Source organism: Colletotrichum phormii (genome assembly GCF_030913505.1).
Source record: "Colletotrichum phormii strain CBS 102054 chromosome Unknown BDP81scaffold_3, whole genome shotgun sequence".
In the NCBI taxonomy this organism is placed as follows: Eukaryota; Fungi; Ascomycota; class Sordariomycetes; order Glomerellales; family Glomerellaceae; genus Colletotrichum; species Colletotrichum phormii.
This window is the reverse complement of record NW_026851445.1, coordinates 1,820,456-1,950,024: the sequence shown is the minus strand read 5'-3', so window position 1 is coordinate 1,950,024 and position 129,569 is coordinate 1,820,456. Positions and strand designations below refer to the sequence as shown.

General features: G+C 53.6%; 32 protein-coding genes across 32 annotated transcripts; 13 read left to right on the top strand and 19 right to left on the bottom strand.

Annotated features, from left to right (window-relative positions):
* The first annotated feature begins 2,477 nt into the window (after window positions 1-2,477).
* BDP81DRAFT_131867 (uncharacterized protein) lies at window positions 2,478-3,871 on the top strand. The gene is made up of 2 exons (XM_060581750.1): window positions 2,478-3,602; window positions 3,703-3,871. The coding sequence occupies exon 1, from the start codon at window positions 2,577-2,579 to the stop codon at window positions 3,573-3,575; it is 999 nt and encodes a 332-aa protein (XP_060449940.1). The 5' UTR covers window positions 2,478-2,576; the 3' UTR covers window positions 3,576-3,602; window positions 3,703-3,871.
* A 4,457-nt stretch (window positions 3,872-8,328) lies between these two features.
* On the bottom strand, window positions 8,329-10,036 carry BDP81DRAFT_367223 (autophagocytosis associated protein). The gene is made up of 3 exons (XM_060586536.1): window positions 9,182-10,036; window positions 8,648-9,119; window positions 8,329-8,588 (listed from the first exon to the last, which is right to left on the bottom strand). The coding sequence occupies exons 1-3, from the start codon at window positions 9,700-9,702 to the stop codon at window positions 8,535-8,537; spliced, it is 1,047 nt and encodes a 348-aa protein (XP_060449939.1). The 5' UTR covers window positions 9,703-10,036; the 3' UTR covers window positions 8,329-8,534.
* A 321-nt stretch (window positions 10,037-10,357) lies between these two features.
* On the bottom strand, window positions 10,358-11,796 carry BDP81DRAFT_367221 (uncharacterized protein). The gene is made up of 2 exons (XM_060586535.1): window positions 11,086-11,796; window positions 10,358-11,030 (listed from the first exon to the last, which is right to left on the bottom strand). Exons 1-2 carry the CDS (start codon window positions 11,626-11,628, stop codon window positions 10,560-10,562), a joined length of 1,014 nt encoding a protein of 337 aa, XP_060449938.1. The 5' UTR covers window positions 11,629-11,796; the 3' UTR covers window positions 10,358-10,559.
* A 4,225-nt stretch (window positions 11,797-16,021) lies between these two features.
* Window positions 16,022-21,987, top strand: BDP81DRAFT_390602 (PH domain-containing protein; the record flags this gene model as incomplete). Its single annotated transcript, XM_060587424.1, has 3 exons — window positions 16,022-16,465; window positions 16,522-21,787; window positions 21,848-21,987. 3 exons carry the CDS (start codon window positions 16,022-16,024, stop codon window positions 21,985-21,987), a joined length of 5,850 nt encoding a protein of 1,949 aa, XP_060449937.1.
* A 1,605-nt stretch (window positions 21,988-23,592) lies between these two features.
* Window positions 23,593-26,657, bottom strand: BDP81DRAFT_390601 (uncharacterized protein; the record flags this gene model as incomplete). Its single annotated transcript, XM_060587423.1, has 2 exons — window positions 23,593-26,068; window positions 26,134-26,657. The coding sequence occupies 2 exons, from the start codon at window positions 26,655-26,657 to the stop codon at window positions 23,593-23,595; spliced, it is 3,000 nt and encodes a 999-aa protein (XP_060449936.1).
* Window positions 26,658-27,737: 1,080 nt separating this feature from the next.
* Window positions 27,738-33,447, bottom strand: BDP81DRAFT_341579 (DNA polymerase family B). Its single transcript, XM_060586033.1, has 2 exons — window positions 33,078-33,447; window positions 27,738-33,028 (listed from the first exon to the last, which is right to left on the bottom strand). The coding sequence occupies exons 1-2, from the start codon at window positions 33,310-33,312 to the stop codon at window positions 28,113-28,115; spliced, it is 5,151 nt and encodes a 1,716-aa protein (XP_060449935.1). The 5' UTR covers window positions 33,313-33,447; the 3' UTR covers window positions 27,738-28,112.
* A 344-nt stretch (window positions 33,448-33,791) lies between these two features.
* On the top strand, window positions 33,792-35,511 carry BDP81DRAFT_131769 (pre-mRNA-splicing factor SLU7). Its single transcript, XM_060581749.1, has one exon. The coding sequence runs from the start codon at window positions 33,984-33,986 to the stop codon at window positions 35,367-35,369; it is 1,386 nt and encodes a 461-aa protein (XP_060449934.1). The 5' UTR covers window positions 33,792-33,983; the 3' UTR covers window positions 35,370-35,511.
* On the bottom strand, window positions 35,511-36,528 carry BDP81DRAFT_131760 (40S ribosomal protein S9). The gene is made up of 4 exons (XM_060581748.1): window positions 36,445-36,528; window positions 36,324-36,380; window positions 36,145-36,243; window positions 35,511-36,079 (listed from the first exon to the last, which is right to left on the bottom strand). The coding sequence occupies exons 1-4, from the start codon at window positions 36,450-36,452 to the stop codon at window positions 35,665-35,667; spliced, it is 579 nt and encodes a 192-aa protein (XP_060449933.1). The 5' UTR covers window positions 36,453-36,528; the 3' UTR covers window positions 35,511-35,664.
* Window positions 36,529-36,790: 262 nt separating this feature from the next.
* BDP81DRAFT_390597 (ribosomal protein L21e) lies at window positions 36,791-37,465 on the top strand (the record flags this gene model as incomplete). The annotated part of the gene is made up of 3 exons (XM_060587422.1): window positions 36,791-36,826; window positions 36,892-37,007; window positions 37,135-37,465. The coding sequence occupies 3 exons, from the start codon at window positions 36,791-36,793 to the stop codon at window positions 37,463-37,465; spliced, it is 483 nt and encodes a 160-aa protein (XP_060449932.1).
* A 1,432-nt stretch (window positions 37,466-38,897) lies between these two features.
* Window positions 38,898-42,430, top strand: BDP81DRAFT_446244 (ANTH domain-containing protein; the record flags this gene model as incomplete). The annotated part of the gene is made up of 5 exons (XM_060592041.1): window positions 38,898-38,929; window positions 39,018-39,158; window positions 39,221-39,702; window positions 39,766-42,176; window positions 42,344-42,430. 5 exons carry the CDS (start codon window positions 38,898-38,900, stop codon window positions 42,428-42,430), a joined length of 3,153 nt encoding a protein of 1,050 aa, XP_060449931.1.
* A 2,895-nt stretch (window positions 42,431-45,325) lies between these two features.
* Window positions 45,326-46,359, bottom strand: BDP81DRAFT_418658 (uncharacterized protein). Its single transcript, XM_060589708.1, has one exon. It carries the CDS (start codon window positions 46,221-46,223, stop codon window positions 45,645-45,647), a length of 579 nt encoding a protein of 192 aa, XP_060449930.1. The 5' UTR covers window positions 46,224-46,359; the 3' UTR covers window positions 45,326-45,644.
* A 606-nt stretch (window positions 46,360-46,965) lies between these two features.
* Window positions 46,966-47,304, top strand: BDP81DRAFT_418657 (uncharacterized protein; the record flags this gene model as incomplete). The annotated part of the gene is made up of 1 exon (XM_060589707.1): window positions 46,966-47,304. A coding segment is annotated over exon 1 (230 nt), but the record flags the coding sequence as incomplete, so codon positions are not given.
* A 1,388-nt stretch (window positions 47,305-48,692) lies between these two features.
* On the bottom strand, window positions 48,693-50,336 carry BDP81DRAFT_468805 (uncharacterized protein). Its single transcript, XM_060594497.1, has 2 exons — window positions 49,813-50,336; window positions 48,693-49,450 (listed from the first exon to the last, which is right to left on the bottom strand). Exons 1-2 carry the CDS (start codon window positions 50,105-50,107, stop codon window positions 49,092-49,094), a joined length of 654 nt encoding a protein of 217 aa, XP_060449928.1. The 5' UTR covers window positions 50,108-50,336; the 3' UTR covers window positions 48,693-49,091.
* Window positions 50,337-52,415: 2,079 nt separating this feature from the next.
* BDP81DRAFT_300952 (HMG box protein) lies at window positions 52,416-53,196 on the top strand (the record flags this gene model as incomplete). Its single annotated transcript, XM_060583123.1, has 3 exons — window positions 52,416-52,612; window positions 52,682-52,995; window positions 53,048-53,196. Coding segments are annotated over 3 exons (660 nt in total), but the record flags the coding sequence as incomplete, so codon positions are not given.
* Window positions 53,197-53,904: 708 nt separating this feature from the next.
* BDP81DRAFT_131692 (DNA lyase) lies at window positions 53,905-56,537 on the bottom strand. Its single transcript, XM_060581747.1, has 5 exons — window positions 56,342-56,537; window positions 56,244-56,289; window positions 56,056-56,188; window positions 54,329-56,002; window positions 53,905-54,154 (listed from the first exon to the last, which is right to left on the bottom strand). Exons 1-5 carry the CDS (start codon window positions 56,416-56,418, stop codon window positions 54,027-54,029), a joined length of 2,058 nt encoding a protein of 685 aa, XP_060449926.1. The 5' UTR covers window positions 56,419-56,537; the 3' UTR covers window positions 53,905-54,026.
* A 562-nt stretch (window positions 56,538-57,099) lies between these two features.
* On the top strand, window positions 57,100-57,951 carry BDP81DRAFT_310078 (cytochrome c oxidase subunit VIa; the record flags this gene model as incomplete). The annotated part of the gene is made up of 4 exons (XM_060583603.1): window positions 57,100-57,247; window positions 57,397-57,421; window positions 57,643-57,810; window positions 57,909-57,951. 4 exons carry the CDS (start codon window positions 57,100-57,102, stop codon window positions 57,949-57,951), a joined length of 384 nt encoding a protein of 127 aa, XP_060449925.1.
* Window positions 57,952-58,197: 246 nt separating this feature from the next.
* On the bottom strand, window positions 58,198-60,958 carry BDP81DRAFT_478731 (anaphase-promoting complex protein; the record flags this gene model as incomplete). Its single annotated transcript, XM_060594863.1, has 3 exons — window positions 59,887-60,958; window positions 59,745-59,838; window positions 58,198-59,695 (listed from the first exon to the last, which is right to left on the bottom strand). Exons 1-3 carry the CDS (start codon window positions 60,677-60,679, stop codon window positions 58,198-58,200), a joined length of 2,385 nt encoding a protein of 794 aa, XP_060449924.1. The 5' UTR covers window positions 60,680-60,958.
* A 265-nt stretch (window positions 60,959-61,223) lies between these two features.
* Window positions 61,224-62,724, bottom strand: BDP81DRAFT_468800 (complex I intermediate-associated protein 30). The gene is made up of 2 exons (XM_060594496.1): window positions 62,327-62,724; window positions 61,224-62,253 (listed from the first exon to the last, which is right to left on the bottom strand). The coding sequence occupies exons 1-2, from the start codon at window positions 62,403-62,405 to the stop codon at window positions 61,499-61,501; spliced, it is 834 nt and encodes a 277-aa protein (XP_060449923.1). The 5' UTR covers window positions 62,406-62,724; the 3' UTR covers window positions 61,224-61,498.
* Window positions 62,725-63,438: 714 nt separating this feature from the next.
* On the bottom strand, window positions 63,439-66,119 carry BDP81DRAFT_458146 (uncharacterized protein; the record flags this gene model as incomplete). The annotated part of the gene is made up of 8 exons (XM_060593377.1): window positions 63,439-64,431; window positions 64,486-64,556; window positions 64,613-65,035; window positions 65,088-65,178; window positions 65,235-65,364; window positions 65,419-65,691; window positions 65,745-65,804; window positions 65,857-66,119. 8 exons carry the CDS (start codon window positions 66,117-66,119, stop codon window positions 63,439-63,441), a joined length of 2,304 nt encoding a protein of 767 aa, XP_060449922.1.
* Window positions 66,120-68,554: 2,435 nt separating this feature from the next.
* Window positions 68,555-71,007, top strand: BDP81DRAFT_403414 (fungal trichothecene efflux pump-domain-containing protein; the record flags this gene model as incomplete). The annotated part of the gene is made up of 6 exons (XM_060588877.1): window positions 68,555-68,752; window positions 68,828-68,886; window positions 68,947-68,983; window positions 69,008-69,623; window positions 69,679-70,050; window positions 70,113-71,007. The coding sequence occupies 6 exons, from the start codon at window positions 68,555-68,557 to the stop codon at window positions 70,682-70,684; spliced, it is 1,854 nt and encodes a 617-aa protein (XP_060449921.1). The 3' UTR covers window positions 70,685-71,007.
* A 260-nt stretch (window positions 71,008-71,267) lies between these two features.
* Window positions 71,268-72,908, top strand: BDP81DRAFT_367180 (aspartate-semialdehyde dehydrogenase). Its single transcript, XM_060586534.1, has 3 exons — window positions 71,268-71,399; window positions 71,535-71,789; window positions 71,882-72,908. Exons 1-3 carry the CDS (start codon window positions 71,372-71,374, stop codon window positions 72,682-72,684), a joined length of 1,086 nt encoding a protein of 361 aa, XP_060449920.1. The 5' UTR covers window positions 71,268-71,371; the 3' UTR covers window positions 72,685-72,908.
* A 411-nt stretch (window positions 72,909-73,319) lies between these two features.
* Window positions 73,320-75,524, top strand: BDP81DRAFT_504648 (uncharacterized protein; the record flags this gene model as incomplete). The annotated part of the gene is made up of 3 exons (XM_060595629.1): window positions 73,320-73,738; window positions 73,817-74,563; window positions 74,622-75,524. 3 exons carry the CDS (start codon window positions 73,320-73,322, stop codon window positions 75,403-75,405), a joined length of 1,950 nt encoding a protein of 649 aa, XP_060449919.1. The 3' UTR covers window positions 75,406-75,524.
* Window positions 75,525-76,116: 592 nt separating this feature from the next.
* BDP81DRAFT_418633 (DHHC zinc finger protein) lies at window positions 76,117-78,082 on the bottom strand. The gene is made up of 4 exons (XM_060589706.1): window positions 77,792-78,082; window positions 77,299-77,739; window positions 76,351-77,250; window positions 76,117-76,267 (listed from the first exon to the last, which is right to left on the bottom strand). Exons 1-3 carry the CDS (start codon window positions 77,904-77,906, stop codon window positions 76,595-76,597), a joined length of 1,212 nt encoding a protein of 403 aa, XP_060449918.1. The 5' UTR covers window positions 77,907-78,082; the 3' UTR covers window positions 76,117-76,267; window positions 76,351-76,594.
* Window positions 78,083-84,620: 6,538 nt separating this feature from the next.
* Window positions 84,621-85,670, bottom strand: BDP81DRAFT_131507 (uncharacterized protein). The gene has a single exon (XM_060581745.1). The coding sequence runs from the start codon at window positions 85,594-85,596 to the stop codon at window positions 84,880-84,882; it is 717 nt and encodes a 238-aa protein (XP_060449917.1). The 5' UTR covers window positions 85,597-85,670; the 3' UTR covers window positions 84,621-84,879.
* A 3,536-nt stretch (window positions 85,671-89,206) lies between these two features.
* On the bottom strand, window positions 89,207-91,815 carry BDP81DRAFT_309678 (uncharacterized protein; the record flags this gene model as incomplete). The annotated part of the gene is made up of 3 exons (XM_060583567.1): window positions 89,207-90,154; window positions 90,209-90,588; window positions 90,639-91,815. 3 exons carry the CDS (start codon window positions 91,813-91,815, stop codon window positions 89,207-89,209), a joined length of 2,505 nt encoding a protein of 834 aa, XP_060449916.1.
* Window positions 91,816-95,483: 3,668 nt separating this feature from the next.
* Window positions 95,484-97,809, bottom strand: BDP81DRAFT_367171 (CRAL-TRIO domain-containing protein). The gene is made up of 2 exons (XM_060586533.1): window positions 96,748-97,809; window positions 95,484-96,676 (listed from the first exon to the last, which is right to left on the bottom strand). Exons 1-2 carry the CDS (start codon window positions 97,326-97,328, stop codon window positions 95,941-95,943), a joined length of 1,317 nt encoding a protein of 438 aa, XP_060449915.1. The 5' UTR covers window positions 97,329-97,809; the 3' UTR covers window positions 95,484-95,940.
* A 2,238-nt stretch (window positions 97,810-100,047) lies between these two features.
* BDP81DRAFT_504640 (uncharacterized protein) lies at window positions 100,048-102,040 on the bottom strand (the record flags this gene model as incomplete). Its single annotated transcript, XM_060595628.1, has 4 exons — window positions 100,048-100,378; window positions 100,453-100,839; window positions 100,892-101,308; window positions 101,366-102,040. Coding segments are annotated over 4 exons (1,725 nt in total), but the record flags the coding sequence as incomplete, so codon positions are not given.
* Window positions 102,041-104,759: 2,719 nt separating this feature from the next.
* On the bottom strand, window positions 104,760-105,655 carry BDP81DRAFT_458133 (ARP2/3 complex 20 kDa subunit; the record flags this gene model as incomplete). Its single annotated transcript, XM_060593376.1, has 5 exons — window positions 104,760-104,846; window positions 104,942-104,986; window positions 105,040-105,165; window positions 105,270-105,596; window positions 105,653-105,655. 5 exons carry the CDS (start codon window positions 105,653-105,655, stop codon window positions 104,760-104,762), a joined length of 588 nt encoding a protein of 195 aa, XP_060449913.1.
* A 755-nt stretch (window positions 105,656-106,410) lies between these two features.
* BDP81DRAFT_458132 (ubiquitin carboxyl-terminal hydrolase) lies at window positions 106,411-108,164 on the top strand (the record flags this gene model as incomplete). The annotated part of the gene is made up of 2 exons (XM_060593375.1): window positions 106,411-106,426; window positions 106,480-108,164. The coding sequence occupies 2 exons, from the start codon at window positions 106,411-106,413 to the stop codon at window positions 108,162-108,164; spliced, it is 1,701 nt and encodes a 566-aa protein (XP_060449912.1).
* A 443-nt stretch (window positions 108,165-108,607) lies between these two features.
* BDP81DRAFT_309666 (uncharacterized protein) lies at window positions 108,608-108,939 on the bottom strand (the record flags this gene model as incomplete). Its single annotated transcript, XM_060583564.1, has 2 exons — window positions 108,608-108,766; window positions 108,826-108,939. 2 exons carry the CDS (start codon window positions 108,937-108,939, stop codon window positions 108,608-108,610), a joined length of 273 nt encoding a protein of 90 aa, XP_060449911.1.
* Window positions 108,940-111,114: 2,175 nt separating this feature from the next.
* BDP81DRAFT_458130 (phosphoglycerate mutase) lies at window positions 111,115-112,361 on the top strand (the record flags this gene model as incomplete). Its single annotated transcript, XM_060593374.1, has 4 exons — window positions 111,115-111,293; window positions 111,475-111,738; window positions 111,994-112,212; window positions 112,283-112,361. 4 exons carry the CDS (start codon window positions 111,115-111,117, stop codon window positions 112,359-112,361), a joined length of 741 nt encoding a protein of 246 aa, XP_060449910.1.
* BDP81DRAFT_131350 (S-adenosyl-L-methionine-dependent methyltransferase) lies at window positions 112,359-115,366 on the bottom strand. Its single transcript, XM_060581744.1, has 4 exons — window positions 115,194-115,366; window positions 114,608-114,842; window positions 114,188-114,274; window positions 112,359-113,049 (listed from the first exon to the last, which is right to left on the bottom strand). The coding sequence occupies exons 1-4, from the start codon at window positions 115,235-115,237 to the stop codon at window positions 112,492-112,494; spliced, it is 924 nt and encodes a 307-aa protein (XP_060449909.1). The 5' UTR covers window positions 115,238-115,366; the 3' UTR covers window positions 112,359-112,491.
* Window positions 115,367-129,569: the final 14,203 nt, after the last annotated feature.

The following is a 129,569-nucleotide window of genomic DNA, read 5'->3' as shown; positions in this document are numbered from 1 at the left end:
CATTCTGTACTGAAGGCTTCAGGGTCGCGAAAATTACCTACGGATACTGCGAATCCAAACGAAGTTGAGAGAGTGACCAACGATTATCGCTGATGTGGCAGACTCCCCCCGCTTTCTCACGTTTGCGTTCCGAGCTTGAGAAGGGCTCGCCAACAGCGGTGCAGGTCGTCAAACTGACTGACTGTCACCGCTTCCGTGTCAATCCACCAGACTTCATAGTCACCCGCGTCGTACCCAGCCATCCGTGATGTTCGCTTGGATCGAGACCAACCAAAGCGGCCTATCATGGGAGTTGAGGGTGTGCTCCAGAGGTTTTGTGACAGCCCTGTTAGCCACGACCTGTTTCAGCAGACATTCGCGACTGGAGTTGTTCCCCCACGCTTGTCGTGACTGCAGCACCCCTCCAGGAGAGACGGTGAGTGGCTCGCTTGTTACACTACTGCAGGTGGCCCGAAAGAGACGTCCAACACATAGCGAAGTGAGCCAGGCCTTGGCGGCGGGCGCTGGCGCTGCTACGCCGTGCAGAGGAGAGGAGTGGATGGTGGGAAAAGGGGAGGACGGACAGATCATGGATCCTGTCAGTTGACCGTACCAACCCGAGAGACCTCGCGTCCTGATCCTCGCGGACGACTTGGCGACCGAGATGCTCCGAAATGAGCCCCGGAATCTTGTGTCAGTGACCGACAGTCCGACAGTCGGCCCCATATACTGACATGCGCTTTTTAGCCGGCGACGCAGGAGCCGCCAGTGGGCACACGTCCCAATGAGGCAAAACCGGGCGACTTGAAGGTTGGGGGACGTTTGACTGCCAGGGCGGAACCGGGAGGAACGGACCTCGCGATGTTGGAGGGCTGTCTTCCGTCCATTCTTCCATCGAGTCCGTCTTCGTTCGGTGTGGTATTTGGACGGATACCAAGACAACGGCGCCTTGCTCGAGCCTCGATGTTTCTAGTGCATTGTTTGACCCTGCTACACATCGTTGGCTTGGCTGAACTATGAGTCTCTGGCAACTGCCGCTTTTACCCCCAACTTGCCCCCAACCCTGAGGATGGGAAGTTGTTGGGATGGCGTCGCTGAAACTCAAAAAAAAAAATTTGATATTCCTCGGAAGCTCCCAGCGGATTGGACACGGATCTACATGTATACGAGGCGGTTGTCGCATTGAAATGTCACCTGGAACAGAGAGCAGCAGGTCTAGACTTGGCCGATTGTAGACAAGACGCGTCCTGTTCGTGGCTTATTCAATGTCTCGCGCTGGCTCAGGGCGTATCTCACAATTCTTCTACCGCTGCATCCAATACCAGAGGAGTGTATCGACGAAGTTTTGGCATGTCAAAATCAGCATACGATGTTCACGTCTCATCTCGAAATGGACGGCCAAGGAGATCTGCCGGGTTATTAATGGTATTATCGATTCCCGATTCCCAACGATCAGCAGCGGCCTGGATCAAAGGCTGTGCCCCTGTGAGTTTAGCCTTATTCGACTTCTCCTTGTACTAACCGTACGGATACCGATTCGCAAACTAAAACGTGGGGGCGGAGTCTCCTCATCCTGAGATGTGCCATACTATCCCTCTGTCAGTTGAGGCCGAGAAGCGTTGTCGATACTGGACTGGAATGGGTTGAGTATGGGTTTTCTGACAGTTGGTGATGTGGCTGGCTGCCAAGCAAAGCCACCTCACGGGATCCGTTTAGGACGGGATTCACCGTACGGGGAAACATTTCGAAACGGGCTTATTCCTCCAATCGAAGCTCCTCCTTTGCCAATCCACCACCGTCAATATTGTCACCAGCCTCTCAAGTCTCCATCTCTGAGTCTCTCCCCCCCCCGAACTTTGCCCCGTTGCCTTCCGCCCGCTCGAGCCCTCGACGACGGGCTCCCGCCAAGCCAAGTGGCGGTGAGCTAAAGGCCTCCGAGAGACCTGGAGCTCGTCCGCCGCCCTTCCCTTCGCTTCACTCTAATCCCCGTCTACGGCAGCCCCCCTCACTGAGTGTATTCACCTTCACCTCTCGGGTCTTTTGCGGCATGCTTGACAGGGCTAGCTAGGCGCTGCTGCTGGTAAAAGGGGCTGGAAATCTCGCTTCAATGCTTGCTGCATCCTCAAGCTGGAGATGCAAACGACCTATTGGAGCTTTCCCCCCCAGCTTGATCCCGGGGAAGCTCATTCGACTGCCTTCTGTTTCTGAACCTGAAGTGCCAATTCGGTTCACCGCAGCTTTCCGAGCTGCAGACCGTCAACAAACGCGTCTTCAGGCATGTCCTGTCCAGCGCCCTCGTTCCACGGCAGGCGGGCAGCCGCGTCGAGCAGGCAGCGTCTGCTTCTTCCGAAGACACTTGGGTCAACGAGATGCCCCGACATGGGCGGAGAGATATTAATCTGGGGTTCGCGGGGTACAAGTGGCTTACGGTCACGATACGTCGAATCGTCGATACGATGCTCCTTTGTCCTGGAGGCAGCCACACCCCCAGGAACTCTATCCCGGATGGGTGGGAGGGAAACAGGCCATTCTTACACTGTCCGTACATGCGGCATCTCGAAAAAATCCCTCATGGCTGATATGCACCATTATGGAGGATGGTGAAGATGACGGTCTTGTTTCCTCGCGGCTTGCCAATCACCCTTGCAGAATCACGCCCTCGCTGTATTCGTACCAGATACTTTGGCCAGTTTCAGTCTGCAATCCTGCACACGATCCGGCCGTCGCAAAGCTTCTGCGGCTCAATACTCGGTCGATGGGCTTCGGACACACGGACACGGACGTGGCATATACCAGGTACTGGAATTCGGCGTCTATGGCCATTTCTGATGATTTCGTTATCGCCAGAATTTTCCATCTGCATGGAGGTTGCCATCGCGCCCAGGTGGGGAACTGTGTCTGCAGCTTTCGACATGATCAGACTTTTTTTTTTGTTGCCATGCGTACCATGCCGAACGAGAGAGAGCGCGAGAGCTTATCTCTCCCTCTCATGTGGCGAAGAGGGCGATCGTCCTGGGCCCAGATCTTCTAGAAGGGTTCTCCAAACCCCCAAGCCCGAGTCGGCGACGTCTGCATCCTTAGTGGGCAGTCGCGCAGTATGGCAGTCAACGCAGTCTGGCCCTAGCGACGATCGAATGCCCAGACAGAATGAAGCAGCTCAGTCCTTGGATGGGCGACGCTTGGCGTTCTGTCCCCAAAATGCCACCATTGACCATTCACGCTTCGTCGAGCCTTGTCCCTGGCGTGCCCAGCTGAGGGGAAACCCCGACTGGGAGACGAGGGCTTTTGTTGATATGCCTGCGACTGGGCACTCCATCATTTTTGGGGGTTTTTGGCTTGGCTCGTTCGGCGATTCCCATTGCTTGACCGAACGATTCTTCTTCTGTGGTGGTGGTGGTGGTGAGTGTGCCAAGCCAGACGTCTTTCAAAGTTTTCATTCTGCTTTCCCTACGGTCCACGGATACTCAATTGTGTATGGCTACGTGCTACTCTTTTTTCCCCTCCCCACAAGTCCGTCTTGTTTTGGTCTGCGAGCAGCCTTGGTAGTAGACCTAGATGCACCGAAAGGTTTAACCCACTGCGGTGGATTAACGTAGCTGGCAACATTTGGCATGTTGGTTGAGGTAGGTCCGATATCCGATTCGAGATCAGCAAACCCCGCCCATATCTTATCCGAACATGGGGCTACGGCTACCTGACTTACATGGATGGTCCCTGGAATAGATTTCCCCCCCCCCTCCGTAGTTCGGACGGAGTCCAAGGATCTGAGGAAATCGAAACTTCGAAAGCGAAAAGACTGTCGCTCAACATGACGCGAGCGGGCTGATTGCGGACTGTGCGCGGTTGGGGGGTGGGAGGACGCGCAGCCCGGGGAACGTCACTCCGGTTCCCGGGGCGGTTTTGCTTATATCTCGGTATTGTTGTTTGTTGAGGACGGGAGGATGGACGGACGGAAATGTTTATTGTCATCCGGGTATGGCTTCCGCTCGTACATGTTCTCGCGCCTTTTCTTCTTTGTGTACCTGGGGGTTGAGGGGGGTATACATTCGTAGGTGACCTCGGGTGAAGGGGGAAAGGGAGAGCGTGGATGTCGTCTGGGAGGTGTAGCTTTAGTTGTAGTTGTAGCTGGAGGTTCGGTTCGGTTCTGCCTGTATCTGTGGCTGTGACTGGTGATATTGCTTTGCTCGAGTCGGATGCATACACTTGGTGGCTTACACGGTACTTTCAACCCGTGCTATTACGATTGCCAGCTTCCCAGACAACAAGGTTATCGAGAGAGTTTTCAGTCAGACCCCGCGGGTTTCTCTCCCGAGATGGGAGACGAGACTTGGACGTGGCGTTCTGCGGGCGATGAATCTTGAGGTCTAGCTAGGGTTTCTGCCTTCTTCCCGTCTCATGGCCTTCTTTTGGTAAGGCTTGGGGACATATCTTGTTTTTTTAGGGGGTTATTAAATATGGGTTGGCATGGAAGTGTATTACTGGACGAAGTAGAGGTAGGTTACAGGTAAGTTGGGATTATTTGCTGTGGCATGTGAGACTCTTCCTACTCGGCGTGAGTATTTCCCTTTCTCTCTGGCTTCATGGGGGAGGTTTATACAATACGAGGGAGGGTAATACCGTGCTGGATCCTGAGGCTCTATTGGATGAGGGTAGGGATGAGGGGGGTCGGTGATGAACGTATCCATTCATGTAGCTCGATATCTTCCAAGGAGGGAGCTTCATGAGGCCTTCAGTAGTGAGGTAGGCTGGGAGACGAGGTTAACCTGGTCAACTGATGATACCGTTTGTATCTATACTGCGCCGAGTAGGCTTTGCTTGACTCTTTCTGAGTTCTTGCTTGGATAGGGTATGGTTATACCTCGTCCCCCTCTCAGCAGTCTTTGAACACAAGGATAGAGGCGAGCAGTGAGGTTTTGAGTCTTAAGCTGTTGCTTGCCGAGGTACATGCGTATGAAAAGGGTTAATCTCACGAATAGTGTTTACGGGGGGTTTTTTACTGTGTAGCTTGGATGTGGAGTGATTGTTGACATCTACATTTGCTGGATCTTGGACGGTATTCTGCGGCTAGGGTAGTCGTCATAGGGTTCATAAGGCCGTAAAGTAGTTTAATGACGTGGAGGCATCATGGTTGTAAGACTTAAGAACATTGAGCTGATGTTTGAGGCATATCATCACGGCATCACCTGATGATGACCAGCTTCTTCCCCCGTGAGTGAGGTTGAAGGTGTTTTGATGGATCTGTTCCCCGCGTCTAAGTGCCCCGTTGTCAGAGCTTCGCCCTTCTGTTATGGTGAGCCTCGATGTGAGAGGTGGAACCAAATCGCCGTGAGTCTTGATGTGTTTAGTCTACAGGGCAGAGAAGACTCGGAGATGAGAGCTATGAGATGAATCCACCTTAAGCCCCCCTTTCTCCGTCTCTCTCTTTCTGTATGTTTGTGAGTTATCCAAGTTTAGGCTTGTTGGGGCAATCCGAGTGATGGAACGTCTTTGGCTACATCGAAACCCAGCCTCAGTTACTAGTAGTCGTTCATCAGACTGGCCCCAGGTAAGTACGCATCGCGCAACGCGGAAGTAGTCTAGTGTCCCTCTCACTATAACAGCAGACCCAGGGCCTAGTGATCGAGGGAATTTGGGAGCTGCGAGGTGTTGATCGGTATCTGCAGTCTTGGAGACTCCTGCGTTTGAACCTCGATTGGCTCGTAATATTTTCTGATTTCCGATACTGGTCCTTATAGGTAAAGCAGCTCATACGCGAAAGCAGACAGTCACTTTCTTGGCCGCGGAATGTATTATCCTCGAGACAAGTTCTCAGGATGCGGAGTTGTCACTGGGTGAAATCATCGTGTGTTCACAGGTGTAGACGTTGACTAGGGGGTAGAGATGAGATCTCTCTGCCCTCAGCTTCAAGATTGCCCTAGTTCGGTCAGGATGATGCGGTGCTTGACTCATACTGTAGACCCCGGTCAAGAAAGGACAGGACTTGCAACGACAGAGCCACAAATTGCGCATTCAAGTTTTCCTTCGCCAAAAGACAAGTCATGGAAGCTCTCCAGACGTCGCTAGGATATCAAAAGCCATGGGATTCTTCCACTGACTCTCTCCCTTTCCATCGTGACATCCGTGAAATTTGAAGGGGTAGGAAGAAGATAAGAAATGCCTTCTTGTCAACTTCGAGAACCCAACACACGAATCTTCCAAGGGTAAGATGGAGGCACTGGTCCTGGAAGCTCCAAACTAATATCCTTTCTTAACAATACTTGTGAACTAGGGTAGGGTCTCTCACATGCTTGACTTAAGTCGCCCGAATCCTCTTTTCCTGACCTTCATTTACCAATCTGGTAACATCAGCACGTCATGCTTTCTTTGCCCTCAACGTGGCAATGGTTCGAGACTTGAACCTTTCAAAAGAGCTCTTCATCCACATGCCTTGATCGCCGAGGTATACAGTATAAAGCGGACGCTGTGCACATGCTTTATGCCTTTGTCTCTGGAGTTAACTGATGTCCTGGATGATGAACGCCTGTTTACCCCGGCCATGATGAGCGAGTCGTGCACCGGATTGCCTTGGACAGTGGAACTCTTGCGGGAACCAGCTCCCTCTAGTTTTACAAAGCAGCAAAAGGCCTTAAGTAGCCCTATCGCTCCTCGTACGTTCGATACCTATCGAACACGTTCTAGGCAGTGATAATTGAAGTTGAAAAGCTCCTTCGCTAGTGACTCTACTTATGAGTAAGCAATGAGTTTTAATACACTCCCCGTTATGTTATAAGGTCTCACAAAGGAGCATGGAAAGGCTGTGACATTGACGAGGACACTATGAAGATGGCCTTCAACATTGAAGTGAATAAACCTTGCGTCATTCCTAGAGGTGCTTGGGGGGGGGGGGGGGTTTGAGTATTGTTTTGGATTAGGAACTTGTGGTATTCTCCTATAAACTCTGCTGCCACCTTTTTAGATCATCTCAATCATCTCGTCATACGTCTGCTCAGGACTAGGAGAGGACTCAAGCGCGCCACCAGAAGCCTTGGGTTGACATGCGGAATGGCATTCTGCTCAGCCTGCTACCGTGCCTGTCGTTGCGCCTGCTGCCACTCCGCTTAGCTTAGCTGTACAAGGCAAAAGCCTCAACCAGCTACAATCACTCCTCTCTGGCGTTTGATGGCTGTTGAATACACTCTAGACAGTGGTGACTTCAGCCGGAAAGGGCATAATGCCTTAACTTGGAACTCCCGACATGAGTAGTAAACCGTATCAAGAAAGACAACTCACACTCCATGTCATTGTGGCCGGTTTCTCTCACCGACCACCGGGCCGGAATCCGGAGTTATCGTGAGAAGCGATCCACGTTGTTTTCTCTCAATGTTGACTGGGCAGAGCAGTGGGATATTTATACCATCTGTCCTTCAACTCGTACTGCTTCCTCTAGATCCCCTCTCTCCCCAGCCACTAAGCCAGCTCAGTATGTGGCAACCAAGAAAAGAGAGACCAGGCCTCCAGACATAAAAGTCGTAATCACTTTTACTCCTCTGGCTAGATATCAAATGATCTGTATCATCACATACTCAAGATTTCGAGCCTTCCGCTTTTCAGTGTCTCTTCTCTCTTCTGTCCTGCTTCATCCTCATGCCCGAGATCACCACCACCTCACAGTACCCCATGCCAGTTTACTGCATCTGTTTCCACATTATCTCAGCCTCACGGATGAACAAAACCTGACAGCGTAGAAAAGAATTCGAGCGGCATCGCGAAGTCGGAGGGTAGGAGAGGTCTTTCGCAAGTAAATTTGATATGCGGTGAAAGTAGCACCTCGATTCCCAGAGACGACTTTGATATCTCCCTTGCGCACCCCAAGATTGGTAGAAAACCAATCTGTTGAGAGAACACATGGGGATATCTTCTTGACGTACCTAGGGCATATGAAGCCTGTCCCGTGGATAAGTGCTTGTCGCAAGTGAGCTGTACCATGAGCGTAGACTAATTATCAGGTCATTGCTACAGCCAGGACAACTACCCAGCATCCTCGGCAGTAGACGGCATACTTCGATAGCAAGATGTATCTAACCTCACCGAGATCCAAACCCAAATCAGAAACCCATAAAAGAACGTCCGAACCACTTCGCCCTCTCAAAGCACCGACATAGTCCCAACGTGAGCTCTCACCTACTGCCCGCTCGAGAGGATGAGGCATCACCTCGTCCAAACCGAGTAAACCAGACACGGCACCGTCACAGTTTATACCCTAGACCTATATCTCCTGTAACAGACAGATGAAAGGTCACTGTGCTGAACACCAGGCATGCCCAGACACTCCCGCAGCTCAAGACATCTCACGCACATAACGTCAAACGTAAGAATAAAATGCGGATTTTATACCGTCTCGATTTTGTAGTCTACTGAATTCTCGTAAAGTCGCCGTTTGACCAAGTTCCATAATCTAATTCCCCCGTAATCCAATGACATAAGGAAAGAAGCCCATCGTCGCCCAACACACCCGTTGCCCAAAAACATTCCCATGAGAAAAAAAAAGGAAAAGAAAAAAAACCCCCCTCGCCTACCTATACTCCCATTGTGAAATCGTGCTCGATACCAGGCGTGACGCTGGCCATGAACTACAACAAGTTAGCATCATCAACAGTCCTAGAAATTCCCAACAAATAAAGAAACATACCTTGAGGAAAACAACCAGATACTGATCCACCCGAATCGCGACCTCCTGCTCGTCAACCTCGCTCTGCTCAACCTCCTCCCACTCGCCGTCCTTATCAGCAGCGGCCTGCGCATCCTTGACATCTAGCTTCCCTAGCTCGTCAACGAGCCCCTCCATCCCCTGGTCCCCGCCGACGGCCTTGCCCGCGCGCAGCTTCTCGCGCCGGATACGCAGCGCCCCGTCGGCGCGGTCGAGCATCGTCTTCATCACGGACGCGTGCTTGCACGGGTGCACGCTCGCCATCTTGATGTTGTTGGCGAAGAAGGGGAAGTCCTCGAGCGTCACCGTCTTGTCCTTGTAGTCGCCCACGATGTCGTCCATCATGGCGTGCGGCGGCAGCGGCTGGCCGTTGGGGGAGTAGCCTGAGAGGTAGAGGCGGGGTGTGCGGTAGTACGTTGAGTACATGATGTAGAGGGTGTATGTCCGCCGACCGCTGTTGAACGCGAGAGGGTTAGCAACGTCTTCTCGCACCAAGGGACTCAACATGATCCCTACCTGTTCTTTCCGTTGTCTCCCGCATCCCGGATGATGGCCTCGTCGTCATCTTCATCCTCCATGTCCGGAATCTCATCGTCATCCTCCACAACCTCCCGGTCTCCCACATTTCCCGAGTCGTCCACCGTCCGCACCTCCTTCACCTTGAGCGGCTGCGAGCTCGCCAGCCCGCCGGTGCGAAGCCAGCCATCCTCATCATCGTCGCCGGCCCCGGAGCTCTTGCCGCCCTCCACGACGGCCTCCTCGTGGCCCGCGTCGCCGGCGAAGTCATCGTCGAGTCGGCGGTTGCAGGGGACGTTGCGCGTGACGAGGAACTGCTTCCCGGGAGGCAGGTAGCTGACGCGGCGGCTATCGGCGTCGGCGTCGCCCCAGGACCAGGTCGGGAACTTGTAGACGAGGTAGTCGCCCGCGGCGACGAACTCTTCGGGGGTGATTTGGCCCGTCTGGCGGAAGGTGGACTTGTGCGATACCGGCGTGTACCGGTCGCGGAGCGTGTTGACGGTTGAGTAAAGGAGATTCATCGTTGACGTCGGGTTGTGCCGCGAGGGAAAGCTTCGGTGTCTCGAGTCGGTGACGTCGTGTGTTGAAGGTCTCGATGGTCTCTAAGTGTATAGTTGCTTTGTGGTAATGCGGTCGTCTTTAGTATATCTTGCTGATGAGAAGGATGTTGTTTGGTAAGGGTGAGGAAGACAGCCTAGTCCTCCGCCGGCTCTCAGAATGATGTAGTTTGTCGTAGTTCCGCCTGATGTCGATGACTGGGAATCAAGCTCGTGGCAGCTGTTCAGGGCGATCACATGGATGGCGGGGTTGTCTCACGATTGGACAGGGAAGATGGTGGCGGGGTTGCCGCCTGCGCCTGGTCGATGGGGGATTTGCTTATCTTATCGGCCGTTAGATCCAAGCTACCTACCTACCTTCCATACTTTACCTTACCTTATGGTACGGTACTGAGGTAATCCGCTACGGCAAACGGCAGCTACCTCAATACAATTGCGCCATTGAAACCGGTGGAAGGGCACGGTTCGCGTTGGTAAGAGCTGTTTTGCTCCAGCACAGGCTCACTCTGATCTAGCCTGAAACTTATGCTTCGTTGGCTGATAGATGATGGAACTCCTTTGCATACCTTACTCTGTAGTTGTGTTTCTCAGCTTTCGAGGCCAGAAATAGCTGTACAAAGCTGGTGGAAGGGAAACAAGAGAATGTCTGAATGGCGAATTGCCATTCATTCTTGTTTCCAGGGTGGCCGCCTTCAGCAGTTTCATTTTGCCACTTGGACTAGAATGGAGCGTCATGGAAGCTTCTCATGAACAAACAATATGCCCAGAGAACAATGGTATTCAGCCGCTACAAGGCTGTGGTATCTCTTGGTTCTAGCATCCTATTCCTCCTCCTCACTACTGACCTCCTCCCCTGCCTCTATCGCCTCCTGCCGCCTCTTCGCCGCGCGCTCTCTCTTGCGATCCAGCAACTTCTTCAACCTCGACGCCCCGTTGAAAACGCCATTCGTCCCTGACCCGCACGCGGCGCACGTAGGGTCCTTCCTATACCTCTTCAACGCGCAGGGCTCGCAGAAGTAGTGACCACACCTCGTGATGACCGGCGCCTTGTACGGCTCTCTACAGATGATGCAGGCGAACGGGATGTTCTCCAACATAGCCTCCTCGTCGTCGTCGTCATCGTCATCGGCTTTGGTGCGGTCTGCGCTGGCAACGACGGTTCCCGCAATGTTCTTCTTTCCCTTTGTGACGTTCTCCCACTCCTTGTCGAGCTGCCATCCCTGCTTATAATCTTCTCTGGCGTGGAGGTATTTGCAGTTGTCGCCGAAACCACAGAATCCGGTTTGTTTGTACTAAAGATTGTTTAGTATCAATGACTTTTGGGAGGTAACATGAAGGACCACTTACGTCTTTGCAAACGTCTGGGGCGAAATCGGTGACTGTGATGGTCCTGATATTCGTGGGCGCCTTGATTGGGCCGACTGTCTTATTTGGCGCGTCCGGGTTCTTCGTGATGAATGATGTCTGGTTCGCCAGGCCCTTGTATGTTCCGTCGGGGGCCTGCGATGTCTTTGCGACGGCTCGCGTGCTGCCTAACAGGTTCTTTGACGAAAGAGCGTCCTTGCCGTCCTCGTCGTACCAGTTGCTTTGTTTCGTGGCATCGTTGGAGTCTGATATGGGCACGCTGCGATCGGCGGTAAAGACTGTGGCGGAAAGGTCTTTTTTTGACTTGGCGTGGTCTTTGGATGAGGCCGTGATGGCGCCTGCCTTTGTCTTCCGCCTCTTGACCCGCTGGCCTGCTTCGTCTTCGGAGGATGAGTAGTCGGAATCGGAATCGCTATTCGCGGGCGGTGGTGTTGCTGGTCTCTTGCGGATGTTGGCTTTGCCCTTTGCGCCGCGTCGCTTGAAGATGGCGACGGGCGCATCTGTTGCTGGGGCGCTGTCGGCCATGTTTGATGGATCTGGGTCTCGTTGGCGGGTATGCGCCTGCGTTTGACGATGGATAGAAGATTCTGATTTCGTTGGTAGAGGATGCCCAGAAAGTCTTTGATGATCCGCAGCTAGGGCTAGGCAAGGTCGGTAGTTGAGAGAGAAAGTTTGGGGTTACCCTTGGTCAACTTCTTTAGCTTAGATGGCGATCACCAACACTCGGATTCAAGAATGCCTTCTAGAACGATCAAGTCAAGCCACAGGGCTGACAAATTGCGTGGCATGCTTGAGTGACCCGCAGCAAAGCGCGAAACCAATCAGATGTTGGATGGAAAGGGCTTAGCGTTCTGGGGCGGCACCGAGTCCAGCTGCCAGTCAGGAAAATCGGGAGGCTGGAAGACCAGGGAACGATTGGTCAGAAACAAGAGGGACTACGAGGGAAGGTTGCAGGGATGAGCTTCCCAGCTGGGTTAGAGCTGGCTCGTGGTGGATCCGAGCTAAGATTGGCCAAAGTTATGCGACCAAAACGAGTTTACCCCAAAGAAACATCTGGGCGCGTCTTCATTGTTTTGAAGCGATGCGATATGGCGGTATGGATTGGCGGGGAAGAGCCCATAGATGGGCGACGATGGATGGCCGATGCCTTGCCGATGTCATGCCATGCCATGCCCTGCGATATGACATGACTGATTGCTTGCATGAGGATATGTATTCGTACTAGCTAGGGAGCCAGCCGTATTCTTTAGCGGGGTCGGGACGGATGCTCAGATGCTGTCCTTGAGAACTTGAGAACTCTCACTGTGCTGTGTGCCGTGTGCGTGAGAGAATGCTGCCGTGTTGTTGGAATGGGCCGTCTGGATTGGCTGCGGATGCGGATGTAGTAGCGGCGGCCACGCCGAGCCGAGCGCCTCTGGCTGAGGGAAACAACGGCATTGGATGAACGAATGGAGACGCCTCCTGGGTGGTGCATGAGGCCATGGTAAAACAAACAAAACAACTGCACGTTGAAGCCACAAGTTGACTTTGGACTGTGAAGCTGGCCTTCTGCATGCAGTAGGTAGGTCGTTGCCTATCCTAGGGAGCTGACTGAATAAGCTCACCTCCTGCATCTGTTTCCGAGGCAGAGTGGCAGAGCCCCCCATGCTGTGCATTGCCTGCAATCTTGAGCTGATCTCCCCATTTTCTCGTCCCTGCAAATACCGCCCCAGTGGCTTTGCTACGCCTTGATGAATGGACCCCAGTGGTTTTCGCTGAGGCATGTCGAAATTGAGGGCTTTCTGATGAGGAGAGCTGCGCTGAGTGACGATGATGACGATGATGGACAGGTGACCAGCCGTCCGCCTGGGTAGTCGATCCAGCCAAAGGTGGATTTACATAGTACGGGTAGATATTAGTACGGCAGATCAATGGAACGGATACGATATTCCATACAGATGTACGGATACAAAAGTAAGGTGCGGCTTAAGCAGAGCACGGAAAACTAGGCATTGCTAGTGTGATGATGTGTTGTTGAGCTGCTGTCAGTTGATCACCGGCTTCAAGCGTGCGCGCCACGGCCGGGGTCGCGAGCACATTATCGATAAGCACCCGTACGACACGACCATTTCCCACCCAGTCCTCGAACGTCTGCAAATGGCACGAATGGAGCAGTTGCAAGGCAAACTGTCAGGTACCCGAATTTGTGCAGTTGCACAGTCATAGGTGCAGGCATTCTGCAGCTCCACGGTGGAACCCAAAAGCCAGCGAGACCTGGCAAGCACCCAGTGGCACCCTGCGTTCTGGACAGGCATGAGGGGGGCATTTGACAGGCACAGGCTCAGGAACAGGTATAAAATGGATATCGTTGAGATGGGTCTCGTCTGTTGCTATTCCCAGTCAGGAGACGGGGGGAAAACAACTCTCGTCTAAACCACACTTCTTCTGGGTCCTGGACTCCTGGCCACCCGGTCTAAAATCACTTGTAGTTGTGCACGCATGCCGTAACGCGTGGAGGGGGAGAAGCGCATAGCTACGCAGTAGTACCTAGTGAATAACAATGCCCTTGTTGCGAATATTTCTCATTCTACGCAGTACCTACGTGGTGGAAGTGTGGATTGTGTAAGGTAATGAATGAAGGAATGAATGTATGAAGATTGAGGATACTTGAGAGTCCCTCTTTCCACTTTCCTCCTTCTCTCTTTCGCGACTTTGCCCTTTTCCCAAATTAATTACTAACCCCTTCCACCTTCTCTCCCTCCATCCCTCCTTCTCCTCCCTTTCCCCTCCTCGTCGTCCGTCGTGTGTCTGTCTCTTTCTCTTTGCCGACGCCGACGCCCGCCGACCGACACCTTCGTCCCTCCTTCTTGTGCTTTCCATCCGGTCGCGTCACCCAATCCAGACGGGAATCGAACTCGTTGTTCCTTCGCGACCTCGAGTCTTCCATTCAGTTTGGAGGATCGTACCGGGTGAACAAGACACAAGACCAGCAACCAAACAGCGTCGCAGGAAAGAAGAACCCTGTTGCCGAATAAAGACGAAGACGTAATTGTCTATCGCCTTTAGCATCGCGACTTGGACCTCTCTCTTTTTCTTCTGCTTTCCGTGCTGGTTCGGGGGCATCCCATACTTCTTTTGACTTTTTTTTTTTTCGTTTTAATTTACACTGCCTTTTTTTCTATTCAAGCTTTTGTTACTAGTTACTCCCACCTTCCCTACAACCGCCCTACAAACGAACAGGTATCTTACCTGCAGCTACCCGACCTTATTCCCTCACTACGTTACCACGGGCCAATACCCGTTTCGTTCTTTCCTACCTAGTTCTTGGTCTTTCTCTTCGCGCCTCCCTCCGTCTGCCGCCGCCGCCGCCGCCGCCGCCGCCTCCTCCGCGCTCCGCTACACGTCAATCTTCCCGACCGATCGGTTTGCGACTCTACTTCAGCCAATACCACCTGGTGCTACTTTACCTTACCTTACCGTGGGTAGAACTTAGCTCCTTAAGGTACCTAGAGAGAGTCAGAGGGCTACCCCCAACGGTTCTGTCTCGTCACTGTTCACCGCCGCGCTCGCTCACCTCGTATTACCGGCCCGTAGTCAACTGCAGAATATCCTCAACTGAGACCTCAGCGCTCTTCGAACACGCCAGCTCATTTGCTTTTTCTCCCCTGGCATCCTTCGCCTCTATTCGCCGAGACTCACAGGAAACGGCAGACCTTCCCCTAATAATACCATTGTCTTATTCTTCGCCGCCGTTTTTTGTTTCTCACTGTCCCTTTCCCCGGACATAGGCCGCTCTTTACACAGCACGCAGTCACACAGACACACACACACCAACAAACCCCGGTCGTTCGTTCTCCAAAGCACCTACCTTCTCCAAAGCACCTACCGCTTCTAGGTTCTTAAACCTTCCATCGTCTGGTTCTTTCTTCTGCCCAACGGATCCTGCGGCTTTCTAAAAAGGTACGTAAAAGTGTCTGTGTGTCAAGAAGGGAAAAAAGAACAACAAAAAAAAAAAAGGGACGAAAGAGGAGAGAGAAAAAATAGGCCCCCCCCCAAAATATACAGCGCCAACCTGAAGTTCTGGCGCAGAAAACAAGAGCAACCACAAGGGAAAAAAAGGTGCGGGCGCGTCTAGCTCATCCCACCACCCCGTCCCATCCTCTTAGCTGCATCCCCCGTGCAGATACTCAAGGCCAAACAACAAAGCCGACAGGCACTGCCTTGCTTCTACTGGTCGCGTAGCGCATTTTTTCTGCAGGACCTAACCATCGCTCCATAGGACCATCCCGTCACACACAACATTGAACCCGCCTGCGTCTGCGCCTGCGCCTGCGTACGCAGTAAGGAAGCACTGGGGACCGCATTCCAGTCAACAACACAACAATCCATCGCACCGCACCGCAGTCGCTGTCCACTCCTCTGTCCTTCTGACCTTAGGTCACCTCAGCTGTGGGAGGGGAACACAAACAACAAAGTCCCCCGTCAACGTCAACAAAAAACATCACGCACCCCCAGTCAACACCACTCTCTCCCACCTACTTCCCTTTGCGACCAGCCCCGACTTGCGCCTTCAATTCCTCGGCTTCCTTCTCTTTTTCACCTTCTCTCGTTTATTCCTCTCTTCCTCTTGGGTTTTTTCCTTCTCCCACGTGGGTGACGACATCTCGCCCTTCTGCACACGGCAGCCGGCTCTGCACGCCCCGCGCTTGTGTTGCAGCTCATTACCTCAGGTCACCCTATCCCCCGTTCGGTACCGGCTATTTCCATAAGCTTGCCTGACTCGGCCGATAATTGCGACAACACAACTGCCTGTTTACAACCACACCACCAAGCGACCGAGACCGACAAGTCGACGACGACAACGCTGCTCCGCGGATACGTGCACTGGATGTCGCCACGACGCATCTGACGGCGGCATCCCCCATTGTTCCCACCCAACATGGCTACCTCACTCGCCGTCGATAAACCCCATTTGCCGCCTGCTGAAGCGGATATGAACGATCCTTTCGTATCCCCGCCTGGTCCAGCCCACAATCGCTACTCTGCCTACGACAGCCAATCCTTCAGCTCATCACCAGGCCAGGCGAAGCGCGCATTACAAGCACACATTGCAGATACCGAACAACGCCTCGACGAAGCCGGAAAGCTAGGAACCGCACTAGTCCACCAGCGCAAGGAACTTGCAGAACGATTGAAGGAAGTGGAAGAGCAGGAAACAGAAGGAGAACTCGCTCCCGAGTTGCGCGCCAAGCTCGCCGATATCGAAAAAGAGTACAACGATGTTGCTCGAGAGACTGCCAGGGCTTTCTTGCCCAAACAGAGAGTCCCCAGCAATGAAGCCGCTGGAGGTTCACCCTACGTCCCTGACGGAAGAATAGGAAGAGTAAGTCTGCGCCGAACACAAGTGGCGCATGTCTGTTCCGGCTGACCATGCAACAGCGCTCCGTCAGTCCATCCAAATTTGAGAAGCTCGAGATTCAGGCCACCGGATCGCCTAGTAAGCTCAGCGTCCCGAATCGCAAAGTTAGAAACCAGCCCGCCAATCGCATCCACGATATCGAGTTTGCCGCCGAAATCAGCACATCCTTGATTGCCCAGGTTCGCAACCTTCAATCACTCCTATCCGAAAAGGACGAGGAGCTTCGCGACATCAAGGTCGACAAGTCCAAACTTGAAATCGAAAACGAGAACTTTCAACAACGTGTTAAGACTCTGGACGAAAGCGAGAATCGGTACAAGGACGAGAATTGGAACCTCGAGACTCAAGTCCATGACTTGATCGCTTCGCAGAAAGACGCTGCCGATCGAGAGAAGAAGCTCACCCAAAGCCTCAATGTCCTCCAGGTGGAGAAGAACTCGGCGCAGAAGGAGCTCGATGATGCTAAGGTCTCACTTGCCAAGCTCGCCGAGGAACATGAGCGAGCTGTGAAGCACCTCGACCTCGACTTGACCACCTCCAAGCGGAATGCGGCCACGGCGGAAACCGAGAGAAACGCCTTGCGAAGAAAGGTTGACGACTTGATGAGCCAGAACACGGAGCTCGCCAAGGCCATTTCAGTCCAGCGCGGCCGCATGTCCGATCGCGACTTTGTTCGCGGCGTTAGCGACGAGGACTTTGAGACCGCGACAGACGGATTCACTCCCGAGCACTCACCGCCGCCCTCGCCCATCAAGGGTACTCCTCGCCACGCTATGCTGGAGTCCGAGACGCTCAAGAGCTCTCTGATGCACGCCCAGCGAACCATCCAGAGCCAAAAGACTGTCATTCACCGTGAGAAGACCGAGAAGCTCGAGCTTAAGCGACTCCTCCAGGACACGCGCGATGAGTTGGAGAAGCTCCGTGCTGACGCCGCCCCCGCCCCTGCTCGTCGCACCCGCAAGGTTGAGTCGAGAGAGTTCAAGAAGCCATCCCGCGGCTTGCTCGGCGGTCACCGCAGCAGCAGAAACGAGGTCTACCAGGACGACAACGAATGGGAAGAGGCCACTGAGATTGGCAGCCCGAGAACTTCACCCACCCTTCGCTCAAACTCCACCGTCCGCAGACCCGGTAGCCGACCCGGCAGCAGCTACAGACCCCAATTCACCGACGTCAGTGACGCTTTCGAGACTGCCAACGAGACTAGCGACGCTGCCTTGGAGACTGCCAACGAGCGTGGCACGGAGACGGAGGACTTCCAGACCGGCGTGGAAGACTTCTCTGGAGGCGATGACACCGAGACTGAGACAGAAAGCCCGTCTAAGGGTCGTGGACTGCGTCCTCAGACTCTTGTAATGGGAGGAGGCCGAGACTCGTACGACAGCACTGCGTCAACCTCAGCCGATGAGGATGAAGAGTATATCGAGTACAGGACGCCATCGTCGCAGTACAACAACCAGCGCATGCGTGTCAGACTGGGACGAGGACTGGTAAACCGCCGTTCTAGGCAGGCCAGCGAGGAGCCAAACTTCCAGAGCAGCCCTGCCAGCGCTGCTACAGGCAGCGCTACCGGAACACCACAGGCGACGGAGGGCCAGAGCTTGTTCGCAGAGCTCGGTGAGCTTGAGACCAGTGATGCTGAGAGCATTGAAGAGACGCCGAGCCGCGCTAGATCCGCCACTGCCGATTCCACATCCACACCGGCAGTGCCCACTCTGTCTCACGACTCGGTCAACACCGGCAGCATGACGGACCCTGTTAAGAGAGCGGCCGCGGCTTCAAGGCCCTTGATGGTCGACTCTGGTATGATGACAGAGCCCATGATCGAGTCGCCTCCGTTGTCCCCTGTCAGCGTTGTTCACGATGACAAGGTTGAGTCAATGGCATCCATGATGGCCGCCAGCCAGGTCGCCCGTCACTTGTCCCAAGACGATGCCACAGACGGAGTGCGCTCCAGACCGTTGTCCACACTGTCTTACAGTGACTCTGGTGCTCAGTACGATCGGGATATGGATGCTAAGCTGGCACAATTCCCCATGCCGCCATCTAGCCCGCAGCACTCTGTTCTGCCGCCGCCTCCCGAGCTCAGTCTGTCGTCCATCGACGCTCAGGATATCGAGCCAGTCGTCGAGCCCGTGACGCCGCCTCCAGCTCCAGCTCCTCTGACCATGACATCTCTTGTGTCAGAAGTCGTTGAGCCCAAGGCAGAGCCTGAGGTTCCGGCTCCTGTTTTGGCTTTCACTCCGCTTGTCTCGGAGATTGTCGAGCCCAAGGCTGAACCCCCGGTCCTGCCTCCGACCCTGAGTATCTCAACTTACCTCTCAGAGGCGGTCGAGCCCGTGGCCGAGCCTGAGGTGCCGCCTCCGGTCCTGAGTCTGTCGGCTCTTCATGCCCACAACCTTGAGCCCGTGGCCGAGCCCGAGACTCCCCCGCCGACGCTGTCATTGTCGGCCTTGCGTGCTCATAATCTTGAGCCTGTTGCTGAGCCTGAGACGCCACCTCCTGCTCTTAGCCTGTCGGCGCTGCACGCCCACAACTTGGAGCCGGTAGCCGAGCCCGAGATCCCCCCCCCGGCTCTCAGCCTCTCTGCCTTGCACGCACACAGCCTTGAGCCCGTCGCGGAGCCCGAGATTTCTCCCGCGGCTCTCAGCCTTTCTGCCCTGCACGCACACAACCTTGAGCCCGTCGCGGAGCCCGAGCTCGTGATCCCGGTGCCAGACCTCACCTTGTCGGCCCTCTTGTCCGAGCACATTGAGCCCAAGGAAGAGCCTGAGACGTCCAGATCTCTCGCGGCGATCCCTGCTCCCATCCCGGTGCCAATCTCAGCACCAGCGCCGACCCTCAGTCTCTCATCCATTGCATCCGAAAACGTGGAGCCGCGAGAGGAGCCCGAAGTCCCTGTCGTTGTGCCCACGCTCAGTCTTTCAGCAATCGCCACTGAGCATGTCGAGCCCAAGGCAGAGCCTGAAGTCGTCCCACCGGCGCCAACCCTCAGCCTCTCAGCGCTGTACTCTCACAACCTGGAACCTCAAGCAGAGCCCGAGGTCTTGCCTCCCGCTCTCAGCTTGTCGTCCATCGTGGCCGAGGACGTAGAGCCCAAGGCCGAGCCCGAGATCATTCCAGAGGTACCGGCGCTTTCGTTCTCGTCTATTGCAGCTGAGGACATCGAGCCACAAGTAGAGCCCGAGGTGATTGTGCCCGTCCCGGTTCTCAGCCTCGCGTCAATTTCTTCCGAGAACATCGAGCCCAAGGCCGAGCCTGCGCCAGCTCTTACCATGTCTTCGATCTCATTCGCAAACATTGAGCCTATCGCAGAGCCGGTGGTGTTGCCACCATTGCCCCCAGCCCTTGCGCTCTCCTCCATCTCATCGGAGAACATTGAGCCCAAGGCAGAGCCTGAGGTTCCAGCTCCTCCGCCCGCACTCCTCGCGTACTCGAACATTTCATCCGAGCACGTCGAGCCTCGTGCTGCTCCTCAGCCTATTCTGGACTTCTCATCGGTGTTGTCTCAGCACGTAGAGCCCGCTATGGCGCCGGAAACCGTGGCGCCCAAGCCCAGTTTCGGTTTCTCCACGATCGAGTCAATTGAGACGCAACCCATCTCGCCTAGAAGCCCGAAGCGGGATGCTTTTATTCTTCCCCGCAACATGGATTCGCCATTCGATGAGAAGGATGCGCCAAGGACGCCCTCCAAGAATGCTCTGATGAGCTCCGTCTTTGGTCGGGGAAAGAACAAGGCCTCCGACAGCCTTGTTATCGCGGAGGACGACACTCGGCAATCGCCTAGCGACGAACGTCTGTCCGAGACTCCCGAGTCTCAGCGGCCGTTCAAGGAGATTTCAACTAACGCCACCGGCCGCCCTGCACCCAAGGTTATCGTCCCCATGTCCGACTCAGGCGCCCAGACTTCCCTGACCGCCGAGGCGATTGATGAGATGCTCCTCGCAAAGACCAAGGACACGTCCGACAAGTCATTGTCGAGCTTCGGCACCCCGAGCACTCCTGGCACCGTTCGCATTCGTCGTCCCTCCCACGACAGTCTCAGCAGTTTCTCCACCGAGAACAAGATGGATACAGCATTTAGAAGGCCAGGAAGTGCGAACAGCAACCTCGCGCCGACTCCACCGCTACCTCCTCTCCCGCCCAACCACAAGGAAGCCATTGAGGCTGCGAGAACTGGCTCGTCGCATAGTGCGGTTATGGGCCCTCCCTTGTGGCCTGCCTCTGCTATGAGAAACCAGCGACCACAGACTCCCAACGGCACCGCCAGACCGCAGTCCCCGCTGTCAATCTCGACAGCAATGAAGGCGACGCCTGTTGCTCGTGGCACGCGCGCTGGTTCAGCGTACGGCACCGCTGAGGTTCACTCACCGACTAAGTTGTCTACTATGAGCAGACACTCTTCGGTGTCTTCGTTCGTCTCCGAGATCGATCACCGTTTCAACCCTCAAGCCGAGCTGGCTGCCGCAACAGGCTTCGGTCCTAACACCGATCCCCGCATGATCCAGGCCATCACGCAGACCATGATCGGCGAGTACCTCTGGAAGTACACCCGCAAGGCCGGTAGGGGAGAAATGTCCGACAACAGACACAGACGCTACTTCTGGGTTCATCCGTATACTCGGACTTTGTACTGGAGCTCCCGTGACCCGGCGACTGCTGGTCGCCAGGAGCTTCGCGGCAAGAGTGTGCCCATCGAGGCCGTTCGTGTGGTCACCGACGACAACCCAATGCCACCCGGCCTGCACCGCAAGAGTTTGATCGTCATCTCTCCCGGCAGAACCATCAAGTTCACCTGCACGACTGGCCAGCGCCACGAGACGTGGTTCAACGCCTTGTCATATCTCCTGCTTCGCACAACCGACGAGGGCCAGTCCGATGTCGAGGAGATGGCCGGTGCCATCACCCAGGCTGACGTGGACGAGTTCAACCCGCAATTCGGCCGCCGCACCAACTCCACGGCCCGTCCCAGGCCGCCTCCGTCTCTGTCATCATACAACTCACGGACAACTCGCAACCAGTCTCCGGCAGTCGACATGTCAATGAACGTGCCTACGCTCACACCGAACAAGCACTCGATTGCTCAGGCTCAGAGACCCACCATGGCTGGTAGGATTAGTGGCTACTTTGGCACCTTCTCGAGTCTGAGGAGCCGCTCCGCTGCGGCCCCGACCCCAAGCATTTACGAGGCGAGCGAGGTGCACGACAGCGCTGAAGACCTCCGAGAGATTATTGAGAGACAAGATCGGGATGCCGACCGGCTCGAGAACGTGCGCGCCTGCTGTGATGGTGAGTTTGCCCTTACACGTGTGTTAGAGTGAATTTCCGTTGCTAACTAACTATGACCAGGCAAGCACGACGTTGGTACTCTTCACCACCACCCTAAGAGGGGTCGGCCTTCTGGCGCCCATTCTCACTCTCACTCCCACTCCCAATCTGGACCCTCTACGTCTGCCACACCCATGAGCACCGTGAGGGCGCGATCATAAAGTCGCTGCCAACGGGCCCATGAACATTTGTCTACATCCGGCTGTTGAGCAGTCTACCGTAATATAAATCATTGAAGCATCCTTCAAATCCACTCGCTACGCCAAGAAACTGGCCCGCCCCGTGGGAACACCCTCCCCACTCATGATCAATTCGCTCCCACGCAACGGACCACGACGTCTATGACAACCATCTCCCTGTCGTCTTTGCCTAGGATGCCCTGCCGTCCCGCAAGAACCCAGGCCCTATTCTCCTTTCGGTTTCGACCTAATCTAGCTTACGACTGCATCCAGGACCCTGGCGTCCTACGACCAAATTTCATTAAACGCGTCCTGCCTAATATGGCCTGTCTCGATTATCAGAACAACCATTGCCCGACTACTGCCAGCCAAGATCCGAATACCCCCGGATAATTGCTATTTATGCTTTGTCCTGTCCGACTCTGCTTTTCGCTGTTCTTTTTTTGCCGGGAGCGACCTTGTCATGGTTTTAATTGTTTCACGGCACCGGCGAATTTGGGAAAGGAAATTAAGCAATGGGGGTCTCCCTTGGGAAGAGAGAACAGAAACATTGGCGTATTGTACTACCAACTGTAATGGAGTCCAGTCTTGCTTCGTGTTCCTCTTGTCTCTTGTTGGATTGGGCTATGGCAAACACCACCCGAAATGGAAACCACACAAAAAAACACAACCCAACTTTTCTATGTACACCTTTTTCTTCCGGCTTTGAGTTTTCTTTTGGGAACGTCAAAGTCTCTTTTTCATGTTCATTAGTTTTTTTTCTTTTTTTCAGCGGCGACTCTTGATTGAGCTCCCTAGCCGAGCCCGTGTCCTGAGGATTCAGGAGGAGTTTTTAGGGGACTATTGTAGATGTAGTTACTCGAATTGCCCTCTTTTGCCCTGAACTTCTCGTGTCCGCGTGTGTTGCTCAAGTGACTAGTCAGTAGTCCAGACTTGACTGTTCCGATGCCGCTGTATGTGCGCCTATGACGGGTACTGTCTAGTCCGCATTTGGTGCCGTTCTGGGGAAAGTGGTTCGTGAAGGCCAGAGGTGAGTGAGGACGGGAGAGAGAGTCTTTGACTCTTTTGATCTGGTGTGGAATTTTCGTCGTTTGCACGGGGACACGTAATCTCCGTCCTGCCTCCCGTTACTGCTAATTCGATGTATATGGATATGCGGGCTCAGTCGCGTCTAGGTATTCTGCCTCGTTCATCCGTGTTCAGAGTTCAATTGGGATCACCCCTTTTATATCAATCCTTGACCAGGTTGAGGGTGCTTCAGTGACCTTACATGGTAGACCACCACCACCACGAGGGATCTTTGACAAAGGGAGAAGCCCACGGAATCTTATACCTCAGCAAAACCAGCAAATAGAGTAAAGACATGTGTGTATGTGTATGTGTATATATGTATGTATACGGATCAGAGTCTCGTATCCTACACTCTTTGAGAAGAAATACTTCAAACTCCATGATCCGCCAAAACCGGTTCCCTAAACCCCCAAACATCCCATCCCAAACCAATGCCCTATGCCCACGCCTAATATCATGATGCCCAACTCCAGCAAAACATTTGGAAAAACAAACGCAGACACTCCGCCAAGATCATTACTTCACCTCGACGCTCGATCTCCCGTCTACACCGACGACACCCTCATCCTGCTCATCCATCCACGCGGAATAATCATCGTCATCCTCGTCGATACCTGGAGCATGGGCTGGCTTCGCCACAATGGGATCCTCGAGCTTGGTCTCCCTGCGCTGCGGTAACGGCGGTGGCGTCCTACTCTTGCTCTCCTCCTCTTCGTTACTGTGTTCCTTCTTCTCATCGACAACCACACGATCACGACCTCTTGTCTTCTCCACCGAGACATCCGGATCCCCTTCGCCATCAGAGACGTCCTCAGCCCATGGCTGAACGTACGCCGGCGGGGGCATACTCTCCTCCATGGGCGTAGAAGGCTCCGAGTCAAGTGGCGCCTCCACAACCAACAATCTCTCACCGCCGCCGTCCGCGTTCTTACTCGTGTCCAAATGACGCCGCGAGGGCAGGGGCGGAGGCGGCACGGGTCTGCGCTCCGACTTGCCCTCCGACGTCGCCGCCGAGTGAGGCCGTTCAGGGAGATTCGGCGGCGCAATGGGCTTGCGTTTCGGCACAGGGATCGTCGTCACCTTGGAGCCTTTTACAGGTGGAGGCAACGGCGTACCCGGCGGAGGCAAAGGCTGGCCACGTCCCATCGGCTGGTTTAGGTCGAGCGGGGGATTCTGTTCCGTCGAAGCGCCATTCTTGGCGTCCTTGTGCTTTTGTATCGCGTTCCATCCCCACTGTCTCGCCGTGACCGCAGCGTTGGCTACGGCGGCGAGCGTCGTGCGTTTTCCCTCGCCGTTGGTCGACGCGGTCGAGTTCGTGCTGCCCGTGTTCTCCCTCCGGAAAAGGCCCTTGGAGATGGAGCCCGTAGCGCTTCTGACAGAGGCTCTTGAAGATGTAGTGGGTGAGTTCGGGTCGGCTGATTCATTGTTGCGCATCGACTCCGAAGACGAAGCTGTGCTGCGGCGTTCCTTGGCCATTGGCGTACGGTCCGTCTCGTTCTCGTTATCCGTGGCTTCGCGTGAGGATGCGGAGGACTGGCTCGATGCCTTCGCGACGGGTGGTGGTCTGGCGGGTGTCTCAGAGGGTGTCGTCACCGGTGTTGACCTTGCTGATAACGCTGCCATCATGCTGGAGGCATGGTCTGGGGGTGAGGACGAGGGCTTGAACACGTCTGCGTGCGCCGCGTCGGTGCCGACCACAGGGTTCGCTGGACTCGATATCGACGGCGACCTGAACGGCTTAGGTATCGGTGTCGCAGTAGTCGGTGAGCCCATAGCATCAACGCTCGTCGACGAACTATTCAAAGGACTGTTCGGGCCCTTGTTCTGTATCTTCCTGCCGAACAAGCCGGTCGGCTGTGTGTTCTCAACGATTGGCATGCTGTGGCTCTTTTCGATCGGTCTCATGTCGCTTTGCAAGTCACCCGTCTCTTCGAGGTGATCGACTCCCTCCACATCGCCCTCTCCAGCCACATTGGTCTCCGTACTAGGTGAGCTGACAACCGCGTCGTCGTCGTCCCAAATACCGCCTCGCCATTTCTTGTGCTCCGTGTTGAAGAAGGGCATGTCGTCCCAAAACGGCTGCACCAGCGTCTCGGCAATGACCTCCTTGATCCGGTTCTCAATCTGTCGTAAAATAATGGTGTACGTAATCTGCCTCGCGCTCACAATCGGCTCGATTGTCATTTCAATCTTTGGCATGCTGTGGAACGACAGCCATATTCTGTTACTTGGCGGGGGCTTGATCTTGAACAGCATGTGGCCCTCGAGCTTCTTAATGACCACTGCGAGAACGAGATCGACCTCGCGGACTTTGAAGCGTGCGCCCAGGTCTATGCGGGCCGTCGCGGCGACCTCCATTCTGAAGTTGCCGGTATACTTCACATCGGCTTCCATCACGCATTCTCCCTCAACATTCAAATCTTTGTGGCGCGGATTCGTGATGATAGGTGCAGAGTCGCCGGTATCGATGCGGCGAATAGCAATATTGGTGAGGAACGCAGGCCGCTTGACACGGGCAATCTTCTTGGTGAGCTTCTCACGAATCAAGTGCTCAAGGTCCGTCGTCCTGTAAATGCCTAGGAACACGCGACCAATCATGGCGTTCAGCCACCTTGTGGAAAGGTGCTCCTCGGACGAGTGCAGTTTCTGGACCAACGCAATGATGTTCTTGACCTCGAACTGCTTCGGCCTGGGCGCCTTCCTCTCAGCGCCAAAGTTTTGCTCCTGGTTACGGAGCATGGCGAAGTAAAAGTCCTCCTTGGCAGAACAGTTTTCGGAGAAGAGGTAAAACGGCTTGGAGAGCTGGCTGTCCGGTCCGACCTCGGGCCCATCTGACCTCCGCGACAAACACAGCGCATTCCTCTTGATGTAAAGCTCGCCTTCTGGTGTGACGTCTCCTCCCGAGTATATGCTAATGTCGTGGTGCAATAGCGATACCACGTGCCGGACCTCGAGTTGTTCATCGTCGTCAAAGAGCATCAAGTGCCCGTGTCTGTGGCAGGTTAGTCTCCGCAGTAGACGAGCAGTTGCAAACGGATCGCAATGAAGGTCGCATACCTCAGTACGACATAGAAGACATTGCCAGCGTTTTTGGGACGCTGGCTCAGCCCGTTCCTGTTATCCAAGGGGCCTGGCGTCGGTTTCCGCTCGAATATGCTCCTGTACATGGTCTGGTAGACGCTCTGGCTCGGCGCTGCGACGGTGGTCGAGCCGGTCGGGGTGGACCTCTCGATGGGCTTCGCGTTGATGCCCATGGGAGTGTACTCTCTGCACACGGCAAAGTACCCCGCCGCTACGTCGTTATCCTGCGCCGAGCGCTTCGTGGCCGCCGCAGTGGCATCGTCCTTGGCAGCTGCCTTCACGGCCTCGAGAGCGGTGAGGTCGTCGCCGGGCTGGACGATGGAGCCCGGACCGCCGGCGGCGGTGTTGGCGGCGTCAACGACAGCGTCGCGATTCGTGTCGGCATCCTGTCGGTAGGGGAGGGTGAAGTAGGCGTGGGCGAAGACGGTGAGGATCACCAAGGGCAGGAAGGTCAGGCCTCCTAGGAGGTAGGTGATGAGGAAGCCGGTCCAGCCCCCCATCGCGCGGTTCCCGGAGCTTTTGCTGGGTTGCTTCCCTCTCGCACGTTGTCTGAACTCCTTCACTCTTCGCGCGGCACTTGTAGCAGTGCTGCTAACGGAAGGACAGCAGGCGGAGAGGAGAGATAGGCGGGACCATCGGCGCTTAGGTCGTTTACGAGACGAAGAGTGTTCGGGCGGGGGGAGAGTCGTATTGGATCGAGGAAGCTTGTGGCGGCGGTTGGTGGTGGTGTTTGTGGAGCGAGAATGGAAGCTCTTTGTTTCAGGATGCAAGTCAACGGCAGCTTGGTGCTGTTTGGGAGGCTCAGCTATTCGGTAACTTTTTTTTGTGTGCGTGTGGTGGGCAATAGAAAGTGGACAAGATAGCTCTCGCGGATCTGGGTCTTGGCCACAGGGCGTTTCTGGACCGAGAAAATGGATCAGGTAAGACAATGGAGAGAGATATGCAGGTCACTGTGAACCTTGGGAACGTCCAATAGGCCGCTCTGACGCCGTCATGTGATGGTAGCTTTGCAGTCTTGCCCCTTGTGAAAGCTGGCCGTAAGCAACAGGCGAATGGATGGATGGGACGGAGGGCAGAGGGTTGCAGCACTACTCAGCAGACCAAAAGTTTCCTTTTTTACGGATGGACAGGAGCAAAGGAAGATGGTTCAGGGCGGATCGAGAGCCAAGGCGACCTACTGCGTAGAAGCTGTTGAAGAGAAAGTATTAAGTGGCCTTACGGTGTGCCTTCCAGATTGCCCGAATGTGGAGAGTGGAAAGTGGAAAGTGGAAAGTGAAGCGGTAATAGCCACTGAGCTGAGGGTTCCGAGTGACCCGCAAACCGCTGTTCCCTACCGCCTCTGGGCAAGTCTCCAAGACTCCAACTGCCCTGTGGCTCTCCGGTCGAGTCGGTAATGAGCATCCCTGCACCTCATCTTTCCCCTTTTACCCCGCGAGAAACAAGGAGAGGGGACCCCTGGCGAACAGTGAGGTCACTAAGCAGTAGTAGCTTCATACCAAGTAGCACTGGAAGAGTTCGGCTCTTGGGTCGCCTTTTCCCATCTCCTCACGATGTCATCAGTCACACACTCAATACACTAAACCGCCATCTCTACCTTGGTGCATGCGTCTGATAAGTAGTGCTTGTCTATTCTACCGATACTCCGTTGTTCAGTACAGTACACGCAAATCGGACGGAGCCGCGTCCGTCCAATCCTATCCACCCACCTTACTCAAAACAGTGGCCTGCCCTTGCCGTGACATCATAACCTTATCAATCATTTGTATCCTGCCTGAGGGCCGGTGCGCTTTACCCGCCATGCCGCCCTATCATCTTTAGACCGATCACCGATATCAACACCGACACCGTCACCGACCTTATCCATATTCCAGATCCAGGGTATCCAGCCAAACGCCCAGAATGACAATGACCACACCCGTAATGAAAGTATTATATCCGTACAAACTCGTACAACCTCACCACTCCAACGCGGCTCTTCCAGCCTTCGCAACCAACTCCCGAACGACCGGCTCCAGCGCGCTCTTCTCCGTCTTCAGCCGCGCGCCCTGCTTAACCCGCGAGTAAAACACGGGACAGTCTTTGCTATCGCACGGCACCTCATCCGCCGCCGGTAGCGCCGAGCAGCTCCGGCAGATCCTCACCACGTCCATGTACTTCCTCTCCTCGTCCTTGAGTCGCGTCTGCAGGTTGAATAACGACGAGGGAGCATCCTGCTGGCACTTGCCGCACAGCACGCCCTCCACCTGCATCTTGATATTGCACGAGATGCACGACGCCGACTTGAGGTACGACTCCAGCGTCTTCTTGCTGCCGAGCCCCCCAGCCGCCCCGAGCGTCTGGTCCACCCGCCGGATCCGCTGCACTTTGGGCATCTCGTCGTACCACTGCCGCACGTTGGCGCCCACCAGGTTGAAGATTCTTTCCAGCGGCGGGATGAGGTTCTTGGAGATGTAGTACTCCGCGTCCAGCTGCGAATGCGAGTCGTTGAGGAGGTCCTCGGGCGCTACGCACCGGTCGATCAGGCGCGCCCCCGGAGCCCCCGTGATAACGACGTACGGCACTCGTTCTCCGTACTGCGGCTCGGCGCGTGCGTCTTCGAGCATCTTCTTGGTGCTGATGAGCGCCCCCGGTGGTGGCGGGCCCTTATCGCTGTAAGTGCCGAGCTTCACCTCCCTCGCGTAACAAAAGTCCTGCACCGAGACGGACCCGCGCATGATCTTTTCGCACTGCTTCTGGAAGTAGGCCTTGACCTCGCTGAGGTTCGCCGTTTCAAACAGCAGCTTGAGGGCCTTCTCTTCAATCTTTTGCTCTGCCGGCGTGCCATCACGCCTCACCGTCTCAATGCCTTTGGCGTCGAACTCGGGCGTGACTTGATCCTTACTTTCGTACTTGTAACCCACGTAGCGCTTCTTCGCCAGGAGAACACACGGGTGATAGACCTTTTCAAACTTGAGCTTGATCGGCCTGGGGTTCATATCGGTGATGGTCTTGGCAATCTCGTTGCCAATGTCAAACGCCTGATCCTTGGTCCGGCCCTTGAGGTACACGAACAGACTGTCCGTGTCGCCGTAGACGACCTCCGCGCCCCATTGCTCCTGTGAATGAATAAATGCAATTGCTCGCTCGAGCGTTTCGCGGCCTGTCTGAACTATACTGTCGGCAATCTCCGAACAAGGCATACGGCCGGAGAAAGATGCCGATGTGTATCCGTAGGTAACGTTGGCCAGAAGCTTCAGCGCCAACTGCCTGTTATTCAGCAGCGCCTGCAACGTTTTATCGTCCTTGTCTTGCTTCATCCCGCTCTTGACCATGACTCTGGTCTCCAAAATCTCGCCAAGCATCTTTGCTAAGAGAGATTTCCGAATCTCAGGCCGGACGTACATCATTCCGTTGGGTGTGATGTTGATATGGTCCTTGAGGAGCTCCAGTAGCCTCTTGTGTCTCTGATACTCGGTAAAACCCATCTTGTTCATCCCCCGCCAATTGACAATTCTGCCGAGGAATGTCGAGTAGCATAAGTTGTAAGCAATCATGACACTAGGGTACAGACTCTGAAAGTCGAGTACCAATAGCGGGCTGTTGTAAAAGTCGCTTTGAGGCTCCATCACCAGCGGGAGACATTCAAGGGCGTTTTGGCCGCCGACTTGTTTGCGACTGGGGGAAACTAGCATGAAGTTCTCGGGCTTCGCAATCCTGAACATGATGGACTCGACCTTGAACTGAGAACCGCGAGAGAAGACCGAGAAGAAGTCCACCCCTAACAGTCTGGCCTGCTCACTTGTTCGCGGGATGAGCTCGTTTGACTCCAATATCTGAATGTCGATCCTCGTTCGTGTCAAGTAGTAGCGCGTCAGCTTGTCGAGATCCCTCTGTCTACTGCTGTTGTACCACTGCGTCAGGGTTCTCCAGGAGTAGTGAGGAATGCGGCGGTGCAGAACGTGCCAGACGACGTTCTCCATGGTATACTGAAGCAAGTTCAATTCTCCCCTCATGGCTCGCCAAATATTGATCATGTGCCTGCCAGTCACGCGGATTGTCGACGTTGTGTTGAAGCCCCATCGATCGTTTTCTTTTCCGATGCGACCGTGGGAGTTACTCTTCATACGTGAAAACTCGTCACACAGATCGTAATCGTACTTTACTCGGGCTCGTTCGATGAGATAACCCCACGAGCTGCCATGAACCTCATACCCTGTCAGGATATCAGGATCGTGGTCTCTGACAATTTGTACCATGCGAACCATGACATCGAGCTCAGACGATTCCTCAATGACCTCTGCGGAAACATACCGCCGCATCCTCTGAGCAAGGGATCCGTCTGGCGATAGGACAACAACACCAGCGATTATACCCCCTGAAGCTTCCTGGCTGCTGCTGGCGGTGCCATCTGCTTTGATAGACCAGAATATGCACTGGATCTCATCCTCGTCGGGATTGGGAACAAATTTGCCCCTCGTGTTGACGTGAACCTCGAGGGCCATAGTACTCATGTACTGCGCCTCATGCTTGACGCTAGTCGACTTTTTCTTGGGCGAGTACTTGAAGCCATGCTTGTTTTTCGGGGTAGGCCCGTCGATCTGGGAGAGGTTGCGTCTTGTAGCTTGCGGGGTGCCCGTGATCTTTGCAGTAACGCTTTTTCGCTCTTTCTGTACGGGATGCTTCTTGTTCCACCAATCTTGAATTTCTTTGGCGCTTGGCGGCGGTTGACCTATCTCCCAGCTTCGGTATGAACACAAGCTTGCTTGGGCGTTGTAACGCACGTCGTTCTTGGCCTTATCGATGGGTGTGTCTGATTTAATGCCCATGCTGGCGGCAGATGTCCCAGTTGGGTCAAATTCCGCCAGATAGGGCAGAGTGTTGCTCTCGAGCCGGAATTCCCGGCCGGCATACTCCCTGGGACGAGCTGGGACGTCCTTTTCTTCACTATAGTAGGCATCTTGGTAAATCATGTCGGGAATCTGCAGGTCCTTCATTGTCGACGTGATAAGTTTGGGAGCCGGTGGCAGGACGCCAATCACACACTGGCGCTTTGCGGAGAAGGATCCGATCGCTGTCTGGATCCGATGGAGTACTGTTTCTGTTCCTGCTTCGGTCCCTGGCGAGTCCGTTGCAGGAGTAGCGATTCGGACCTTCTTTGCTGGAGTAATCGGAGTGGGCTTGCTTCGTGTCTCTTCGGGCGCTAGACTGAAGGAGACATGTTTTTGGGAATCCTTTTCAGCTTGTTGCGAAGCCCGGGGCTGGCTCATCTGACTCAATCGAAGCTTCGTGCCCGGGTCCTCCTGGCTTTTGACCACCGGAAAACCCAACAACTGGTTCGCCGCGGACTTGGAGCCTGCATTCTGAGATGATCGTGGCTTGTCTTGAGAATTTGGCGGCAACATCGTGACCTGATGCTTCTCGGAAGCTGTGCTATTGCTTAGGATGCCTTTGAGTGACGGTTTAGGCGTCACCGCATTGCACGCGGGAGTTACTGGAAGCTCGGTTCTTGGGCGTTTTGTAGAAGACACTGTCGCATGTGGAGATATAGATCGCTTGACCGATTCCGTGCGGCGGTGACCTAAGATTGATGGCTCGCTGAGTTTGGACACGAGCCCTTCTTCTTCAGCCATATCGAGCAGATCGTCCCAAACCGGCACCATTGGTGGGTTGCCAGTCTTCAACCTGCTGGCACAGACGCCTTCGTATAGCATCCCCAGCCCGTTGATGGTCTTCTTGATTGTCAGATCGACAGCGGCAGGTTCGCTTCTGGATCCAGTATCGCTAGTGACTGATGGCCTTCCCTTGATGCCAGTGCCTTTGATCTGACCATCCTGCCTCGTCTTCGGCTCGCCCATTTGAATAAGAGCCTCTTCGTCAGAATCGGCTGGATAAGGATCGTAATCATCAACTCCAAGATCGAGTACGCCTTGCTCGTCAACTTCGATACTGCTGGCCGGATTCTTGTTTGTCGGTACATGATTTGACGGCAATCCGAGGGCCGGCAAAAGGTTGGATGGATATAAATCCTCTACTGACTGGAGTGCAGTCTTCACGGCAGCCTCAAGCGGCGAATGGTCCACAAAAGTCTCAAAGCTCGGCGGCGCGGAGTCTTCCAACCCCTTTTCGCTTTCGACGAGCTTTGTGACTTCTTCTTTGTACTCTTCCTCGTGAATCCACCCTTGCGGTTGCGAGTCGCGCTTATTTGCAGACATTGACACCAAAGCTTCTGCAGGAAAGGGGCTGCTTCCTGGATCTGCATTTGGCATTTTCAACTTGCGGCGACGAGTCTCGTCCTTCCAGAGGCCAGCCATACTGTAAACAAGCTTGACATCTTCTGGGAGTGGTTTCAGACGCTCAACAAAGTTGTGGTGGAGCCGGCGCTCCTTCACCATTCGCCGGTTGGTGATGTGTTGGACGCAAATGTCTACCTCGATGGAGCAGTGACTGACCCTCGGTAGAGTCAGGCCATCGAGGACTCGAGTCTTGGGAATCATCCGGTCATGCCAAATGTGTTGCGAGTTTCCTTCTTTCTCAAATGAAGGGATCGGGCCTCTGAAGTATACATCAGATACATCCAAGTAGCCACACCCGTACAGATTGTAGTCGGTCATGAACTGTAGTAGGTACTGGAGATGGGCTTCGTAGGGTTGAAACTTCTGCTTGAGAATGACGCCTTGTTGAAGCAGGTCGGACAATCTTGTCATGACGATAGGATTGAACATGTAGATCTTCAGGAAGAAGCGGTATCCAACGTGGAAGCCGTAGAACGGCACCCCTTTGACAAGGGTGATGCGGGCGACGAACTTTGCATTTTCTCCGAATTGATCACGTCGATAGCTGACAGCCAAGGCGTGATCAATGGAAAGATGAAGTCGATAGATGTATGCGCCCACTTTTGTTAGTTAGCAAGGGTCCCTTAAGCGGTTCTTTTGCATGTTTACCATCTTCGGGCTCTAAGCTGCCCCGATACTCGACGTAGACGTATGGGAAGGCGCCATGGATATGAGCGCAAACTTTCTGTCCCGTTTCTGTCGATCCAAAAATCCTCACGACTGGGACCTTGGGACCCTTCTTCGCCTGTGCAGGACCGACATCATTCCGTAATTGAGGATCGTAATGCGTCGGCGTCGCCTGGTAGTGGTCGATGCAGTTCAGCCGAACGCGGAAAAGGTCCATGGTGGAGGATCAAAACACTCATGGAGGATGAGATGGTGGAAAGGAGACCAATGTCATGATACAGAATAAAAGCAGTCAGCTTGGTGCATGGCAAGACGGGTTCAATGACACAAAGAAGCGTATTCACGACGCGACTAGGTCATGTTGATGCAAGATCCGACGCGTGCCGGGCCAAGAGGGAACGCCCAGGGTCCGCGCAGTCATGTGGCAATACGCTTGACTCGGTGCTCCTTCAAGGCTTCCAGCAAACCGTGCTACCTCCCCTACTAAAGCAAGCGTGGCAAGGTGCCTTCTGGTGGGGCATTTTCCAGCAACCCAAAGCGTCCTACAGGCTTACCTTGTGGATGGATACCTTACCTTAAACCAAAAGGTGCTGCTAGTCGTCTGTTCAGCCAAAGACTTGCTGGGGAATCAACGTGAGGATTTTGATATTGGAGTAATTGAATTAGACAATCTTCAAATTAAAAGAACTTATAGGTGATTATGAAGGACAATAAGACCATTCGACGCTCAATTTCAAGTCATCCTTGCCATTCTTTGCCATCTAAGAGCGGCTGCTTACATAAGACACATCAGCACAGGTGGTTTTCCTGACCCAAATTCGCGACGTGAATGCGCCGTCGCCCGAACTCTCTCCAGCAACAACCCTCTCATAATCACAAACCGCCAAGATGCCGCCGCCACCACCGCCGAGAAAACCCGATCCCAAGGCGTCCGCCGCCGCAAAGGAGGAGAATATCTACATTCCCTCTTTCATCAGTAAACGTCCCTTTTATGCCGGCGAAGAAGGCGATGACCAGACCGATTACCTCGAGCATCAGCGTATCCAGAAGAAGAATGAGCAGTCGCAATGGTATGATCGCGGTCGCAAGGCCGGCCCAGCGGCCACAAAGTACCGAAAAGGCGCATGCGAAAACTGCGGCGCCATGACGCACAAAGCCAAGGATTGCCTCAGTCGGCCGAGAGCGAAAGGCGCAAAGTGGACCGGCAGAGACATCCAGGCCGACGAGGTCGTTCAGGACGTCAAGCTTGGCTGGGATGCCAAGCGTGATCGCTGGAATGGATACGACCCCAAGGAATATCGCAACGTCGTCGAGGAGTTCAACGAGATGGAGAAGCTGAGGAAACAGGCGTTGGCCAAAGGCGAGACGGGGGAGGAGGAACAGGACGATGGCGACAAGTACGCTGAAGAGAACGACATGAGCAAGCATCAAAGCACAGCTACGCGCCAGCTGAGAATACGAGAGGACACGGCGAAGTACCTGGTTAACCTGGACCTGGAATCCGCCAAGTACGATCCAAAGACGAGATCCCTTGTGGACAGCGGCGCAACCGTGGACAAGGCTGCGAATCTGTTTGCAGAGGAAGGTTTTATGCGCGGCTCGGGCGACGCCGGCGAGTTCGAGCAAGCACAGCGATACGCCTGGGAGGCCCAGGAGAAGAGTGGTGACACGACAAAACATTTGCAAGCCAATCCTACGGCCGGAGAATTTTACAGGAAGAAGGAGAAGGAAGAGGCCGACAAGAAGCGCGAAGAGCGTGAGAAGAAGCTCAAGGATCTGTACGGCGACAACTCGCAGTACACCATGCCCGACGAGTTGAAAAACGTCATCACCGAGTCGGAAAAATACGTCGAGTACGACGAGAGCGGTCTTATCAAGGGTGCGCCAAAGGTTATCGCCAAGTCAAAGTACCCCGAGGACGTCTACATCCACAACCACACATCTATCTGGGGCAGCTGGTGGTCAAATTTTCAATGGGGCTACGAATGCTGTCATTCGGTTGTCAAAAACAGTTACTGCACGGGCGAGGAGGGCAAGTTAGCTTGGGAAGCTTCTGAACGGCAACGCACGGGAGCCTCGTTAGCACTCCAGATGGAGCAGCAAGCAGAGATTCCCAAGGCGGATGACACCCCGGTGAACAAGCCGGCGACCAAACGGACAGCGGAAGAGATGATGGGCGGTGTCACGGAGGAAGAGATGGAGGAGTACAGAAGAAAAAGGACAGCGGCGAACGACCCGATGGCCAAGTTCCTGGGCAAGGATGAATTGGTCTAGGCTACCTAGATATTTAGGCATGGCTTATGAGCATTGCATTGGACAAACATGATACCCATTTCCCTGTCAAACGTTCGCATGCAAGACGATGCCTTGAGGTGGTGCCCTGAACTGAACAAGAAAAGACTTTTGTATAACATTCATTCGTGGTATCCGTATTTGATGCAATCATTCCATTTTGCCTCTGGCGAACGCCGTGACTATAAACACCCCGATGATCCCAATGGTTGGTATTTGGTATACCGACCATTCCCAGAGTTTTTTTGACCAATACTTAGCATAAATGGCGATGCATTTACTCGTCGTCCTCCTCCTCGTCACCACCGTCACCCTTGGACTCAGCGGCAGCGGCCTTCTTTCTGCGGACACGGCCGGGGCGGCCACCACCGAAGGGCGAGGTGAGAGCGAAGTCGATGTGCTTCTGGGAGTCGAGACGGACGATGAAGGAGGGGACGTTGACGATCTGCTTGCCGACGCGGATGTGACGCTGGCGGATGAGGACACGGGCGTGGTGGATGGACTTGGCAAGACCGAGCTTGTAGACGCAAGTCTGGAGGCGGCGCTCAAGGAAATCCTCGACCTTCAGGGCCAGGACGTAATCGAGCTTCATGCGGGACTCGTCGAGAACACCGACGCGCACGAGACGGCGAATGAGGGCATTGCCTTCGAAGAGACGCTTGGGGTCCTTCTCGTCGAGGGTCAAAAGCTGACTGTGGTGTTTGTTAGCCCAAAGGATGTTCCACGCGACCACTTTGCGACAGCCAAAAGAACATACCGGGCAGCACGACGAATTTTGGAGAGGGTAAGCTGGACACGCCAGACCTCACGCTTGTTGCGGAGACCGTACTCGCCAACGAGTTTAAGCTCGGAGTCACTATTATCGTATCGAAGTCAGTGGTGTGATTCACGACTTAAACAGAGCAAGCTCTTGTTCAGTGGCCGGAGAATACTGACAGACGGGCGGCCTCGAAGGGACGGTTGGGGACCTTGGAGGTCTTGGAGTAGGTGAGGCTATTGCGCAAAATCGAATTAGCATATTGGTTTCTGAGATGCGACTGCGAATCAGTCTACTTACGGCGCCATCTTGCCGACTCGTCGATATCCTTCGAATTGTGGTTGACGAAGAAAGCGAAAAGGAAAAAAACAAGAGCCTCTCGTGAAACTTGCAACACTCAATGCGAAAAATGGCTGTGGGGAGCGAGGGCTGACTAGCGCCTGTCAAAATGCGGGTCCTGTTCGCCTAGGGTCACGTGCAGTGCCCTTTTCCACAACGAAAAAAGAATTACGGGACTGAGTCAGCAGAGCACACACACGTCGCCGATTTTTTGCCTTGCCTGTTGTGTCTGGAACTTCGTGATCTTTTTCAAGACCCGACAACACCATCACCAAATTCCGCCCTCTACGACAACCACTCCGGCAAAATGGGTCACCCAGCGGGTCTTCGCGCGGGAACGCGCGTACGTATTACCCAGCTACGAATTATCTCGAGATTGCGGCCGGATTGCTGACGGTTAGCTTGCAGTATGCGTTCAGCAGAAACTTCCGTGAGAAGGGTATGATCAAGCTCTCCACGTACCTTCGCCAGTACAGAGTCGGAGATATCGTCGACATCAAGACCAACGGTGCCGTCCAGAAGGGGTAAGCGAACAAACCCGCCCTCGAATTCGAATTGCGACAATTGGAAGACTCGAGGTCTTAGTTGGGAGGAATTGCGAACATGGGCGAAATACATCGAGGAACAGAGGGCTGACTTGTCGAATTACAGTATGCCTCACAAGGTCTACCACGGCAAGACCGGTGTCATCTACAACGTCACCAAGTCCGCCGTCGGTATCATCATCTACAAGAAGGTGAAGCACCGCTACATCGAGAAGCGGATCAACATCCGCGTCGAGCACATCTCCCCCTCCCGTTCGAGAGACGACTTCATCCGCCGCGTCAAGGAGAACGCCGTCCTGAAGAAGAAGGCCCAGGCCGAGGGTAAGGCCCTCACCCTCAAGCGCCTCCCTCTCATGCCCCGTGACGCCCGCACCGTCGACTTCAAGGAGAACAAGCCCCAGACGGTCACCCCCCTCCCCTACGAGACGACGATTTAGAGTGTCTTTTGGGCGATTTGTGGGTTCTTTTGCATGTGGTGTTTACGTGAGGAACGGAAGAATTCTAGCATGGAATGGCATCACGTTTTCGGCAACGTCCATAGGGAATGGGAAAAAAAAAACCAATGACACTTCATCGTTCACACCTGCACGAGGAAATGCTTCCTGTGAGACCCGTTGGCCCCTTTGCGATCCTGCCGCGATGCCTCGGGTCCTGTCATTGTCAGGTCGGAGGCACTGGCACAGGTTCTGGTGTATGGTGTTGTGTGCTCGCGGGAAACAAGGTCAATTCGGGATGCCTGTGAAAGGCAGGCGAATAGTTGGCTCTGCTGCCAGCCGGGCCCTCATGATACCCTCAGTCAAATGATGAACACGACCTATGATCATTTACCGTGTGCAAACATGTCATTGTGAACCGCGCCAGTGTTGGAGCCGGTGCATCAACAAATTCGGATGGGGTCAACTCCTTCAATTGACTTGAGCTATTGGTACTCTGTAAGCTAGTGGCCAGCAAGTTGTTAACCTGTTACCCTCAACATCAAATACATGTGAAATGGATGTGTGTGATCATGTCAGATTCTCTGTTGTTGAACTCTACTCATTTTACAAGACATTCAAGAGCACCAGCTCGTATTTGAGGGTCGAGTCCTAGCCACTGACACGAGCTTATTAGTTCAGATATGATACATGCAATGCGCTTCTGTGACTACGTTCCAGAAGCAAAACTATAACTTCTACCTTTCTTCCACGTTAGTTAGAACGGAACTACCAATCAATGCATTCCCCCACTGCTTCTTCCTGTTAATTACTCGAATTATCTGGGAGAGCCGTGCAATGTCCTCTCCTTCATCAGAATCCAACGCTCATTTACTGACAGCGCAGGGGCCTTTTGAGCCAACTCTGGTGGCATGAACCCCACCATTATCGTCATTGGATTAGATCGGACAGGCATCGGCCTGTGGCTTCAGGTGCTTTGCCTGCGCTGGGACGCTGGAGGGGTGACACTGACACCGCTGCGTCCGCCGGATTAGCATTGTTCCAGATCTCATGCCCAACCTAAACCAAGTGGAGGATCGCAACTACGACGACGGCTTGGCGCAATCCCCGGAGCTTGCGCATGTTGCAGAACCCAGCCACACTCGAGCTGCTCTAGACATCTTGGGAGCTTGGTCAACGCTGACGACTCTTTCCCGTCTCTCCCACTTGGCACGGAAGTCGCTCACGATATCTTTTCCTCCTCCAATTTATACGGATCCTTTCCCCCAGATCTTACCCTGGGCTTCACTGCGACTCTTGGGCAGCATTGCGTGCACGTGGAGCTATCTCCTTAAACCGCCAGGAGACGTCATTTCCTCGAACCATCCGAAACCCCCATTAAGCGCCCTTCACCTCCGACAAACACCAACGACCCCGCGCACGAAAATCGCCCATCATGGCTGCCGTGCCCGATACCAGGCATACCAAGTCCGTCACCCTCAATTACCTTGAGACTTTGTGGCCCAATCAAGGCTGTCTCTCCGCCTTTGCAACAGTGCACTGACATGCTGTGAAGGACCGACCAGGAGTTGGCGATCAACATCAAGAAGGCCACGAACCCCGACGAGACGGCGCCGAAGCGGAAACATGTGCGCAGCTGCATCGTGTACACATGGGACCACCGGTCTTCCCATGCCTTCTGGGCCGGGATGAAGGTGTAAGTGAATACAGTTGTAAGTCGGGTTGGGTCGACCGCTGACAGGCAGTGCCGCGTTGTAGCCAACCTATTCTTGCCGACGAAGTGCAGACCTTCAAAGCTCTGATCACGGTCCATAAAGTACTCCAAGAAGGACACCCGAACACACTGAGGGAGGCTATGGCGCAGAGAAGTTGGATCGACAGCTTGAACCGTGGTATGGGCGGAGAGGGAGTGCGCGGATACAGCCCTTTGATCAGGGAATACGTTTACTACCTCCTGGCGAAGCTCTCTTTCCACCAGCAGCATCCCGAGTTTAACGGTACCTTTGAGTACGAGGAATACCTCAGCTTAAAGGCTATTAACGATCCCAACGAGGGGTACGAGACAATCACAGACTTGATGACGCTGCAAGATAAGATTGAACAGTTCCAGAAGTTGATCTTCTCGCACTTCCGTCATGTTGGAAATAACGAGTGTCGCATTTCCTCTCTCGTGCCCCTCGTGCAGGAGAGCTACGGCATTTACAAGTTCATCACAAGCATGCTTCGTGCCATGCACTCGAGTAAGTTGCATCGGACCCCCTCCCCCCTTGGCAGACAAGGGTGATTTTGCTAATCGGGTACAGCCACCGGCGACGTCGAGGCGCTTTCGCCCCTACGAGAAAGATACGATGCTCAACATTACCGCCTCGTCAAGTTCTACTACGAGTGCTCAAACCTGCGCTATCTGACCAGCTTGATCACGATTCCCAAGCTGCCACAAGACCCTCCCAACCTGTTGGCGGAAGACGACGAGGCACCTGCACTTCCGGCGCGCCCGAAGCAGGAAATTGAGAGACGCCCCACTCCACCCCCTGAACCGAAATCACAGGAGCCAGATGATATTTCCGAATTCTGGAAGAACGAGCTGGAGCGCCAGAACCGAGAGTACGAAGAGCAGCAGAGAGTTCTTGAGGAGCAACAACGTCAGCAGATGTTGATGCAGCAGCAGGCGCAGCAGCAGGCGCAACGGGACTTCGAGGAGCAACAGCGGCAATTGGCGGAGCAGCAGCGCAGGGAGCAGGAGGCTCTGATGCAGCAACAAATGCAGTATCAGACCCAGGGTCGGCTCGCTGAGTTGGAACAGGAGAACTTCAATGCGAGGGCCCAATATGAGCGTGATCAGCTTATGCTCCAGCAATACGACCAGAGGGTCAAGGGTCTGGAAAATGAGTTGGCACAGATCCAGGGACATTACGGCCAGCAGATCACGAGCAAAGATGAGCAAATCAGAGCTTTACAGGAGCAGGTCAACACGTGGCGGACGAAATATGAAGCGCTCGCAAAGTTGTACTCCCAGCTTCGCCACGAGCACTTGGATCTGCTCCAAAAGTTCAAGTCTGTGCAACTCAAGGCTGCCTCGGCTCAGGAGGCCATTGAGCGGCGAGAGAAGCTTGAACGAGAGATCAAGACAAAGAACCTCGAGCTTGCTGATATGATTAGAGAGAGAGACCGCGCTCTCCATGACAAGGACCGTCTGCATGGCGCCAACAAGGATGAGCTCGAAAAGCTCAAGCGAGAGCTGCGCATGGCTCTGGATCGTGCCGACAACATTGAGAGAAGCAAAGGAAACGAGCTCTCAACGATGCTCTCCAAGTACAACCGTGAGATGGCCGATCTTGAGGAGGCCCTGCGTCTCAAGTCTCGTGCTCTGGACGACGCTCAGGCCAAGATCAGGAATGGCGATTCAGACCTTGAGCAGCTTCTCCGCGACAAGGAGGAGGAGCTGGAAGTTTACAAGGCTGGCATGGACCAGACGCTTATCGAGCTCAATGAGCTGAAGTTGAACCAGGGCGATACCGACACCGTCATTGACGGTCAGATTGACGCCTTGATCATGGCCAACCTGGACAAGATCAACGATATCATCGACTCTGTGCTGCAATCCGGTGTGCAGAGAGTTGACGATGCGCTGTACGAGTTGGACTCGACGATGCAGGCCGGAAACCAGAACGCATCGCCATCCTACGTGCTCTCGCAGATTGAAAAGGCCTCGTCCAGCGCCATGGAGTTTGCTACGGCATTCAACAACTTCATTGCCGACGGTCCCAACGCGACGCACGCCGAGCTTATCAAAGCCATCAACGTTTTCGCTGGCGCTCTTGCGGATGTGTGCAGCAATGCCAAGGGTATCACCCGCCTGGCGACCGACGAGAAGAAGAGCGATGCTCTGATGAACGGCACTCGGCAATCCGCTTCTTCCACCGTCAAGTTCTTCCGCGGCCTTCAAAGCTTCCGCCTGGAGGGCATGGATCCCATTCAGAAGACCGATGTCGTCATCAACAGCAACAACGAGGTGCAGATGAACCTTCAGAAGCTGAACAAGCTCGTCGAGACGTTCGCGCCCAACACTGGCAAGCTCGCAGGCAAGGGCGACCTGGGCGACATTGTCGATTCCGAACTCAGCAAGGCGGCCGATGCCATTGCCGCTGCTGCTGCTCGTCTCGCCAAGCTGAAGAACAAACCCCGCGACGGATACTCGTCCTACGAGCTCAAGGTCCACGACGGCATTCTCGATGCCGCCATGGCCATCACCAATGCCATCGCGCAGCTGATCAAGGCCGCCACGGTGACGCAGCAGGAGATTGTCCAGGCGGGCCGCGGCTCGTCGTCGAGAACCGCCTTCTACAAGAAGAACAACAGATGGACTGAAGGTCTCATTTCAGCCGCCAAGGCCGTGGCGAACTCCACCAACACCCTGATCGAGACCGCAGACGGCGTCTTGTCGAACCGCAACAGCCCCGAGCAGCTCATCGTGGCATCCAACGACGTGGCAGCCTCCACGGCTCAGCTCGTCGCCGCCAGCAGAGTCAAGGCTGGCTTCATGTCCAAGAGCCAAGAGAACCTCGAGCAGGCCAGCAAGGCTGTCGGTGCCGCATGCAGGGCCCTCGTGCGCCAGGTGCAGAACATGATCAAGGACCGCAACGCGGAAGACGAGGCGGTCGACTACTCCAAGCTCGGAGCCCACGAGTTCAAGGTCCGGGAGATGGAGCAACAGGTACGTTTAATATTGATTCGCGGCGTGAACTATGCCTACTGCCGTGGGATGCTGGTGGCCGGAGACAACTCCGTCGCAGCCATGCTCGTCATTTGCGGCTAGTGCCTTGCTTGGCGACCGAAAGTAGAAAAGAGAAATGCTGACGCGTGCGGCGCTACCACTTTTAGGTCGAGATTCTGCAGTTGGAGAATTCCCTCTCAGCCGCAAGACACAGGCTAGGAGAGATGCGCAAGATCTCTTACCAGGAGGACTAGGGGGTTGCGACGACGACGACGACGTAGACTTGAGCTGCGGTAGCGGCAGGTCTCGTTTTTACATTCCGCGGCCCGGAGTTGGACTTCGACGGGAGGGAGAGAGAGAGAAAAGGGGAGAGCGAAATCTTTTGTGGATTGCGGGTCGCCGCCCTTTACTTGCAGTTCTATCTGGAATCATCATACCTCGGTGTACTTCGGTCGTTTCTTCTTCGCAAAAGGGAGGGGGTGGTGTTTGTTTATTATTTGAACATGCCTTCTTCATTGAGGATACATCTCCCCCATTCGCGGTAGGTTAATTCCGGAGTGGGGGCGAAGATCTTTCTCGTGAGGTGATGGGAGTATAGGTCATCATTTGATAATAATTTTTGTTGAACCTATCTACATACCCCAACGTGATTACCTAGATGTGCGTGAGAGTTTACCCAGGATGGGGGGGACTAGAAGATTTGACGAAGATGATAGTGGGAGGAAACTTACGGTACATTCTAGCCTTAGCCTTTGTACCTCCTGCCTCCTTAACCCGGTCTCCGGGTCTCCGGATCTATCTCCGGATCTAGGTATTCCCAGATCTCGTCTCCCTTCAAAAGGTGCGTGGGTATGTAAGCGTGGCTTTTTTTTTCTCGGCTTTCCTCTCATGGCTATGCGAGGCTTTGAACCTCATCCCTCTACTTCACCTCGTGATGGTGGACTCGGAACGCGACGGATTCAGGGTGTCATGCTCCGGACTATCTTCCCTGGAGCCATAAGAATCGTGGTGTGGTTGTCCTAGTAGCGATCACGCATGGCAAGGCAAGGCTGAAAACGGACGAAGTGAGAGGGAACAAGAGTGGCACGCACGCCCTTCTTCCATCACGATATGATCCTTCAGCCCTTTTTTCAAGCCCCTCCGTTGGAAGTAGACCAAGGCTAAAAAGTAAGCTTAAATATGTAATCTTTGGACGCCTCTTCCGCCTTGGACACCCTCTTCCACTCCTTCACCCCCTATGATAATCCGGTAGAGGGAACACGTCCGATTATGTGGCTTTCCCTTTTCCTACACCATACCATGCCTTACCTAGAGTTCGTGAAGATAACCTGGGACTTAGAATTCTAGAGCGGGTTTATGTCCGGGGGGTTGCGCGTGGCTTGAACTAAAGGACGACGAACCTTCCCTCTCTGCCCCTCCACCAACTGACTGCCAAAGCCAACCCGAGAGAAGCACCTCACCTCAGAGAGATGGATAGGTATCTCGAGACGACGGTTGAAGTACCTCCCGCCTCGTCAACACATCCCAAGCTTCACAGACTAGACTCGAGAAATGGTCCCTGGAATTTCGGTTGGCACTGTGGGTTTTTGGAATCATTTCCTACGGAATCATCGGGAACATGATCCGGTTAGGGTTTTTGAGGAGAATGAGGGAATGACGATAGTATGTTATCTCCTTCACATATCAGATGTAAAGGATGTCTCACTAGTTTATTTGGAGTGTTGGAGATGGTACTCCAAGGGGACTTGGATAGATCTCTCCATGGTATCTCATTTGTATTGGAGGTAGTTCATTGCAGCCCAAATTTCTCGTAAGCGAATCTTCATTACTCCTGCTTTGGAAGTTTGCTACAATTTCTCACGACATCAGGCATTTTCTGTGCCCACCATCTTCACCCCTCATCCTTCCCTCAGGCGAGGCGAACAGATCAAAAGAAGCCAGCTTCATCGGCATCACCGTAACAGTCGGATACGCAGGATACCCCACTCGTTTTACATTCTACTCTTCACGCAAAAAAAAAAAAAGAAGGGGGGCGTATATCCAACACCCGTGAAAGCCGTCCGACCCGTCTGAGCAAGCTCCTAGTGCCCCCCCTCCCACATCCCTAGATCATTCCCGCCCCGATCCAATCGCTAACGTTCCAGCTGTCACTGTTGAAAACTAGTCAAGTAAAAACCCACGCAGTTCACGAAACAAGTGTTCTCCTACTCCCGCCGGTTCTTCCCCTCGCGGCCGCCTCTTGTCTCTACGGAGTAGACTAGTCTTCTTCTTATTTTCCTGACGGCAGTCCTGTCTCACTTTCCTCTCCTCCTGCGGTCGAGCTTTACGTTTTGCGTCGATGCGGCACGCGGCTCGCGGCTTGGTAATTCTCCACACCGAAGCCGTGTAAGCGAGCCAGCCGACAACAAGCCCAACGACGGGAAGTAAGGTCGGTAGCGCTGGGCTCTCTACCTAGACCTCCCCTCTCAGACACTTGACTCAGGTCCAAGTCGTCCGAGATCCCGCGTTGACTCAGACACTAGAGTTCCCGCGCCGGCAATAAGCCTCCCGCTGCTTCGGAGAGGGGCCCGGCTCCCCGAGATTCTGGCGTGGGCCCCCACCCTCGAAGTTGCAGTCCACCCTCCCGAGGGTTCCCGGGGTCTCCGCTGTCCGTCCGAAGTCGAGAACTTCAACTTCATCAGCGGGGCCCGTGGCTTTCGTTGGCTTGAGAAGGACCCCCCTCTGTCGGGAGATGCCCACCTACGCCTCGCCCTCTCGTGTGTTCCAGAAGAAAGAAAATGGTAGGTAGCTACAATCTCATCGGGTGCTAGTCAGTAAGCAGTAATGCGCTCGTTCTCGACCCCTCTACGATGTATCTCTCTGGATGATGCAAGCGGAGAACAGACTGGTTCCAGGCTGTCCGCACCGACGCTATGGGCACGATCGAGAACCCAGAGCATTTTCCTATTCCGTTCATCAAACGTTCACCAAGACTTAGTCCACCAGATTACCCCAGGGTCCGGAAAAATAAGGGCAACCTAGGATGACCTAGTCTGGTAGTAAGAAAAGAGGTATGAGCGTCAAAAGCTCGCCTATCTAACGAATTGAAGGTATTCTGGCTCGTTTCTTTTGCCTGCAGTAAGAGACGATGGTTACCATCAATAACAATTATCCGTAAAAGGAGCGACTGGAAGGCGAGCATCATCCCTACCGTGGCCTCTTGAGGGCCGATAGGGCTTCTTTGATTGATGGCTGTGCGTGCTCTCTCCCGGTTCGAAATCAGTCGCCCTTCATCGCCAAGGAAGCAGACTCGGGAAAAGAGCCTTCACATTGGCGGAAGCCCGCTGAAGGCGGCCAGGAGGAGATGGTCACCGGGCTCCTGGTGAAGAATGGCTTCTTTTGTTGAGTTAGCGTAAGCTTTGGCGCCTTCATCCTGCTCAAGATTGTGTGCCATCTTGCCGAGACGCCAAGGTTAAATGAGACGCCATGTTAGTCCCAAAGAAACCGTTTGCCTTGAGTTATTGACACGGTTTGATGAAAGTCGAGGCGTTTCCTCCCTGGCCGAGACGTCTTGCTTTTCTCCCTTTGATCCTGGTCGCTTAGCCCTGCTCGGAGGCCACGAGATGAAGGTTCGGTCCCGAAGTCGAGCCGGACGAGGGGCACCCTCACAAACAAGGAAGCACAGGTGATATAGAGTACTAGGGGGAGCGATGAAGTGAGCCTGCAAGCAATCCGATTAGGAAGCATCCTTGGATTTATGAACGGCGACCAAAAGACTTGAGGCGGGGCAGTCCAGGGGTTGCTAGCAGCCACGTCGAATATGGCTGCTGAAAGGCTCGGATCGCAGCCTGTCACGGATCCACGATCTTTGTGATAGAAGAGAGTTGTGCGACCACACGTAAGTGATCCATTCTTCGACCAAGAGCCTTCGAAGCGCGGCCGTATATGTCGCCAATCGCCTTGTCTCACAGAGGGCGCCTGTTCAGCACGTATGTCAGTATTCTCGCACGATGAATCTCCCAAGTAACGTAGTCTCGTGCGTATCTCGAGGGCGGCACAGTACGCCATGTCGGCTAACAACAACAAGGTTGTGTACAGCCACCTCGTCGAACGCGCGCCTAGCGCCAATCTGTTGCCTGTAGCTGTTAACGCTATGCGCTTCCTCGTGTGTTACTGACTGCTGCCCTGCAATAAAGTGATCGGCGACTATGTCCCCCGTCTTCCTGTCCCTACCAGGCTAGAGCAGATTGGAATTTGAAATATTCCCTGTCTCGACCGTTGCTCTGTGTCAAGCATCTTGCTTTAGTGTTAGAAATCGGTGCAGCGAGTAATCTTGTCGATTCCTTCCCGCAACAAACAAGACTTGCGCTTCAGATCTGCTCTCCTGTCCTTTGCTTCCTTCCTCTTAGGGGTTGATAGTAAAAAGCCAAGGACCACTGCCACCTACTGCGTTCGTATCGGCAACCCTTGCGAGCCAAGACGCGAACCAGGTAGAGGGAGTAGCTGAAGGCACTCAGAAACTCGATCCAGCCTGTGAAGTTGGACTTCCACTAGGGCAGGGCAATGAGGAGAACATCGGACCGTAGCTACGACGGGATCCCGGTCTGGTGGTGGGGTCCGAGGGCGCTCCAGTCACGCAGCGCATGACTGTCACAGCTCCAGGGCGGCCGCCTGTCTTGGCAAGGATAAGCAGTATAGGGTCAAGTACCGGGTTCGTGACAGTTGGGGGCCGTCTGTGTGGCTTTCGGTAGGAATGTCAACACTGACCCTGAGGGTGATCCGTCGGACAGAAACCAGGTGCCGCTAGTTGGTCATAAACGTCTTGCGGAAGCCGTCGGATGTTGCCTGGTGGGGTTCAGGCGACTCCGTTGTTGTTTCCTCCCTGCTTATCTGCGGATATTTCCCAGGCGTTTCTCTCGCGCGTATGGTGTCAGTGGTCGTCATGGCGGCGGCCAGGGCGGACGATTCTCGCAGATCCTGGGGTCTTCATGTCTGTTCGAGGCGGTGACGGTTTCTTGCTCTCGAGGCGTACAGTTTGTTGGTCACTGTGTCGAAACTGGGAGCATAGGTGAGTTGGAGGATACGGAATGAGCCGTGTGCATATCTTGGAAGTATCAGCCGATAGTTGCGGTCTGCGGCATCGTTCTACTCGACAGATGATGTCGGTGAGTGAGGTGGCTTGTTCTGCCGCGATCAAATTAAAAATAAACAGCATACACTACGATTAATTTGAGGGAGGGTATACCCGTGAATGACTCCGACTGCCCCCCCCGTTGCCGGGCCTGTGGCTGCAGACTGCGGGATGTCGCAAGTCAGGGCAAGTGGGGGATGTGTACAGATGCCACAAGTGTCTGGATGCCGATGGAGAAGGCTGGACTAGTGACATTATCTCTTTCCATTTCTTTGCTCTCGTCGGTGAAGACAAAGCTTGGAAGAGAGAGGGAAAGAAGGGGGAGCAGGGAAGAGGCTAGCAAGGACGCAACCAAATTTCCCTTCTTGAGCCAGCATGCGTCGCATGAAGCGAAGGCAGGGATGAACGACAGCACTGCGTTGATGCAGACTGAGCGGACCGCCCGCACATCTTGAGTCCGAGGTGGTGGCTTAACCAAAAAGGCCCCCAGTCAACCAACGCGCGCTCTCTCTCTCTCTCTCACTTGGAGCGCAGCGCAGCCTTCTCCCTGCCTCGATATCATTGGTGTTGCAGGGAACTCGGGCCCATAAAAGTGCCAGATCCAGGCGTCGATATCGACCAATGCGGGGAGATGTTTGCTGGCGCGGCTATGGCATTGGTGGCTTTGTTCTTGCGGTCAGGTTGTCCTGCATTGTCAGTGGGAGGGATGTGCCCACCATATCAGTCTCGATATGAGTTGCAATACGAGAGGCGTGGCAGGTGTGGGTGGTAATTCTCCTAGCGTTCTTGGGGGCTTCTTCGTCTTCTACTTCTTTCGTTTTGTTTCGTGAGGATGTGGTGATGTTTTGCGATAGCTCGCCCGCATATCTGAAGGGTGAGACAGCAGATTAAGATTTGGGGAAAGAAATGGGGCCCGTGGAACGCACCAGTGGGCAGGGACGGAGTTGCGTGAGTGGCTCCCTGTGAGGGAGGAGACACGGGGGGGGGCTATAGAACCCGTCAAGTCCAAGGTTCCTTCCGACCCAGATGGGACGATCTGTGCGTCCTTGTACAAGGCACCCATGTCTACATCCTGGCTGAGGCTGAACCAATAGGGTTTAGCCCGGTTGCTAATCTCGACGACCCTCGTCTAACCCCCCAATCATGCAGCCAACTTACCAACGTTTGCTCCTTCTTGCATCTCTCGGTAACCAATCCTAGTTGCCTACTCCAGAAATCACCGTTGGAACATCGAGGTTCCTTTGTTGTTTGCTCTCTCCGCCAGGCCTGTTCCATGCCTCTTCCAGCATCACATGGCTCAGGTTTGCTCCAGCTGTCTTCACTGGCGTGCGTGGTCATCGACCTCTGCATAATCTGACAGGGTCGAACGCGTAAAGGGTAAGTGTGCAAGTACTTTGTATTCTTTTGCCCCAAATTGCTTCTTTCATGATTTCTAATCGACACGCCTATCCTAAAGTGATCCAGCCACGTGAAATGATGGTCACGACGCAAGAAACGGTAAGGCCATCACCAAATCCTAGTCCCTACCATTTGCTTCCCACCGCCTTTCCATAGCCAGACTGTAGTCCTCTTGCGCCTAGAGAGGCGGTCAACCCATTGCTGAAGACCAGCAAGCAGCTCCTTTGAGTCGGCCCCTAATGTTTCAGAAGAATGAAGAATTCGTCGTTTGCCCATCCTACCCTTGACTCTATCATAGTAGCCCCATTGCAGAAAATGGCCCCCAACTTCCATCCTTTGCTGACCTCAATTTGCCTCCCATGCATGAACCCGAACAAATAGGGGAAAAAAACAATCAAGGCGAAATTTCATTTTTCCTTCTTGGCTGTGACCGCATCATCTCCCACCCCGTTTGGGCTGCCTCTCATGTTGGCTTGGTCAAAGTCGTAGTTGGCATCGTGCCTCTGGCGGAAAAGCTCGTCGAATGCCTGGTCATCGAGTGACAATGCCTGAGGCGAAAGCGTCATAGTTGTGAAAGAGTCGTTCATGGTGAACTGTTCTCCTTGGACACCTGTGTCGAGGGATTCTTGCGGTGTGAATAACCCAAGGCCATGGACATGGTCTGGCGCTGAATGTTGAAGCGCCTCGTGGTACGAATTGCTGTTGAAAGATCCGTTGACAACTAACGAATCCTCCCGACGTGAATATTCATCAGTGGCGTTCTCCGCTGGAAAGCAGATAATGTTTGAGCCATGGGTTGACATCCGTGTCATTCCCCCGTCTTTTTCCATGGGATCTGCGCGCTGTGCCGCTATTGACGAATACGCTGGCGGACTAGAAAGGAGTGCAGCACCATCCCGAGAAAACCCATCGGTTTGGACGTCAAAATTGATGTGCTGTTGATTCATCACCTGGACATCTAATGTCGTCGGTTGAAAATTGCTTTGCTCCTGTAGCAGAGCATTGTTGAGATGATGTTGATGCTGGCCAATAGTGGGAGCTGCCTGGGAGAGCTCTGTGTTACGTCGGCTCTGACCTGCTGGTCAAGATCAGCATTTGAAAAGTCTTTTTGACGATCGTACGACTCACCCGGATCATAGTGATAGACTGTGCAGTGCTGATAAATCTCTTCTTGATTCGTGACTGCAGAGAGGCTGACCAGCGGCATTGGTGCTCGCACCTTTTGCCCCTGAGCATCTCGTACGCAGTAGGCGGCCTGGAATTGGTGAGGCTGACCGACCTCAGAAAGCTCCCAACTCCCGTGCGGGTACGTTCCGGCAGACGTGAACATTTCGAGATCATGACGCGGCAAGACTTCGTTCATCCCCTGGGCTCTCAAAACAACGCGGGATTCCGGCGGTGATGGTTCCTCATTGTGAGACATTGTGTCTTGAAAGGACGGCCACACGAGTGTTGGTGAAGGTGAAGCGGTAAGTGTGGTGTAAGTGCTTGTAGGGATGATGGGGAGTCTAAAGTACAAAAGACAAAAGATAATAGGGATTTGGTAAGATGAGGTCAAAATAGCTTTTTGTGGGCGTGATGAGAGAAGAAAGAAGAGACAGCACAAGATTGTATAAGCTAAAAAAAAATTGCCCCTTGATCGAATGCAGCGCTCGCGATAACATCTGGAGGAGACTTTTGGGTAAAGGTTGGCCCAAACACTGGAGTATTTGGTAGACAAGCGTGGCAGGAAGACACCAAACCAGGGAATTGCAGCTCGATCGCCTAGTCGCCTAAGCCTTATTAAGCTAGCAGATCTTGCACAATGTGGTGCGGCGGGAAATTCTCGAAAAGAGGCTGCAAGTCAACTGTTGCCTCGTCACCGGCAAATGTTCCATCTTGTCGTCAAAACTTCGTAAAGGCAGTTTGGACAGCTCGTACAAGTCTGCGGCTGTGATACGCTAGCTTACGACTTGATTGAAATGCAGGTACATGTCGTCGAGCACGGGCGATGTCATACTCTCATCCAGGATGCTGGATTCTCAAGTTGGCGGGCAACGGTTTTGCGTCGAGGCCAGCCTGGCATGTTCCTTGCACTGACCGCCGCACATATTCTTTCTGCCTGATACTCAACCGGGCCGTTGGTGTTGCTTCCGCCGTCGAAGGGAATTATACGCGAGAGAAAACGTTGTGTGCGTCGTTGGTTGCTTTCAACTCGTATGCACAGCCCGCTAAGCGCGCAGCCGACAGGGACACAAGGAGTCGTCAGCGTGACAGCGAGTGATCGAGTTGAGCCGTAGACACGATGTTGAGAACATGATCACCGAGTCGGCGATCTGAACTGTACAAACACGTACGCCCAAGTAACGTGTCATAGAATGCTTCGGCTTGCTTGCTACATCCCCTTGTGCTCCCAGCTTTGACGCGATTGATACAATCCCCCAGACTTTTTGGACCCTTGGAATGCGGTTCCGGGAAAGCTTCAGCATCATGGCACTCGCGCACGGCTGGAAGATCCCCAGCGCGGGCTGGACACAAAACGGTGATTCTTGACCTTTTGGTGTAAGTCAGCAGGAGTCAAGCATATCCGGGAAGAGGGGATATCCTTGAATAGAGACTGCCGCAGGCATCCGTGAAGTGAGCCAAGGTAGTGGTAGCGTAGGGAGGCTGCAGCTGGCAGTTTCGAGGACGGAGGAACACAAAGATTCGCCAAGGGCCCGTCGGCGGCCGTTGACATGGTAGGGTGGATGACAGCCGGAGGCTTGCTGCGTGGGCTTGCGGTGAGGTAAGGTAAGCCTGGCTTCTGTTGCTCAAGCCAGGTCGAGGTACCTGCATCTTCGGGCCGTGATCCAGCCAAAATATTCTTGTACCTTGGGGGGAGGCTCCTGGGTACCTGTCGTAACTGAACAGAGAGAGGCGTCTCGAAGTTCACAAGTGTGTACAGTGTGAGAGATACCGTGTCCCAAACCGGGGTCCGATCGTGGAGGTCCCCCAACTCCAATTCGAGGTTGGTTAGTATGTACGGATGAGTGTGGTAATGTGGTAAGGTAGGTATGCACGTTGGTGAGGAAGTGTAAAGTAAATGGAAGTAAGTAGGTAGGTAAGGTAAGGCAAGTACCCAACCAAGTATTCTCACACCCTCCCGTCCAGAACCACCACCCCTCCCTCCTGCGTGGAAAGACAACCCCGGCAAGTGTAGTGTCTGGTGTCTGGCCAGACCTGGAATGGGAAGCAACCATCACACATCACACACATCACACACCACACACACCCAACACACCCACGTACACCCCCCCTGCAGCTTTCACCTTCTCCTCCTCAAGACATCGTCCCACAAAAAAATGCTGGGCCTTCCACACCACAACCAACCGTCCCCGGCCAATTCTATGACTTCTTCGCTTCCTGAGGGGAAGGTGGCGCTTTCTTCCCCAAGTTAGGCCTTCTTTCCTTACCATGGACTACTCCAGATCCATCCTGGCGCGGACCATGTTGTCTCCCTCAAATCTCTCCCGCAACAAGTCCCGGATACCCTCCGTTGTCATCCGCATCCCGCTTGATCTGATCTCTTATTTATGACCATCGGCACAGCCAGCTTCAAATCAAGATTCTTCCATCACAGCCCAGAAATCAGTCATCACTCAATCAGAACCTTAATTGATTTGTTACTTATTCAAACTCCCAAAGAGACACAAGACCACCCCTAACAACCTATTGACACGCCATTCTACCTTACACCGCCATTCCCATTCACCATGGCGTTGACATTCAACCCTGGCAACATCGTTGCTCGCAACATTGATCCCACCCAAGTGCACCCCGAGATCCTTCGCATTGTGACAGAGATCTTAGACCTTCGCCTCAACACATTCGAGTCCACCATTGCCGTCTCCGCAAGAGACTACTTTGCTTTTGGCGAGGAGGGTCGGCTTTTCATGGCATTACAGATGGGGTAAGCATCCATAACGACTTCGTGTCTGTCTTATACTACTCTTTCATGCGTCTCTAACAATTATCACAGCCGCATGTTGGGCCAACCAGTCATGTGGGTCAAGGACGGCATGCATTCCACCGTCGACAGATGGGTCCTTGGGCCTTGTGAGAGGTTCATCGCCGGACCACACATGATTGTATCCGTCAACGGTATTGCTGTCGTCGTCCCTCGACCACCACCACAACTCCTCGAAGAAGCACCCGGTGCGACCACCCAGTTTGCCAACGCTCCTGAACGACGAGTCAAGATCACACGACCTCCCAATGCCTTCATCCTCTACCGCAGCGATTACCAAGCCCAAATCAAGCAGATGAATCCTCAACTTCAGAACAATGATATTTGTGAGTGCCTCAAGATCAATAGCCCTACACTATCTCGCTGACCTTCGAGAAGCCGGAATCCTAGGCAAAGCGTGGAACAACGAGTCTCACGAAGTCCGCGAAAGATACAAGGCTCTCGCGAAAGCCTACAAGGAGCGCCACAACAAGATGCACCCTGACTATCGGTACACTCCACGCAAGCCTTCCGAGAAGCGTCGTCGCAACCGGAGAAGCACCTCAACCTAATCGTCCTAGCCACCTCGTTCTTGAGATCGAGCTCAAGAATCGAAGGGCCAAACGGTTCACCACAGCATCGCTGCATTGGTTCCTACCATGCTAGGTCTCGATGACTGTGCAATACACTGAGCGACTGCAAGTTGCTGCGAGGCAGTACCCCCCTCTGCGTCCGTAGGCCGAATGTGCCGCGTCTCCCCTCAAAGCTACCTCCCAGTTTGCGTCAAGAAGCTAGAAGGCTTCAAAATATCATGCTCTGGCGAGAACTAGGCAAACACACCGTGCCCGGTACTCATCCATACCTTGGTCAGCTGGAGCAAAAGATTTGTCTTCTGCCGCCCTTTGGGCTAGCGGAGACCATCAAAGGCTTCGCAAAAGGCCCGGGGCAGCTCCGCGCCGCAGAGCCTGCAGAGATCTTACCTCCTCTACTCAGATGTGCTCAGAAAGATGGGCAAATTCCTGGCGCACCATCGGGTGGGGGCGTTGGCGGCGCCTTTGCTTCGCCCAAAGGTGTAAGCTGGTTCAAAAGAAGCAAGACCCGAAAGAATAGAGCGGTTCTTGTCGTCGCTGCTTAAGAACTGGATATCTATTCTGCCACGATGCGAAGATGGGCCACCGCAATATTGATATAGATTGTTTAATAGATTTAGTAGAACAATAATGGAATCATAATGTTCATATCTCATTGCTTTAATCTTCTTCTGCGTGGTCAAGGTAGCTAGCTGTCTTTTCTTTTTGAAGGTAACGTGCCCAACTCGTCATATGCCGTTCGCCGAATTCCATGTGACTCCATGTCGCCCTTGGAGATGGATGTGCAGTTATGTCCCCTGAGACTGGCTCTTTTTCCAATCACTGCTCCAGATAAAAGTGGGACATCTCCACTCCGTCCCCTTTTCCTTTTCTCCGGACTTTCCCAGAGGACGGGCGCAGATGAAAAACGACCTGCCTATGTGGATTATCAGCTGCAGCCCTCTCGCTTCTGAGATGAATGGAAGAGGGAACAAGGTCGGGACCTTTTGGGGGGAAGAAGAGGGTAGGACAGAGTCCTCGGTGGACGCATAAACGAGCGTAAGAAGGGGGTAGGTGAGTGATTAGGTGGTTGGGTTGGGTGCTTACTTACCGCAGTTGACGCCCGGCTTCTTGGTCTGGAAGCTGATGCAGGGCTCCCCGTGCTCGCACTTTGGCACGACCCTCTTCCCCAGGTTGAACTTTGACCAAGATTCCTTAACCTCGATGGGGTCAAAGACCTTTTCTGATGTCGTCTCGAAGGGCTTCACAGATGAGGAAGGAGACAAAGTGTCTTTGCCGCCGCAGCTGCCGGGTGACTCTGCCGTGCCCGCGGAGAGTGGGCCGCCCGCTTCTGATAATCCCGAGAGGGCACGGATTGGGCCAGTTGCACTACCGCCTCCTACACCTACGGCTTTGTTCTTGGTGAAGGGTGATGGTGCTTGATTGGTCCTCGCCGCGCCTGCTTCAGCGGGTGAAGATTGGGTTTGTGGTGGGGGGTTCTTTGGCTTGAAGAAGCCCATGAGGGTGCTCTGGGCCTTGCCGTCAGATTCGTTGGTTTTCGACTTCTTGGAGGCTCGTTTAGCGGATGCTGCCGATTCGGCTGGTCGTTTTACGAGCGGGTTGGTGGGTTGGGACGAGGAGAAGGAGGAGGGTGTCGGCTTGGGGGGTGGCAACTTTGCGGCGCTGGACTGCATGGATGCCTGGGAGGCGGCGGGCGCGTCTTCGGTTGTCGTTGTCGCCTGCGAGGCGTCTGAGTCTTGCGTCTCCTGAGTCGTCACGGGGTAGTCACTGTCGTCTTCGGTTGGGAGACTGTGTGACTCGAGGGGATTCGATACGGGGCTCGGAGCTGGCTTTGGGGCGGGCTTCTTCATGAACATGTCGCGGATGTTGCGCCTTCGGTCGAATTCGGGGATGAGTTTTGCGGATAGGGGGAGTAAATCCTTTTGTGACCACTCCCTGAGTCGCTTGCCGTCGTGGAACATGTCGCTGGGGTTCATCACGTCGAGGACGGATGTTTCCTTACCATCTGTTGTTACGAGGTCATTCATGACTACGTATACGGGGCAGTGGTCAGATCCCATCAGCCCCTCCTGGATGTTGGAATCCGTGAACCAGTCCTTGATGCCCGACGAACACAGGATGTAGTCTATCCGGCTACCGTTGTTCGCCGGGCGAGTATTTCTCTTCGTGTCCCAGCAGGTGAACATACTTTGCCTGGTGGCATGGAAGATGCGCGTCAAATCATGGAGGACAGGCGTCTCCTTGCCTTCATCGCGTTCGCCGGTGACCTGACCACCGACGACAAGCTGATTGATGAACCTTCGGCTGGGCCCTTGCATCCAATCTTCGACCGTCATGCCTTCCTTGCGGAGCGTCTCCCTGAGATTGCAGGTGTCCATCTCCTCACGAATGACGTTAAGGTCGCCCGTCAAGATGACCTGCTTCCCGGCCCCCACGAGGTTTCTCACGCGCGCGTCGAGGGCGCCGAGGTAGCCCAGCCTGAAGTCGTCGCGAGACGAGTCGCGGGTGGCGGGGCTGTAGGTGCCGATGAGGACAAAGGCCGGGAACTCGAGGACGACGCACCGGCCTTCCGAGTCGAGCGTCGCCTCGTCTACTTCGCTCGAGAGCTGGCTCGCGCGCGGGTAGCCGCCGATTTGCTGGTCTTCTGGCAGGTCGCGGAAGCTAGTGGACGAGTTTGGGGCAGGGAGGACACCTGTGATTCCTTCTTCGGCGCGGATGGGGCAGCAGGTTGCGTTCCGGGTATATATCGCGACACCGGAATATCCTAGGGCGAGCAGTGAGAATTTTGGTGACGGACGATGGCCGCCGTGAGCTTACCTTTTTTGTATTTAGGGAGGCTGAAGAAGACATCCCAGCCAGGTACTAGTACCATATCATCTTTGAGGTCTTTACGTTGGATTTTCGTCTCTTGCATGACTACGATGTCTGCCTCGAGGGTCTCGAACATTGCCTGTGGGCTTTAGTCAGAGAAACGTATAAACCCGCGAGTAAAGAGCGTAACGGACCTGAAATGTTCGTTGTGTGCTCCATGGTTGATATCCGAATGGATTTCTCGGCAGTTTTAGTTGAAGTGCATGGATATCGTTATTAGAAGATGACATACCTGATGCCGTTGACTATGGCACAGGAATCGTCAGTGAACAGGAACGTCTGCCCATGTACCAGCGACCAACTCACCATTCCATGTCACGATACGCAACCCCATCCTGATTGATGAATCGCTTGCTCCTGGTATCACGATTGGAAAAGACTCGAAATCACAAACGCCGAAATCACGTCGCTTTCATGCCCATGCCCGAGATGTCAATGGTTGAGTTGCTGCATCAAAACCAGTGGTTCAAGTACTTCCTTCGCCTCGGTGTCCCGTGATTGCCCACGCACGTGACCCAGTACGACATCATGCAAGTCGCTGCAACTCCATGAACGTAACATACTCTTCTATCTCAGTCATATTTACCGGTGTGAATGAATTTCCTACGAAATTTGCACTAGGTATTCTTTTATTCTTCATTCAAAGTGAAGAAGTCAGGTACCTGAGTCTAAGTCGGGAAGGTAAGCCTGCTGTGCTTGAGACGAGTAACTGAGGTGGTTGTTGGTCGAGGTACGTACCGAGCCCGGGCCCTCCCTTCCTGCTTTCTCCGCAAATGACCTGACATCATTTAGTCATCTCCAAAGGACCATCTTGCCGCCTAACAATCCAGGCACTCCAAGGCCGTGAACGTTCCCGCTAAGCCGAGCTCTGGATAGAGAATGACCTGATCCTCCGACTCCGACTTCACAAAACCTCGAAATCCACCACCAACGCCCACCCGGCCGATCGAAACCTCTCCCCTCCACCGATACACATTGAAACACACAAAAATGCAGCGTCAGCTCCTCTCCGCCGCCGCGCGCGCCGCGCGCGCCCCGGCCGTCCGCTCCACCGTCCAGCGCCGCTTCGCCAGCACCACCGAGAACGCCTTCATCAAGGAGCGCGAGGCTGCCAAGCATCACGCCGAGGGCACCACCGGTTCGTCTCTCTGCCTTCTCCGAGTCCGGCCTATTTCAATGTTCGAGTTCTGGCGAGCCAATTGGGTTCAATTGACCCCTCGAGCGGCGAAGGGAGACCGGGGTACATACAAATTGGGGAAAAACATGAAATGCTAATATATTGAGTAGGCCTCTGGCGCAAGATCTCCATCTAGTATGCATACCGCCCCTCCACAACCCTCAGTCGAATGCTTCCCCGAGTACCGAATCTGTCGTTCCGCGAGATATCTGCCCAGCCATCTCAGTCAATGAAGCTATGTTGAGTATCACGAGCGGCCGGAAAAGAGCGCGGGATTTGATTCGGGAATTGCTCGGGGGGACGGGAGACTGATATCAAGAATGCAAATGCTAACCTAATGTTTTCACTTTCCACAGCGGCTGCATCCCCGCCCTCGGCCTCGCTGCCACCAACGCCTACGTCCTCTGGAACGAGCACTGGGACCACTGGAGCCACATGCCCCCTCTGGAGGAGCGCGTTGAGTACTCTTACCAGAACATCCGCACCAAGAACTACCAATGGGGCAACGGTGACAAGACCATCTTGTACGTTTCTCTGATCATGGCTTTCCCGAGTTTCTTCAATTTCGAGCGAGGGGTAACCATGGGAGTGAATTCGCGGGAGAGACTAACACTCAAAACAGCTGGAACGACAACGTCAACTACCACAATCCCGACAAGGCTTAAATATAGCCCGTTGAGTGTGAACGTGATATCGCTGATTCAGGAGACGAAGGAGCGATCCATAGACTCGGGGTGTGACACGCCTGCTGAGGGGGTAGACTATCCTGTACATTTTCCCTATGTCACAGCAATCGAGAGATGCGGCTTTTTTAAAACCTGAGAGTGTCACTGTGGTGGTATTCATGCCTTGTGCTACGTGAAAATGCCACTCATCGTACCCTTCTCCAGACATGCCGAGGCTCTAATATGTCATATCGCAAGTGCCGCCGCCTCCTTGCGCAGAGCTACATACGCAGCCGCATAATCCGCCGCCAACACCTTATCCCCCGCAACCTTCATGATGGTCGCTTTCTTAGCCATCATCTCGCACTGCCTCGTGATATCTTCGATGCTCGAATAATGATCAAACGCCTTTTGTATAGCGCCCGTAGCCCGGGTCAGGTACTCCCGCCTCTTGGCCGACTGCGGCGCCATCGTCCCCGCCATGCCCATGTTGGCGTCGGCAAGGTACGAGTACAGCTGCCCGCTCAGCGCCGCGGAATCGCACTCGAGGCTCCGCGGCAGGACGGCGGTCAAGAGCTGCGCCGAGGCCTCGAACTCGCCCAGCGATGATAGTATATTCGCAATGGCGCCGATGGCCTGCCACAGACACGAGACCAGCCTCGCCCTCCACGCCATGCTGGCCGCGCGCATAGCGATGGTGAAGCCACGCTGCGGACGCCCGCACTTGTCGTATAGGTGGACCTTGATCAGCATGAGCCTTACGCGGAGCGAAATGTCTCTCTTATCATCGCGAATCGCCGCCAGCATGTCTTCCACCTTGTTGAAGGCCGCCTGCAGGTCCCCTCTCCGCGTGAGGCAGTCGATGTGGAGGAAGTCGACGACAAAGGCCATGTCCGGTTCCAGGTCATCCTTTTTGGACTGCAAGAGTTGTGATAGGAGCTGCTCTGCGCCGTCGAGGTTGTTGTGGTGCAGGTCCCGCTTCAGCTTGATGATGCCGCGGTACTTGTACCAGTATTGGCTGGGCTTCCACGACCGGAGGGCATTCTCATCGAGGGCCTCGAGTTTCTGCAGCGCTTCGTCGAACTTGCCCTTCGCCGCGAGCTGCGACGCCAAGCGCGATGTGACCTTGAGCTCGTCGTCAAAGATGGAATGCCGCGCGTGACACCGTAGGAAAATCTCACAGTCCATGGCCGAGAGCTGCGATAAGCCCAGCCTATCCCAGAGCGCAATCAGGATAGACAGCTGGGCGCCAAACATGTTCTTCATGTTCCGCTCGACGATGAGATGGGAGCTGCGGACCACAAGTTCGACCGATGTCGCCACGCTCTCGCCGTTTGCCAGGCCGAGCTTGGCTTCGCTGAGCAGCACCGACGCCCACAACGTCCACATGCCCGTCTCCTTCGCCTTGACTCGCAGGTAGGAGAGACTCTCCTTGGCCGTGCCGAGTAAACTGTCTGCCTCCAGATCCCTGACAAGGTCCGGGTGAGCTCTGCCAAAGTGGAAGAGCCAGCTAAGTGCAAAGTTCAGACAGGTCATGTCGCGGTTCTCGCGGGCTGTTGATACGGTTTCGAGCATGGCTGCGACGGCTTCTCTGTAGCACCCAAAGTCTGCTTGCAAGACTGCCAGGTTCATCAAGGCGTATTGGTAGAATAGTCTATCTCGGTTCTGCATTGTGTAGTCAAAATATTGATGGAGGAAGTCGAATGCTGTAGGATAGTCGCCTGATCTCCAGGCATCAAGGAAACTGCAGAGTGTTAAAAGGCTACTCATCAACAATAGGTGCAGTGACTTGCCTCAGATAATGCCTCAAGCTAGGCACAAGGAAACTATCGCCGAGGAGATCGTGAAACTGGTTCCGTAGCTCTAGCGGTATCCGGTTGCCGAATTCTTCTCCTGTCAGTCTTGAATTCTGAATATCTCGAAAGGTCTACTTACTCTGCATCTGCTCGATCTGGAACTCCAGTAAGAGCTCAATGTCGTCTGTGCTCACCGGCACAGCAGCGGGTGTGCCGTTCCTCACCATATCGCCGTAGACAACGGACGTGAGCGCCGCAACACCCTCCAAGTCCCACTCCGACTGCTCGCCCGTCATGAGAACATTGTCGAAACTAAGCCGGCCAAAGGAAGGGTTCCTCTTCCGGAGGTACCCCGCTGTAGGCTGCCGATACTGCACGAAATCCGTCCAGAGCTGCGTCGCGTCGTGGAAAAGCAGCCTCGTGAACTCGAGCTGGCACCGCCGCACAAACTGACCCAGGGGCGAGTTCCTCGATAGAGTAATCCCGGGCTTCTGCTGCTGCTCCTGCAACAGCTGCGCGGCGATGGTCTCGTCGCCGCCCGCCGCCCGCAGCAGCTCTTCTTTCGTCTTGGCTAGGCACTGCGACTGGCGCGCGAAAAAGTCGTGGAGGAGGTCGAGGGAGTTGATGCCCCATAATTTGGCGAGGAAGGTGTCCCAGAGCTTCCGACCCGGCAGGCCGACGACGACGGAGTGGGCGCTCAGCAGCTTTTCGAAATCCTTGATGCCGATTACGAGGCTGACGATGCTCTCGGCTTTCCTCCAGCGCGTGTCCTTGCTGGCGGTGTTTGTGAAGCTCTGAGGGTCCGGGTCAAGGAGGTGGGAAGTGATGAAGGAGAGTACGGGGATGATTGCTGTGGCGGGGACATGTTCGTCTGTGTACAGCTCAATGAGGCCGAGGAGGCCAATCTTGGCAGGCGTGAGGTATCGTGCCATCGTGGGTTATGTTCCCGAATGACGTACAGCCTCGTCAAAAAATCCAGAGACTTTGGCTTTTCCGGAAGCTCATTGAATGACATGAAAGGTGAACCCGTAGGCGTCACGGTAGACCATGTCACCAGGGCTGAGTACAGTTGAGGTGAAGTACCACGGCGCGTCGCGCCTGCGTCAATTGAGAGCCCCTTAGCCACCGAAAAGCAGCCAGATGATCAGCCGAATGGATATGGATTCTCAGCTTGAAAACTGACGTCCGGGGACTTGACGCCTACAGATCTCCCGTTTGTTAGTCTCGATGTTGTTCGTGAGGTTTCTGTGATGTTGGGTGTCCCCACACATGCCAACAAGAAACGTGATTGGTCACCAATGCTTCGACAGCACAAGTGCGTGTTTCTCGCGACTACCTACCCAACATGCATCCCTCGCTGTCCAGTAGTACGGCTTGAATCACCTTTCTCTTATAGGTCTCGTAGCGAAGTCGTTCCAATTGAATGGTGTTATCCAAGGACACAGTGACGATCCACCAAGTAGGCGTTCTTACGTGCTAAGTGGCACGATGTCATCTCTTCCCTTCTAGCATTGCCCCTGGTTCTTGACATGATGCATTACATTTGTATGTTATCTTACAGATGTTGCTACAATATTTGATGTTGGACCGAGCAACCTTCGGCCGAGCTGGCTGCTGATTCCAAATGCTTCCCCAAGCCAAAATATACCCTCTGGCGAACCTGTTCCGTTCAGGAGCTTGTAGTCACATGCCCAGACCGATGCCACTGCCCTATTCAAAGTTGATATCCGTTCAAAGACTACCATCCCTCCTCACGTCTCCTTCCAGCGAACGCTTCTCCCTTGTCTATTCTTCAACTCGCTCTCCCGCGCCTCTCTCGCCTCCTGGGCAGCCAAAATATCACCCTCACTACCCCCATCAACCTCATCAACATCATTTGTCGCCCAAATCCTCTCAATGCAAAGCTCAAACGGCCCCGGCACCCGATCCGTAAGGCCCACGCCCACCGTCGTGACCTTGGACCGCAATATCTCTGTCTGCGGCTCAATGACGAAGCCGTGGTTCGTCCGCACGAACTCGTTCCACTTGACAAACACCGTCTCCCACTCCCCCGGCCGCTTCGCGAACAGCCTGTGCTGGTGCAAGTCCGTCGGCACCACTGAGTCCGTCTGCAGGTTGATAAAGTAGCTCCGGCCGTCTGACTTGACGCGCATCGCGAGGTAGGAGTAGGGGTCAATGTCCCAGACCGCCTTGCCGAAGAGCGTGGGCTTCTGGTCTGGCGTCCGCCATGCCGCGAAACCTGTGCGTTGGATTTTGGGGTCGTTTTTGGGGAGGTCTGTTGATATTATGCCGTGGAAGCGGGCGTGGCCTGCGCTTGTCGTCAGTGTGCTTTGTGGTGATGTTGTCGTCGTTGAGGAGGATGAGGAGACCCAGTCGAGGGCGCTGTGTGAGAAGCCGCCAATCTCTTGGTCGGACATGAGTTTGCAATCGTCGGTCGAGCCCATTTTGCGGAAGTCTTGGAGGATGTAGGGACCCGAGGGGCCATAGATGCCTTCGGCTTTTGTGGCTGCGCATTGCTACGTTAGCTTTCTTGAACCATAAGATCCTGGAGAAGGGCAATTGGAAGCAGCGGAACCTACCAATTTTTGCGCGGCGTTTGAACTCGTCCATCGTTCGGGAGAATATGCCCTTGGCCATCAGCGAGGGTGTGGCGCGCATCCTTGCGATCGTCTCGCCGGCGCCGCCGACAGCTTCGCTTTCTAAGTGATTTTTCGGCTCTTCGGATTCGAAGCGTGCTTGCGCGATGCGCCCGTGGTGCTGTCGAGTATGCGATTGGCAATCGACCTCCGTGCCTCTCTGTATGTTCCGTTTCGGCAGAAAAATTGGCGAGTTCGGCTCTCCGGTCACAATCTTCAACTTTTGCTCAGGTTAATAGCACCTCCCGGCTGCTTGCTTTGGAGCTTTCGGCACCGATGTAAGGTACATGGGTACACCGAGCTTAAGCTTCGTTGCGGGGGAAAGAAAGACCGTGTTCCGCCTCCAACGACATCTAATGTCCATCCCATGCCCTGCAACACCAACCCCTGGTCTGAAGCCATCACAGTCCTAGCCCTGCCGTGAAAATTGTGTAGTTTAATCCAGGATTACATTTCTGGTCTCTTTAAGTCTGGGTCAATCAATTCGGTATACTCCTAAGCTCAAAATGCCCTCGGAGCTTCAACAGGCCAACACTGACAACTTCCGTTCCATCTGTAAACCTTTCCAGACATAGGGAGCATCAGCACGCGCCAGTATCACTGATAGACAAGGCAGTCGATCTGCCCCATGGCTAAAAGAGGAGGATGGCATTCAATGTGTCACAGTCACATGCAATGTGGGAGACTCGAAGTGGTCTACTCAAGCTTGCATTCCTGACTGATCTATCCGTAATGGTAGCGAGTGTCCTTACACCTCAAGTAGACAAGGTGCTCTCTGCACAAAAACCAAGTTCGTCTATAACCCCTAATTCATGTTCTCTATAACCGAGTCATTCCGATCATTCGAGTACAAGAACAAGGACCTGGCACATCCGAACCCCTCCAATGCTTTCAAGTTCCCACCGTATCTGAAGAAAAAAAACCACCACCAAACTTTTGTTGAAGAAGAAAATCTTGAAGTAAAACACAAGATTTGAAGAAGGGTAAACACACTATTTTGAACCCGAGAAGGATTCGAAAGAAAGATTTGGAATGAACCAATAGAGGTCTGGAGACTAGTTGGAACGGTCGGAACCGTCAGTGACGAAGGCCTGGTTGACCTCGGTGATGACAGGCTCAGACTGCATCATACCGGTGGCGGGCATCTGAGGGTGATGGGCCGGGGACGAGTAGGTCGCGAAATCGCGGCCGAACGGAGTCCAGAGGGGAGTGCCATGGCCGTAGCCCCAGAAGCCAGTGGGCGACTGCTGAACGGGGGTCTGGACGGGGCCGCCCTGAGCGTAGTACGGCATGCCATTGCTGTTGTGCATAGGAGTTCCGATCTGAGAAGGAACGGGGGGAGGAGCCATGGGGTACTGAACCTGGGTCTGCTGCATGGGCATTCCCTGGGCCATGGGCTGAACCATGGGCTGGTTGATCTGTTGACCCACGGGCTGCGCGTTCATGGGAGCCTGCTGAACCATCTGCTGGTTCATGTTGTGTCCCATAGGTTGTGCGTTCATGGGAGACTGCTGAGCCATCTGCTGGCCCATGGGCTGCATGTGCATAGGAGAGTGCATGGCAGGCTGAACCTGCAGCATCGAGCCAGGCTGAATTTGGATCTGCGAAACCATCTGGTGGTTCATGGGCTGCTGGGTCTGAATCTGCATGCCCTGGTTGCTGTTGATCTGGGGGTGCGTCTGAGTCTGGTAGCTGTTCTGTATAGCCTGCTGCATGTTCTGCATGTTCTGCTGCATGCCATTGCCATTCTGCAGAGACTGCGTGGTAGCCACCGGACCATGGTTGTTGTTGATGGGAGCCTGCGAAGAAGTGCGCATGATGGAAAGGGTGTTCTGGGCAGCCTCAGAGGAGGGAGCAGCCTCGATGGCCAGGCTGGTTAGGCGCTGCTGAAGATGGCTCACACGAGCAGGAGTAGAAGCGACACTGCCATGGTAGCTGTTGCCCTGGAATGCGCGGTTACTGCCGCCACCGTTGAAGCCGCCATAGCGACGACGTCTATCCATACGCTGCTGAACGCGGATGATGTGGCCATCGACGAGGGAGTCATTCTAGTGAGCATGTCAGTACGAACGTTCATCACACTTCAATCAAGTGAAACTTACGAAACGCTCAATAGCAGACTGGGCGTAGCTGACGTTGGTGAACTCGACAAATGCAATTTGCTTGGGACCGTCTATGCAGCTGTCAGTTTCGTTCACGTAAGGATAGGAGGAACTGATTAAGACTTACCCTCATAAGCGCACTGCTGGGTATGAACGGCGACCACGCCACCAATGTGATCCATGAGGTTACGGATTCTGTCATCGGTGAAGCCGAGAGGGAGATCACCCATGAAGACGGAACGACTGTCACGCTCTGCAGTGTTGTTCTCCATGGCAGGACGGTGAGGCATGCGAGCCCGGATCTGCATGGCCTTCTTGAAGTCGTACGACTCGACCCTGTACGTGTGGTTCATGCGGAAAGCCCGAAGGACCTGCTGAGAGGGATCGTGGACAGCGAACTGGACTCGAACAGTGACCGGAAGTCCGAGCTTCTCTTGAATCTCCTTGTCCATAAGGTTGATTCTGTCAAGCGCGCCGAATGGAGTCAAGAGCTCCTGGGCCTCCTCAATCGTCATGTCAACTCGATCATGGCGGTAGATGATGTAGGTGCCTATAAATAAAAGTCAGTCTCAACAATCAAAATGTAGAGCAAATAGACTCACGGTTGGCGCGAACCGTCTCGGTGCGGCACGGGCGACCAAGAATCAAGCTTCCTCTACCCTGGATGCGGGCCTCCTCGGCGTCCTGCTTAGACTGTGAATGCGTTAGTGAGGCTGTCGAGTGAAATGTCGATGTGGAAAGCTGCTTACATGAAACTGAACGAAGGCGTAGGGCATGCCGCTGCCGTCACGACGAATCTTGACGAAGGCAACGCCGAAGCGGTCAAACTCGCTGATCACAGCGGCCTCGAGAGTAACGTCATCCTTGAACTCAGGAAGGCTGACACAACAAGTTAGTTTTGAGTACCGATGAGCTTCTGAGCCTCGAACTTACTTGGCAACGAAGATGCAAGAACCAGTGGGGAAGCCGAACTGAGAGTTATCGGCGACGTTGCGCACGAAGGATGAGATGCCCTTGCTGGGAGAACCACCGACATACTCGTTGCGCTGAGACATGCCATTGCCACCGGACTCCGAGGCCTGTAGGTTGCTCTGACCGAGGGTGTAAGACAGGGCCGCGACCACAGGGTCCTTGCCTGAGCCAGACGCGACCTCGTTGAAGACGTCGCTAGCGGTGGTCTCAGGGACGACGGAACGGGTGCCACCCCTGTGAAACAAAGTCAGAATAAGTCTAGAATGTGATGGAAAATCAAAACTCACACAGCAGCTGTGGCGGACGAAGTAGGACGCAGCGTCTTGGCGGCATCCTGAGAAGGACGACTATCAAGTGTCAGTGATGATGAGAAAATGCCATTGGAGAGATGTCACTTACGTAGGACTACCTCTCAAAGAGGAAGTGTTCAACTGCGCCGAGTTCTCGGCGGTTCCGAGAGACGCGAGCAAGCCGTACGGGTTGCCCGAGAGGTACTCGCTGGTAAGGCGGACGCCGCCGCCACTCTCGACATCCTCCGAGGAGGAGGAGCCGGCATTCTGCGAGGCCATCGCAGCAGCCCGGAGCGCCTGCTCACGGTCATGCTGGATGCCCAGCTGCTGGAGCCGATCCAAGAACTCGGCTCTTTCAGCCGAGTCAGTCATCATATCCTTGAATGAGGCCATCGCGATTCTTGCAGATTGTCAGCTTCGAGAATGGAAAGATTGGATATGAGAAAGTGATGCAGGCGAAAAGCAGTAGAAGCTTGAGATGTGTATGGGGAAGGGTTGTGGGAATGGGTTGTTGTGTGAAGAGAGGTGTAGATATTTTGATTGCTGATGGGTGAGTTGTGGAGGGTGAAGAAGGTAAACCAGCAAAGGGTGGGTTGTATTTCGACAGGTAGAGGATGGAAGTATCGTGGGATTGAGATTCAAACCTCAGGGCAAGGCTAGGGTTTGAAGTGAGGCTCTCGTGGGTCACTCACCTCTCACGATAATCGTGAAAGGGCGAGGGCAGCCTCATGGATGGCAGCCTCGTTTGCTCCTGCCCTTTGTAAGGTCAAGAGAGGCGAGAGCAGCCCCATGAATAGTAGCATTGTCTGCCCTCACCCTTTGTGAGGAGGTTGTGACCTCACTCACGATAGTTTCAAGGGGGGCAGGAGCAGCTTTGTGGATGGCAGCTTGCTCCCGCCCATCGTGAGCTGAGGTCATGCCTCACAGGAATTTGCAAGGAGGGCGAGAGCACTCTTGTAAACAAGGGCCCCTGCCTGCTCCTGCATACTCGAATGTTTGAGCGAGTTATTCGAGCAAATTTTTCTGAGCAAATTTTTCTGAGCAAATTATTCGAACAAGTTGTTAAAGCAATTGTTGGTGATTGAAACAAATATCGAGAGAGCTGTTCAGGCAAGTAAATTAGTTGTCAGGATTCCGATTGAAGGATTAGTATGGGAGACTCTTACCAGCCCACTCATCGTTTCTTGTGTGATGATGAGATGGGCTGCTCTCATCGCGATTTCGGGACGGTGGCTCTCGTCTGATGGGAGTGAGAACAAGTTGAGAAGGAGTTGGTGCTCTCCAAGTGGGGAGATTTGGTTCGCCCTGGCACACCTAGGCAGCAGGCAGAATATAAGGTGTGAATACGGCAGGTACAGGCCGAAGGCTCCTGCCTCAGGCGAGACTTGACCCAGAATGAGGGTTGTTCTTGCCTTCCGTCTGATTACCTTACCTGAGGCAGGGGTTGCGGTCAAATTTCAACCGGGAGAGATGAGGCATTGAGTGTTCTGAAGAGAACTGGTCTTCACTGCCTTATTGTTGTAACAGAAAGATACAGTCATAAAGCGACATTTAAAGCTTTTTGAACTTGGTCTTTGTCAAGTTACGAAGATGCAATCCAACAGGTTAGCATGCTTTGTAGGTAAGGTAGGATACTGGCTGCTGATGAGAATGCCTTGTTGAGCACCCAAATTGGTACTTTTGGTAGAAGGTTTCTTTTCCAAGTCATTGCCGGTGCCCCTCCTCCTGACCCTCATAAACTTACCACTTTCGTTCCCCTTCTCCCTTCAAGCTCCTTCGTTTTCGTCCCTCAATCACTGAATTCATGGATGTCCGATTTTTCCAGAATAGATACCTTTTATTGATCTTGCGGCTCAAAACCTTTGCAGCTTAACAGGTCCTTCATGGAATCCATTGAACCATTTCATCAGTCCGGAGAAGGCTGCCATGATGATAGTGCTAGAAAGTTGGATCGACGTAGCATCGGCTTGACGGTTAAATGCGTAAATAATGTTTCGTAATCTGATTAATTACAGTCACTAGGTCTCATGCCAGCCTCTCATTGAGTTCCTCGACCATGAATCTGCATCGTCGGTTGGCTTCGGTAGTTCAAGACCACCAGGTCGCAAGCAGCGTTCTATTGCCTCAGGGGAACGATGGATGATGATGAATATCAGCAACTAACATCTTGTTTCATCATGGTCTTAGAGTTCAAGGCAGTTCGCTTCATATCTGGGCTCTCTAAAGTCGGAACTTGGGTGCATTTGCTGTTAAACAGCACAGAGAAGAGGTTCTGAAAGTGGGAAGGGCCTTTGGCGTCTCACGTTCCCGGGAATTCTTGACTGTATCTTGTCGCCCACCAGCCTGACATCCAGTTGCGGGCAGTAGCAGGAGTACGCATGGGATTACTGACCCTTCCACTCCAAAACCTTCGTGATTTGGCCCAGAGGTGTGTGTAATCGGAGGTTAGCTCTGCCTTAGAACGCCACTTCCCAAAAGGAAGGGCCATGCCAAAAAATTAGGTCCATTGGGCAAGGGCACATACCATTCTTTCTTCGCAACCTCCGCTCAGAACGCCTGCCCGCTGAGTGGTAGATCTCCGTGGTATGGGGATTGGAAGGAAGACACTTTCTTAGCAGGTGGAAGGAAGACGACGGTTGGCAAGGACTTAAGAGTATGTCTGCCCCTCCGACGCCTCTTGTTCTTTTCCCAAGCTACAACACACCGACACATCATCACCCGCAGGCATTATCACAGCTATTGGTTTCTTGGCATTTTGCTTCAACTATTCAATACCGGACACTTGACTCCGGACAAAATAGACAGATATGGCCAACGACGACGTTATCACCGTGGCCCCGAGCCCTCAAACGCAACAAGTTTCTCGAGAAGAACTCACCAGAAACGACGACTGTTGGGACTTCGAAAACATGGGAAGCCATCTCCAGGTAACACATCTCGATGGTACCGTCACAAATGTCGACAGGGATGCTCTCGGCACATTGTTCTCGTCGGGCAGTACCAGAGTCTGGCTGATGTTACTGGCGAGTAAACCCAACCCACCTTCATGTCGTTCACCAAATCTGACCGATGCAATATAGGCCCAAGCATTGGCTAGCACAGCTGCATGGATGAGCTGGATAGCACCCGGGAACACGAGGTAAGTGACATGATGAACACAGCGCAGCCTCCCTTGGCACATACTAACAACCAACAATAGTGTGCTGTTCCACACAAACCTACCTCAGTCAGACAAGGTACATTGGACGCCAATCATGTAGTTCATGGGAAGCTCCATCGGCTTTCTCCTCGTCGGTCGACTTTCGGACCTGTACGGACGAAGGTGGATCATCTTAGGAGCCTCCTTTCTTGGAGTCGCCGGCTGCGTTCTCGGCTCCTTTGCGACCAACGCCGAGATACTCATCGCCGCCAACATCTGCAACGGAATGGCTGCTGCTGCCCAGCTACCTCTCGGAATTGCTGTTGCAGAACTCGTCGCGAACCAGGCTAGAGCAAGAACGGTTGCCCTTACTACCCTGCCGTCACTCATTACCGCTGTTTTGGGCACTGTCATAGTCCAAAATAATGCACCCGACGGTCATCCTTCGCAATGGCGCTGGGGCTATTACGCGGGAGCCTTTTTCGCTTTCTTCTCCTTTCTCTTGTACCTGGTATTCTACCACCCACCTTCGTATAGGCAGCTCAACGTCGCTGGGAAGACCCAGCTTGAGATGACCAAGCACTTGGACTTCGTCGGCATCTTCCTTTATGTCTCTGGCTGTGTTTTGTTGCTGCTCGGGTTCTGCCTGGGAGCCTCATCATATCCTTCTGTTGGCAAGGAGGTCATTGGCACCATAGTCGGTGGGTTTGCAGCGCTGGTCTTGTTCGTACTCTACGGTGAGCGTGATCCCCATTCGAACGAATCCTCGATGCACTTTCTGACGTGTCGCAGAAGCATTTTCCACCACCGAACAGCCTCTCATGCCCCCAAAGGTGTTCAAGAATGTTCACTTCACAAGTCTCGTCACTTGTGCAACTTTCGCCTCAACGATTTTTTACGTCCTCACAATTCTCTGGCCGTTCGCTATCGGAAAGATTTTCAACAAGCGCTCAGTAGACATCGCTTGGTTTGGGGTACTGCTGGTCCTTGGTGCCACACTGGGCATATTCCTGGCGGCTTCTCCGAAACTACGTGGTAAACGTGTCAAGATACAGTGCGTAGTGGCGTCATTTCTGGTTGTGGCTCTCACGACTCCATTATGCACTATATCGCCTGGTGGCCATCAACGACTGATCGTTCTGTTGGGCATATCTGCGTCTTTTGGTAAGTCTTGCGGCAAATCCTAGCCTTCTTCTAAAATTTTAATACTGATACATACGTCTTAGCTCTTGGTTACCTCGTTGCCATTGTCATCACTGGCGTTACGTTTGTGTGGGAAGCGCAAGACATAGGCCTCGCATCGGGAGTCCTCGGTGCAATGTGCAGCCTGGGTTGTGCCTTCTCGAGGACATTGTTTACCTTGTTGTTGAGGAAAAAGCTGGAGGAGGAATTGACCAAGGCCGTTCTTCCAGTTGTTCTGAGCGCTGGCCTGTTGCCTGAGACAATGTTACAACTGGGCGCCGTCATCAGAGAGCAGGCAACGAAGAACGGAAACACCAACTTGACGACGTTCACGTCATTGAACACAACAACCAAGGTTGCGATAACCAACGCGATTCAAACCGGATACGCCAATTCACTTCGATCGATCTTCCTCTTCATCATCCCTTTTTCCGTCATCCTCCTGATTGGCGCTTGCTTCCTTCCAGATCTGGACCAGTTCAATCCCGTGAAAGTTGCACGAAGAATGCAAGACCCCAATGAATACGCGCCCCAGAACAATGGAGAAGCGGCCGAACAACCAGGCCTTGAGTTGTCAATGCTTGGTCGGCGTGTATCAGCCACAGAGGCAACCTGATCCGTTCCAAGTGTCGTCGTGACGGGGGTTTGTCTGGATGCTTGGTCATTGGGGCGTGGACCACATGGGAATGGTTTCGAGCAGCATTGGCTCATTGTTTCAGTGTTAAGAGTAAAAAAACAATAAATGCATGAATTGTTTCCGCGAAAGGCGTTTCCCAGGCCCATACACGAGATCTTATTTAACTAGTTCCAGGTGACACAATGTGACCATGTGCGCGGAGAGCATGGCAACGCGATGGGATCCGGGGATTGCCTGATATCGAACGATCGGGATAGTGGCATATGGCGATAACAGTTGTTTAAAGGCCAATTGGATGATGTCCTTATTCACCGAAAGGTAAATTATGCCCATCAGATCCCGGCCGGTCTTTGGACTGATGATCGTTGGGCCGTTGGCTGAGGTGGTGGGGTGTGGAGACTGAAGTTCGTCCAAGTGGGAAATGTCTTGTCCACCGACAACCAAAGCTCCGATGGCGGGGCATGGCGGGGTGCAACCGACGTCGGTCGCTCACCCCAAAAATTATTGGGCCGGGGCGCCGCCGGCGACATGCCACTCCCCTCTTGACTCACATTGTCAACCCGCCCAATTTCTCTATTTATCTCGAACCTGTGGCCCTCGCTCATTCAGTCTAGTTCCTCTTTTCGACAATTGATACCCTCGATACCCTCCTCGTCATCTTTCACAATGGGCGAATTCCCCGTCAAGAAGTGCGGTACGTTTTTAACCCCTCCACCCCGCCATCGCCGCCCTTCCGCCTTCGGGAAATCTCGACATTGAGACATTGCAAACTTTGGCGCCTTTCAAGATGATTCGAACAACCCAAAGCTAATTGAAAGTCCACTCCCAGGCGTTCTCGGTTGCACCGGTTCCGTCGGCCAGCGCTTCATCCTCCTCCTCTCGCAGCACCCGTATCTCAAGCTCGTCGCTGTCGGCGCCTCGTCCCGCTCCGCCGGCAAGAAATACCGCGATGCCGTGAGGTGGAAGCAGGCCTCGCCCATGGGCGCCGTCGGCGATCTCGTCGTCCGCGAGTGCAAGGCCTCTGAGTTCAGCGACTGCGACGTCGTATTCAGCGGTCTTGACTCTGACGTTGCCGGCCAGATTGGTGAGTATTCCCTGGGGCTGCTACCCCAGCGCCCGCGGAGGACTGCACCCGTTCAGGATTGTGGACAATGGCTGATCATTGCGGCCAAACAGAGATGGAATTCCTCAAGGCCAACCTCGCCGTCTTCTCCAACGCAAAGAACTACCGCCGCGACCCCCTCGTGCCCCTCGTCGTCCCCACCGTCAACCTCCCCCATCTCGACCTGATCCCCCACCAGCGCAAGCAGCACAACCTCGAAAAGGGCTTCCTCGTCTGCAACTCCAACTGCGCCGTCATCGGCCTCGTCATCCCCTTTGCGGCCCTCCAGGCCGTTTTCGGCCCCGTCGACCAGGTCTCCGTCGTCACCATGCAGGCCGTCTCCGGCGCCGGCTACCCGGGCGTCTCGTCCATGGACATGATTGACAACGTCGTCCCCTTCATCTCGGGCGAGGAGGACAAGCTCGAGACGGAGGCGCAAAAGATTCTCGGCACCATCACCTCGGACCTCACCGCCTTCGAGGACCAGACCCAGCTCAAGGTCAGCGCGGCGTGCAACCGCGTGCCCGTGCTCGACGGCCACACCGCCTGCGTCTCGCTCAAGTTTGCGCGCCGTCCTGCGCCCTCTGCCGAGGAGGTCAAGAAGGCGCTGCGCGAGTACGTCTCCGAGGCGCAGAAGTTGGGGTGTCCTTCGGCGCCGGAGAGCCCTATCCTCGTGCACGACGAGCCTGACCGGCCGCAGCCGAGACTCGATCGCGACCTTGGAAGGGGTTACACTGTCAGTGTTGGCCGTGTTCGGGAGGACGAGAGCGGTATCTTTGATATCAAGTTTGTTGCGCTCAGCCACAACACTGTTATTGGCGCTGCTGGTTCGTCGATCCTTAATGCTGAGGCTGCTGTGCTCAGGGGCTTTGTGTAAGCAAATCCGTCAAGACGGAGAGGAAGGGAAAAAGTGGATTGGTATGGTTTTCACGAAGGATCTCAAAAATAATAGGTGTATGGGTGCATGGTTGGTCGCATTTACGGCATGGAAATATCACAGATAAAAAAGACAGAGGCAAATTCTGGACGTATGGTAGATGGATATTGAGCACATAACGCTGTGGATTTCCCACTTTTGAATGTCTTGCATCTTCCCCAGGCACACACTGGCATACTAAGATTGACACGTTCATTGAAGTGACAGATTTTTCGGCAGTCACTACTGTCTTGCCCTATGCAGAGGATGGGATCCTACCAAGGGAGAGGGAGGTTTCTCTGGTTTGAGACGCTACCTTGCGGTGCAAAATTAGCTGTGGGAGGAGCACACTACTGCGGCTGCAGTCAGCAAATACTACATGGAGGTAAACCAAGCCGGTAGGCTGCATCTCAAACCATCCTTCGATCGCTTGGCAGGGCTAAGTAAAGATCAGGCTGCGTCGAAGAAAGAACTGCTCTATGTTTGCAGTCCTATTATAGACCTCCTGGCTCCCATCCCGCCTTGGCTCACATTCTTCCTTTGCAACATGCCCTTCTGCAGTTCCCCTGAGATTATCGTCACCAACGACCATCACGATGGGTAGATCCAATTTCTCCCAAAGTCGATGGCGACAAGCTGCATCTTACTTCGCAATTGCAGCCTTCTCGACCTTTCTAATCAATTTAATTTTCACTCTCTGGGCGAGCATTCAGAAACGTGATACCATCAGTGACGGCGTCGGTATTCTCCTTGATACGAATTGTTCAACCATCAGAATGCTGAATACCGGGATCCATATTTTGATCAACGTTCTTGGCATCATTCTTCTTGCAGGTAGTAATTACTGTATGCAGTGCTTGGTGGCACCAACCCGACCAGAGATCGACGATGCACACGCAAGACAACGTTGGCTCGATGTCGGGGTTGCTAGTGTTCGAAACTTTAGGAGCATAACATGGAAGAAGAAGATTGTCTGGGTTTTACTTGCAGCTTCATCCCTTCCATTGCATCTGGTGTTAGTGGATTCATTATCGTTTTGCATCTTTCCTTGCACTCTTTCTCTTTTCAGAAACCCTTACTGATCGATCATCAGGTACAACTCTATCGTCTTCAGCTCGACCTCGGTGAACAACTACAGCGTCCTGAATACGAATGCGTACATTTCAAAGAACAAAACCGAAAGCACAGTCAGCAGCGCTGAGTGGAAGAGCATATACGCAGGCTTTCTTGGCGACAACGTGGAGAGAATGGATGCGACACCTTGTATGGACGCTTATCGAGTCGCCTTCCAGTCCTCGCGAGGAAATTTACTCATTGTCTCTGATGACAAGAAGGACGAAAATCGCACGTCCGAGGTCTTTGATATTTCGGGATACCCATATATATGGATGTGCGGCCAATCCAGCCAAAAGATGGCCAGCATACTCGCTGGCAACTCGACATGCGAAGATTATCTACGCGAATTGCGGGCCAAGTCGGAAGGCTGGAAGCCGCTAGGCTCAAGCGTCAAGGAATGCTACAGCCAAAAGACTGAAGAGCATTGCAAGCTCATCTTCAGCAGCACCCTCTGCTGGACTGTGACGGCTTTCAACCTTGCCAAAGGCGTCTTGATGCTCTTCGTCGCCTTCGGGATGGGTGAGGAAGATCCTCTGATGACCATCGGAGATGCAGTGGCCTCTTTCCTCGAGAATCAGGACGAGTCGACTGCAGATATGTGCCTCAAGTCGAAGGACCACTTTGTTGCTCAACATTGGTCCAAAGGTCCGATACAATATGATCTCAAACAGCAACGGAAGTCTGTCGCGGTCACGCCTGGAGGGTGGTTTATGTGTTTCTTGTTGTATGCTTGCTTGTGTTTCCCTCCTTTCATCATATCAATTTGCTGACAACCCTGCCAGGTACTTTGGACTGATTATCGCCTGTGCAAGCTTGCTGGTTGGAGGCCTGAATCACATGTCTGGTGGCGGCGATATTATCAAGCTTGGACTCGGCGCCATGCAGACCAATACCATTCTGAACAAGGGCGACCTGGGCCAAGAATCTATACTTGCCAATATTCTGCTTGTCAATACGCCTCAGATTGTTCTTTCGCTCATTTACTTCACTTACAATGCCCAATACACCAACATATCCCTGATTACTGAATGGGACAGGTTCGGCAACGATAACGAGGCAAAGAGCCTTCGCGTCTCGTCGACACGCAAAGGGGACCAGCGAGATACCTACTTCCTTCAACTGCCGTACCGCTACTCACTCCCTCTTGTAACATTCTCAGGTGGACTTCACTGGCTCATTTCTCAGAGCTTCTTTCTCGTCAACCTAGAGGTATATGTTCCTTCAGCTGATGACAAGTCTATGGTACGATTAGTAGAGGGTAACTCCTTTGCCGGCGTGACAGCCTGCGGATGGTCACCACTCGGGGTCTTGTGCGTTCTCGTGGTAATCATCGTCATGATGGGCTTTCTCATCGTCGCGGAGAGACGTCGTTTGCGATTCGGGGTCATGCCAGTGGCGGGCAGCTGTAGCGCGGCCATATCTGCTGCTTGTCACCCTGACTCGGACGAGGGAAATACGTGGGAGAAGACTCTGCAATGGGGCGTGGTAGATTCATCTGCCGTCGGGCACTGTTCTTTTTCTTCTGGATCAGTCTCGGCGCCAGTTCGTGGTCGTTTATACTCGTGAGCAACGTTATGTCCTTGGGATGCGTGGGATAGGGGGCATGAAAGCTTTGAGGTCAATGGCCTCAAAAACCGAAGATGATCTAACTAAAACAATATTGAATGGGCCGCAAAACAAGATCCCCAGATATCTTCGGCTTACTTCCGTGATCTCGTGAGACAACTAACATATGTGCGAGAGTGTGTGAACAGTAACGTCAAGGCATTTCAGGGTGTCATATTCAATCTATGTTGCCGCAGTTCAACGTTCGATACCAACAAGGCGTAGTACCTTCATAGTCTTTTCATCTCTGGCAGTAAGTCTACGATAGTTCTAAATGCAACAGAGCCAAGTAAGATGCATCCTCAATAGCCACTTACGACATCGTGGCTAGGAGCAACCACCTCCGGACATATTTGCGATTCCGCAGCTTTCTTTCGACACTACCCCAAAGTCTTTACCCCAATAACCAAGGACTAAGGTGTTGAAAGCAAGTCAAACGACCACGTCGCGCAGCGAACGTCAACCGTCCCACTGCACCACGCTAAAACATCGTCACCCACCACAACCACACCACGATAGCTTCCCACAAAAATCAAAAACATACAACACCAGGTATTCGCTGGTCGTCACCGACCCAACTACTAATCCGGCCCTCATTGGCTTATCTATGGGAGAGCGGACGGGATCCCGAGTTTTCCAATGGGTATGGTCGTATGTGACAGAATGCAGCGTGCAGTAAGTTCATCATCTTCTGAGATTGGGCGAGCTACAAGACATCGGATCAGCCCCACCGTTTCCGCCGCCGTTCGGTGGACGCGCCTTCGGTCCGGTGGATCTTCTATGTCGGTCGGCCCGAGTCGATGTTGGTCTCGCATGGAACCTACTTTAGGTAAGGTATACCACTCTAGGCCCATGAGGTGGATGCTGGAACCCCAGGCGTCTTGGTGCTCTTGAATCTAACCATACAACTAGGGTCATCAGAAAGTCCTGAGTAGGTGGGATATTCTGACAATGTGTATGAGATGGTCTACCCGATTTCTCCATATACTGAATTAATTACTACATAAGAAGGTTTAGCGTTAGTTACGTATGTGTGTAGGTGTGTGCACGTTGGCATATGAACCAAAATAAAACGCTGGTCCCCTTTGAATTGCCCAACCCCCTGTTAACGCCTAAATGTGCAAGGCCGTTCGATATGTTTGGACCTCGGTCAACGATCGCGGTCTCTCAGCTCCTGCATCTCCATTCCGCTAGATGAACGGTTGGGGTCAGGCAAACCGTGTCGTTCTCTGAGCGTCTGTATTAACGGGCCCATCTCGTAGTCACTCTCCATGCTATCGTGATTGGCGCACGGGGACCCGCGAATGGGCAAAAGCCAGTCGATCAAGGAATACCCCATAATGGACGTCCAGTTTCTAGCGTACCCGAGATCCCACGGGTTTTCATCCGGTTCGGTCCTGATGATGGCAAACGTGCGGGTAGCTAGTCGGTCGCGAGGGGTCTCGCTGTCGACAGTGGCGTCCGAGGAGGTAGGTATCGCTTGGGGATACTTTGGTAGTGGGTATGTGATCGTCCCGTAGCTACTTCCTGGCCGAGTGCCATTGGGTACTCTGATTGCTAGTTGATGAACCCATGACTTGCGAAGGGCATCGATGTTGGTAATATTAAGTAAAATAAAGCGCCAAGAAGTCGCAGTCATGAGAAAGGTGAATAGTCCAAAGAAACCAGCGATGGCAACGCCTGAGATTGTTCTCCCGTCTACAGACCCTTCGCGCACCTGCAAAGCCAGACAGTAGGCCGTCTGGCCTAATGCAACTGAGCAATATATGGTGCAGTAGAAGGTGAACTGAGCAAAGAACTTAAAGGCTACACTCTGTCAGTATAAAGCCCGTGCCGCAGATCGTGTCAACTCACAGGTCTCTGACACCATGCCGCCGACCCAGGGACAATAGTGGTCCATCTTTCGTACGCATCGTTCAACCTCGCTCGAATGATGAGCTCTGTCGGGTTTCCAGTTGCGGCACTCGGAGCACCATTTCGGCCGTCCGTCACTTTCGCAAATGAAGACATCCTTGCTATAGAATCCCTCCAAGCCGGGGCTGTCCGGGTCCTGATCGGGGCCGGTGTAGTATGGCTGACTTTCCAAGTCTCCCTCCTTTCTCCGCCTGCTCTTCTTGTTCGCTTCTCTAAGTGCATGCTGAGCCTGTGGGCCGAGCGGTACCAAGCCAGGGTCCGCTTTGATCTTGAGGAACGTTCGTAGGTAGGCGGCGATCGTGAGGAGGTAGAAAAAGAGGTAGAGGGTGATTGTCGAAATTGCGGCGCCGTGCTCACCCCTGGTTCTATACAGGTAGTCGACTGCGACGAAAGATTAGTAGAGTGAAGAAGTCATACAAGTGGATCAACTCACCGCCTAGATAGGCCACGACCACGTAGGTAGCATAGCCGCTTGTGCCAGTGATGATGAGGGGGATGATGCGCGTCACCCATCGCGAGGCACATTTCGTGCTGGTGGCTTGCGACATTGCAACGGCGCAATCATTTCCGGCACATGGAAACAAGAAAGAGAACAAATTAAATAAGCCGTCGACCAAAAGAGAGTGTGGAAGTTGCGAGCGACGGGCTATAGAGCCTCGTCAGACGATGCGACGAATGCGCAGATGCGCAAGATTGGAGATGGTCGTCGTTCTTTCCGGAATTTGGTGCCGGGACGACAGACAAGTTCTGGGCGCTTGGAGGTGCGTGCATGAGATGCAGCTGGGTGTCATTGCACCTCCACTGTCAATTTACACAGGGCCGAAGAATAGCGGGTACAGGGAAGACAGGGGCGGGAGAGACGCGCTGCAGAACATGCGCGGAACAATGGACTTGTTGTGCTGAAGTGGATCAATAACGGGAACAGCGGCTTCAGCCCTACAACATCCGGGCAGCCTCCACTCCTTGCGGGTTCCCCTTCACCATGTTCTTTCTTCACTGCAACATGTCCATCCCCCATACTTCATATTATCCAATTAACAAACTGGCCACTCAGCTGCGAGACACAGCCCTTTTCTTTCCCGAGGGAAAAGTCCCGCGGGAACTTCACGGGTAACCCGCAGTCCGTTGTTCGTCCGATACTCCGTCTCCGACCGCTGCTGCGCCTTCATCTTGGTTCACTCTGGGCCAACGAAGTGAGTGGGCATGCTGATTCATCCTACGACAACAATGTCTGCCAAGTTTCAATGAACGGTTTTAATTGCGTATCAGAGAACGAGACTGCTTTCTATTTGATTCGTTAGGTATTACGCGGCAACGTGGCTTGTAGATGTTTCAGCTGTGGCGGTTTTGTTCATCAGCTGATAGCTCATTGGTAATCATCAAAAACTACATCTTTCAGCTCCAGCCCAAAGAGAGACCCCTTTTGCGGTTCAATTCATCTTCGTGCTTTCCCTTTCTCTTGTAGCCTTTCCAGACACTCGTACCAAAACGACCAGATCTTCAGCCGAGCGTGGGTGGAGTGGAAAATGCTACGCCCTGACGCCCGGCATACTAGGCTGCCACGAGAATTTTCGACGCCAAACGGAATAAGCTCAGGACCAGCGGGAAAGCCTTTATATACCCATCCAAGTCCATTCCTTTCACCAGCCAGGAGGCGCCCGTCTTGGTCGACGGGTCAGGTCAAACTGGCTGGGTGGTGGAGTGGTTAAAGGTCAACAATCAAAACGCCAACCAGCCTACTCGACGACAGGCTTAGCGAGTACCCGAGTTCGAATCCCAGCATGAGCACCAGAGATGTAGCCTCCACTGGGGGGTGAACTCTTTTGTTTATGTCTGTTGGACCTTTTTGACGATTATATGTATAATCCACGCGAGTTTTAGTTGGCAGCCTCCAAGGCCGCCACCACCACCAAGGGGCAGGCAAAACTGCAATAACACACACCGACGCGGGACATTACTTCTTCCAGACAACAATTACAAAATACTTCTCTTCATAAGTAACACGATGGCAGGCAGGCTCTCGCACTTTCAATACGACAGCCCAGTGCTGACTGCTCTCCTACTCAAGGTGATCTACATCCTGGAGGATCAGGCCATCAAGATCTTACGACTATCCTGAGAGCATCCCTTCATCACGCCGCTATCAGAACTAGCCCTATCACTTGATGGTTATCCGGCATTGAGCCCTAAAACATGGTGTTGGGATCATGTACTTGTGATCTTCTTGTTCACAGCCTCTCACACATCACCTACCTTACATGCACATCAACCTCAATCTACCACGCTATCCCTGCTTTGGTCCGACAGCCAGCCACATCGAGGCCTGCCTTGAAGATCCCGCATCTCTTTTCTCGAATTCAAGGGCAAGGTCCGCAGATTATCAGGCTGTGTGGCACATGTGCTGATGGCTCCTCACAGACGACGCATGACCTGTCCAGAAAAGTTGATTAATGTATGACTCTGCCTAGACTTGCACTACAAGGACCTGATGCTATCCTGAGGACCGCATGTATCATTCGTGTGGTCAGCCGGCCAAAAGAGCCGCATTGCCATAATTCTATATAAGAAGCTCGACCATCCCCGTTATTCACCTCTGTTCTCCGTCCGTCGTCGCTGGAATGGATCTCTTGACGGCTGACACAATAATACCTGAATGGACTGTCGCACATATCCCCAATATACGAATACCCTCATTGGCACGATTCGACTTGAATACGTCTTAGCTATTTTGATCCCCACGATTCGATCGCACCAGTCGGAGGACGAAGGAGTGATTCCGGCGAATGAAAAGCATGGATAGAAGGCTGCATCTTTCCCACCGACAATATCTATAACGCGACTATGTAGTGTGTAAGTTTTGTAGGGTGTAGTACACTCAACTGATAGGTCGGAGTCTTTCTACAACTACGTTCTACACCTATCATTACAACAGTAGACTTAACCCGCTGTTGTACGACTGTTTGTTCCTAGGTTCGTTTCTATCTTCTCAATCTTCAACATCACCAGCCAAACCTTAACCAAGGACTGACTTTAAATCAGATTCACGACGAAAGTTTCTATGACCTGCTTTCCGCAAATATATTTCAAGTTACTCTGCAGCTTGCACTCGTTCTTCTCCCAAACGATTTCGAACAACCGCAGATATCTATGAGAATCACGTGACACATGTTATCAATATGCAGGTCCAGTTCCTTCATTGAGACAAGACCTCCGCATGCTTACGCAATACTGCATGGCGACTCTCTCCTCACGTGTCCGACCTCGCTTCAGAGCACAATCCGACGCCTCTTCTGTTCTCTCTCAGCAGGACTGCTGCCTATCGACGGTTCGCATCTCACATCGGAAATGGCCGTATTCCGGCAAACACCTCTCCCTTGATTCCCCTCAGTACCGGTTTTCACTCTCGTCTTGGCCGCATACGCACCGCATACGCATCACGCACGCGCACCTGTGGGAGTAAAGGCTTCGTCTGACGTCTGGGTCGAGGGAGTATAGCTTCAACTGGCTGGAACGAGTGTGTGACTCCATCTCGAACGTCGAGGCCAAATCGTAGCCCAAGGTCCATCTTGGGCGTACGTACCATGCGGCTCTGCTCACTCTGGAATCAGCCTTTGAAAGCCTCGAGTTTCAGGTAGGGAGAGATGGGTGCCTGATTATTCGGTGAGCATTTGCCTGTATCAGGGCAACGTCCCCTTGCCCTCTAAAAGCCGCAGAGCCGCATAGTAGAGCCTCCTCCATCGTAGTAGAGCCGCACATTCGCTTCACCTTGGGGATTCAGACGGCGGCCACTCATTTCCTAACCCATGGCGTTGCTCTGCCACCCTTCCCCGTACTTTCGGCGCAAGACAAAAGGAGTCATATTTTCCTCTTCTCCTCGTCACTGGTGGGTTTATGCTCGAAAAATGTCTAGGCTAATTTTGTCCCAGACCACCTACCGTACTCTTATCTACCTAAACATACCGTGACATCGGTCGAACCACCGCTCCGGAAACTGAAACGCCTGTACGGGACCTATTAGGGCAGAGTTTACATACCAATGATCAGCCTAGAGGCGGCTTAACTGGAAGGCGCAGTGGTAGCATTTGAGGTCGCGTTATGGAGTGTGGAATTCCAACTTCTTCCGAGGCAAGCAGGATGCCTTCTGGAACAGCCACGATGGGTACCGGTTGACAGCATGAGTCTCCACAAGAGGACTCATTCACGTCGGCGGTGCCTCCGTTCAAGGCTCCCCGTGAACGACTGTCTAGTGACCCTCGTTACGTGGCTTGAGACCTCGTTGGCCAACATTTCCATCGCCTCGGCCAGGCTTTTTTTCTTTTGACACTGCCTTCGATTGTGATGACAGTGGGACTATGCGGACGATACAAACCAAGGGATATGGAAGTTGGCCTTGAGATTTCGCGTATATAAGAGATGGGCTCCTGAGGTTCAAGTATGGTTTGGATCTACACCATCACCGCCTTCAGCTTCCTTTCGAGCATCTGCTAGTTATACTCATCTAAGAATCTACCACTCTTCTCTCTGATCTACCTAAGAATCTACCGCTTCTTCTCTCTGGTCTCTTTGCACAAAGACTCAATCTATCACAATGCCCTCATCTAAGCCATCATCCAAGACTTATGTCCAGGTCTGGACATGTGTAAGCCAACATTGAGCCATTCCTCCTCCTTCAACTCAAGAACTAACATTTAACAGTGCATGTGTGGTGACGCTGGAATGACCACGAGAATCGACTACTGCCCGTCATGCCAAAACAGACGTTGCACCCGTTGCCAGGTTCAGACTACCAGAGTGCGATAGCCGCCTTCGACGACGCTTCGCCATTGTCCTGCACCGGCGAAATCACAGCAGCGGCAAATTCGATAACCTACCTATGGTGCACGCAATCATTCGAAAGTACCTTGACCCCTCCTGGTCATGCACACGGCACGATGCGGGAAGGAGCAGGGATATTTTCTGGGGTGGCATCCAGTTCCGCCCACGCGGAGTTGCATGTTCAGGGTGGATGGAATTGGTTTGAAGTTCTCAATTCGCTCCCACTTACTTAGATTTCATTTATTTTCATTGGCTGGATGCGTTGTCTTTTTTAGTCTCTCTCTCACCTGACTCACAACGCAGGCATGCGACTCCCGCTAGGGGCCTAGAAGGGGTCGACTATGTGATTGGAGCTTTCTTTACTATTTTGATTTCATTTGTTAAGGATCTTGAGCGGTTACGAGTTCTAGTTTCCTTGCTCACTACTGTCGTTTCATTGGACGATTACATATGTATTAGAGGGTCTAGGACGCAAGTCATTTGCTAGATAGACTAGAAGTCTCACGACTTATCCTCAATGGACTCATCTCATTTTTGGGTTGCAACGTTACTCAGCCTTTTGAAAGTCTAGAATCTGTTTTTGGGCCATGTAATACCATGAATGATGAAATTGAGTGTCAAATAGGAATGGACAATGCCGATTGGAGTGTATGTCGACCGAGTGTGGCGAAGCCCGACTCCACACAACCTCATCACAGTCACAAGTTGCAAACAAGCACAATTCCGCAAAGCTTCAGATAATCAAGAAACAGAATAGCCATGACACCTTTTGCTTTTGGTAATTCGTAATTTGGGCACTAGAAATGTGTCGCATTCGCGGATGAGACTAGACTATGACCCGGTGTAAGCCCACGCAACGCCTTCCTTGAGCATCGAGCAACGTTGCTGTTCGTCAACGACCGACCTCCTCCGAGCTTCACATGGAAGTTTCACATGTCACACAAGTTGCCTACAACCAGCAAGCCGTAAGACTGTTGAAATTGTCCAACATCCATTGGCGTGATTTCTCTAGGGACAATGACGAATAGCATCATGTAATTTGTCCGAGAACATGAACAGCCACTCACTCAAGGCATCCTTGACAGGAAGCCAGAACGCCGCCAGTCGTATCTTGTAAACCAATAAAAATCCAATGCCAAAAGTCTTTCGTCTCCCTTTGAAATTATGATGTATGCATACCTCATGACCCCCTATAATAAACATCCAATCCGAGCATGTCCGATGAGCCACCGCAAACTCTCAAGGCCCACCTCAAGGCACACTCGTAAAGCAGCCAATGTCCGACAAGCCCTTCAACTCCTCCAACGACATGATTCGTCCTCGGATGACGAAACGTGATGAGGCCTCGTCGAGGCACGTCGTCACATCAAACCTCCTCGCAGCAACCTTGAAATTACATGGGAGGACCTGCATGCGGCCCAACATGCGGTCTAGGAAGATACATGAAAGCCCTGTAGACTCAATTGGCTCCCGGCTCCGGGGCTATGGGCTTGACGAGGGTACGAGGGGGTGGAGAGCATTGGATAAAAGGCGGGATATGGTGGGCGGGAAGCTGCAATAGCGTCTCGGTACTAGGTGGTTCGACTCGTGTGAGTGTGCGTGGACAACTTAAAGGAAGATAGAGGGGGTGGTGCAATCGAGTTAGGCTCTCTCATCCACAGGCAAAAAAGTCACTGGGTAGGGGGTAAGAGTTACCACATTCGAATTGGTGCCGGGGTGCCTCGTGGCGGACGTTGCGCCTCGCGCCTGCATTGGTCTCCCACCCCGCGGCCGCGGGAGCTGTCGTGATGGCCGCATGGCGGACCATCATGCACAACATACACAACGGTCCAACCGCCCCTGAAGGATGAAAGTGCCCTTTTTACCGGGAGCCCGGGAAGGGCGACGTCGGAGGCGGCAGTTACGCCACATGGGAGGCACAAGCGCCGCCCGCCCCCGTCACCGAGTGTAGAAGAAAAGACCGGCGGCAGCAACAAATGCATCACCGAACGAACGACGTTTGCTTTTTTCTTGAGACATAAAGTGAGGCCAATGTCTTTGCGAGGAATCGGTGCCCGTTGTAATACGTTGATTAAACACCGGAGGAAAATGAGGAAACACGCGAGGAAAAAAGAGGCGCGTGAGGCCACCTTGGTCATGATTGGTAGTGAGGAAGAGGACCAATATGAAATTGTTACCGGGAGAGGTGGCGCGAGAGCCAAGCCTAACAGAGGAAGCCGTTGAGGAAGAGGATATCGAGGATTGCAACTTTGCTCACCTGCAATTATGACTCTTGATTGAGGAAATACAGAGGAAACTGCGCACCTGCGCAGGTACATTCCAAAATGCCACTGAGGATGAGGACGAAAATCAAAAGAGATAAAAAGAAAGGCCTGCGCTCGCTGGCAGAAACTTGAAATCGTCTCTCGATGACAGCACCAGCAACAGCTCTCAGAGACTTCATTAAGAACCGCTATAGCACGCTCTCATCACTCTCATCACTCTCCAGACCTTCATTAACCTCTTTCTACCACATCAAACATCAACACCAGCAATGGGTCACCACAAGAGTTCAAGCTCCAAGGGCCACGGCAGCTCCCACGGAAAACCCCACGGCAGCAGTTCTGGTTCTAGCGGCAAGAGGCAGTACGTTGACGTCATGGTCTGGTATTGTGTGAGTGATGGCCCCATCCCAGCTCATATTGCCTTTTGTATGGCATCGTCCGACTAACATGCTCTGCCTTTAGGATCATTGTACCACCAATGGCCCGTGGAACATTCAGCTTGACGTATTCTGTCCCAACTGTAGACATCAACGCTGCCACAGTTGCCAGACCAGCATGATCCGCCAGCGTGTCGGTCAATGAGCGGGTGCGATTCATCTTGGATGAGAGTGTCTGTAGGAATGTTCCTAAACTGTAGAAGACGCGGGGGAAGGAGACAAGGGGTATTGCGACAGATACCATACAGATAGATAGCACTAAGATGATCGTAGCTTAGGCTGTGATCGGCCCAGCAGTGGGCTTGCAATTGCGAACGAGACTTTGAAAGAACAAGGCTTTTGTGACTGTAAAGTGTGGCTCGTGGTGATTTGCCAAACCGGCCGCCCTTCCGTGTAGAAATTTGACGTCTTGTAACGAGACATTCTTTGCGCAGCACTCTACGCTCGACCGGGTGATGTCGCCAGTATGATATGCCAAATTTGCCTAATTGCATTGCTATCCGTAGCCAGTAATGGACGTTCGATGACATCTTGACTCGAGGCGCCTTCATCCGGTGCCTCGGTGGCAGGTACTGTAGAACGCTGTCAAGACTGACTTCGAGGAACAGCCGAGACACATTCATGAAGTGAGAGTCCTCGGTCTGTAAGACAGGGCGTTCGAGTCTGCGTAGCTCGAGTGGGTAACATTGGCAAACAGGTAAATATCGGTCAAGTTTTCCCATACCGACGAGACCAAGCGGTGGCGCAGGATTGTAATGTGCCGTAGTTGTAATAACAGAACGGCCTTTTTTACACAACAAGGCAGCCCCGGAAGAGTCAAGCAGAGATAGGCTTTCTTCGAGACGAGGCCAACTTGGAGAATCATTGGCGTGGAAGGGGGGTTCATGAAAGTGTAGGTACACCGAGGAAACGGGGGGAGGCCACGCCACAGCCCCAGCTCCATTAATATTTTCTACGCGAAAAAGCGTACAAACCACAAAGATGCTTGACACTCACCGAGGTTACGACCCAGGAAGGGGAAATGCGCACTCGCGCGTCTGCTCCCCGTAGGCTTTTCCAATTCCACATGGAGATATTGGAACAATAAGGGTGATGAAAGAGGTTATAAACTCGATGTGATCCCATCAAGCAATACGAAAAGAAGCACTTCATCATCTCAGACGCAAACGCATCAGAACCAACTGCCTCTCTACTAGACTTCTTAGTAGACCACCTCGACTCAACTCATATACTCTCTTCGCTTTTCTAGGCTCACCATGCCTAAGTACGTCATCTCCAACGTGTGGTACTGCGTAAGTTCAAACGACATTGTCTTCTGTCACTCGATGTACGCTTTGTTAATCGACTCTTTTAGCACAACTGCTCCTTGGGACCTTACAACTGCACGATCCAAACACACTGCGCGTCCTGCTACCACCAGCAGTGCAGGCATTGCACGGTCACGCAGGCCAGAGTCAAGGCCGGCCGTTAAGTAAGTCCCAGCATGCCTTGCCTCAAGAGGTCTACTAGAGACTAACCAGTGACCTCGTAGACAATGAACACTTTCTTGATGGCACTCGCCAATCTATGGCCTGCCTGACATGGCGGGTGCCACCCATGTGTGGCGCCTCGGACATCTCGTCCTTCAACTTCACCGCCACCAGTCGCGACTACGACGGGCCGACAGACAAGAACCTTCAGACAGCAGAAGGGAAAAGGTGCCGCTACAAGGACCACAAGGATGAAGACGCAAAAGAGGATGGACAGGAAAGGAAGAAAGGCAACCGCTGGTCGGGCACAGCCACGGATCATGGACGACCACTCAATACCCAGCACCGTACACGAAGTGGGCAGGGAAAACGAGCCCTCCCCGACATCGAGACAATCGAGACAATATAGAATTAGATAGACTTAGCTTCAGAGCGAGCACTCAGCATAGTGAATAGATCAGGTTTTGTTTTGTAACAATTGATTTGAAATGTAATCCAGTTGATCCGGTGAGAGCAAAAAGTGGACATTGGCGGTGGCTAGTGCTTCTAGCGGCTGCCTTGTCTTTTGGCGATGTTTTGCGGATTTGTCGAGCGAGGGCGAGGATGAAGCTTCCAGGGGATGACGATGACTCGGCCCCACTTTGAACGAAGCTTAGGTTCCCTTAGCTCCAGTTGTTGCCTTGAGGGGTTAAAAAGTACTGATTGCGCAGCAGCACACATGCGAAAGTGCGCAGGCGCGGAATTGAGCAAAATGAAGTGTCGGGGTTGAAATGGTCCAGCGCGCCACACGTAGCGTGGGCTCGTTGATGTTGTTGCGAAAAGGAAGGATTCTGCCTCCCCAAAGGTGGGCGGCGGGTGGATGAGAGACTGCGCGCGACGGCAGAGACAGGGAGGGGTAGTTGAGCCGCAAGGTCACGGGACCTATGCGGCTCAAGAAATTTGGGACTTTGGTGATGGAGACGTGATTGAAGGTTGCAACGTGGCTGTGAGGCCGCTGAGCATTCCTAATGGCCGCGACTTTTTTGGAACGAATTATGGTGATTGGGTAGTTATAGATTTCTTACACATTTGAAAATCTGTGCCATAATACGTTACGTTGCGCTTTTGGTTGGTTGGTTTGCAGACATGAGGCTCTTCAACGTTTATGGCGAATGAATGGCCGCGTACCTACCTCAAGGTGGGAAGGGATGGAAGATTCATACCACGTGCCTACCTGACTCTACAACGTTCGGTGGAGTGAAAGCAACACAGAAAAGAAAGAACACACCGGCCGACGAAAGTCTGTCTTCGGCGAGGGTGCTTCACCGGCTTTCAGGTATCCATCCCCCGGCCCCACATTGCTTCCAGTCCCGTCCATTGACAGATGGGCTCCACTTCGCCCGGCCCCTTCATATCTGCGCGGATACACTAGCCACCGCTGCCTACTCATGTCACGTTCCCACCACCACACCAGCCACACCTCAAGTGTTGCTGCCGTCGGAGTAAGACCCGGTCCGCCACACCTCTGCACTTTGTCGCGCGACCGGGACAATGGACTTCTGACTGCCACGCCTACCACACCTGCCCAGTGCCAAGCCACCTCATGAAGAGAGACGCGAGAGAGCAAGTTTGGCAAGCTGAGATCTCAAAGAACAAAGAAACACAAGCAAAAAAAGAACAAGCCATGATTGAGAAACCGTAGCGGGCCGCCCGACGAGGCAGAAACGTGCCTAACCAAGCTTCTCGTCCTAAGACGCCTAGGCTGAGTTCCTCTAATCCCCAGGCGAGAAAGTCAAGAAAAGTTGCGACCGACAACGTCAAGGAAAAAAGAAAAGAGAAACTTGCACCCTCGACCATACGGATGAATCTTTGTCGCGAAAATCGGAGCACAAAGCGCCGCAACACACAACTACGTGCTAAAAATGGCTTTCTCCCAATGCTGTTTGTTTGCTGTTTGCTACGCCGCTAGCCCGCTTACGCCCGACGTTGCATTTTCCATCCAGTCTAGGCAGGCTTCTGGAAGGAGGGGAGGCCAATTAGGGGTCTCGGGGGTAGCGTAAAAGGTCCATGCAGCGAGCGTTAGCTCCCTGCTCGAGCCTACCACGGTTGTGCTCATTGATTGGCCATCAAACCATTCGCAGCAGCCCCCCCATCACTCGCCTCATTGCTCGATTTCCTTCACCTCCGTACCCGGATGGATTGCTCACTCTCCTCCCTCTGACCTCGTCCAGCGCGTGCCGCCTCGCGGTCTAGGCTCGGTGAACGAATTCAACCTCACGCTAGTCACAATATGTTCGAGAAGAAACCACTGGCCGTCGTTGAAAATACACCTCGAGTCATCATTAAACACTCCCTCTTTTGTGCACTCAAGAAGCAATGACAAGGGCCCTGCCACCTTGACGGAAGAAATTTGTAACATGCCAGTTAAAATAGAATATGCCTAGAGCTGCTGCTGCTAACCACCATTTGAGGGGGAAAAAAGTTATAAAAAAAATATTTGATTAGACCCTCCCTGCAACTGGCAATGAAGTCCCCCAGTTCCGATAAAACGTATGCAGCCAGATTTCGCAGGGGAGAAGGGTGAATGCCCAACTGAGGCAGAGACCGACGTCCGTCCAAAAGTTGTTTGACGTCCATGTCTCTCATCGCCTCTCCCCTTTCGTCACTTCTTCATTCGTCTCTCCCCTGTACGATGTCGTCCTTCCCTTCGATTCCCGTAATGTACAATGCCTTGCCTCCGTTTCGCCTGTTGAATGACCGAAAACACCTTGCCAACGCCAAACTCATCCGTGCCGCCCTCGTTTGTCGACGTCAAGATTCAATATGATGGATAGGCATAATGAATGCCTCATACAACGTGGCCCAGACTTCGCCACTGGCTCGCCTAGTCTTGCCGGGCTGTGATCGTGGCCCCTGGGCTCACAAGCTCGGGGCTTACGAGACGGATGGTGGAACCGCGTGAGAGCTCTTCCAGTGCGTTGCGAGATGCCTTGCTAAGACTTCGGTGAAGCTTTTGGGCCTTGCTCTTCTCCGGGGTGAGCTCCTCCTCATTCTCTGCTCCCGCGGCCACAATCGTCATGCTCGGCGCACGGCTGCTCAGCTTCTTAGGCGAGACCTTTCCGTATGTCTTTAGCATCTTTCCGGAGCCCGACTTACGGACTGTGGTAGCTTTGCGCGCCGGGTTGGGAGCCGTGTACTTCTTCGGCGTTGACTTCTTCGGAGTTGCCTTCTTTGCCGCAGCCTTCGCCGGAGTCGCCTTCGCGGCCTTGGCCGTTTTCACCGGGGTGCTCGTCTTGCTAGTGCCGCCGAGAATTGCCATGGCCGACACACGTCTCTTAACCGTGGCCGCCCCCTTGGACGCAGCCTTGGTGAGCAAGCCGGTCGAAGATAGTGATCGTCTCACGCCCTTGGCGGCCTTGATCTTGCGCTTCTTTGCGGAGCCACCATCTTCTTCGTCGCCAATCATCGTCTCGATCTTTCTCTTGCTCGCCTTGACGGCGCTCTTGACCACTGCCTTGATAGTCGATTTGGGAGGCTTGGGCTGTTTGACTTCCTGAGGCTTGGGCCCTAAGATCCCTCGACAGTTCGGCGCGCCGCAGAGACATGACTGGACGTTCTCGTCACTGAACGGACTGAAGTTGTAGTCGTAAGTGAGTTCCTCGCCCGTCATAATGGGCTTGTCCCCCGCGAACAATGCCATTCTAGGTTGGCCAGACACGATCCACTTGATCATGCGGCAGTTGGGAGCACATGAGTGGTTAACGAAACGAGCGATGCTACCAGTCGTGGCGTCGATAATCATGTTCTGGTCGAAGCTCATGAGATAGTAACACTGGTGTTGTGGTTAGCTTTGCTGAGCGGTACATTCGGCCAAGTCTTTACCCACCTTGTTGTCCTTGTACTTGGTTTCCATGCGGTTGTTGCATTCCTCGTCGGTGATGATCTCGCCGGTGTACTCCATGACAATCTGGTTCGGCGCGAAGCATCTGTTCGCACGAATGCCGTAGCCACGGTCAGACGTCTTGATGACCTCGACACCAACGCGGTACTTGCCGCCACCTGCCTTTCTCTCTTGAAGATCGGCAAAGGCGCGGTTTGTACAGTTTTCCCGGCCCACATTGCAGTTCTTGTCGTCGCACTCGTACAGCATGATTCGGTTCTGGCAGTCCTCGCTGCATCCATCCTCGGGTTTGCAGACGCACTTGGATTGGTCGATGAAATGTGGTGTCTTCTTCCACAGGCTCAGAGAATCGCCAACGAAACGATCTGTATCAAGGTCAGTGAGGGGAGTCAACTAGAGGCGAATGGTATCTAACTCTTTGTCATCTTGCGGAAATCGTCGGGCTTCGGCTGGCCAGGCGGCAGAGGATTGCAGACGTCAAAGGGAAGCTTGAAATCGCGACCGCTGAGCAGCAGGCGCAGTCCATTAAACATGGGCAATGGCAGGGCCTTGTTGGGGCGGCCGTAATCCTTGAGCTCCGGTGTTTGCGCAAGCTTTCTCTGCTCAGGTATCGACAGACCCTTGGTCAAATCAGATGGAGCCGATTGGCCGGCATACAGTCCACGATCGAGATATTTTTTGTGGCGCTTCGTCTTCTTGGATGGGGCGTCGGCAGCCTTCTCAGCCTTCTCCTCTACCTCCTCTTTCTTGGTCTCGAGCGGCTCAGATTTGGCCCTCTTGGCCGGTGGCGCGGGGATGTTGCCATTTTCGTCCAAGATCACGAGCTTTCCATTAGACCAGACCGTTCTGATGACAGCCTTCTCGTCAACGCCGGTGAACTCCTTGGTGTCTTGCAGGCGGCGCAATTCGCGGGGAATCTTGGACATGTTCTTCTCAAAGGTTTTGCGACTCCGTTTGCCGAGATTAGAGACTTTGGTCGCAAGAGTCTCGACAGGGGTGCCGATAAGACGCGCCGCATGACGAGTAATCCGCGACGTCGCCGCCTTTTCCGTAGTTGTCACCTTCGCACGCGGTGTCTTGAGAGCACCAACAGACCATTGGAGGTTCAACGCGTCAATGCCGTCGCGGACAAGATTGCCGGCGACACGCGTCACTTCGTCCGCATTGGCTTCGCCATCGACAAGCGTGTCGCCAGAAATGGTCCGGCGCCGGTCAGCAGCGACAATGTCGCCCTTGGAGCGGCGGTGACCACGGTTCGCCGTGCCGCTGAGTTTTGAGAGGTTGTATACGCCCTTTCCTGAGCAAGACCGACGTGGGCGCGCTGCGGGCTGGGGTTCCGAGGGTGTTTCGGGTGCAGGGTCGGGAGTCGGAAGAGCGGCCGCGGGGATTTCGATTTGAGCCTCGATTTCGGTCTCGATAATAGTTTCGGTTTCGAGGATGATGGGGACGTCGTCTAATTTGGGGCCCTCCGAGGCCTGGCTAGCAACATCGGATATGCTGGTGGGAGGCGTGGAGCTGGAAGACGCGATGTTGGACGAGGAATCAGTAGCGAGAGCGGACAGCAAGCCGCTTTCGCTATGTAGGAGAGACATATTGGGCGAAAATACCCAGTCTCGACGCGATTTTGAACTTTTGCGTGGTTTATGTCGTGTTTGGAGGTCGGTAGAGGGGAGATGCGACGCGTTCCAAAACAGAGTGTGCGTGTGTTGCGAGGTGGGAAGAAAGTTGGGGGGTGGGAGGTCCAGAGAAGTTCCAGACACGAAAAAGGCCAAGGAGAGGGATTAGACCGGGGTGTGTGCGGAAACCGTCTCCCCAGGCACGCAGAATTGGCTCGTTCGCTGCCTCTTAGCTTTCACCTTACCGGCCGGGCATTGAGTGGCAATAAGGTAAAGGTAGTTTCTGAGGGTATTTGGCAGACGAGGTACTCTGTGCCGTAGCAAACCAAAGCGCGCTTTCAGCCGAGTAGCAAGCGGAGGGAGTGTAAAAAGGGGGAAAGATGAGGGAACAAGGGAAACCAAATAAAAATTGGTAAAGTCAAAAAATGTCCCCGAGGTCCGAAGTCTGTATTGGACAATTGGTTGATTGTGGTTTGCTGGAAATTCCGTGATGGATTTTCGATATTGCTGTGAGTAAGCGCGGTTCAATTTCTGGTAAGAGCGCGCGTGAGATGTGGTAGCGTTGAAGGTTGGGTGAGTGGTGATAAGCCCGAGAACAAGAGTTGATCTGGAGTGGAGTGAAGTGGAGTGAAGTGTGGTAAGGTAGGGCGAGATGGAGGGATGAGACAAAGACACGGAGTCTAAGGTAAAGTAGGGGGGTACATGCGGTAAGGAAGTAGGTGAAAGGAGGAATCGGTGCGGATGGCGGGATGTGATGGGTTGAGAAGGACGACTTTTGAGGGAGCTTCCGTCCCGTCAGGTTATCCAGTGTCGTGTTGAGGACAGAGCGCGGGGAGTGGGGACGCGACTGAATTTGATTGATTTGATGGATGGATCGAGGTGGTTGACCGGTGGTCGTTGATTGATGGATTTGCTTGCTGTATCGGTCTGGGTGCTGCTGGCTTTTGCTTGCTTAACTTGCGGCTTGCCTCGCCCACCTAACTCTGAGTACTTAACGGCTAGGTCCGTTAGGTTTCGGCTTTGGCTATTCTTCTCTGCACCGTTTGCGGAGTCAGAAGGCGATAGGACTGACTAAATTGCAAAAGTCAACCCAGAAAAGGAGTAAAAGATCTCGAACCGAATAGTACAGGCTTGAAGTCGGAAAAGACGTGGTTGAGGGCTCACGCACGCAGGAGTTGGGAAAGAGAGGGAAAAATACGATACAGTCGGGGAGGAACGGGGCCTTGCTGACCTTTGTACCTTGTGAAAGAACCAGGGCGGGAAGGCTTGCCTTGGTGTGTTGGGCCAGTCGGACGCCGCGCTTCTTCACTTCTACTTAGGTTGTGCGTCTCTTGTCTGACTTTGACCGGTCTCGACTGGCGCCAGTCTTGCGTGTATTTAGTAGATAGCAATGTCAGAGAGTGTGTACGTGAGACATGCACACATACACCGAGACTATGGAGAGGAAGAGTGGATTAGACGGGAGAGGGGAAATGACAGTGAGAGAGAGTAAGAACACGGAGATTCAGTTAGTCTCTGGATGTGGATGGATGTGGCCTGGCCTCTCTTCGGGCCTCGTTCGTTTTGGGCTGGGGAACCTCTAGAGGTAAACACAACCCTGGTCCGTGTTGCGTTGCGTGTGCGTACGCGGGACTCTGTGTGTGTGTCCTCTCTTCTCCATCTATCCCGTCCTTTTCTCTCTCACTCTCGTCTTTGCCTCTCTCCTCCACTTGTACATACACCCTGAACATGGGATCCTTCATCCTGCTGACTTACGCTCTAGCCAACTACACGGCCGGATAAGCCGAAAGACCAAAAGTCAGCTTCATCAAGAACTCACAACCTCCAGCAACCAGTCCATGGAATAATGGGTTTACAAGATTGAGGTTTCCGATGACCCTCGTGTCGTTGAAAATCAAAGGTTCAAGTGTCATCTGGTTGCGTTGCTTGTATCTTCTCGGACCACCTCCTGCGTTTTGCTTCAATCGCCGGCGCCACCGCCGTGCTGCTGCGCTGAGCCTCGCCCCGATACAGGCATGATGGGCAACACCACACTTTACCTGCATCCTCCTCCTCGTCTCGACCACTCGCCGTATTGGGTCATCCATGTCGGTTCGGCTCGATTGGGGGCAGCAAGCAAACAGCTCCTGATATTGATCAACTTCGACTGTACTCATAAGATGTAATTCGACCAACATACAATAACATCTGTATAGTCTAGGATTTCTACTGATGATTGCCACTTTTGATAATTCTCAACGATGAAGCTGCGACTTTGACTGATATCTGGCCAAGTTCATCATCATGAAATCCGGGTGGCATGCTCAAATGGCGAGTGAGGCATCATAATCTCCGAATCATGTCGCACTTGAGAATATTCTATCTAGATTAAGTGGCCCAAAATAGCCAACATGACTGCAGACAGCCAAGGAGAAACTTATTTGAGCGGCCAAATGCCTTGATTGTCATTTATTCAAGAGTCTCTTCCTGGAGGAAGTCACTTCTTCTTCCATTCAACGTCGGGGCTTGAAACACCCGCTGTAGTCCAACACACTTGCAAAACAAGACACCCGAATTATCATCGCTCACAGATGGCGAGAAAGCAAATGTTCAAACATGGCGTATTGAGCTATTTAGAAAACTACTCACTTGTTTCGTGCCGAATTGAGACTCGGTGTAAGTCCTGATGCCCTCACTAGCTGTCTACGAGAAGACATCACGAAGCAGAGATAACGATGCCTGCAACAGTACCACTACGAGGTCTGAACACCGCATCTAATGATTGATGTCAATCTTGCGCTGTATCCAAAATCAGTCATGCCCCAATTTTCACAGCCGCTCGTCCAGATCGGTCACTTGGTGGCACTCAGGCTTCAATCCTCAGAGACTCAGGTATGCCCCAACAGGTGTCCGAGACTTGTGGCCATCAAATTGCTACGAACATCCCGAACGCCAGCAGTCTCACTTCGCGAACATCAATTAGTTGTACGCATGGACACCTGTGAAGTTATTGTCTAAACCCCATGAACTTGCATGAGATGGACCACTCACGACCTTGATTGACGCTGTAGATGACAGCAGGAATGAGGTCAGATGCTCAACTTCCAGTATGGGCTCAAGTTGCAATTATGGAGAAGAGATAATTGCCGATTGAATGGATGAGAAATCGGTTGTAAGTCATTCCTTCAAGCTCCGACGATTGGTGGCTAGCATAGATATAACCTCCCCTGGTTGATTTCACTGAGATGACACCATCCGCGTGGCACCCGCCGCCTTCGATACAGAAGCAATGGTTACAGGGACAGGTTGGGTGCAACTCATCGCCTACTTGAGAGAAGAACGTCTCGCTCGAGTCCATAGTATCCAGAGCTTGTGGTAATTCAACGCATCAACGAATAACAACTCGAGAAAATCACGAGATGTAACGATGCTCAATCGCGAAAATATGTGAGGGTGCTGCCACTTTACTACCGCTGCTTATCCCCCCGGGATGCGGGTCGAACAAGGCAGGTGGGTGCGCAAACCACCCGGCGGGCACAATCACCACACCCTCTGAGGATATCCATGCACTCGGCTGGCAGACCGCCAAACATGGGGGAGGAAGAAGCAGCTGAAGGGCAAGGAAACGCAGCACAGTTTCACTCTGGATGGGGCTCTCCTCTCTTCGAGTCAGTTTGACACATTCTCACATGCTCAAGGTTCCAGCGGGTTTGAATGGTCGAATTCGATTTTATTTTTCTTCCTAACCTAGGTATTAAAGAGGAGACATTCCCATCCTTTCCTGCTAGTCTCTCTGTTCTGATCCCATTCCTTTCTGTCTTCGATCGAAAGATTTGAATTCGAATTGACAACGCCACAAACACACACTAGAAGGGTATTATGGCATGAACGCAAGGAGAAAATGCAGTGGGCGAACTCCGGATTCTGCCCCCTCTCTTTCTCTCTTGAGAAAGGATTGAGCAAATCCTGAATGCCTGGAAACCCGATGGATCTCTTGCGACAACATCATTCTCATGTTCCCGAAAAACCAACCAAGGTCCAGCCCACAGATTCAAAGGCATGTAACAAAAGGAAAAAAGCCACGAATAGAGAATCAAACCATGCAAGCCGTAAAGTTATCCTTTAGGCGGCAGCGGTCTTGGCCTCCTCCTTGGCCTCGGTCTTGTCATTGATGCTCAAGTCGGCAACGGTGGGAACCTCGGTCTTCTCAGTCTCAGCAGCCGCAGGAGCAGCGTTGACAGGCTCAGAAGCGACGGCGGGCTCGGTGACAGCAACCGCAGGAGGGGTAGTCTCGACGGCCTTAGTCTCAGCGGCGACAGCCGACGGAGCCTCGGCGGCAGGCTGGGCCTCAGTCGCAACAGGCGCGGCGACGGCGGGGGCAGGAGTAGCATCAGCCGCGGGCTTCTCGACAGGGGCCTCAGCCTCTGTGAGCTTGACGGTCTGGCCGGTGGTCTTGATGCCCTCAGCGTTTCCGCCGTACTCCTTGGGGAGCGAGTCCTTGTAGGCCGGGAGCTCCCCGCCCAACTCGTTACCATAGCCGAGAGGGTGGAACTTGGCGATGGTCTTGGGAGCGAGGAAGACCTTCATCGCCTTGAAGACCCAGCCCATCAGAGCGGGGATGTTGACGAAGTACTTGTGGACGAGAAGCTCAGGGTAGGCCATGGCGAAGATTCTGATGGTCTCTGAGGAGGCGGCCTTGACAGCGGGATCCATGCGGAGGAAGCTGACGTTGAGGTAGTCATGGACCTGGATCATCTGGTAGGGGTCCTCGCCGCCATCAGGAATGGCGGTCTGGACCTTGTCGAGGTTAAGCTTGCGGACGCTGAGCTCCATAAGGGCAGCGCGCCACTTGATGAACCTATTTAGATGTGTAAGTCGGATGCCATTCATGTGATGCTGGAATTCTCATCTTCTTGGGTTGGTACTCACTCATCGACGTTGCCAAAGGTGGCCTTCTTGTCCTTGACGGCTCCGTAGATGTTCCAGGTGATGATCATCTCCTTGCCCTGGGCGTCCTTGTGGGTGGTGACATAGCCGAGATCGCCAAACTTCTTTCCATCGAAAGTGACCTCATCAAGAAGCTTGCCAGGGTTAGTGTCACGACGCCAGATCAGAGCCTTCTGGAGCTGGTCAGCAGCCTTGGAGACATCGTCCTCGTTGGCGCGAAGGAACTTCTGCAAGACGACGGTGGTGGGAACGTGGGTGTCGTCGGAGAGCTGCACACCCCACATCTCGTTGTGCTTGGCCTCGGCCAAGATGGCGGGAAGCTTCTCAAAGAGCGAAGACAGGGGAGTCTGGGCCTTGTCGACGGGCTTCTCGGCAGCAGGAGCGGCGGCCTTCTCAGTCTTCTGCTCCTGCTTGACCTCAGGGGTGGCAGCAGCAACGGCGGCGGGTGCGGGAGCGTCAGCCGAAGTCGGCTCCGCGGCAGGTGCAGCGGCGGCCGGCTGGGCCTCAGCAGCAACAGCTGGGGCAGGTGCCGCGACGGGCGTGTCGGTGGTCTGAGCAGACATGATGGGATCAGAAAAATCCGTGAGTGAGATGAGTCTGAGAGTGAAAGTGACACTGAGAGGATGTCAAGGAATGAGTGTGGGAAGTGAAGGGTGAAAATTCCGAGAGTGACAGCTCCTGGCTGGCGTCTTTTCGTTCGGAAAAATAAGATGATAAGAAAAAAAAGTTCAGGCCGGTTTTTCTGCCCCAGCCCCTCTTGCTGCAAAGTCGCGTCAAGTTGCCTCAGGTGTGTACGAGAGTGTGTGTAAGGTAGGTAAGGTAGCGTGCGTGTGTGCGCGTGTGTAGTATCTGTCCCGGTCTGTTGGGGTGACTATTATTTTTTTCCCTTAAAAAGTGAACGTGTTGTTGGGTAACGAGGCAGGCAGGCAGGCAGGCCAGGCGGTAAGATAAGGTAGGTACGATGAGCGAGAGGATGGGAGTATGAAAGGGAAGGTACGTAGGAATTGCAACTGGAAGGTACGTGGTGCGCTCGGGTACTAAAAGTAATTGAATCTGATGGGAGACGGAAAGTGGCAGCAACAAACAGACCACACACACCACACAAGAAGCGGCAACGTCAAGTTGTGGCAGCAACGGCAACGGGAAAGAGCAATGGAACCCAAAATCACCCTGTCCACTTCATGTTCCAAGGACCAAGGGTCACTCCCATCCTTACTCCCATCACCATCTAAGGTAAGGTAAAGTAAGGTAGGTGGTACCTTGCCTTAAGTTATCCGTACCTACCTATTCTTACAACTTCAGCCCAAGTACCTAAAAGTAAGGTACCTTACCTGTCATGCTTCCACGCCAGGCCGTTTGCCTTTCAACCGTCTCGAGTGCTCTGTGCGTTGCTTCCGGGGAAACTCGAGGTATCAACCCATCCAGTTGGGTCATGTCTTTTTGATGACGATGATGCCGCCGCCGCCACTGCCACTCACTCTTCGTACTCTCACATCCAATACAAAACAATCTCAGCTGAGCTGGGCTGCAGTCCTGGCCTGTGCAGACGGGAGAGTGGAGTGGAGAGGACCCCCTTTTTCGCAGGTGATTTGCGCCTTCTGTTTCGACGGAGCTTGGATGGGGTCACAGTCCTGACATGTAAACTCCTTGTCCTCAACTTCCTTGTCCCTAGTTGTTTCTTCCTTTTTTTTTGTTCTTACTCCATCCAACGAAGCTTCATGAACCAAGGAAAGCAATTGTTGTTGTTGGATTCAATGTTTGATACCGATTTTCCCTCGTTGGAACTTGCAAATTGAGCAAGGCCCACTGCCTTGACAAGCTATCCCTACTGTGCACGACGCCGCGAGTTTCCACTACTCGAGTCACTCGACCTCATCACTGATCGATGGACCGATGTAACCTCAGAGTCTGTGGTGCTTCAATATGCTGTATTAGGTAGGCAGAGGGAGCACGATACGAAGACTTGGACCACAAGACGATGTGAAGGCAGCACGCTGCACGAGTGATGGACGCCTCTCCATCAAAACGGATATCTCATCAAACCCTTTCCACCCCCAGGGCCCCAATTACCTCCGATCTTCCAGCCTCCAGGCCATGCAGTGCTAATGTGCCCCGCCATAATCAGCCGCCGCCGAATGCCGCTAGCCAGTCGTCCGTCCGCGCCGTCAAATGTTTCAAGGGCTTTTTTGTCCTTCTTGTCCCTGCCGCAGACCATTGAGTCGGTCGTCCAGGTTAGTGCAAGCGTCGGGCCAAAATAAGTACGAATACCACTGAAAGTTACCAACACCTCCGAGCCCGGTGATCTCCCAAGCGACGCTCCGGTACCGTCCAAGACCAAAACCTTCCATTGAGGAGGAAGGCACGAAGGGAAAAAAAAAAAGGGCCCCGCTCCGTTGGCCCGTGCCTGAAGTAGGTGCTTTCTCGCCAACAAATCTACCTTACTAGAGAAAGACCACTGTAGCGGGTCGGCAGAGCGCCTAAGGTACCGTAGCAAATGGAAGCTGCCAGATGCCCACTGAGGGTCACCCTATCGAGCTCCCTGGGCAGGTTGCGCCTGCCGCGTGCAGGACCGATGGACCAGCTGCCGCACGATGCCGGGCGATGCCGCTCCAGGTCTAGGCGGTACCTGCAGCTCTTAGTGCACCCTTCTCCACTCCCCCTTCGCGGCATTCTGACTGGTCCATCAGCCAAGAGTCCCCCATCTGGTGCTGGCTGACATAAGACACTCCACTCGCCAACTTCAACCTCAACTGCACAAACGGGACGTTTGCCATCGCCCAGTCAGCCCTTTCGACGCCATCACGCCGTCTACACGCCACGCGAAACTTACGCCAGCCTACCTGACGTTGTGCCCCCAACGACGGGTTGACGGGAATGTTTCAACCTGTCAAGAACAAAGGAAAGAAAGGGGGGCCCAACGGCCAGGTACCAGAAGTTTGTAGAGAACTGCTCTAGAGGTCTTATTGATCGGATATAGAGAATTTCAACCACTCGAACCCGCTATCTCAGTAAGGTAATCTCAGAAGCCTATCCTCCACCTGTGAAAGAAACCCAGAAACATCCATAGTTTCCAGATGTCAGCGTGCGACAAACCAAAGGACTCCATCCTGATTTCCGAGCCCTCATTCCTGTGCTTGACTCGTCCAAACCCCCCAAGGATAGAAAAGCCCAAGAAACAACCGCAGAATGCAAAACCATGAAAAACCTAGGCCCAACCGCCAAGCCAAGTGCCTTCCGTAAGAGCAAAAGTGCAGATAAGCAGAGCTAAAAGGAGAAAACCGAAGCAGTGTGCAAACTTCATTCGTCGAAGCCATCTCAGCACCCCATTTTTGCCTCGTCTTGTTCCCCAGGTCTGTTGTACTCTACATTAGTGACCAAGAGCAGGAGTCAGGGCGCGGCGGATGATCGCCTCGAGCGTCTGGTACTCGTGCATGGCAAGAGTTGCAAGAGTCATGCGGTCGAAGTCAGGTCCGACACGCAGGTTCAGCTCGCGCCAGAAGAAGCCAAAGTAGCCGTCGGTGGCATCGCCGATGGTGCACGTCTGGCACTTCTCCTGGAACGACTGCATCTCCAGGTGGCGGGTAGTCTCCTCGCGGATAACCGCAATGTACCACTGCGAAAGACGACTGGTTAGCTCAAACTCTTCATTCCCGAACCATCGTCCAGAGGAAAGACCGTATGACTTACCTCGATGACATCCAAGGGAACGCCATTCTTGGGGACCAGCACGTAGAGGTGGCGCCAGCTCTCAGCAAAGCGCGGCTGGCCAAAGGAGCGCTGCTCCATCTCGCTCATGTCGACAATGAAGGCAATGTCGTCCTTCTGGGTAATCGAGAAGCCCTCGCAGCGCATCGCCGCGGCGACGACTCGCTTGACTAGACGATGAGTAAGGTTGACCTCGTCACGCTTGTCGCGGATGTTGCCCACGAGGATGCGGAGAAGATCGCACGTAGCCTTGTACATGGCATGACGCTGCTGAATAGTGACGTGGTTCTTCATCTGCCAAGGGAACTTGGTCAGGGTGCTGATGAGGCACTCGAAAGGACGCTGAGGGCACTCCTTCGAGAAGGGAGACTGTAGGATGGTTAGCCACAGGCCCATAAGCACACGAACTGAGGGTACCTACGCGGTGGGGAACCTCGACATGCTTGACGAGCATAGTCATCTCCTCGTTAGACACGAAACCCTTGAAGTTGTCCCAAGGCTCCTCGTCGTTGTTGGGGAGGATGTGGGGGTGAAGACCAGCCCAGAATACACCCCTGGCGTTGGGGAACAGGTCCTTCATGAGAGCAGCCTGACTAGAAAGTTCAATCTCGACAGGGCGCTGGCCGATGCGGGTGACTCTACCACGGTCGAGGTTCTGATGATGCTTCTCGACGGCCTTGGAGGCATCCTCAAGGGTGTGGAACTCGACATAAGCGTCAGTGGTCTTGCCAGTGACACGCTCCATGATGATGTGAACAGGCTCATCCGTGTCATTGAGCATACGGGAGTTACGACCCAGGATAGCAATGATCTCGGAGCGGTTGGTGACGAAAGGAATCTGGCAACGTGTTAGTGTCTATGACAATGACGAGGAAAGGCCTTGGGGTGAACAAACATTTCCAATCTTGATGACGCCGCGAACCATGAAGTGAGAAGCGCGGGGGGGAGATTCAACGAACGGGAAGTTCACTTGGTGCATGGCCTCATTCGCGGTAGGTCGACCAGTGGGACCACCGGTGAGGCGGTTCAGCTGCGTCGATCGCTGAGCCCGGATGTAGTCAGGCACCACATCGCCGTAAGTCGCAACAGCTTCCTCAAGCTGGTAGCCACCCTGAAAAGTACCCTGGTAGGGGGCCTGGTAGGGGGCCTGGTAAGGAATCTGATACGGAACGATTGCCAAACTGTTTTCAGCAAGAGGCAAAGCTTGAAGCTGCGGCTGGGACAATCCCGCCTGCTGGGCAGGAGCAGGCATGTTCGGGACATTGGCAGCATGTCCTCCGTTGTTCGAGTTGGGCTGGTGAACCTGACCGGTGGTATTGTTCGGGACGGGCGGCTCAGCATCATCGCGAGGGAGATTGTCGAAGTGCAAAGTGTCGCCTGTAGCGGCAGGGAAAGAGATCTGGCCAGTCGCGAGCAAGTGGGTGGTATCGATCTGCGAGCCAAACATAGGCGGCTGAGCAGCGCCACCGTGCGAAGCAGAAGACACGAAGGGATCCTGAGTGCCCGAAGCAGGAGTATTGACACCATTGTGCACCTTGACCAAGTTGAACTTGGGAGGCGCTCCAAGGTGGCTCATCGTGCGTGGAGCGAAGTTGCGTGGCTCCGTCATGAGACCACTATTGCCGACACCCTTAGCCTTGGGGGTATCGCTGCCGAGACTGGTTTCAAAATCATAATTATCATCAGCAGTCAGATCACTGACTTCCTTGCCGCCCTGGTTGTGAAGCAAGCCAACGTTGTTCTGGCGGACAGGGGTCTGGATGCCCAAGTTGCCCATGGAGGAGCTGCCAGTGAGCTGGCCGTGGTTCGCCTGGCTGGGCATCTTCGGGCGTGTAAGGCGATAGCCGTTTTCGACTGGTACATCCAAGTAGGAGGCTGCACCGTTCGAGCCAGATCCAAAGTTCTGGGCGGGGATCGACAAACGGCCCTGGATCTTGCCGTTGGTGCCAAGATACTGAGGCGTACCGTCAAGCTCAGCGATCTCGGGCTGATCAATCTGGAGGCGAGTGTTAGATCGGAATATTGCTGATAAGAGAGTTTCGAGATGTTGGATATATATACCTTGCTAGTGGTCTGTTGGACCTGGGAGGAGTTGGGAACCCAAGGCGAGGACGAAGGGTTGAGGCGGGAGCCGGCCAAGATGTAATGCTGGCCCTGCTGGTTACGACCGAAAGGATCAGCGTCGAGGCGGGCGCCTCCAGGCTCACTGTCGTACTCGCCATTCTCAACGGCAGTCTCCGTCTCCATGACAGTCTCCGGCAAGGCGCGAGGCTTGTATGCAAACTGAAGGACACTGTTACGCGCGCGCCGCTGCATCTGCGGTTGTCCCGTCTTGCCCTTCATACCAGGTACCTGAGAGTATACCATGATGTGCAACACTCAGGCGTAATCCTTGTTGAGAACAAGGAGAACAAGAATGATGTTGATAAGGGATACTGGTGGCAGTAGATGTGGTGAATGTACGTGATGACAGTAAGTGCTCTGGAAGTATGCGATTAGTGAATGATTGAGCCACTAATGTGAAGAAGCTTGAGAACCAATGCCGGGCAAAAGTATGAAAATAGGCGAGTGTGACCCGGGGATGAAAGACAAGGCGAGAGCAAGCGACTTGAAGAGGTGGGGGCAGAGGATGCCAGACAAGGCGGGAGCGCACAAGGTGAAGGAGATGAGATGCTAAACACAAGGTGATGAACGCAGGAGAAAATCTGGCAGATGTGACAAGCCGATGGAAAATGGCGGAAGCAAGGCGAGTGACTCTCCCTTGTAGTCGATGAAAGCAACATCTAAAGGATTGGCCCGATAGCGCAATTGCTTTCGTCCGAGGAAGCCTTCGTCGCTTCTCTGGGATAAATCGATAACTCAGGAACAGACGAACGAGACTGGAAGAAGTCTCATCGCCAAGAAGCAATGCGATGAAGATTTGATGGATGATGGAATGCGCTAAATTGTGTAGAGAAGGAGACAACTTACTCTTACTGCTGGAAAGGTAGATTGGCCCAAGAAAGCAGTTGAAAATCACCGTACAGTGACTTGTGGGTATCTGTTGATGGAAAGTTGTTAGAAAGAAAGATGTGGAAAGGTGAAAGGGATAAGAGCCAGAGGGTTGGGGGTGGAAAAAAAAAACGACCTCACCGTCGAGCAAAGCCTGAAGGGACGGAAGGAGGGAGGAAGAGGGGGAGGTGGGACGATAAACAACCAAAAACAAGGTGAGAAGAGCTCTCTGCTGCCAGTTCGTTGCTTCTAAAAAGAGGACTTGCGACGAGAAGACGGGTGAGAAATAAAATAAAAGGAGGCTTACCAGAGGCTGAACGAGTATCGTAAGAGGCAGGTAGCCCAAACAAGGTAGAGCTGAGAACTGAGGGGATTTTCGGTTTGTGTTGTCGATGAGCAAAGGTCGATAGAATCAGCAGACCCTGTAGACTGTGGAATCAGAGTCTTGAGTACAGGATTGCACTTGAGACACAGATTGCTTGTCGTGATGATGTGGGAGGGATTCGCTGATTGAGGTTGTGTGGTGGGTAGGAGAAGTGGGAAGGACAAGTGAGAAGGAATCCGAGTTGAGGTGAGAAGAAAAGTGGGAGGAGAGAAGAAGATGTGAAGGAAGAAGAGGCTTCTGATTCAGGGCATTGAGGGACGCCGAGGCGGCAGCAGGATGGGTGGTTGTGTATTCCATCGTAGCCTGGTGGGGTGGGGGTGAGTATTAGGTCGGTGGTTACATGCCGGGTCAGGACGACGACAGTGGCAAGATTGGGTTGCCTTAAGGCGCAAGGCCTCTTGTTAAATAGAATTGGTATTAGGCGTCTTACGGTTCTCAGAAAAAGCTGATTCCATCTACACTCGACAACCAGCATAACCTCAATGGCACGGGGGCGACAACGTTGAGCAGACCATCGCCGGGGCGAGTAAATTAAGTTGTGTAGCGTCGTCGTCTTCGTGACGGTAAGAATCCATCCCTGGATTAAGCTCAATGACCAGCTGTTTCTCGCTCCAAAATGAGGTCGACATAGTTGTTTCCGAACATGTGATACTCCGTCTCGCAGTACCACATGGGCTTCAGACTTTCTACAACGATTCCGTGAGTGTAGCAAGGAGTTACATCAGAACACGCAGCACTGACATGCAACATGTGATCGGGAGACAGTTGTGTTCATAACGGTAATTGTTTATCAAAATGGAGGCTCCATGTCGTTCGTTCCCACTCGGCCCCGGATTTGCGGACCAATATCAAGGTTGGAACCATAGTGGATCCCGGTATTACGGGAGCGCTCGAGCCAACATCCAACTCCAACTCATGATTCCAGTCCATGACTTCTACGTGACCGAGGTCCTCGTTCAAACCACACGTTTCTGGCCGTGAGATATTTGAATATGAGCTCCTAGCGTGTGAGACGCGTGTTGTAGGGTATTTTAATCGAACTAAGGGGGTCATCAGCTGCGTCCGCTTGGCGCTGTAATTGCGAATATGACTTACGGGAGTCAGGAAAGATTCAGCAACGAATCTGGCTCTCGCGTTCAACTGTGTATTGTCAGAAACTGCACGGCAGAAGGATCAGGGGTGAAGAGACATACGAAGAGCTTCATTTCCGAAATCTCCTTGTCAACCTCCTCCATGAATTGGATAATAAAGTCAACCAGCTTGTGCTTCAGCATCTCCTCGGTGTGGAAGTTCGTAATCAAGAATGAAATATCGTATCCCTAGTAAAGTAAGTCAGCGTGACGTTTTGATATGGATGTTATAAGCCACGTGGCATTGCAGCTCCTAGAAGCTCCGCCAAGTACTTTCGTGGTGTGTCTCGTACCTTGATTGGCTTCCTTCTCAATATGAAGAACGACTCGGCTCTCTGCGTCAGGAAACGAGTGAACTTGTGGACGAGGATGTGCTCGATCTCGTCGGCCTGCTTGATCTTGATGGATATCCGCACGGAATTGATACTCGGCTCGATCAGAACTCGCTCGTTTTCGTTTCGGGCAATCGTAAGGGGCGTCAGAAGGACTTCGGGCGATGTTTGAGCCTCGATCTCGGGGACATTGTGACGTTCGGCGGTTTGGGAAGCGAAGTTGGAGAGCGTCAGGGCGGACGTCAGACTGCTCCGGACGGCCTGGAGATAGGGTCGCAGTGATTGAGACTGTATCACAGCTGTTAGCAAAGAGGCAGGTCCTCCAATCGCAAGCATTCACTAACCATGATGGAGAGACGTGACCGCGTCCAACCTTTGGTGATGCTGAGAGGTTGGAGTTGGATGTTGACCGCGGGGCTCGTGAGGTTGGCTCAGCCGGAAGCCTGACGTTTCGTAGTGGGGCTGGTAGCACCGCCGTACCTTAGCTCCACATCATGCGTAGCTGTCACCGCACTTCGCTGATTCAGCCGGAAGCTATCTCACGTGATCGTCGAGCTCCTTCCTTAGTGGCGATCCCCCACTTGTGCCCTTTACATGCATATTATGGTATATACACTTAAACATTTGGGAAATCTCATCTCAGCGGACTAGGTAGGCAAGCTTCACATATGCTCCACGATAGACTATAGCAGTGGGTACCTATTCAATTGCTTAGCATTGAAATGCAGGATATAAATTTCATAAGCTTTACTGGTTTCTCTCGAGACTCCTTGCCCCCGAAGATGCTGGAAGACTGTCGAATGCATGCGGAAGTGTTAGGAACAAGGGCATATTGCCATAAGCGAATCGGCAGCTGAAACGGACCCTGCAGGTACACCGCTTCCCCGCTACGTTGCCGTGTGGTCCTTTGTACTACCTTGCCTCCCTTACTGCCCGCCCACCTCAAGGTTCCATGCTTGGTAGGTACTGACGCAACCCACCTGGTGCCTTCAACCAGCTCGTCCTTCAGCAGTCCGTTTCGCAACGAGGTTTTATTCCCAACACACTGCAAAAGCTACTCCCAAACTCTGCAGCAAGGCCGACCTGAATCGCAAAAACAACGATGGCGTCAATACCCGGTAAGCAGCATTACCCAGATAATGCGTCTGATGTTGTCTGACTTGTCACACAGTCACCGTTAGCCATCAAGGCACCAAGTACAAAGTCGAGATCGATACCTCCTCCAATGGCGAAACCTTCAAGTACCAGCTCTACAGTCTGACTGGCGTTGAACCTGAGCGACAGAAGATTCTCGTCAAGGGCAAGCAAGTCAAGGATGACGATGACATGGCCAAATTCGGCCTCAAGGCCGGCGCCACGCTGATGATGATGGGCAAGCCGTCCGGAGAGAACGCAGATCTCGCTCGGCCCAAGGAAGCCGTCAAGTTTGTCGAGGACATGACCGAAGCCGAAGCAGCCCAGCAGGAAGGAGCCACTCCCGCCGGCCTCACCAACCTGGGCAACACCTGCTACCTTAACTCGACCCTTCAAACCCTCCGATCGATCCCCGAACTCCAGACGGCCCTGACCACGCACAAGTCGGGTAGCGGTGGTGCTGGCAGCAGCTTTGGTCTGACTTCGACCGACATCGCCACTCAGCTTACCGATCTCTACAAGAACATGTCGGAAACACAGGGTGCCATCCCCCCGCTGACCTTCCTGAGTACACTTCGCATGGTGTATCCCCAGTTCGCCGAGAAGTCCAAGACTGGAGCCGGTTATGCCCAGCAGGACGCCGAGGAGGCCTGGTCCCAGATAATTTCCCAGTTGAAGCAGAAGCTCTCCGAGTCTGAGGGTTCTTCATTCATCGACAGCTACATGGCTGGAGAGCTTCAGTCAACTTTGGAGGCCGATGAGCAGGCTGCCAGAGACGGTGGAGAGGAGGCTGTCAAGTCAAGCGAATCTTTCCTCAAGCTCAACTGCCACATTGATGCTACTATCAACCACCTTCGCGACGGTATCTTGGCTGCTTTGACCGAGAAGTTGGAGAAGAAGTCTTCGGTTCTGGATAGAGACACGACTTACACAAAGAAGTCCCAGATCTCACGGCTTCCCAAGTATCTTACGGTTCACTTTGTGAGATTCTTCTGGAAGCGGGAGGTGCAGAAGAAGGCCAAGATCATGCGCAAGGTCACCTTCCCCCACGAACTTGACGTGGTTGAGTTCTGCACCGATGAGCTGAAGAAGGCCCTTATTCCTGTGCGCGACAAGGTTCGCGAGATTCGCAAGGACGAAGAGGATATTGAGCGGGCCCGCAAGAGACGCAAGATCAACCCCGTCGACAGAGGCGATGTTGCTGGAGCTTCTGGGGGCCCCGAGGGCAAGACAGCTCTGGAGAAGGCCAATGACAAGAAGGCCGAGAGAACTGGAAAGCCCGTAGCCACCACTTCGGATGGCGACACGGAAATGACTGAGACTTTCAAGACCGACGCCGAGGTCGAAGCTGAGAAAGATGCGGCTCTCACTGCTGCGAAGAAGGAGCTCTATGCTCTGGTCAACCAGGATCTGGCAAAGGACGAAGGTGCCAACCAGTCCGGAATCTACGAGCTGCGTGGCGTCGTCACTCATCAGGGAGCAAGTGCCGACAGCGGTCACTACACTGCCTATGTCAAGAAGACTGCCCCTGTCGACCCCAAGACCGGTAAGAAGGGCGAGGAGGACGGCAACTGGTGGTGGTTCAACGACGACAAGGTGTCGGAGGTGACCCCTGACAAGATCGATGCCTTGGCGGGTGGTGGCGAGTCGCACTCTGCTCTCATCTGCCTCTACCGGGCCATCCCTCTTTCGACGATTGATAATGAAGGCAAGACCGAGTAGGAAAATTTAGCTGCTCAGAGCTCTTGAGGGGGCATCGACTTGGCGTTTTCGAGCGATAACGAGGTTATGGGAGGCATGCAAAACGAGCCGGTCACAAAGGAATAAAGCACTTTAGGGCATAGATAGACGGATTGACGAATGTAATGGATGCTGTTCATTACCCAAAAGTGGTGATCGCTACAATTATTCCTTATCTTTGTGTACAGCTTGCGAATGGTCTTCCGTCGACCTGATTATACAGAATTACCCATGGTGCTTATCAAGGCCCTACGCGTGGGCTGATCGCTCTTGCGTTACCGCTGATCGTGGTCTTCTGCCTCGAACTACGCGGATCTTCTTAAAATAGCATCCTTTATCCTGCTTGGATGTGCTTCTACTTGAGGCCGAGGTCTTGTTGGCCATGACAGAACGTCCCCACGTCAGACTTTGTACGGCGTCTGTGGTCAACTTTCTGGCTTCTTCACCTCTCCTTCTTTTATCCTCTCATCCAGAAACTCGAGCTTTCTTTCCCATTTCCGGCGCTCCGTGACCAACCGGCCACGCTGGCCCTGCAGAAGGGAAATCTGCTCGTCATGAGGAGACTCCCAGAAGCTTTGTCGGTCCTGACGAGGAACTCGTTAGTTTTCATGATGCAGATTGACGTCTTAGAGAAGTGCCTTACCTCTTTCCATTCCTTTTGTGTCTTCAAGCCTGCGCCATAAGTGGCTCCTGTGAAGATGATGGCGGCGCAACCAGCGGCAGTGAGGCCAGCACGGAATCTTGTGAAGCCGCTCATGTTTTCACAGTCTTTGCTTTTGACACTTTCCCCCTCTTCAGCTTCGAAATATTGGTTCCTTCTGCTAGATTTTCAAAGGTGCTTCACCAATACTCTCTCCAGACTTCTCTCGATTTTTTACTCCTTTTATCGTCCACACCGTTTGACCGTCGGTTCGAGGTGTTCAGTTCGTCGGTCGCGGGAGAGAAGGGGTTCCAACGGGAGCGCGAAGAGACCGATGAGAAGGATGAAGAGGCAGATTCAATCGAAGAATCGGTGGTCGTAGAATCGAGAGAATTGGCTCGCCTATGGCCCTGGGGTCTCTCGAGCGGCGTTGATGGAGAATGTCGTCGCCGGGTCGTTGCCTCAAAGGGATCGTATTCGCAATCGCAATAAGGAGAACAAGAATCGGTTGTTGACGTCGGTGTCGGCGTTGACGGGTCTGTAGCGGGGGCGGGCGCAGCAGAATACGGCCAAGCTGTGAGCTCCAGCGCGTTCGCGTCGGTTGTGTCGGTGCCGGTTATGTCGGTAGTCTCGGTGGCAGCAGTCCAGCCGGGAGTGGAAACGCCGTGGCGGAGGAGGCCCCGCTGCAGACGTTGGCGCCGAGGAAGAAGAGGAGACGAAGGGAGCCCCAGCGCTCTTAGTAATCGTCCTGTCAGAGCCGGGGTTGGCGTGACGTCGTCGCTTCGGGTCATTACTGATGTTGCGGATAATTTCAATCAAGTTACGGGTAAGAGGGAAAGAAAAAAAGACTCATAAGAGGCGAGTTCGTGCAACCCGTTACGCCCTTTGGATTAGGAGGAAGTTACAAAATAACCAGAAAGGCAGTTAAACGACCAAAGTGTGTGGGAGACATTGACCTTTTTGTCGATTGCGCCATTACAAACCCCGGAGCGAGCAAGAAGGATTAAAAGATCAGAGACGTCGAGTAAGAACCACCAGGACCCCAACTGCCTTTTTTCGCTGCCCAGGGCATCCTCAAACGGGCTTATTCATTCTCACTTCTACTGGTAAGTTGAAACAAACTTCGTGAGAGCATCTCTATCCTCCCTCCTCTTCTCCTTCCCCTCACCAATCATCCCTACTCCAAAGCAGCGTCCATCCTCCTTTCCTTGAGTCTTCTGATCTCACATTCGCCACAATTCTTTCTTGAACTCCTAGCTCTTTCTCGCCTATTCTCTCCCCGTCAAGCAACGGAAAGTCGCCGCAACATTCACTTTCGAGCAGTGATCACGATCAGGTAGTTCTTACCCGGGTGGGGTTCTGGTACGAACCCTTGCTCGTTACAGCCCTTGCTGAAACCTTTCCCATGGCGCACCATTACTGAGGATCTCCCTCTGCTACAAGCCCAAAAGCCTTCTCACTCCCCCCCTCCCATCCCCCGTCCTGACCTATCCTGGACCGCATAAAACCAGACAGATGTCACAAAGCCGGATGACGAAGGGGTAGATGGGACGCAGCCTGCGGCAAGTGCACGCGAGAAGCGGCGGACTGCTACCGTTTCGATGGCCTATGCTGGGGTCAGGAGAAGATGCGATACAGGGGCCAGTAAGAGGGGGGCAAAAGGCTTGTCTTCTCGCTTGTCATCGTCGGGGAGATCAGAAGAAACATCGGGCACACGACACTGGAAAGAATGTTGAGAAGAGACTCAGCACTGCCGCTCCCGCATGACCTTGGCTCGAATTGGCAGATGTCGTTGGATCTTGGCCTGGACCGTGGATTCATCGGCCAAAGTTGGCACTTGCAGGAAACGAACCATCAATGAGCTGTGTCATGGCCAGCGCCGTCTATGCTTCCACAAGATCTCTAAAGGCTATGCGCAGAGCTGAGATGGAGTGCAAAGACGGGAAGAGCAGGAAGGCTGGAAAGCCAAACTCGGTAAAGGCAGAAACGTCATGTCAAGCCCATCCGTCTCAACTTCCTCTCATTCACAACCCACCATTCCACATCAGATTCCGAGCCCCTTTTCATGCGTTAAACGTCACAAGCACACATACACACGTCAAGATCTCGCTGCTGCTGCTGTGTGACAGGACCAAAAGCTGACTCGGGGCGTCCCTGCGCCTCCCTCCACTAGACCCCGAAGAACACTTAGACATCGGTAGAGATCGCATAACATTTCCCACCCACCACCATTCTGAGGTTACATCCGCTGTCAAATCGGCTTTGCGAGACGTTTTAACTGCATCAGCCACCATGACGACTCCCCGCGCCTTTGTCATTCGTCACGGCGAGACGGAGTGGTCCCTCGACGGCCGGCATACCGGCAGTACCGATATCCCGCTCACGGCCAACGGCGAGAAGCGTGTGCGAGCCACCGGCCGCGCTCTGGTGGGCAGTGATCGCCTTATTGTACCCAAGCGAATCTCTCACATGTGAGTTACGTGTAATTATTAAATCGTATGAAGAGCACAGCCAGTTCTTCCGTTTCAGGGATCCAGACTTGCTCTTCGTCACATGCGTGGCGATCTAGGTCCTTCAAGTGAAGTCACTTAGCACTTATAACATATTTCAAAATCATACTTTCACCATGAGCTCCTGCTAAAGTAAGGTCAGCTACGTCTCCCCTCGCAAACGTGCCCAGCGCACCTTTGAGCTTTTGAACCTCGGCATCAACGACAATCTGCCCTGGAAGGAGCACGGAGAGATCGAGGGCAACGGCCCGCACTGCAACGCCTGCGTCGAGGTCACCGAGGACATTCGAGAATGGGACTATGGCGACTACGAGGGCATCACGTCACCGGAGATTCGTCGCATCCGCAAGGAGCAGGGCCTTTCTGAGAACTGGGACATTTGGCGCGATGGTTGCCCCGGCGGCGAGTAAGTCTTTTCTCGTTCCCCAGAGACATGCCTCTCTCTCCTTCTCCCTCTCTCCTCCTCCCTCTCTCCCTCTCCACGTCAGGTCATCTTGTTTTCCCGGGGCAGCATTGTTGGCGATCTAGCTATCGATGTGGTCGGAACCGTTGATGAGTGCTTCTTGGGAGAGACTGTCATCGGTCATCGACGTAATGTGAAATCTCATACCTAGCCAACGGAGATTTCCAACCCGAGAAGAGCTTGCTGATTCCATTGCAGGAGCCCTCAAGACGTGACAGAACGTTTGGACCGCCTGATCAAGGACATCCGCGACAGGTGGCACAGCCCCGTCATCGGCAACAAGGCCGCGCCCAACGGGGACGTCCTCGTCGTCGCCCACGGCCACATCCTCCGTGCCTTTGCCATGCGCTGGGCCGGCAAGACGCTGCAGGACGGACCGGCGTTTCTGCTCGAGGCTGGTGGTGTCGGTACTTTGAGGTAAGTTTTCCATTCAGGGGTGCGTACTATGTGGCGACGAGCCAGGACTGATTCTGGGATACTACTTTAGTTACGAGCATCACAGCATTGGTGAGCCTGCTATCTTGCTTGGAGGTGCTTTTGCTGTTGATATTGGTGATAAAGAGTAGTGAACACGAGCGTTTCGGTAGACTCAACGTATAACCTTGACGAGTGTGCTCCGCTCGTCTGCAGATAGAAAGGTTCAAGCCAGAGTACAAAGCCAAGTTAGATTCATGACATCTTGAGCCTAATCGCCATCTAAACCTTGGTCCCCCGCGCCAGGAACACCCGCCTCTTCATCCCCTGCCCCGAACCATGACCGTGATGATCATGTCCCTTTTCCTCCCCATGGCTATGTCCATGACCATGGTCCTGTCCATGACCATGGTCCTGTCCATGATCATCATGTCCGTGTCCATGCCCATGCCCATGCCCCCCAAAAACAACACCACTCCCAAGCTCCTCCATCCTAAAATCCCCCCCAGCACCAGCCTGCTCAAAAATACTCCTCATCCTCTCCTCCGAAAATCCGTGATGCATAACGGTATGCGCAGCAGGCAACACATGATCCATCTTCTCGTGCGGCAAAAAATCGAGAATGATAAACACCCCGCCCGGTCTCAACCTCTCCACCAGCCGACGGGCCGAGAGCTCCGGGTCCTCAAAGTGGTGGAACCCGAGACCGACGCCGGCGACGTCAAAGTCGCGGAAGCGGCCGCCATCGTTGCCGTCGTCGGATGCGAACGCCGCGGGGGACGGATCGGACGGGTCCGTGAGGTTGCCTTGGTAGGCGTGCATTTCGTCGGTGGTGAGGCCCTGTTTTGGTTGAGGAGGTGGTCATGTCAGTCATCGGGTCAGCTGAAGCTTTTCTCTTCTGTCTCTCGCAGTCTTCCCGCGTCTTTCCGTTTCTCTTTTTGCCTTTTTCTTTTCGTCTTTTCTTTTCATGTACATTTAAATGTATCATGTACTTTTTTTGCGGCAACTTGCGCAGGGGCTTTTGGTCACGCAATATCTTCCCGTGCGCCGAGCCGTCCGCACAACCCGAGCCCGCACAGGCTTGTTCGGTCCACGGCCGAGCAACTCAGAGGAAGGGAGGGGAGGGGAGGGGTAGAGTGTGGGTTTGCTCTCGAGACGGCAACTTTGTCGAAGCAGAGAAAGATGGGATGAGATGAGATTATGTGAGATTCAGGGGAGGGGGTGGGTAGGGTGAGAGAGAGAGAGAGAGAGAGAGAGAGAGAGAGAGACGAGGGCCGTCCAGAGGGGAGAGGGGAGGGGTCGGATCGAAAACCGCAAAAAGAGAGTGCAAAGGTTTGCGATTGTCCACGTCATGTCATGGCGAGGTTCAGACTTCAGAGGTCAGCAGGGCTGAGATGAGACCAACATGAGGTGTGAGAAGGGTGTGACTCGTGAGGGAACGGACCCGTCCGTCATTCATCGTGGACAACGACGGAAACGCTCAGACGAGGTTTCTGACTTTCTCCCCCTCCCCCTCTCTCCCGCTACACACAGCCACGACAGCCTCGACAGCCTCGACAGCCTCTTTTTTTTCTCACTTCCCCAGAAGATTGTCTGTGCTCTTTGCCGAAACGAGTCCGTGAGCAGGTAGGTATCCGTGTGAGGCGAACGATCCGGTCTTTTTTGTCTGGAGTCGAGCCGAGTCTGGAGCGGCTGGCCCCATAGTCTGGTCTTTTTTTTTTTCTTTTCTTTTGCATCTGGTGTGCGTACTCCGCAATACACACCTTTGCTTCGAAACTCTCCCTCCCCTTCGCTCTCTTGTCACTCTCCACTTGGATGCTGGTTTGTACGTCGTGGGCAGAAAGGCAGGGGGAAAGGGGGAGAGGACTAAGGGATGGTGTGTATGTAGAAATGACAACCGAAAGGGGAAACAGAGCTATTTTGAGGCTTCTCTCGCCCTGTTTGAACCAAACATTCAACGTTAACGTCAACAACGTACCTGGTTCTCGGCCCGGGCGTTGTAAGCTGCCACCATGTTTTCCGAAATGTCTATGCCGACGCAATGCGTCGTGAACTGCGCGAGGGCCTATTGTGTTTTTTGGTGTTAGTGCAAGTTGCCCAACTATGAGTCTACAGCCCAGGCATCATTTCCGCACGTCAAGTATGTTAAACACTTGAAGAAGGAGAAGAAGGATTCGTGGACACAAGAGAGCAATGTGTTACACGAATAGAGAATACACGACATCTGAAACAGAAGCAAACAAACTTGCGTGACGGACAGGAGGTGATTTGTGAGTCGTAGAGTACTAGAGAGGGTGAAGCTCCGCTCACAAACATGTTGTGAGTAACAATAGAACATGAGAAAGAATCAAATCCTTTGATTTCCAAAGGATAAGAAAAATTAAAAAAAAGAACTCACCCTTGATATCAAACCCGTTCCACAAGCGTAATCAAGAAGTCTCACGGACCGGCCACTCGCCGCCGCCGCCGGCTGTGCTGCAGTCTCGCTCTCATTGTCCTCCTCCTCGTCATCATCATCGTCGTCGTCATCAACGACCCAATCGGCACCGATAAAATCCTTGCGCTTGCGAATCTCCTTTTCGAGTTGCAGAATAGTCTTTTCGTACTTTGCGTCGTACTCGGCTGCTAGCTTACTACGCGCGGTTTATTCGTGTAAGTCAACTCGATTCCACTCCATGGTTTTTTTATGTTGCTTGAAGTGAGAAAAATGTAGTTTAAGAAGGATGGGACACATTTGAAAAAGGGAGTTCGGTCTTCTCGTGCAATTCTCAAAAAAGGAGAGGGCTGAGGTGAGTACTTCTGAAAGTGGTGATGAGACTCGAGAGGCTTGGGTGTGTTTGTCGTGCTGCGCATCTGCAGGAACCCGGGAACGGTTGAACGTGGACAAAATTGAATATCACACGCCATTCATCCTGTCATGGCGCTCCTCCTTCCTTCGATAGGCAACGTAGGAAACGGTGTGGAAATGTGAAATTTGTACGTACTTGAAATAAGCCTTGTTGGCGCTTGCAGTATCGTTCTCAGCCATGATTATCGTCGGGCTATATTCGGTGAATGGGACAGTCGGCGGTTATTTTCCCTGACAGATATCCAAGGGTAGTCGACGTCTCGGTGTGTACTCGGTATGTCTAGGGTTATCGAGATCTTGGGGGGTTCGGAAATTCGTCTTCTTTTCGTTGTAACCCCTCTTTGGTGTTCTTCGTCTTTTGATTGGAGGAGGAAAGAAGAAGAGAAATAGGTACGCCGGAGCAAGGGACTACCGTCTGCAAGTGCCTTACTCAGCTTCAACAAAGTTGATTGCAAAAATAGACAGGACCAATATGTCAGAGTTTCTTGATCTTCAATGTGTCTACCTTTAGTTCACTGATGCTGCAACCACTGGGACGTTGCTTTTATTCCTTTTTGCACGGAGAGTTTTCGGTCACTTCGTAGTGTACGTTAGGCTCAGGTCCGCGGAAATGATCCGGCCGGAAGGGGTCCAGCGCTACTAGAAACTCGGCGATGGGAACTTGGGAAGGAAAGAAAAAAAAAAAGTCTCCAGTCCACAAAAAAGGCTCCGGGAGGTAGTCCCCGAATGGAATGATGAGGGGACCACACACGAAAAAGAGTACCGGAGCGGGGGAATGGGATAATTGTGGAGGCACGGACCGCTACGAGAAAGAAAGACTATTAGAGAGAGCCCCGGCACGGGTGGGCAGCGAGGGAAAAGTGAAGCCTGAGGCTGATTCCTGCAGGTGAGGTAAGCTGGCCTCCCCCCCGCTTCAACAGCTTGACAGCAGTCTGTCCATCACGTGACTAGAAGTGTGTGAGACCGGGATGGCACGGGGGCGTGGAGAATTTCGGGGTAGCTTCAATATTGTGGACTCTTCCCCCATCTGGTTGTGGCAGGAGTTCAGTCGTAATAATTAGTGCCTGAATCCAAGGCGGAAGGGGGGAAGGGGGGAAAAGGAGGAACGGCGAACTAATAGAGATCTGTCCCGTTACCCCCTCCTCCTCCTCCTCTTTCCCACCCCGAACCCGGCCTTGCCTTCCTAGCGAAGTTGAACGGTACCTTACCTCGCACCGCGTCTGACAAGAAGGTCGCGGCCGCCGCGCCCCAGGTCTCTCGGGGAACCGGACGAGGGGGGGGGGGGGGTTGGTGGAACCTTGACATTAGAATCCCCTACCTTTACGAATTCCTTACCTCGTGGAGGAGGGATGAAGGAGCCCGTCATCATGCACCTGCGGCTGCCTCGTTATTACCCTTTCCAAGGCTGGCTCTCAGGAGTCAGCGCTCGCAGCCATGGCACATCCCATTGGCATCCACCATGGATCATGGCCGAAACCCTGGGGGGCCGCCGCTTTTTGCGGCGCGCCTTCGTAGCCCACCGAAGTGACCTCGGGCGGGATGCGAAGACGCACCCGGGGCCCAAATCAGGTTACAGCCGCGGACCCGGCAAGGAAAAGAGAGGGGGGAATGGAATGGGATGCCCGTCCGAAATACCCACTGCAAGCGTGGCAGGTTGGACGGCAGGACCTGACTTGACTAGCATTTGCCTCTTCCGTACTCCGTGAGTTCATGGTGCGTGGGCACACACACACCAACACGCATCGCTTCGCAACCCGGGCAGCGTTACCTGCCGCCGTCGAGTCATACCAAACAGGTACATGACCGGCACTGCAAGCAACACGGAGAGACAGAGCTGCGTTGACAAGACAGAACCGGCCGTAAGCATGCTTGACGAGGTATGTGTTCCCTTGCACCAACGAGTCGTCCATACCACACACAGTACATATCCGTACATGATACAGCAGCGCATAAAAAAGAGAAAAAAAAAAAAGTTATCCAGCCACCGAACAAGGATTGAAAAAGCAAAGACAAACTCTGAATGAAGCCCGAGAGACAAATGCCGGGGGAGGACAACACGGGGCGTGACCGTGACGGGGTCGACTTGACGGTGTATGACCGACCGGGGCTGATGGGGGCCACCGCCGGGCGTTAGGAACAGACAGGTGCCGTGGACAGGTTTTTTTGGTGGTAAAAAAACAAGCGGATCGACGCCGATCCTGCTGCAGGCCGCATCGGTCCGCAGCTTGTGACTGCAGCACCATGCGGGCGGTGACGGGCCCAAGCGGCCATGCAGCAGCACCATAGGTCTCAAGGTCGCACGAATATCTTCGGAGGCCGTCTTAGTGGTTCGAGCCCACCCCCTTGGGTGCTACCTGTCATGCAGCTGGCCCGAAAGAGCGCGATTAGGAGCCCAGAGCCCGTCGTGAATGTCCCAGTCGAAGAAGGGGTGGGCGACGTGGTCGATGACTTGTATGCCCGGCTGCCTGGGGGCTGGGCGCCGATGGATGACCAGAGCCTAGATGAGCCAAAAAGAACCAAAGTACTGTACATGATGCATCGCCAATGGACAGCTACCGCAGATGGGATGGGGCGTACTTTTCTTGTTGGTCTGCAACTTTGCTGCAAGGTGTCGGCAGCCACGGACGCGAGCCCGGAGGGGGAGACATGTCGATTTATTTGGCGATGGGTGGTGAGCAGGCGGGGAGACGGCTGACGAGGTGAGATTGTGGGTGGTGAGGAGCTGGTTGCCGGTATGGTTAGCTAGGCGGGGATGAAATGATGAGTAGGAAAAAAAAACTAGATTGAAAAGGAAAGAAAGAAGACGAAGAAGCAACCCCTCACAGGTACTCCAGCCAGACTGTCAGACAGTCAGACCAAAGAAAGAAATCCTCACGACCCCTCGTCGAGCGCTTGCTTTTTGCCGTTTCGGCTGCCTTGCTGAGATGGATTGCACACCTTGAAGAGTCAGAGTCAGGGACCCCTAGAAAGAAGCCGCCCATGATGTGTGCATCCCGGTCGTGCTTGGTATCCGTATGGATTGTTGGTCGATACGTGCTCCCGTGCTTCCCATAGTATCCGAGTTCAATTGTACCACCGGCCGCCGCCGCTGCCGCCGCGTGGCTTGTGACGACACAGCTGTCAGATCTGACAGATCATGTCCGCCTCGTTTGTCCACCAACAACAGCCATTGTATCGCATGACAGAATCGTCGGCTGGGCCCATGTAGCTGCATCACGTAGTCGAGTGAAACCCCCCCCCCCGAGAGTGAAGGTCAGCGAGAAGACCAAGAAAGAAAGAGAGAATTCTCTTCTCCGTCTCCGATCCGATACTCGGCTGAACATCAACACATTGACATGATGGTGAATGACAACGGGCGGGTCGAGTACGGGATGAACGGACCCGAGCCGCTCAGGACGGAGTATAGGTCAGTGCAAAAACCACGACGAGCAGGTCAAATATTCTGCTCACCGCTGCTTTGCCGCTGTGGTGCAGTGCGCCTTTCCTGTCCCAACCATCCATCCCATGCCTGCTCCTCTGGGCCAGCCTATCCTCGTTGCCTTCCTGCGTGCTCGAGGACCCCATATAGCTCTCCCCACCAATTCATGTACCAGGTGCGCCGCTCACTCAGCACGCTCACGGTGGGCAACGTGAGTCTTGTGCAGTAGCGTGCTTGAGACGCTGCCACGTTTCTCGAATAAGTGCCCTTCCATCAGTATGTTCAGTCCGCCATTGGAGGGATTCGACTGCCTTCAAACATGCCTTCTTGCCGACCAGTCTTTCTGACGAGACAGTATGGCATAGGACCAGGGAAAGGTCATGCTCCAGGGAAACCTAGGAAAGTATTCATCCGGATCGTTGGTGGGCCGAAGCTGATTGCAGTCCATTCGATACACTACACGTCCCGCGGACAGGCTGGTCAGATTGCACGACCTTAGTGCGGCGCGTCCTGTACCTCAGCCATGGTGTGCCGCACCGTACCTATTTCTCAATCGCCGCCGTTGGAAGTGGAGCTGGCCCAGTCTGCTTCGCCTACGTACCGAACGACGATACAAGGAAGGGTTGGGGACGGACTACATGCGCAGCGGGAAGTCTGTTGAGCAACCGTCAATCGTCCATCCGGCATGGATCCTAGCCTATGGTCTCGTCTTTCGACTGCCTTGTCTCCTGGTCCTTGCTGCGGGTGTCTTCCTCTCCACTGTCCGCCCGTCCAGCCTGCATGTGGCCGAGGTCCCGTGGGAGACAGTTGATGTGGCTGGGCACACACCCGGAACCAGCAGCTATGCATCTATCTGCATGGTGATAGGCATGGACGTTGTAGCTCCTGGCATCCTGCTAGCCCACGTAGACTGGCCTTGGGCCATCGATCAGTAGCGTATACGGAGACGTCTGACGTGCTGCTGTTCGAATAGCCAGCACGGCCAACTGGGTGAGTTTTCCTGGCGGCGCACTTAGTGGGAAGCGCTCCGGCGAGGGCTGTCGCTGTGGAAAGCTTCCGATGGTGGTGGGTTGGCAGCCGGAATTTTGCTAGCAATAGCCCTGTTGGAGCTCATTTCTTGACGACGCGTCTCGATCATGAAGCTTTCACCGCATTCTGCCGTCCAGCCCTCATCCATGGGTTTGCCCTCTTTCTTCGTCTGATATCCATCGATCGGAGCCTCAGTCTATTGCGCTGTGCAATCCCCACCCATGGGCTTGCCGCTTGACTCGACCAGGTCAAATTTCCCTGCTCATTCGATCTGGGCTGCTTTGCCAGGTTTGCCCGGCTGGCAGGCTGCGGCACCGTCGTAGCATGTGCAGAAACCGTTGAACGCACTGTGTCAACAAGTCACTTCTTCTCCCATTGGGGTCTCCTGGTGCAGAGCGAGAACTGTACATGGTCTTGGTGCCATTATTCCCGGTCACCCATCCCCACTGGAAGTGATTAAGAACGGGCGGCTTGTCTCGGCAGAAGGGCTGATCGGATTGTTCCCCACGCGCCATCAAGATTCAGTCGAATGCTGAGGTAGAAGTAAATGACACGTCGTCGTCGTCGCCGCGTCCATCGCAGGCGCTAGGTTGAGTGTCTAATATGCTTTCGCCGCATGATGAGAATGTCTTTGATTAATCTCGGGGCGTACAGAGCACAGGGACAGAAATCCCTTGCTTCCAATACCACCCTTGGTCTCCAACTCGGTAACTTGCCACCGACCCCTCCGGTGAAGGGCCCAAGACTCGGCATTCGCTGGAAGAAACGGAGAGAGGGAGGGGTTAAAATGTGGTCACAATGACCCCCATTATTGCACGGCTAGCCACCGTTAATGTGCCCAAGAGTCAAGCCGAACAAGCTGGGGCAGGGACCGGGTACTCAAGAAAGCTGTCAAGGTCAAGGAGGTCAGTTGGACCAGGATGGAAAGTGTCCATGTACGGGTACTGTATCGAACGAAGGAGGTCCGAGATGCCAGATCAAGTGGCAAGGCTCGATCGGCCAAGCGAGTGTGTCCAAGGTTTTCTTTTCGTACGGAATGAAGGGGTAGGTAAGGTCGTAGGTAAGGTGACGAGAAAGGGGGGGGGGGGGGGGGGGGTTGTGTGAGGTACGAGTATCGAAATGGTTGAGGGTGCGCCGTAGGGGTAGAGGTTCCACACACAATGGGGTGGGAGGTGAAGTGAGTTGAAGTTTGCGTGGTTTGGTCGGGTCAAGGTCTCTGAGAAGGAGTGCGCGAATGGGAGGGTGGTTGTCGTGGCGGGCCGTGGAGAGCAAGGGAATCGAAGGTAAAAAATGGGGAACCTCGCGGGAACGACGGCTGCATGCATACGCTTTCCGTCACGTGATGTCCCTAAACTCAATGTCCCCTGATCTGTCCAATGGCCTTTGACAATCAGAGAACACCCCCAGCGCCACCAAAAGACGATTGCTTGTTAATAGCGTCCCAGTCGCTTGGATGCTACTTCTCGCCAGTCAAGTACCGGTACCAGAAGCCAGGTAGGTGCCTAGATAGACAGGGTAAGAAGAGAAAAAAAAGGGCCAACCCTGAGCTCGAAGACCTTCAAGGTCAGCGCATCGATTGATTGGTTGGTTACCTGACAGACCTGGTTGGTCTGTTGGGTTGGCCTGCTGAGCAAGATTTGCCGTGTCATTTTCAAGGTACCTATCTTAGGTATAGTCAGGCTGTGACAAACCCCCATGGGGGCCTCGTCTGAGTTGACTTTGAACGGACGGAGACAGAGTACTTACTGCGAAATATGTACGAATCGTTATCGCCCAATACCTCAAGGTGGCCCCGGCCTAGGCAAGGTACGCACCATCAACATCGCGTCTTGTCAGCCCAACCAACCGCGTAGGCACAACGCCAGACCCGGGGAAAAGATACATAGACTCATTCGGTGAGCGCGGACCAGCCGGCGGCAAGCGTGCATTTGGCTGACATGCAGGACGTATGGCTTGGTCTGAATCTAATGAAGCAGGCCGTCGTGAGGACCGGACTGGCAAGCTAGCAGCACGCCTCCCTTAACTTGTCTGGTACTGGAGCGTCGACCAAGTTTGGCTAACATGGGACCATCTCTTACCACACTATCGCTTTCGTGCCAATTTCAGACTGCGGAAGCTATCCTCGAGCGCTGCCATCATCTTCTCCGACACCGTAAGTTGGGCGATACGGCTCCACGAGGCCCGGCCCGTCTTTCAAAATGGTGCTTTTCGTCCCACTTGGGATCCTTCACCACGGCGCGGACTGATCTTACCGCAACGAGCTATTCAAAAACTCTCGGTCCTGACATGGCGCCCAGGCCCAGGCTACCACTTATCATTACTATGTCTTCTGTAGACAATTGCGTGGCAAAAGCTACGTGTAAAATATGGCGGCGCCCTGAGGGGATACCGTGTCACTATCGCCATCATAGCTGTTGCCCAGTTGCCATGCTGCCATTCCTTGCGGATCAAGTAGAGACACGTAGGGTTGCTAAAATGCCGGCTGAGATTTTCAAAAGTCTTTCTCGAAATGCGGCGGACTACTTGCACTTCTGGGCCTCATCCCCGCCAAGAGACCGAGCAAAGTCGCGGAAAGAGCGACAATAAAACCGTTCCTAGCACCCATGTAATCGTCGGGCGATGAACGAGCGCAATGGATGCTTGGCGCTATGATCAGGCTCAAGCAGTTCGTGAAAGAATTCGAGGTTCAGATACGGAATGGGTGAGCTGCAAGCACAAGTAAGCAAGATAGAACCAGAAATCTCAGAAACAACCTAGCATCGTCCTTCTTCTGAGGTTTGAATGCGACCACAGGCTCGAGATAGGCGAGTTGGTTTCTGCTCTCCGCGTATGGATAGAGCTCTCTGTCTTTGCCTGTCAATGTGGCTGGCGAATTCCGGCGGCACGCACCTAACGCCGTGTAGCCTTGGGTTTTGGCCGTCAAAGCCGACCACTGGGGCCGCTGATCCGGGGAGGAGGCAAACCTCATTCCACGTCTTGTGCAGAATATCTATGCAGGATTAGGCGGCTTGAGTTGAAAGCATCGTCCTTAGAGAGGATTGAGAGACTCGAGCGGAGCAGTGTGCAATCTACCGAGCGGTTGATCGATTTCTTGTTGAGGTCCAGGTACTCTGAATCCGCTCAATAGTGTTGATGTTGTTTGTGTGACATGAACGATGTCACTGTGCTGATCCGCTTATTGAAATGGCCCGAGTCCTTGAGGGTTTGTACCAATGCGGCGAAATTGTATAATAAAGCTTCGCCTGGACCTTGAAGCACAGCTTGCTACCGGCGAAGGAAATCAGCAAAGCATTTGCCGTTCAGCTCTTTCTTGGATTGCTTTTTCCGTCACGCTTCCGAAAATGTTGTGGAAATTATAAAGTTCAAGTGCGTGGAGTTGGCCGATGGGAGTTGATGCGATACAGTGTAGAGAGTACAGGCGTGACACTGGTCAATTCTGAGTCTGTGGATGAATCTGGACCAGCCATGACATCCGTATCAGGAGAAGCGGTGGGAGGGCTGTCCCTAATTGTCCTCGAGCAAACTCTACATCTTGCCCTAGCAGTAAGCGAATAGGAAATAAACAAGAATTCCGGGAAGCTCCAAGCATTCGCGAAATATCCCGAGGCAGTGTCTAATGTCATGCCGATGTTAATTAGGCGATGGACCATCGTCGTGGGTTGATAATTGAATTGTCTGTACGGAGTATTGGGATTCAAACTGTATGCGACGGCGTAAAACCCCTGCGATCTCATCCAACGGTTAGTCTCGCGACAGTCATCGGTCCCTGCAGACCGAAATCGCCGCGATAATGTTCCGTGCTGAGAGCGTAGGTCAAGCGAGACAGGGCAGATTCTTGGAATATTGGCAGTAAGCGGGTTTCCAGACCGAACAGGCAAACTGAGGGTTGTACCATACGTGTTGGTGAGATACCTGGTCTCGCGCCACCCAGGAATGACAGGACGCTGCAGCTGACATCCAACTGGGTTAGGAGCAGATGCAAGTGCATCCTAGCAGAGGAAGTATTACTGCATCAAGCAGACCTCCCTTCGTGGTTCTGCAACCTGCCCAGAAGTGGTGCACAGACATGAAGGCGTTGGTCTCGCGGTGAGATAGATTGCCGTAGGGCCATCCGTATTGGCGAAGGTGATGGATATGCGGGATATGTACGACGAAACGGCAGAAACGGGAGTATCCTTTAGGGAGCGGGCGGCGCGGCGTTGCATGGTCGGCTGCCCCCGGTCCTTGCGCAAGCCCCCGGTTCCCTTTGCCTTAGCGTGACTAGGGGTAGAACCAAGTGAACCCCAATCTCGTCCGCACGCTCGCTCGCCTGCCTTCAGGTTCCCCCCTGGCGGTAAATCATCGGAACCGTCTTTCGAGCCATGAAGCGATTCAAAACTGGAGTGCTCGAGGCAGCGAATAGAAAGATCTGACGGGCGCGATTCATCAACGCTACTTGATCTAAGGTGCGTCGAAAGCTGCGCAAGACAAAGGGGGGCGGGGCTGTCTCTGCCCGACCCATGAAGTCGGTACGAAGTATCTGTTTGTACCGGGTACATGAGAATTATGGATACCGGCAAACTCCCAAGAATAATCCATGAGCCCGGTGGAACTGGGGGGGGGGGGGGGGGGGGAGTAGCCCCTCCCGCCAGAATGGACCGCTAAGGACGGAAAAAGAAAGTCTGACAGGCGATTGGGTCTGCCTTAGTCGCCCATGGCCCGACGACGGCGCTGTCAGCACAAGCCTCTGGGACTGGACCGAATCTATCCTGCTGCTGCTGCTTGCTGCCAGTGGGGGTGTGGACGGGCGTCGCGTTATCGCTTTGTGTCTCTGGGGCAGCCGACAGGGCGCACATCGGACAAGTTGATCAGTCAAGTGATCACCCGTAGGTGTGGGTGGGTAGCGGAAGAACAAAGGCAAGTTCTTCACAAATATTTGTCGAATTGACGCGGTGCGTCACTTTCTTGAATCGGGGTTGGAAACGCAGTCGCACCATTTCCACGTCGCGTAGTGATAGAGGATGGGCTGCAGCGATGTTTGCACCGCCGACAGTGTAGATCGCGCGGCTGCTTCGAGGTCGTCATTGTGAAGTGTGATAAAACAATGTCCAGGAAAAAGACTCTCTTGGTGAGGGGAAGAAGAGCGGCACGGGCGGGTGTTCTGTTTCGCACGCGCGCTCTGCAGGGTATGCTTAACCCACCGAGCAGTACTTGTCCGCGTCTGATCATGGTAGAGGACACCCAGCCTAGTGCCTGCTGGTCTCTGGCAGTGTAGTGTGCTTGGTTGCGTGCAGATGGGATGAATAGGTAATGAATCGGTAGGCGTGCGCGGTGTGTGGGCTGTAGGTTTGGTGCGCTGGATGGCATCGTGTCGCTCGCCCGCCATGCTAGAGTGAAGGCTTCCCAACATCAGACCGTATTTAGCGGGTCTACTAGCCGGTAGTTGGCGGACGGATAGTCGGCGTTCCATCAGCTCGGTTCGCGTCAAGAGAATGACGCCGGAGGCGATAATTTGAATAGTTGCGCCACAATCATAGCGGCGGAATGGGTGCAAGACATGACATTGGCCTGGCATGGCAGGGTAGGTAGACGGGAGTGTCGAATAATTGGCGAATGGCGCGCAGGTACTAGCTGAGTGTTGCCGCCGGTACGGAGCACGAAGCCATTTCTGATGCGGCTGGTCTGCGGGCAGGTTGGGAGATGGGTCAGGACTCGAGACTCTGGAAGGGACGGTGAAAAAGGATTGGAAGAACGTGCGCCGATTTGCTCCCGCAGACCAGCGGAACTGAGGGTGCAGCTCGTCACTCGTGAGCCCCCCCCCCCCCTGTCGCAGCGTGTTGGATCAAGGATGTCGGCTTCGCATTCAAATAACTCGTCGATGGGTCACAGCCGAGCTCCAGATGGGGTAAAATGACAAGACCCAATCATCGGTGGTACCGGGGCTGCTTCGGTCGGCCCAGAATTGGGGCATCGCGGCCGCGTGGTAGTTTTGCGTTTGTCGGAGGGGCAGAGGGGCGGAGTGAGGGAGAAATTGAGGGGCATGAAGAAGCGTCGTCCGGAGTATGGCCTTGAAGTTGATCTGAGTGGGTGAGTGTGGAGGGGGATCGGAGGAATGGCGCAGCTCAGTGCCAAAGAGATGGTGTTACTCTGTAGAGGGGGGAAAAGAATGCCGATGCCCAACGATGCAAATGCAATGACACAGGGCAGGCCTTGAGGTGGGAAAGGCAAGATTGAGGAAGGATACCCTGAAAGACTGGAACAACCGTTGAGACAGGGACTGGACACAACGGGTGGCGATGAGGATGGTCTAGTGAGAGGGTGAACCATGATGGAGGAGAAGCTGAGAAAGTTAAAGCGATGTGATCTAATGTGGAGGAGGGGAGGGGGAGGGGGAGAAGGGTAGCCTCAGGAGGAGACCTGAGGGAAGGATCTTTCACCAAAAAGTGGAGGGGGGGGGGAAGAAAGAACGAAAAAAAGGGAAACAGGGATCCCGAGGCAAAGTGAACCACTATCCAATCGCCTATTCGCTGAGAAGACGGGGCCAGCTCCGAAGAAGACGGGCAGAGAACCCCGATCTACGCGACTCTCCCGTCCTCATCCAGTCCTGTGGGAAGGTGGGAAGGGACCCTACCTGTCACGCTTGCGCCCGGTATCTGGGCAGGTACCAACGGCTTTGGCTTGTCCTCCCCTACCATTGTGAAATCGATGAATGGAAGGAACTCACGATGCGGGAGAAAAACCTTCTGTTTCGTGCTACCTTACCTTAATCGAGGCAACTGTCAACCAAGGCATTTGGAAGGAGAGGACCGCGGCAATGCCTCCGTACCTAAGGTACCTTAAGGGAAGGTATCCGTACGGAGTACTGAACCTTCCATTCCCCGTCCCGGCCACGGAACACCCCGACTGGCCATGCGCCCGCGCCTGCTTGATTTGATGATGATCCTCTTCAACCTTCCCAGGATGACCCAAACTTGAAGGCAGCGATGTTCCCAATGTATACTTCTACATTAGGTAGGCACGTAGGATAGGCAGGCATGTTGAGTACCTATGCACCGACTCATCCGCCGTGGCCCTTCCCTTCCCGAGATCTGGCAGCAAAAAAAAGCCGGGCGCATTCAATCCCGATTACCTTAGAGGCAGGCAGGCAGGCCATGCAGGGCACCTACCTACCTGAGCAGGTAGGTAAGGTAAGGCAGGAGGGCAACTCCCAGGTTCCTTCCATGGAGTCGGTCGATAGGCTCGATACCAGAGCAAGACAAGCACCTTCCTAGATCTTTCTTCTCTTTCCTGCCTAAAGTAGGTACCTGAGGTACCTTAGGGTAACGTACGCAACATTCCGACTCAGTCTACGCAGGAATACTCACATCTCGCATGCATGTTCTACTTTCAACTAATTTTCTCTTCCACTATGAAGGTGGGATTCGACTGCAGATATTCATCTCACCTTATTACTGAACACTTGTTCCTTGTCTCATTGATTGGCAGCGTGTAAGTGGTCGTGGACGTGGACAAATTTGCTGGCGCAATGGTAGCATGCCCCGCCCCGCCCTCTATCGTAAGGTAGCTACTCCGTACGATATCATCAAAACCTCACAAGTCAGCAGGGCCTGATGGACCAGGCTAATCCTTGCATTCCAGAGCCAAGTGCCAAAACCGTTGACGCATTCTCGACCGACATGGTGTATGGCTGACCGCAAGCACATGGCATCGCTGTGGGAGCTCCCGCCCGTCCCATCTGCTTCACGCATCACCCCTTCAAGGCTTCAACCCCGCTGTGTATCATGCACCAGGTCACACCGTCACACATTTTACACACTTTAGCGTCGCATCGATTTCATCTGTTTAAACACATGGACGGACAGACAGGGTATCCCGACCGCCTTTGACTTCAACTTCACCAACCACACCAACTGTAACGGAACAGCAGGGGATCACCTGTGGGTTGGCTCGGATGTGATGGGACGGGACACTGGTGGACTCGCTAGCTAGCCCCCAAAAATCCAATGCCACTGTACGCAACCACGAGGCACGGCAAAATACCTTTTGGGAACATCGAGCCACAGCTATCGCGACTAGCCATCTGTGCACTATAACTGCGCATGGTGGTCCGCAATCGACGTATTCCACCTCTTCCATCCGACTCGCGACTTGCCGCCAAGCGCAACAGAACAGGCGAGCAGGAGACGAAGAAGAAGAAGAAGAAGTTCATAACAAAACTTCGGCTAGCAGGTCCGCCAGACGAGATACTGTCCCTGTCCTACCGAGTCTCCGTGTCTTTCCAGATTCCGACCACTGGCACATTGCAGCCCAATATAGAATGACACACAGGTCGGACTGCCATTTCTCGACACATTAAAAAACCAAGTGGTGAGCCGCGGCGGGAGGATGCAAGTTGGTGCACGCCAGGTCCATATTTGAACTCTCTGCAGGATGCCAATGCTAATGATTTAATTAGCCTGCTTCCTTCCTGGTAACGCCCTTCATTGGCCCATGTTCGACGTGAGGCAAAGCCAACTGGAAATCTCGGGCGAGCAAGACAGTGAGCCCAGTCGGGGAGCTCAGAGCCGTTCCCATTCCAGTGGCGCAAGTGTTTCCAAGAGCCCGTTATCCTGGGAGCCTTCGGGCCATTCCACGTCGGCCGCGCGGTTCCACCCACTCTACCACTGCCCCATCAGGACTTGGGGTAGGAGTACGGAGTAGCTTTCCTTGTCGCTGTCAGATTACCGCCAGTTCCCGTCCCAGTTCTGGGTCAACGACCAGGCCCGAAGAGCGACCACAAGTGCGGGCAAACCAGCCAGGGCAGACGGAGCAGGGGGCTGGCAGGCATCATGGGAGGGCATGGCTCCATCCGCACGCGGCCTGGAAGCAACATGGGCCCAGACAAGAGGTCAAGACTCAGGAGAGGGTACCCGGGTGGCATCTCAGTGGTGCAGGAAGGGTGCCCTGGCCGATTACCCCCTGGGCTTACTGAGGAGCGAGCCTGCTGACCGGCCCATCATCATCCATTGCCATGATATTCGCCGGAAGCGTGCAGAGCAGTGGGCCAAACGGACATGATCAAACCAAAGAAACAGAGTCAGCCGAGAGCTGAAGACAAGGTCAACGCCAACCGCGCATCATTATGACAGCGTCGGCCAACAAGAATGATTGTCGAAGAGAGTTCCGCCGGGGATATGGTCTACTACTACCAAAACAATTCACCGAAATTTATCGAGTTGGTCTGTTGAAGTTCGGTCAACAACTCGCTGATCATCGTCAACGGTGTGGAGGCATGAGATTTGTCTCTCAAGCGCTTATCAGCAGCAACCAAGTTCTGACAGTCGACTAGTCTGTCAATCTATCCCCATGAGCCATAGAGATAGAAACAGAAAATTTCTCTTCTTGAGGAATCAAAATGCCAATTTCAATATGACACGCAATCATCCAAGTTGGCAAGCACGCAGGCAGGTTACACAGTGACCCTTGGACTAAGCGGTTACTGGTGCACGCAAATTGGGGCCCACACCCTTTCGAGAATCTCACAGCACTCGCAAATTGGCCATCTCGGACCAGGCTAAAGGACGTTAGAGATTTGCATTATCGTTCTGTCGCTTGACTCTGAAAAATGACCAGAAAGCATTCAATGGCGCGATATCTGTATGTACCTTACTCCGGGCATCATCGAAACCCAGCTATCCTTCTTTCAGCACTGGCGTCTGTGGGCAGGAATTTCTTCTTTCGGCTTGGTTTGGACACCCCGCACATTTGAGTCAGACACCACGCCGAGGACTACTGAAGCATGCCTCTTTTCCCTATTCATGAGCCATACAAAAGAGTACGGTTGTCAGCAACGCCCCCGACGAGAGGAACGGATCGAGTGCAACGGTTTCTGTTTGGCTCCTACGGCCGAACGCGGGCCATCGCGCGACCTGCCGGGAGATAAGGTAGGCTTCAGCCATTAGCGGCCGGTGCGACGATGCAAATTGACAGAGCAAGTTCAGCCCCTAGACTCGATTTTACTCCGGAGTACGACCCAGCAACCCTTTGCTTTGGGAATTTTGGGCCTCAAGGGGTCATCCTAGCCAACTTCGTCGTTCGTCGTACTTA

Coding starts and splice junctions, on each gene's coding strand:
- BDP81DRAFT_367171 (XM_060586533.1), bottom strand. CDS start 97,328: ATGTCTGCTCAGACCACCGACACGCCCGTCGCGGCACCTGCCCCAGCT. Junction 96,677..96,747: donor ACCTTTGGCAACGTCGATGA/GTGAGTACCAAC, acceptor ACATCTAAATAG/GTTCATCAAGTGGCGCGCTG.
- BDP81DRAFT_367221 (XM_060586535.1), bottom strand. CDS start 11,628: ATGGCCGACAGCGCCCCAGCAACAGATGCGCCCGTCGCCATCTTCAAG. Junction 11,031..11,085: donor CCCCAGACGTTTGCAAAGAC/GTAAGTGGTCCT, acceptor AACAATCTTTAG/TACAAACAAACCGGATTCTG.
- BDP81DRAFT_468805 (XM_060594497.1), bottom strand. CDS start 50,107: ATGTCTCACAATGAGGAACCATCACCGCCGGAATCCCGCGTTGTTTTG. Junction 49,451..49,812: donor AGTCTATCACTATGATCCGG/GTGAGTCGTACG, acceptor TCTGCTTTCCAG/CGGAGAACGCCACTGATGAA.
- BDP81DRAFT_131867 (XM_060581750.1), top strand. CDS start 2,577: ATGGTGAAGATGACGGTCTTGTTTCCTCGCGGCTTGCCAATCACCCTT.
- BDP81DRAFT_131769 (XM_060581749.1), top strand. CDS start 33,984: ATGCCGCCGCCACCACCGCCGAGAAAACCCGATCCCAAGGCGTCCGCC.
- BDP81DRAFT_468800 (XM_060594496.1), bottom strand. CDS start 62,405: ATGCGCGCCACACCCTCGCTGATGGCCAAGGGCATATTCTCCCGAACG. Junction 62,254..62,326: donor CAAACGCCGCGCAAAAATTG/GTAGGTTCCGCT, acceptor AGCAATGCGCAG/CCACAAAAGCCGAAGGCATC.
- BDP81DRAFT_367180 (XM_060586534.1), top strand. CDS start 71,372: ATGGGCGAATTCCCCGTCAAGAAGTGCG. Junction 71,400..71,534: donor ATTCCCCGTCAAGAAGTGCG/GTACGTTTTTAA, acceptor GTCCACTCCCAG/GCGTTCTCGGTTGCACCGGT. Junction 71,790..71,881: donor TGACGTTGCCGGCCAGATTG/GTGAGTATTCCC, acceptor GCGGCCAAACAG/AGATGGAATTCCTCAAGGCC.
- BDP81DRAFT_367223 (XM_060586536.1), bottom strand. CDS start 9,702: ATGAATCTCCTTTACTCAACCGTCAACACGCTCCGCGACCGGTACACG. Junction 9,120..9,181: donor GGAGACAACGGAAAGAACAG/GTAGGGATCATG, acceptor CGCGTTCAACAG/CGGTCGGCGGACATACACCC. Junction 8,589..8,647: donor ATCTGGTTGTTTTCCTCAAG/GTATGTTTCTTT, acceptor AACTTGTTGTAG/TTCATGGCCAGCGTCACGCC.
- BDP81DRAFT_418633 (XM_060589706.1), bottom strand. CDS start 77,906: ATGTCGCAAGCCACCAGCACGAAATGTGCCTCGCGATGGGTGACGCGC. Junction 77,740..77,791: donor GGTCGTGGCCTATCTAGGCG/GTGAGTTGATCC, acceptor CTTTCGTCGCAG/TCGACTACCTGTATAGAACC. Junction 77,251..77,298: donor CGGCATGGTGTCAGAGACCT/GTGAGTTGACAC, acceptor GACAGAGTGTAG/CCTTTAAGTTCTTTGCTCAG.
- BDP81DRAFT_418658 (XM_060589708.1), bottom strand. CDS start 46,223: ATGGCGTACTGTGCCGCCCTCGAGATACGCACGAGACTACGTTACTTG.
- BDP81DRAFT_131692 (XM_060581747.1), bottom strand. CDS start 56,418: ATGGTGAGTTGGTCGCTGGTACATGGGCAGACGTTCCTGTTCACTGAC. Junction 56,003..56,055: donor CCTCCCTAAATACAAAAAAG/GTAAGCTCACGG, acceptor TGCTCGCCCTAG/GATATTCCGGTGTCGCGATA. Junction 54,155..54,328: donor GAAGCCGGGCGTCAACTGCG/GTAAGTAAGCAC, acceptor TAATCCACATAG/GCAGGTCGTTTTTCATCTGC.
- BDP81DRAFT_341579 (XM_060586033.1), bottom strand. CDS start 33,312: ATGGACCTTTTCCGCGTTCGGCTGAACTGCATCGACCACTACCAGGCG. Junction 33,029..33,077: donor CAGCTTAGAGCCCGAAGATG/GTAAACATGCAA, acceptor AACTAACAAAAG/TGGGCGCATACATCTATCGA.
- BDP81DRAFT_131350 (XM_060581744.1), bottom strand. CDS start 115,237: ATGGCTGAGAACGATACTGCAAGCGCCAACAAGGCTTATTTCAA. Junction 114,275..114,607: donor GAACGGGTTTGATATCAAGG/GTGAGTTCTTTT, acceptor AAAACACAATAG/GCCCTCGCGCAGTTCACGAC. Junction 113,050..114,187: donor ACGCCCGGGCCGAGAACCAG/GTACGTTGTTGA, acceptor CAACCAAAACAG/GGCCTCACCACCGACGAAAT.
- BDP81DRAFT_131760 (XM_060581748.1), bottom strand. Junction 36,244..36,323: donor CCCTTCGAGGCCGCCCGTCT/GTCAGTATTCTC, acceptor ATACGATAATAG/TGACTCCGAGCTTAAACTCG. Junction 36,080..36,144: donor AAAATTCGTCGTGCTGCCCG/GTATGTTCTTTT, acceptor CAAACACCACAG/TCAGCTTTTGACCCTCGACG.
- BDP81DRAFT_131507 (XM_060581745.1), bottom strand. CDS start 85,596: ATGGGAAAACTTGACCGATATTTACCTGTTTGCCAATGTTACCCACTC.